Source organism: Chiloscyllium punctatum, chromosome 3 (genome assembly GCF_047496795.1).
Source record: "Chiloscyllium punctatum isolate Juve2018m chromosome 3, sChiPun1.3, whole genome shotgun sequence".
Classification (NCBI taxonomy): Eukaryota; Metazoa; Chordata; class Chondrichthyes; order Orectolobiformes; family Hemiscylliidae; genus Chiloscyllium; species Chiloscyllium punctatum.
The window spans coordinates 71,270,171-71,414,349 of NC_092741.1; the positions used below are offsets into that span (position 1 = coordinate 71,270,171).

At 42.4% G+C, this 144,179-nt stretch overlaps 2 protein-coding genes across 7 annotated transcripts in view; both read right to left on the reverse strand.

Annotated features, from left to right (window-relative positions):
* Positions 1 to 1,500: 1,500 nt before the first annotated feature.
* On the reverse strand, positions 1,501 to 77,208 carry LOC140460424 (four and a half LIM domains protein 2-like). Of its 6 annotated transcripts, none has more exons than XM_072554989.1 (7): positions 76,922 to 77,207; positions 22,777 to 22,873; positions 13,985 to 14,159; positions 13,448 to 13,622; positions 11,623 to 11,792; positions 9,586 to 9,772; positions 1,501 to 7,050 (listed from the first exon to the last, which is right to left on the reverse strand). In XM_072554989.1, the coding sequence occupies exons 3-7, from the start codon at positions 14,138 to 14,140 to the stop codon at positions 6,899 to 6,901; spliced, it is 840 nt and encodes a 279-aa protein (XP_072411090.1). In that variant the 5' UTR covers positions 14,141 to 14,159; positions 22,777 to 22,873; positions 76,922 to 77,207; the 3' UTR covers positions 1,501 to 6,898. The 6 variants fall into 6 exon arrangements, with proteins under 6 accessions (XP_072411090.1, XP_072411084.1, XP_072411091.1 ...); XM_072554983.1 differs by having other exon boundaries at positions 76,913 to 77,207; XM_072554990.1 differs by lacking the exon at positions 76,922 to 77,207 and adding an exon at positions 23,535 to 23,635.
* Positions 77,209 to 96,005: 18,797 nt separating this feature from the next.
* Positions 96,006 to 144,179, reverse strand: part of ufl1 (UFM1-specific ligase 1) — a 62,172-nt gene continuing 13,998 nt past the window's right edge. The window contains exons 5-19 of the mRNA XM_072554999.1: positions 138,968 to 139,082; positions 137,040 to 137,170; positions 131,945 to 132,003; positions 128,842 to 128,988; positions 125,983 to 126,158; positions 123,563 to 123,742; positions 121,704 to 121,827; positions 118,700 to 118,816; positions 109,070 to 109,190; positions 106,703 to 106,869; positions 103,646 to 103,776; positions 102,758 to 102,838; positions 99,871 to 99,956; positions 97,929 to 98,109; positions 96,006 to 96,467 (exon numbers count right to left, since the gene is read on the reverse strand). Of these exons, the coding sequence (XP_072411100.1) occupies positions 96,243 to 96,467; positions 97,929 to 98,109; positions 99,871 to 99,956; positions 102,758 to 102,838; positions 103,646 to 103,776; positions 106,703 to 106,869; positions 109,070 to 109,190; positions 118,700 to 118,816; positions 121,704 to 121,827; positions 123,563 to 123,742; positions 125,983 to 126,158; positions 128,842 to 128,988; positions 131,945 to 132,003; positions 137,040 to 137,170; positions 138,968 to 139,082 (2,041 nt within the window). The 3' untranslated portion in view covers positions 96,006 to 96,242. The remainder of the gene's footprint in view (positions 96,468 to 97,928; positions 98,110 to 99,870; positions 99,957 to 102,757; positions 102,839 to 103,645; positions 103,777 to 106,702; positions 106,870 to 109,069; positions 109,191 to 118,699; positions 118,817 to 121,703; positions 121,828 to 123,562; positions 123,743 to 125,982; positions 126,159 to 128,841; positions 128,989 to 131,944; positions 132,004 to 137,039; positions 137,171 to 138,967; positions 139,083 to 144,179) is intronic.

Below are 144,179 nucleotides of genomic sequence, written 5' to 3' on the forward strand. Positions count from 1 at the left end.
CTCTTTGAAGCTCTCTAAGTGGGGACGTTTACCTGAGCAAGGGGCAGAAATCCTGACTTTGGTCACTTAGGCACCTTTATGTGATAAATAGTTTTGGGGCTGGTGTTATCAATGGGCATGCATCTTCCACCAACGTTTTAGCTGGATGGGGTGTGGGAAACTATGTCATTCAAATGTTCCTGTGCATCCAGTAAGGATATGGACTGAATTCCAATTGACAGGATGTAACTAATGTTGGGGCTATTGTTGTTCACCATAGATATTAACAATTTAGATGCTGCCACGTGTCTGAGTTTGCCTTTGACAAAGCAATGTGGAGGAAAGTGCAAAATTGCAAGGAGTTTTTAATTGAGTAACCCAAAGGGCAAAACTATGACAAATGGATGTCAATGTTAAAATGGATAGAACAAAGTCCTTAGTAAAGTTTTAAAAGCTAAAAACAATAGATTTCCACAGAGACTGAAGGTGTGCTTACATATATAAAACTATATGACATAGGACCTGAAATTAGGCCATTATGCCCATCAATCATGGCTGATAGGTTTTACAACCCCATTTTCCTGCTTTTTCCCTGTAACATTTGATCCCTCGGCAATCAAGAACTTATCTGTCTCTGTTTGAAATATATTCAATGACCTGGCGTCCATAGCTTTCTGTGGCAATGAATTCCACAGATTCACCAATTTTGGGCTAAAAAGGTTTCTCCCTTACTCCGTTCAAAAGGGACTTCCCTCTATTCTAAGGCTGTGCCCTTGGGTTCTCCTCATTTAAATATCATTTAAATATCATGGATAGGCAAAGAAAATAATCCAAAAAATATCTGTTGGCATTCATATTTATAATTAGTGGAGTAGAATACAAACAAGTAGTCATTAGACAGCTAAAACAAAGCATACGTTAGACACACTTGGAGGATTGTGAGCAATTCTGGCCACCATATCCCAGAAAGGAAATATTCGTTTCATGAGGATTGCTGTGGTGCAGTGGCAGAGTCTCTAATTCTGAGCCCGGAAGACTAAGTTCAAGACCCATCTGCTCCAGAGAAGTGTAATTGCATCTCTGAATTGTTGATCAAAAGAAATCTATATTGGCTTCATTGGGAGTGCATCATATGTTGAAAACATGGCAGCCAATTTCCAGAATGATTTGAATTTTCTGCAAATGATAAGAAGGTTCAGGAACTTTAGTGAAAGATTATTTGGTTATTATTGTTAGTGATAAAAGTCCAATCAATGTACATTATTGGGTTAAATGTTACATGATACTTAATGTACAACAATGAAATGTAGCAGTGGACTTTTTTTCTGAAATCCTCAAACCTACCACAACTGCAACAGAATAGTTTTATTCTGCAAATGTGATAACTTTTATGCCTTATGTTGTCAGAGTGTAATCACACAAATTACTCACTGCAATGTTAACTTCACATGCTTACTGTGGGTTTTAATGTATATCAAAATTGAATAAGACAAGTTGCACCTTATAAAGAATATGGGAAAAAAGATAAAACACATCATTAAAGTACTTGACATTTAAACTTTATTTTATTAGTTTCTAAATTGTCTCTAATTTGTTGACAATCTCAAAAGCACAATATTCTATCTGCTTGACAACTTTCACTCATAAATAACTTTTGTACCTCAGAAAAGTTCCTAATTTGCATGCAACTGATGATGTTTACACTGCAGTTTAAAATGTATGTTTGAGCATATCAGCACTAAAGTTTGTCACAGTTAAAGCATGATTCTCATGTTTATACCTATCACACTATTCAGTCTGCCTTAATTTAGTTGTTTCCAAGGATACTGTGAATTAAGATTGTGAAACATTCTGCAGTTTAGTACATATCTTTAATGCATAATATTCCTCACTAAAATGCAAACATTACTAAGTGTGAATTCATCAACTTTAAAGAAAACTTTGTGGTGATCAATGTTAAATGATGAAGTTATTTTTTAAAAATGTGATATATTTCAGTCCACAGAACTTAATTAAGCACAATTTAAAATGAAAAAAACAAACACTTCCATGTATTCCCAACAGCATCAAGCAGTAACAGGAATATGTGTGTGTGGTATTACACAAATTACATCTCACCCTTTTTTCACATGACTGGAAGATTCAAAAACAGTAAGAGCTGCATTACAAAGAGCTTTCACAGAAGAAACAATCTGCACTTTTTAGTGTGTGGCCATTACTTGGATCAAAGACATTCAAGGCTTGATGTTTAGGATCTAAGCTGCTAACATTTGCCAAAAAGAAGGGAGGAAAAGGGAAATCATAAATTTATATGGATTTGTAGCACAAAGCGACACATTAAATTTCAAGATTTCTGTGAACAGATTTTCAGGCAATCAGGAATATACTGTAAGTCACAGCTGTTATGATTATAGTCAAAGGGAAAGTTTGAAAGGACCAAATAACCAAAGAATTTAGATGAACATATGAGAACTGTAAAACTGTGAATCTGTCTCTGACACTGACAGCAGTTGAGTGGTTAGATTGGCAACTACAATCTTTCTGCTTTACCTGTGCATTCATACCTGCCTTCATTTTAATGGCATACTTTTTGGATTTGAGAAAGGCAGCCACCATTGGTTTTGTCCTACTCAGCGCAGAGTGAACAATTCAAAAACAGGACACCACGAGGCATTGGTGGGCCAACAGCAGCAGCATAATCTATCAAAATTTGTCACCTCATGCTCCTGCCTCAATTACCATTCAACTTGAAGCTCCCTAATTCAATAGGAAATGTAAAAGCTGTTGTCAGGAGTAACATTAGGTACATCTTAGAGTAAGATATCAGCCCTCTCAAACTTGCCCCTCATCACCACAGACACATCAACCAAGTGATAGAAGGAGTCAACAATAGTACCATCAAATGACACCTACTCAGCAATAAGTACGTACTGAAATTCACTTTCATTTCTGTCAGAAACTATTGTAATCAGACTTCAAACTGCAGACCTGACAGAATACAGAGCAAAGGAAGGGTAGCTGTCTTGAAATTAAGCAGGAATGACTGAATTGGGAGTCAAGGCTATCTAGCTGAGCTGTGGCCCATGGTGGGTGAGGTGGGGGTGTTGGGGTGGGGTGTGAAGGGACGGATTTAAAGGAAAAGATCAGTGAGCAAAATCATACTAATTATAGGAAGGTGGTTGCAACATAGCCCTTTACACAGCAGTGTTTTCATTTTTTTTAGTTGCTTCAATATTCTTTCTTACACTGCAAAGCAGGAGTGAGGCTGTTTCCATCAATGATACAGTCTTCACTGCCAATCATGGACCCTAAGAGAATGAAATAGCTACTGTTATCCTCTGTGAGGACTTTGGACAGATGTGCTTGGAATGGCAGGAAATACCTAACTATCTTCTTTGACCTTCAACGTTACCACCAGCAATCCTTCCAATATAATCCTGGGGATCGCCAAGAGCTAAAGCATATAGAAATATTGACAAGAATAAGCACATCAGAAGATAAATACCCTGTGGCAACTTTCCACATATTGGAAATTCCACTCTTTCTTCTAAAAAAAGCTGTAGACACTGGGTTAATTGACTGTTTTAAAACTGAGCCTGATTAAATTTTGCTATATAATGGAATAGGAATATTGATAATGCTGGGTTGAACTTGTGAAATTCCCTTTGAAACACCATAATGGGAAGATCTCACATGTACCAATGTATTTCAAGGAAATGGCCACCATCTCTTACGGTCAACTGGAATAGGTAATAAAAGCAGCCATGTCAAGTGTCACTCACATTGATTGAACAAATATAAAATAAATTTATCTACAAATAAAACTGATTTCTTTCCACTTAAGTTCACCAGCATATATACCTACATTTTGTGAAGAAATTTGTATTGCTTACTACTTATATTCCATTATTTTTGTAAACTATTGATTGCTCCTTCCAGAAATAGTTATTTCATATTTCAGCCCAACTTGTTACAAAGTGGCACGGACACAAACTTTGCACCATTGGTATTAAATTATCATCTGATGTCAAAAGAGTATATGGAAGCAAAAGTTGCAAGTCTCTTACAAATAAAGGGTAAGGCATTACTTCTACGACTGTATATTCTAATATATGCTTCCAAAACTGATCATAAATTTCCAAAATCATTTATTATGAGAGTTTTAGTTTCTTGTTGTTAAACTTGGTGTGGAATTGCTTGCTTTTTGCTCTGTGAACTGCTGAAGCTTTATTGGCAGATCAGTGGATAAACTACTAGAGCTAAAAATATAAACAAGTAAATGTGAATATTTTGCACTGATTAGAGGTGCTGCTGTACTTCGTGCATGTTTAGCATCACTGTAAGCTGTATTTATTATAAACTCATCATTGAAAAGATATGGCATCTAAAATATTATGTACTGTTTGAAGTTTGCGTTTGAGAATGGGACAGGCTACTTCAGAAATAGAGAATGTAACTTGCATCTAAACTATACTCATGTCACATGAGAATCTAATTCTAAATGTAGGCCAGAATTACACAACATTCTATTTTAAATATGAAGAATACAGAAACACATCGCCATATATTAAATTTTGATTTAAAGAAATTGCTGGCAAAGTCTAAAAGCAAATTAATGCTATTTCCCAATTGTAGTAGGAACAGTTATTAATGCAACTGTTAACCTTCATCACTAGTAATGCTGCACTCCATCCCATTAGAGACATTACTAGTTAATATAAAATTTTTCACACCAAATAGATTACATTTGTTCTTGTGAAACCAGCTTGCCCATTGTGGTTAGTCAATACAATATCTTCCCTTGCTCACATTATAACATTTTATCCGATTTCTGCAACAATGTAGGAATGCTTTTATGAGAAAGCTACCATTGAAAGCAAAAGCAAATAAAACATATTGTGTAGGGATGATATTGTGCGGTACTCTGAAAAAGACCTTCTGCTACAGACAAAAGTTACTTTTATCAGAAACACCAATGGCTAGACTTTGTAATACCAGTGATGAAATTGCTAGTTTTCATCGTCCGTACAACACTGAAACTCACAACCATTTCTACAGTCTGTAATGATTAATGTTGCTGTCAGTGATCCTGGGGCTTGATAATACAGGGTGCAGCAGTCCCCATCTATTCTGGTTAAAAGGTGAATGGGCCACAATTTCTACAGCTGACACAGAACATTTTGATGCTGAAAGCAATCAGATTGTTGGGCAATCAGCTTTTTAAACCTGAGAGTGCCAGCAGGACTCGCTAAAACCTATTTGGATCACAGGCTGTCCCACTATAGTGAGCAGCCCAGGAGGTGGGTGAGGGAGGGAGGGTCACATTGTCCCACAGTGCCAGGCTCAAGAGACAGGAGGGAGGGCTGTGGAGAGAGGGGAATTGAGCTTTGTGGGGCCCACGAAGGAGGGCTACCCTTTTGTCAGGCAACAGCCCGAGTGTTTACAGCGTACATTGGTCCCCTAAATGTCAAGGATGATTTCCTTTAGTGGCCATTAATTAGCTGCTTTAAGAGACTCAATGATCCAAAGGTGGATGGGCCACCTAACATCTTGCTCACACAGCCGCTTAGACAACTGGGAATTTCCTCACTGGATTTTACAAGTCTCCTCACTTTATATGGCATACTTCATGGGCGGCACGGTGGCACAGTGGTTAGCACTTCTGCCTCACAGCGCCAGAGACCCGGGTTCAATTCCCGTCTCAGGCGACTGACTGTGTGGAGTTTGCACGTTCTCCCCGTGTCTGCGTGGGTTTCCTCCGGGTGTTCCGGTTTCCTCCCACAGTCCAAAATGTGCAGGTCAGGTGAATTGGCCATGGTAAATTGCCCGTAGTGTTGCCCGTAAGGGGTAAATGTAGGGGTATGGGTGGGTTGCGCTTCGGCGGGGCAGTGTGGACTTGTTGGGCCGAAGGGCCTGTTTCCACACTGTAAGTAATCTAATATCCACCATCAGGGAACAGAAATCATAATCCCATGGTTCTCCAGGAGGTTGAGACAATTATAGACTGCAAACCATGGGCAATCAATTGAAGAACCCCTCTTCTTATATTTTTCATCTTGATTTCAAAATTTTTGGAAAAGTTGCACCCTATTCAATGCAATATAAGTCTATTGTTTTTAGATGGCATTTAAACTTTATAATTACTGTTAAATACTCTCACTGGACCTAAGACATTTATTTTTAAAATTTGAAGCATGTTAAATTTCTGAATAATTACAAAGAAAATTCCACATTAAACAAAAACTTTCTAAAATTTATCTTTACATTAGTTTTAATCCAAATCCAGGAATAATTTGTTTTGTTATCTGTAATAACTAAATCAATAGTAGAGGATATTAAATAGAAATACAAAGTGTTGCAAGATCTCAGCAGGTTTGATCGTGTCTGTCGACAGAGAAACAGGATTAAAGTTTCGAGTCCAGTGCTGAAGAACGGCCACTTTGGACCCAAAAATTTAACATTGTTTCTTTCTCCAAAGATGCTGCTGAGTTTTTCCAGTCTTTTCCTGTTTGCACTTCAGACTTTCAGAATCCGCAATATTTATATATATATAAGTGTTGGATGTTAAGCGTTTTAACCCTCTAGTTTGAATCATGCGAACACTTCAGTGTGATTGGCTGCTTACCTGCTCCATTCTACTGCATATCTTATACCCCCATGTCTTGAAAGCAAATGCTGCTGTGAAATGACAATGGGGAGAAATACACCATAGAGACAACTACATCAATGTGGATAGATTCCTTTGAGGCCAATGATCAGTGCCATTGCTTCTCTGTTGTCTACAAAATCTGGCCCATTGAGTGCTTGCCAAAGGTTATTGATTATGCTTATTACTATGTTGAAAGCTGCAGATATATTTTGAAAGACAGAATTGTGCTACCACTTATTCCAAAATCCAGGTTTGATTTGATTTCACAGTTTAAGCATCGCGACCACATTCGGGACAGAGGACATCGTCTTGTTTTGTGAGAAATCCTCGACCGACCAAAGAGATGGCACATTTTTTACAATTGAAGCAATCGTTGTGCCACTGGCGATCTTCAAAGGAGATATACTTTGAACCTCCGAGACCTGAATAAATAAAAAAGTCTGAGTTGAAGTTTCATACTGATAGTTTTATGAAGTTGCAATCTTGCTTTGAATTTTGTTTGACTCTGTGTTCACTTTCCACATGTTCTCTCTTTTTGTAGTCTTGGTATAGCCGGAAGTTATGCTCATTGTAGCTATGGATTGGTTTGAGCTTTGGTCTGGTTTGCATTAAAGGAAATCAATAAGCTGCTGTCAAAATTGAGTTCCTTTTAGTTTCTGCCTTTCCTGCACTTATTCAAATATTACTGATGTAGAGGAAACTTAAATGTCAGTCAAGTTCTGGCATGGATATCGAAAACATTAATTAGTGAACTCAGTGCTTTATCAATGATACATAAACTGGCTTTAAAACTGGCACTCTGTTAATAAAAAATGAACCTGTTTAATTCCAAATGTTTGTAGTTTTATTTATTGATTGCACTCACATGTCTGAAAAGAAATGTCATGAGTTCAAGCTCCAGATCTGACTGGAGGGCAATGTGAAGTGACACTGGAATATAGTAAGAAGTGACACTGGGTGCAATGTGACGTGAATGCTATGCTGGCAAAGGTGCCATCTTTCAGATGCAACATTAGAACGAAGGCCCCAGCTATCACTTGGGCTGCTGTAAAATAATTCCATGGCAGTATGTAAGGCAGAGCTCTCTCAGTGTTCTGGTCAACACTTTTTCTTTGATCAAATTGATAACGCTGCTTATCTAATCACTTATCTCATTAAGATTATCAGACTTTGGCATCAACAAATTAGCTGCTGTAACAGTGATAACATTTCTTTTCTTAGTGACTGGCTGTGAAGTAGTTCAAGATGCCCTGAGGGCATAGAAATCCTCAAAACTTCTATCAGCATCTGTCTCAAATGAAGGCTTTATAAAATTTCCATTAATATGGAAGTCATTCTGCAGTCTGGTGACAAAATAATTTTATTGAAAACTCACATTATGTTCAAACCTTCTTAAAACAAGAAATTACCCATGATGCTAAAATGGCCACAATGCATATGCAAGTGCAGCTCATGTCGTCAGATGGCCATGACGGGATGGGCTATGGGTAGATTCTGCACTGATAACCTCACCACTTTCCATGCACAGCGTCATCATCACCAGGGGCTGGGAAGGCTGGGAGCCTTGGACCGTTGCAGGATCGGGGACAAAGCCTGGTGCTGGAAGCAGGATCTGCCAGAGAACCAGTACTGGGGGAGGGAGTACGGGGAGGCCTGCCCTGGGATCGAGAATGGGGGAGATCTGCTTGGGAGCAGGAGTAGGGGGCGTGAAGCCTGCTCTGGGAATGGGACCATGGGGAGACCTGCACTAGGAGTAGACATGGGGAGAGGCCTGCACCAAGAACAGATGTGGGACGGTCTACCTCCTTATTGTGCCTGGGAGTGACAGGAAGCCTGGAAGAAAATTGGGAGGCTCCAGGTGGATGCTGCTTGGATGAAGAAGGAGAGGGAAGCTGCAAAGAAATGAGATCAACTTCAAATTAAAATAAATTCTTATTTTATCATACAAGGGAATTTTATGTTGCATCTTACTGCCCCAACCTATAGACAGGCAGCAGTTTCCTGTCACTTGAGAATGATATTGGATTTCTTTCAGCTCTTTGTGTCACCAACAGGTGACGTTCATAGGATCCTCTGCTTTCTGAAAAACGCATTTGGCAGAATGAAATGATAGATAGTTGTGATTTGGGTCATGGGCAATAATACCATCTTTCAGATATAATATTTAATGAAGGCCCCAGATGCCTCAGGGAGCATTGTAAAATAATTTCATGGCAGCATTTGAAGCAGAGCTCGCTCAGGGTTATGGTGAACATTTTCATGTGGGAACCAGGAATTACATAGAAATTACATAGAAATGAATGCGCTACCTCTCAGCTGTACTGCACTATTGGTTGTACATTAGCTGACATTGCAGCTAAGCATGCAGAAGAATCTGCTTGGACACAGAGAAACCTGAGTACATAGACTACCATTTTACCCCACCCATTGTTGATAGCTGTGAGGAAGGAACACTGGCAATATGGAGCTGGAATGTATCTGTGGTGTGCCCAATGTTTCCCCACTACTGTGGCGTTTTGCCAACAGAGGGAAAGCTGACAGATGGATCAACTGCTGGGAGCTCAATTGAGTTGCTTAGGTGACCAACTCAGAACAATTTCTAGACTTCCCCTGGCATTTTTCTCACATTGAAAAGTCTTTCTGCCTTATTGGGAGAGCAGCTAGTGAAAACAGGTGGCATGTAAGCGGCTCTGGCAGGGCATCTTTTTTGAGCACTCCATGGTCCATGGATGTGCCCTTTGATGGCAATGTCTGCACCCGCCATTAATGACACTACCTTCCCTGAGAAAACCACCTGCACCTCCCACCCACCAAGGCTGCCTGTTCCCAGTATGCCCAGGTCCTCCTTACCTGTTTTCTCAGCTAAGAATCTTACTATTCCCATGTATTATTCACCTGACTTAATCAGCATCTATCTTCATACAGAAAATTGGATGTGTAATCAGAGTTTGACTCACCAGCAATTGCTTTTCCACAAGCCGTACACTTCTTAGCATAGAGGTTGCTGAAACAATCCAGACAATATGGGAAGTCATCCCTCGAGGTGAAACGCTGATTAGCTAGTTGCATTTTGCATCCAGTACACAGAAAGCACTCCTTATGCCAAGGCTGGTCATGATAACTCACCCCTCCACTTGTTATTGCCTGTCAAACAGGGTGTAACATGGATAAATACACAGAAATGCAAAACAAAGTAGTTTCAGAAAAACTGGATCTAGATGTTCATGGTGCAAATTGTTGAAAAGTGATCGGCCCCCTTAAATATTTACATCAGACTAGAAAGTGGAAAACATAACCCCACTATTCCAAAAGGGAGGGAGGCAGTTAACAGGAAACTATAGGCCAGTTAGCTTGACATTTGTCATCAGGAAAACTTTAGAATCAGTCATTAAGATTATAATGTGGAAATTAGGAAAGCTCAAGGCAATTGGGATGGTCTTATGAAGGAGAGAAAGCAACTTTTTGTAATTCATGGGATTGTGTTCTATGCATAATAAGGGAGTCCATACTGTACCTGGATTTTCAGAAGGTATGAGACAAAACATAGCATAAAATGTTATTGCACAGAGTAGGAGTTAATGGTAGAGAGAATAACATACTAGCAATAATAGAAGATTGATTGGCTGCAGAAAACAGAATATATGCATAAATGAGCTTTTTTCTGATTGACAGGATGTAACAAATGGCATTTCACAGTGATCCCTGCTGGGCCCTTAATTTTTTTTATAATTATCAATGGTTTAAATGAGGAGCATAATGATACAGTGGAGTGGATTTTCAGTGCGTGGTAGGAAAGTACAGTGTGAAGATAATGTAACAAGGACATGGACCAATATGACTGGTTTGAGTGAGTGGATGAAAATCAGTGACAAGGAGTGTACTATAGGCTAGTGTGGAGTTTTTTTCACTTTGATTGGGAGAATACAAAAGTAGACTTATTTAAATGGAGAACAAGAGCAGTCTTCTGAGATGCCGAGGGATCTAAATGTTCTAATGTGTGAATTACAAAAAGATAACCTGCAGGTACAGCGCATAATCAAGAAGGGAATGGAATGCTACCCTTTACTGTGCAAGACATTGAACATAAAAGTAAGGAGATTATGCTTCAGTTATTCAAGGCATTGGTGAGACCACGTCTTGAATCCTGTATGTTGTTATGGTTTCTTTATTTAAGAAAGGACATAAATGCAATAGGGATGGTTCAGAGGAGCGTTACTGGATTGATAGAAAAATAGGAAGTAATGGAGAGAATCAGCATGTCAGGCAGCATCTGTGGAGAGTGAAACAGAGTTAATGTTCGAATCCAATTATCTTCTTTGGAACTGAAATGGACTGAAAAATGATGGTTGCTATGATGGTTGAGCAAGTGGAACAGATGGTGAGCTGTTCCAGAGAAAGAAAGGAGTGATAGTGGTAGTAAAGGAGTGATGTAGATGCTGTCCTGCTAACCTTTCCATCCTAGGCCCACTTCAGTTTTTCAGCAAAGCCTGAGGAAGAGTATGTTGCTTATACATTTTACATCCTTCAGGACTCAACATTGAGTTCAACAACGTTAGAGCACAATATTATCCCCATTTAAATTACACCTCCTCGACCTGCTGAGCTTCTCAAGCATTTTCTGCAAGCATTTAATGCTCCCTACGAAAGTCGTTTCTCTTGGCAACTTGGGACCGATGCAGAGCAGGTGTTATCTGCATCATACCCAGTAAATGTGAATGAGCAGATATGCTGTTCCAACCACAGTCATATATGTTCACCTAGAGAAGTTGCACCTTTACTGCAGGCACCTGATCACGAAGAGGTGATTTCACCAGCAATGTGAAGTACAGAATGACTCAGACGTCCACTTCTGTTCCCTAGCAACAGGAATAAATTTGTAGTTTGATTTTTCCAGAAGTAAACATTACCTCAATGCGGGCTCAGTGTTATCTGTACACAATTGGGATAAATTAACAATTAAAAGAAAAGTTACATGACCATATTAAAACATATACCTTCTTGCAGGATGAACAGTGCTGAGCGAACTGCTTTTCATAGCATGGGACACAGTAGGCATCATTTTCCCTGGGGATAAAAGATTTGGTTCCCATTGGCTGCTGGCAGCGTTTGCAAGTGAAGCACGTTTCATGCCAACTGTTTCCCTTGTATTCCATTTTACGAGATCCTGTCATTGCAAAAATGGTTACTTTTATCAGAGAGCAAATTGTGCTTGACTATTCAATTTAAACACATTTTATTCTACATAACTATATAGTTAAGGAATGTAAATGCCCAGTATGTAATTGTGTGGTGCAGATATATTTTCAAATTGGTCCCAAAGTAATAAGGGGCAATGTTGAGTTTCACCTCCCACAATTTGTTGTGCATTTCACTACACAAATTACTAACTCATATTCACCTTGATGAAAGCGTGTTGGAAACTAAATGAATAGCTTTCACTATTGAAGAGCAATTGATCAGGAGTACCATAGAGCTTAACATACCCTTGGGGCCAAATATTTGTCTCCAACATAGAGGCAGGCATGTTGGTGGGAAACCTGAATTCTCAAAGGTTTTCACTGTAAAAATGAATTTCCTCTCCGTCCCCATACCTGCTGTTTTTGTTGTGGCCTTTTCACAGGTTGGAAAGACCTTGGGGTTGCTTCCCTACATTCATGTCTCCTGAGGTTCAAGGCTCAATCAGGGCAGGGCGAGCCAGTGACCTGGACGCTGAAGTGGAGTGGGGACAGTTGTTGGACTGGGGACCAGTGTGGGTGGTCAGTGATTTGCGAGCATGGTCAGACCACATGTGGAATTCCCTACTGCAAACCTGTCACAGAAAGACTATAATGTTTATGTTTTTAACTTTATTTCTTATTTTTGAACTTATATTGTGAATAACTGTAAGGTAACGTAAGTTTTTTTCCTTTTTTTCCTTTATTTCTCTATTTTGTATCTAACATTTGTACCTAGGTACTTTGTACCTCAGATGGCACCATGTGGGGTGACATTGTAAACTTTTCACTGTACTCTTGTAGTTCTGTACATCTGTACTTGAGTACATGTGACAATAAAGGAAATTCTATTCTATTGTGATTTTAAATAAACCTGTTGGACTATAACCTGGTGTCATGTGACTTCTAATATTGTCTGCTCCAGTCCAACACTGCATCTCTATATCAGGTCTTCTGATTTATACCAAGACAGAACCAAACTCAGAATTGTTTTGGGATACGTGTATGGTTAATTCATTGGAAATTAAAATTGGGCAATTACTATAATGGCTAGCTGACCTCAATGTAAATTGTAAAGAAAATGGAAATCTTCCTCCCATAAAATGGTTCTTCATCTTGACCTCTTATTGTGGCTTACTGTGAATCAACAGTGACAGTACTCAGATTTGTTCACTTGTGGCAAATGCCATGAATATATCACAGAAGTCAAGGATGCTTTGCTGAAATACAGTTGGAGTAGAGAGTTTTTCCATGGGGTGAGTGGAAGTAGCTCTCACTTGCTAACAGCACTCCAGAGAAACTTCTGAGGCTCAATAATCCAGAGTTAAGATTAGTCAAACTATCTCTTAATTAGCCAAATAAAATAAAACATAGAACGCAGTTGTTGGAAATCTGAAAAAAAACACAGAAATTGCACGAGAAATTCAATGGATCTGGCAGCATCTGTAGAAAGAGAAACAAAGTTAATGTTTCAAGTTCAGTGACCTTTCCTCAGTTGGACTAGAAACATTAACTCTGCTTTCTCTCCACAAATGCTGCCAGTCCTGCTGAATTTCTCCAGCAATTACTGTTTTTTTTCTTAATTAAGCACTTCATGAACTCTTACCAGGCAGGATGGTCTTTTTGCAGGTGAAGCATTTTGAAGAGTATTCATTTGAATAGCATTCATTACACAGCAGATCTTCATCCTTGGCAGCAAAAGGTTTTTCAACCAGAGAACAGCTACATTTAGCACAGTTGAAACATTTTTCATGCCAGTGAAGATCCTTATAGGACAAATCCTAGGATAAAATGATGAGGTGAAATAAATGTGTATGTATATAATGCAGAAAATATATACCTACAATTACAATGTACTACAATTGTGTTTCTCCTATTCAGCATGGTGAATTATAGCAAGTGCACTCGGTTGAAGTTATATATGTCTTGTTTTTTAATCAAAATAAGGGAGTAATCCCTAAAATGTGGCCTTCAAATACATTTTTAACAGCTTCATAATTTGTGCAATTACAGTGAATTTCTGACATTTGGAAAGTTGTTTGATCTAAGTTAACAATAATAGTTATAACATTAATTTGTTGTGTTTATCATTTTAAAATATATTTAAAGTGTATATGTTTAGTAAACTTAAGAACATGTTTACCTTACAGTCACTGCCGATTGGTGCCTTACACGCTTCACACACGTTAGAATACAGATTTTCATAACATTTAACACAATACTGGTTGTTTTCCCGCAAGATATACTTCTTGCCATAAAGGGATTCCTTGCAATCATGACAATCAAAGCGTTCCCCCATTATTTTTAATAAATGCTTCCTAGAGAAAAACAAAGTAAACTTCATAAGGTGATGCATAATGGAAGTTGGGAATCCAACCAGTGTTAAGTCAAACAGGGTAGTGTGCCATTTGCCAGTGAGGTAAAATTATACATTCTCGAAACCAAAGAGAACTGTCAGAAGCTGTGAAACTGAGTGCAGTGAAATTTCCACGACAGCTTCTCGAAAATAATAGATTACAGAGCAACTATACTTCGGATTTATTGATATTTTAAGAGAGATTCTTAATTTAAGATCATAACATTATTACTATGAAAGCAAACCAAAATTTACACATTTTCTAATCAGAGATACATAAAGTTCATCTTGGTCTTCTTATTGTGCTGTGATTCCGCTTACACTGTGATCATATTCCTGCTTCCCTCCTTGAATGTGGCAGAAATGGCAAGGATGCTTAGTCAAAATATTGTTTGACTAGTGTCCAGGGTGTTCCCATGGGTGGAGTGGAAGTATTCCTCACTTTCTAAAACCTTTCCAGAGAAACGACTAAGCTCAATATTCTACAGTTTAAATATAATTGAACTATCTCTAAATTGAATTGTGATGAACATCAAGCCCCCTCCTCTATATACTGAATATGAATATTAAAATTAATATTAAACCAACATGTAAACTAGGATTCCATGACTTAATCCAATTCATATATTTTTAATCAGAAGGATATATATGTACAAAGAATATGAAGTAAAAGTTGAACAATTGAAAGTGATGAGGAATAGTATTTCTGAGGAGTGACGTAAGATACCAGGCAACTTCCACTGGAGCTGAGAAGGGTAAGAGAAGGTTTCATAGATTTTGCAGTTCAGAAAAATGTTGATGTGAATATGGAAAAGCTACTTTTTTTGCTAGTTAGTGAGTTAATAATGAGAGTGTATCGGTTTAGAATTATTATTGAAAGTGAGAAGGCAGAAACCAACAAGCATTTAATAACAAAATAATAGGGGAGTTCCAGTTTACTTTGAATGATTTAATTAAAGATGGCTGAATGGCAGTTCCTATCTATAAGATTTGGCAATTGCAAAACACCTGTCTATTCCCCTGACTGCTGCATTTCCCACTGTATGGCTGTTTTCTTATTCTTGTTATCTACCATCTTCTCACTGACTCTTGGGTTGTTCCTTGCTCCACAATGCCAAGATGTTGGTTAGAACAACTACATCCAACTATCTACTTTTACTGTTCATAATTCAGTCTTAGTGGACTGTTCTATTTCATTCAAATATTTTCATATTTGCACATACACTCAGGTTCTGTTTAAAGTGGTTTAAAGCAATCATATATTTTGTACACATTAGATTCTATTTTCTGTCTTCTTAATACTTTATCTTCCATCTCTATACCACTTAATATATTGCAATGTTTTGTTTCATAATTTTGTCACCATGGTTTTAAGTCAAGGAGTTAAAATTCTAGGATGACAGTCCAAAATGGAAGGAATTGAATTGACTGCAGTATGTGCATTGTCAATGGGACTGTTATCAGGCTGACTGTATAACAGGCAGCTCCTGAGGCACTTCACTTTCATCTGCCATCCAAGATTCATTACTAACCTTTGTATTTCTAATTTAACATCACTATAAAACTCTGAACTTTTCTCTAAAGTTCAACCACAGTTTCTCAATTCAATACCACAATTCAATAAACTCAGTTATTTAATTACCTTTATTCTTTTCTACTTTGTCTCTAGTGATTAAAGGATCAAAAACTACAAACAATATTGCATTATTCTGAACGTAGTTGATGCATAGTTTATTCCACAACTCATTTGTGCATTATTGTCATGATGATGAGTTTTCTTGTCAACAGCTTCAGACATATCTGTGCCAATGTTATGCTAAAGATAAAATGTAATTCTTGTAGTCATCTGGTATATCTAGTGGGGATTCTCAATACATAAATGCTTTCAACAAATTAGCTGTGATCTTATCATATACCAAGAGAATAAATTCCAGAGATTGTATGAAATGTTCAGCACTGCTAATTTGGCTTTTTGCCAGCACTTTCAACATATAGAGATATGTGAATCTATTTACAGGCGATAGTGAGTTCTGGACTTTTTTTGGAAGTGCTGCTGGTCAGTTAACACCAAAGACTGTGTGCAATCTTAAAGCTACAGTTCTATTGGGAAAATACACAAGTTACCCAAGATGTTGCACCAGAAGAACTGATATAATCTTAAGTTAATTGGGTCCAATTTATTTTTTGTTGACGAGATTGCTATGGTTTTGATAACCTCCTCAAAAGTCAACATTTAATCAGAATTTGTTTGACTGGCCGCTACCACAACTAAAGCATCTACTTAAAGTTGTTGCTCTCATTTGCTCTGCTCCAACTTCAATGTCAGAGACATTCTCCTTATTCTAATTCTGCTCATAAATACTGAATTTTCTGGTGGTAAGAAAGGTGATTTCCATTGTAGGGAGATGTACAATGGGATTTTTCATGCAATAAACATTTTCTACTCAACCTGTTCAACCATATTATTACACACATCTGAAATAGGTGGGAGCTGAATCCAGGCCTTCCTGGTGCAGAGATTGGGACTCTATCACTGCTACAAAAAGCCCTTTTTTTAACAGGGTACACTAAAAAGGCAAAGTGTTAAAGATGTTGCAACAAGTATGTAAAGTGATAACAATTACTAAATCAAATGATAACAATAAGCACTTGAATTTTATAAATCTATTCATATTACGACAGGCACCAAATTAATTTTCTGATGCAAGACATTCGAGTTAAACTTGAAATCCTCTGAGCTAATTTGAGATACATTCACTGATTTTCACACTTCTTCCACCTTTTAGGGGCATAATACCACATAATATTTAATGGGAATTTTGTTCTGAAGAAGGATCACTGCTTTCCTGATTCATAGTCATCATCATAGAGATGTAAAGTCATACAGTATGGAAACAGAACATTCAGTCCAACTAGTACATGCTGACCATGTTCCTAAACCAAACTAGTCCCATTTGCTTGCGTTTGGCCCATATCCCTCCAAACTTTTCCTATTCATGTACATATCCAATGTTGTAACTGTACCTGCACCCACCACTTTCTCTGGCAGTTCATTCTACACATTTATCACTCTTTGTGTAAAACAGTTGCTCATCATGTCCTTTTTAAATCTTTCTCCTCTCATCTTAGAAATACATATCCTAGCTTTGAACTCCCCCAGACCAGGGAAAAGACCCGTCCTATTCACCTTATCTATGCTCCTCACGATTTTACAACCTCAGTAAGGTCACTTCTCAACCTCCTTCGCTGTAGTGAGAAAAGTCCCAGCCTTTCCAGCCTAGTTTTATAACTCAAACCCTCCAACACCAGAAATATCATGGTAAATATTTTCTGAAACTCTCTCCAATTTAATAATCTCCTTCCTAAGCGGGGCAACCAGAACTGAACTCAGCATTCCGGAAGTATCTGTGCAGATGCTGCCTGGCTTGCTGAGTTTCTCCAACATTTCTATTTTTGCTTCAGATTTCCAGAACCAGTTGTTTGTATTTAATATGTCTTCACACTCAGCCCCAACCCTTCTCACCGCCAAAAAAAACCGAACAGACATTTCAAACTTTGACTTGCCATAATACTGATTGGAAAGAAGGGACTTGGGCATCACTGGTTGGCCAGCATTGATAGCCCATCCCTATTTGCCCTTGAGAAGTTGCTGGTGAACTGCCTTCTTGAATTACAACAGTCTACTTGCTGTGCGTTGACCCACAAAGCCGGTAGGGAGGGAATTCCAGGATTTTGACCCAATGACTGTGAAGGAATGGTGGTATATTTCCAAGTCAGTGTGGTGAGTGGCTTGGAGGGGAACTTGCAGGTGGTGGTGTTCCCAAGTACCTGCTGCCCTTGTCCTTCTAGGTAGAAGTGGTCGTAGGTTTGGAAGGTGCTGTGTAAGGATCTTTGGTGAATTTCTGTAGTGTATCTTGTAGAAGGTACACACTGCTGCTACTGAGCGCTGGTGATTAGATTAGATTACTTACAGTGGGGAAACAGGCCCTTCGGCTCAACAACTCCACACCAACCATCCAAACAGCAACTCACCCAGACCCATTCCCCTACATTTACCCCTTCACCTAACACTACAGGCAATTTTAGCATGGCCAATTCACCTAACCTGCACATTTTTGGACTGTGGGAGGAAACCCACACTGACACGGGGAGAATGTTGCCTGAGGTGGGAATTGAACCTAGGTCTCTGGCGCTGTGAGGCAGCAGTGCTAACCACTGTGCCAGGAGAAAGTGAGGACTGCAGATGCTGGAGATCAGAGTTGAAAATGTGTTGCTGGAAAAGCGCAGCAGGTCAGACAACATCCAAGGAACAGGAGAATCAACGTTTCAGGCATCAGCCCTTCTTCAGGAACTGTGCCACCCTTTTAAACTCAACTTGCCTGGAATATAAAGCAGCAGTAGAGCTGCTTGAGCCCATAATTTTCTGTGCGGGAGGCAAACACGATCATGACAGCACAGACACTGACCCCTTTGAGAAAGTCTGCACTCTCCCACACCACAGTGAATTCTCCAGAAAGCAAACCCACATTTTTTTTTGTTTCAAACTTAAATACAACTGTGCTCAACACAGCATTTTAACATGCTGCAGCGTTACATTTGATCCGCAGGGAGGGATCTTTCCTACTTTCTAAGTCAATAGAAGCAGAAGTAGACCCAGGTCTAAGATAGATTTTGGCCTTAACAGCAGGTTCACTCAAAAGCAACCAGCCAGGTTGACTTTACCTTTTGCTACTCTGGAGCACTGAACCCAGTTGTTATCACTCTGTTGCTGTTTTGGCTGTGATCAAGGAAATCAGTATGAATTAAGATTTCAATATTCTGCCATGCCACACCAGTTGGGAAGTTTGTGCCATTTGAAAGCTATTATGCATTGTCAAACATAGTTTTGTTACTGAATAATTGGTGTGGAAAATGGTGTTCTATATATTCACCTAGATCAACAAGTTGACTGCAGTTTAGGATCAATGCTGACAGAACAGTTTATGGAATTAAACAAGTTAAACAAAGTGAAACCAAAAAGGAATTCAGTAAACATTTTAAGTGAGCTAAATTACCTCTACAGTAATGATTTAAAATAAAATAAAATCTGAAGAAACCTAACAGTTGTTAATTGGCTAAACAAAAGGTAGAACAGATTTTTAAAAAATTCTTGCTGTGGAATCTATTCTTCAGATTATGAAAGCCTTTGCCAAGTAATTTACTAATTATACATTAACAAGTAGTAAGCCATCAACCACAAAGGACTGTAAGCATTAAGGAGAGACAAATGATCACTTATTGCTTGGGGAGTACCACTCCACAAGCCTGGAGTAAGGTGAGGAGGCAGTCCTCCACAACCTACTAAACTGGTACAAGGATTGAACATATATTGTCATAAATCTGATTGAGCCAACTTACGTCCCAGCTCAACATGCTACAAAATTGGTATTACTTTTCAAGATTTTCTTAAATAAACTGAATTAAATAACATGCAGAAGAATATTACCTGATATGAGTAAAGTTTATAGAGCAGTGGTCAACATCAGATGTTACAATGTGAAAATTGCTGCCTTCATGCGAGGACAAGTTGGAAATGTGTCTATGACATTCATTTGATACCCTACCGACAAACTATAAATACTATATATACTATTCCTCTGCATCTCAAGGGATAAGAAACACATTCCCCTGCATTGGTTCATACCTTTTAAGGCAGTGTTTTCCTTGCACTGTCTACATTACTACGTGTGAATGCCACCTTCTTGCTTCACATTGACATTCAGCTCAATAGCATGTGTAAAGCTTAATTAACTGGCAATAATACATTTAAATTCTTATTCATAGTCTTTAACAGTACGGAAGGGAACATACAAAATAATTTTCTCTCCTTTGCATCATGTGCTATCAGTTTGTGTCTGTGAGATGCAAATTAGTTTGTTTATTTTTACACAGTGCACAGTTTTAACATTGCAGTAAAGATCTAGCAATTAACAGTATCAGTGCAATACCCAGTGGGTATCTTTGCATCAATTGTGACTCATTTCCACTCCAACTTCAGCTGCAGAAGGGAAACGCAATTAAGAGCAGCTTTTTTTCCCCCTTCGTCTTAATTATGTGCAGTTAATTTACAAACCTTAGTCACAGAAGGAAGTAACAAATAAACATCAACTTGGCTAAAGACTATTTCCTGACTCCGGGGGAGGCACGGGTAGAAGCAAAGACAGCTGGAAATAAATATTAACTATATCAAAACCAGAATTCTGCGTAAGGCATTCTTTTGCTTTTCCCACTAGTGCTTCCTTTGCTCTCTTTTAAATTGATTTTCTCTGCCAGGTATCTACTCTTCCATCCTCCTGGTTTGCCTTTCTTTTTAACGTGAAAATAATTATCCAAGATCACCCCTCTCATTCACACTTTGGCTAATTAATCACTATTCATGCACATATAATATATGTATATCAACAAATGTTATCAGTCTAATCTGAGACAAACAGAGTAATCAATGGAGAAATCCAACAGGTCTAGCAGCATTTGTGGAGAGAGAAATAGAGTTAATGTTTTGAGTCCAGTATGACTCCTGTTCAGCTCTGAAGCAGAGTTATATTGGACTTCACACAACACCAGGTTATAGTCCAACAGGTTTAATTGGAAGCACTAGCTTTCGGAGCACTGCTCCTTCATCAGGTGGTCGTGGAGTACACAATTGTAAGGCACAGAATTTATAGCAAAGTTGACTGTGTAAAGTAACTTAAATTGTACATTGAAAAATACCTTGATTGTTTGTTAAGTCTCTCATCTGTTAGAATGACTATGTTGGCTTCACTTCTTTCAAATGTAAATCACAAAACTTTTTTTAAAAGTTACATTCTCAGGTTAACCTTAACAATTAGTGTCAGCCCAGATGTGTTGAAGGTGTTGGCCCACTGTGTGCTGTTGTCTGTGCCATAATGTTCAGACTGATTCTTGTCTAAAAAATGAGTGAACAGAGTCTTACATGGATTCATGCAGTTTTTGAGCAAAGTACAATGTATCTCTGCGAGTACAAATTCACCCTATAAATGTAAATGTGTGTGTGTGCATCTGGGTTTGCATGCGTGTGTGTGTGTGTCTGGGGTGAGGGGTTGTGAGTGTCTGTGAGAGAGTGTATATGCGTGTGTGTGAGTGTAAAGGGGTCTAAGTCTCACCTTTACACCACTCTCTGCCTTCTGCCAGTCATCCATTCCTGTATCTATGCCAGTACCTCCCCCTAACATCACAGAGTCATGGTCATAGAACCTTGGAGTCATACAACATGGAAACAGACCCTTAGGTCCAACCATTCCATGCCGAACATAATCACAAAGTAAACTAGTCCCGCCCGCCTGATCCTGGCCCATATTCCTCCAAACCTTTCCTATTCATGTACTTATCCAAGCGTCTTTTAAATGTTGCAATTGTACCCAGTTCCACCACTTCCTCAGGTAGTTCATATCACACACGAATCACCCTCTGTGTAAAAAAATCTGTGTCCTTGAACCTTAAAAATGTCCCCATAGTCTAGAGATCCCCTAAACTATGGACTCATCTTATTTAGCAGCCTCCAAAGCAGCACTTGTCAAAGGCCTTCAGGAAATCCAAATAGGTCACATACACTGGGTCTCCTAACTTGCTAATTACTCCCTCAAAGGATTCTAACAGATTTGTCAGGTGTAACCTTCCCTTAATGAAGCCATACTGACTCAGTCCTATTTTACCATGCACTTCTAAGTATACTGTAATCTCATCCTTAATAAGGACTCTAATGAGTAAGACCTTATTAGTAAGGCAATGCCTTCAATGTGTTCCCTCAGGACTAATGAAGGGCTTATGCCTGAAACATTGATTCTTCTCCTCCTTGGATGCTGCCTGACCTGCTGTGCTTTTCCAGCACCACACTCTCGATTCCCTCAAGACCGTTTGGACTTCTGTGCCCAAGCTTTGCAGTAGGACTTAAACCCAGAATCTTGTGACTTAGATTGGAAGAGTGTCACCAACTGAGCCACAAATCACACTAGAGCCAGAGATGGTACTAAGACACAGCTAACGCTAAAGGTAATTGATTTAATTCAGCTATTTTACTGATTTGTCTTTGCCATAAAGTTTAAGTAATTTATGGCAGCAAGAAAAATTGGCAGTGATTCCTCATCTAATACTTTATAAGCCATATAATAAATGCAAAGTTGTGTATCAAAAGTGATTCATGAGATATTTCCACAGCTGCACAAACTGTATCAAGGCTTTACCTTGGTGGTAAATCTTTCACTAGTGAATTAAAAACACCATTTGAAGCAATTATTAAATATGTGTGTCGGGGGGCAAATAAATCAACCTAATCTACTCACACAGTTGTTTTCTTAAAGCTTTACTCAAGATTTGCTAAAATTATAAATCAGATTTAGATTATAGGCATTGTCCTGTTCCTGCTTGTTAAAATGAAAAAATGAATGATATTCTTTTAGTTCCAAGACAATTGGAAATCATCGGGAAAAGAAATGGGATCTGAATAAACAAAAAGCCAGTGTATACTAGACCTTCTGCTATCCAATCCTGATTAAGGCATTATGCCCGAAATGTCAACTCACCTGTTCCTTGGATGCTGCCTGGTCTGTTGCGCTTTTCCAGCACCACACTTTTGACTCCGACGTCTACTATCGATATTTGTTACTTTGTGGATGTTGTCTAAATGAAATAGAGAATTTGGGGAAAAAGTACAAATGAAGAGTTCTAATATCCAGTGGTGCTTTATATCAACCAGAATTTAATTCTGGTTGGAACACACATACTTAAAGAAAAGGCTATTACATGGAGCATTGAATCCCTAGATTTCCCCCTTGATGAACCTGGTACAATATCTTCTGACATCTAATTTATTTCTTTGTTTTAGACTTTGAATATGATTTTGATACTTTGTAAAAAGCAACACAGTTGCCTCCTTGATAACTCAAGACTATTGTTCAAGTATTTCTAGGGCTCAGGCACAACATTCAGCTTTCCTGGTTATTCTACTGTTTTCATGAGCTTCTTGTATCAAAAGAATCACTTTCAGCTCATTTAGCTGACCAAGCTCAGTTTTTATACTTCTAAATCAAGGCCTAAGTTTATGTAATATTGAATCAGGTAAAGGAGAAGGCTAATGTTTCATAAAATAGTTTTTATAGTTGTCATTGCAACAGGCCAAAACCAATGACTTCACGCTATTAGAACAGATATCGCAAACAAAATGTCTTCATGCCATTAGAACACATATCACAAACAAAATGAAGTTACTTTTTTTGCATTAAGCAAACAAAACTAACATTTAGAATGATCATTTTCATACAGCCATCTGCAGTATACTTACCAGCTTGGTTAATAGCCCTAAATTTGCAATCCTAGTTACTGGGACTCGGAGGACTGTGCCTCTGCTAGAGGACTTCCTGTTATTTTCCTGCAGCCACTTCATTTGAGAACTCGAGTGTAAACTTTTTGCTTGCTACGAAGCAATATAAGATCACTGCCAATGTACAAGGAGCAATGTTGTTTTCAACAATGTATAATTGGAAGAAATAAAGATCAAAGCAAAATTAACCCAGTTACGAAACTGCTGACACAGAAAAATGCTCAGAAAGGGACTATAATTGAAACATGGTATATATCAATAAACTGTAGTTATTTGTCCTCATTTGCTATATTTAGACTTAGACTTATGATACAGCTTTGAGTTAAACCACATGCTTGCAGTGTTAGTCTTTGATTTAATTAGCTTTTAATGAACTACGAAAGTGAAATTAATTCTTTAAAATTATATTGTGAAGAGAACATATGTTTTGCTGATATTTACATGAATGTTTAAAATTTAAATGGGCTGATGCAACTGGTTACAGAGATTTGAGTGGTGAGGGCTTTTGTGAGATGTGGGACAGAATTGGGTATGATTATCGGAGGGGCCATGTCAATGTTTGTACCACTTTGCTTTATCTTTTCTCCAACAACATTGCAAAATTCTCACTGGGCAGTGGCAAGTTCCTCATTAATAGATTTTATTTCTTGTCAAACGACTTGCAAACAGCCTAACTCACCACATGAATATTCCGGTTGCAATCTTAAAAGAAAACTCACCAAAACTCACCAAATTGGCAACCGGGGAAACCTGGCAGGTTCTTGCATGTTTAACTCACCACTTGCTCCAAACAGCCTCCATGTTGGGCACCAACATCTTAAGGCACACTCCATGGGCACATGCCACTCCTATGTCCACAGACATTGTATCTGATATCTGCCAGAATCTGAGCATTCTCATGTCACATCTCTGATCTATTTACAGGACACTTCTGCATCTTCAATGCTGCACATTCTCACTGTGTCTGCGTGGGTTTCCTCCGGGTGCTCCGGTTTCCTCCCAAAAATGTGCAGGTTAAGTGAACTGGCCATGCTAAATTGCCTGTAGTGAAGGGGTGAATGTAGTGGAATGGGTCTGGGTGTTGCTCTTCGGAGGGTCGGTGTGGACTTGATGGGCTGAAGGGCCTGTTTCCACACTGTAAGTACTCTAAACCTCAGGCTGCACTGGCAACTATCATTGTAATGCTGCAGCAAGGACATTGGGTGCTCAGTAACACACCGAGCTCATGACCAGGCTGCATCTCCAGGTTCTTTGCTTGCTGTGATAACGCTTGCTCGCTCTGAGCCTACAGCATCGCTGCTTTGCCTTGCCATTTTATATTTTGTCTTTTCAGCCAAACATGCAGAGCTCGTGTCACTGATATCCTGCCTTGACATTTAGTGCAGATGCAAAGGCAGGAAGCTTGTCATGGTTATCAGCAGATCTCAGTCATGTCAAGGGGGACAGCCTTCAGGTAAGGGTTCCCTGCATGGCAACTCAAGGGCAGCCATCAATACTAGTCATGTCCCGCTCAGGGTGGTCAAAGTCAGGATCCCCCCCTTCCTAAGTGGTGAGGAGCCAAATGACAAGTAGCACACCACCCATACTGACTCTTTCTGCCCAAATGTTGCCTGCTTTCCTCCTGGGATGAAAGAGAGGTGGCCACTGTGAGAGATGAAAGCAGGTGGCACTGCAGTTGCTGTTGGTACAGATGGGCAGGTGCCCTGAGTGAGTGAGTTAGACAGAACAGGCGACATGCAGGGTTAGTAGTGTCACAGGTTGGGGTGTGTGAGGAGTAATATTGTGGCATTTTGCCCAAAAAGAAGTAGTTGTCTTTCTTTATCTACATAATGTAGATTTTGCTGATAAAGGCCATCATTTACTGTCCATTTCTAATTATCTTTGAGAATTTAGGTGGTCAGGAGCCAAGGTGGTTAAAGTTAATGACTGTTGTTGATGGCTGAGTTTCTCCTTTGCATAACAGTATCCTATTAGAATCAATCAATTGGATCTATTTCCTGGTTCAATCATGACATTGTAGAAGGGCACTGATTCACTGTAACACTGTAGTAGGATGATCTTATTATTTTAGCTCCTAAAAGTTGTCTCTGCTATGCAGAAAAGATTAAATAAAAGAAAATATTGACCTTCACACAGCAATATCTAGATTCCTTTTTCTGAAGATACCACCCCCTCACACACAACCCTCAACCTCACCCTCATCTGCAGGCCACACCACCCCCATACACATACAATGACACCATCAAACCCACCCTATACACACAGTCTCATCATCAAACCCACTTCCCCACACACAATCAGACCATCAAACCGACCCCCACATCCATACTCAACCCCACACACACTCCAACACTTCTCATCACTTTACTTCCATACCTAAGCCTACACCCCTCCCCATAACACACAAAGACACCTTCCCCACCTCCACTCCCAACCTCACACCCACACCTCCCTCCCACCACACCCACCTCACCCCGCCTCTCCCCACCCCACCACTTATATAATTCAGTCCATTAAGGCAGCCATTTCAAGTCATTGGAAATGGAAGAAATTTTGGATAAAACAGGCTTTAAATAAGTACAGAGAAAGGACAAAGGGTGGGAGAAATAAAGAAAAAGAACGAAAGGTAGTGGATGGAAGGAAAGTATTCAGGCTGAAGCATTCTGGTAGGTAGTGTGGACTGACTCATGCATCCTTCTAAAGTGTCAGTCAGAGACTGACCAGTGTAAAAAATGTCAGCTCTGGAGCAATGACACGGTGTGGGCAGCATTCACACACTTGGAAGGAATGCAACCCCGCCATACAATCTGGGTTAGCTGGCAGTGCCAACCACACCTGCAGCACCAGCGCTGAATGCTGCCAATACTGCAATAAGGGCCATGAAGAAGACAACCATGGATCCTTTGAGTGGGTAAGTCTGGAAGGTACTGGTCAGAGAGGATTGGCCTGTCTTATAGGGAGGGGTGGGCACAATGGTAGTGGTAGTTAGGTTTTAAAATATATGCAGATCTGAAGGAATGGGAGTTCAAGTTACTCTAGGTGTCCTCGGATTGAGGAAACTTATTAAACTATTAATCACCTCCTCCCCAGGATTTTAAAACCACTTAAAACAAAATCAGATTATATCTTCTCACCAACCTACTCACTTCAACCTTTTACAGCATGGCAGGGTTAATTGGGTTAATTGAAATTCTAACAAGCTCAAATTCTAACAAGATCAGAAATGATTGATTTCCATATGGGAGGTGGTCGTAGGGCACTTGTGCTGGAGTAATAACATTCCTATCTCTGGACAAGAAGATCCAGGTTCAACTGCCACCTACATAAGAGATGTGTCCTAACATCTCATTACAGATTAATTTTGTTGCTGTGTTATCGGTCTGCCCTATTTTACATGTTCTCACACTGAAAACACAGCCCACGTGGGCATGCAATATCCAGATCGGAGTGACAAAGAAGTGGGACAAGGCAAAGAGGACATGGATATTGTACAAGCAAAGAAGCAACAGAGTGGTCTCTCAAGGAGCTGGAATGAATAACAACAAAATCATCACCAAAAGCTGCTGACTGAAGAAATGGGAGCAATCATGGCCAACTAGAGTCATAGAGTCATAGAGATGTACAGCACGGCAACAGACCTTTCAGTCCAATCCATCCATGCTGACCAGATATCCCAACCCAATCTGGCCCCACCTGCCAGCACCCGAACCATATCCCTCCAAACCCTTCCTATTCATATACCCATCCAAATGCCTCTTCAATGTTGCAATTGTACCAGCCTCCACCACATCCTCTGGCAGCTCATTCCATACATGTACCACCCTCTGTGTGAAAAAGTTGCCCCTTAAGTCTCTTTTATGTCTTTCCCCTCTCACCCTAAACCTATGCCCTCTAGTTCTGGACTCCCCGACCCCAGGGAAAAGACTTTGCCTATTTATCCTATCCATGCCCCTCATAATTTTGTAAACCTCTATAACGTCACCCCTTCATCCTCCGACGCTACAGGGAAAACAGCCCCAGCATGTCCAGCCTCTCCCTGTAGCTCAAATCATCCAACCCTGGCAACATCCTTGTTAATCTTTTCTGAACCCTTTCAAGTTTCACAACATCTTTCCAATAGGAAGGAGACCAGAACTGCATGCAATATTCCAACAGTGGCCTAACCAATGTCCTGTACAGCTGCAATGTGACCTCTCAACTCCTGTACTCAATACTCTGACCTATAAAGGAAAGCATACCAAAAGCCTTCTTCACTATCCTATCTACCTGCAACTCCACTTTCAAGGAGCTATGAACCTGCACTCCAAGGTCTCTTTGTTCAGCAACACTCCCTAGGACCTTACCATTAAGTGTATAAGTCCTCCTAAGATTTGCTTTCCTAAAATGCAGCACCTCACATTTATCTGAATTAAACTCTGTCTGCCACTTCTCAGCCCATTAGCCCATTTGGTCCAGATCCTGTTGTAATCTGAGGTAACACTCTTCGTTGTCTATCACACCTCCAACTTTGGTGTCATCTGCAAATTTACCAACTGTACCTCTTATGCTCGCATCCAAATCATTTATGTAAATGACAAAAAGTAGAGGACCCAGCACCGATCCTTGTGGCACTCCACTGGTCACAGGCCTCTAGTCTGAAAAACAACCCTCCCACACCACCCTCTTCTACCTTTGAGCCAGTTCAAATGGCTAGTTCTCCCACAGCTACCTAGACTACACCTCCTCCCACCCTGCCCCCTGGAAAAACGCCATCCCATATTCCCAATTCCTTCGTCTCCGCCACATCTGCTCCCAGGAGGACAAGTTCCAAAACTGTACAACCCAGATGGCTTCCTTCTTCAAGGACCGCAATTTCCCCCCAGATGTGGTTGACGATGCCCTCCACAGCATCGCTTCCACTTCCCGCTCCTCCGCCCTTGAGCCCCGCCCCTCCAGCTGCCACCAGGACAGAACCCCACTGGTCCTCACCTACCACCCCACCAACCTCCACATACAGTGTATCATCTGCCGTCATTTCCGCCACCTCCAACCGGACCCCAACACCGGGGATATATTTCCCTTCCCTCCCCTATCAGCGTTCCGAAAAGACCAATCCTCCGTGACCCCCTCGTCAGGTCCACACCCCCCACCAATCCAACCTCCACTCCTGGCACCTTCCCCTGCAACCGCAAGAAATGCAAAACTTGCGCCCACACCTCCCCCCTTCTTCCCTCCAAGACCCCAAAGGATACTTCCATATCTGCCACAAATTCACCTGCACCTCCACACACATTATCTATTGCATCCGCTGCACCCGATGTGGCCTCCTCTATATTGGGGAGACAGGCCACCTACTTGCGGAACGTTTCAGAGAACACCTCTGGGACACCCGGACCAACCAACCCAACCACCCCGTAGCTCAACACTTCAACTGCCCCTCCCACTCCACCAAGGACATGCAGGTCCTTGGACTCCTCCATCGCCAGACCATAGCAACACGATGGTTGGAGGAAGAGTGCCTCATCTTCCGCCGAGGAACCCTCCAACCACAAGGGATGAACTCAGATTTCTCCAGTTTCCTCATATCCCCCCCCCCCACCTTGTCTCAGTCAAATCCCTCGAACTCAGCACCGCCTTCCTAACCTGCAATCTTCTTCCTGACCTCTCCGCCCCCACCCCACTCCGGCCTATCAACCTCACCTTAACCTCCTTCCACCTATCGCATTTCCAACGCCCCTCCCCCAAGTTCCTCCTCCCTACCTTTTATCTTAGCCTGCTGGACACACTTTCCTCATTCCTGAAGAAGGGCTTATGCCCGAAACGTCGATTCTCCTGTTCCTTGGATGCTGCCTGACCTGCTGCGCTTTTTCAGCAACACATTTTCAGCAAATGGCTAGTTCTCCCTGTATTCCGTGAGATCTAACCTTGCTAATCAGTCTCCCATGGGGAACCCTGTCGAATGCCTTACTGAAGTCCATATAGATCACATCTATCGCTCTGCCTTCATCAATCCTCTTTGTTACTTCCTCAAAAACGTCAATCAAGTTTGTGAGACATGATTTCCCACACACAAAGCCATGTTGACTATCCCAAATCAGTCTGTTAAACATAACTGAATTCAACAACTGTCGAACACTCTCCTACCTGCTTTCACTTCATTTCTTCTTTTCACTGTTGCTTCCACGCCCCCAAACCTATTTCAATATTTGTTTAAAACCTGTTACATTCAGTTCTGACAATAAGTTATCGACCTGAAATTGCTTCCTCTCTTCACACATGCTGCCTGACCTGTAAAGCATTTCCAACATTTTTTGGTTTTATTTCAGTAACTAATCTTCAGTGTAGATCAAGGTTCTTGCATTGAACATGATTGATTTTCATTTTTGTATACAAAAAGTTTTTTTTTAGTAGGTCTTTGTACCCGAGAATACTGTGTATGATGAACTCACTTGTCACAGAGACCTAGATTTTGCAGCCAGAATAAACAACATTACATTTCACAGTTTGATGGTTCAAATATGTCCTTGAAAAAAAATTAGAGACAAGAGAGAAATCCCATATAATGGTTGAAGAGTTGAAAGTAAAGTACAGTAACAGCTGCATGTAAGCATACTGAATAAATTACCTGGAATGGAATTTTGTTAGCATGAATGGGCTGAATTCAGAAAGGCGAAGACTGATAAAATTGTCAGATACAAGCACATGAATAAAGAAAAGTAATATAAATTAAATGGAACTATTTCAAAGACAGATTATAACTAAAATTTGGTGGTCCTATTTTAAAAGAAGTGAAGTGATTCAGAGTGGAGAGATGCAGAAGGTGGCAAAAAAATTGAATAAAGTTGCTTTTAAAAGCAAAATAACACATGGGCTCCTTAGCTTTATAAATAGAAGCACCGCAAACAGAAGCAAAGCAGTACTTTCATAGATCACTGGTTAAGCCTTAATGTGTTCAGTTCTGGGCACTTTTAGCTGGTTGGGTAGGGTATGTCCCTCAAACAAAGGCAATTGGTGCTTAATTTAGGAGCTGGATATCAGGTTTAGAAACCCTTGCCAAAGTGCCTTTTGGTTTGGTGGGATTTGGAGAGGTAGCACAGGTCTCTTGCCTGGTCTCCAATTGGGCAGGTGAGAACCATGCTCCTTCAAAAAATTTTACCCAGGAATTAAGAATCATTATGTCATCCACAAGCAAAGAGAAGCGATTTCCACAGCATGTAACTAGCATGCCAGATTAAAGATAATTTTCAAAGAGACTGAAGCAAACTGATGATTTGTTTTTAATGCCAAAATTTCAGGCATTTCATTATGCCTATATGTCTGAGATTTGTCCAGTCTGCCACATCAAAGTGCCCATCTGACTGTGGAATAAGCCAGGGCACTTTAATCCCCTGACCTTATTGCAGCCCAACTCATAGAGATACGACACCTCGCAGACCTCAGCTTCCCTTGGTGCTAACTCATTGCCATTGGACAGAATGAGTGCCTGTCTGGGCTATGCTTCTTCTATACTGTTACATGCATCTGCATTTAAAAGAGAATTGAGCATTCTCCTCAAGGAGAACTACCTCAGGAAGATTTTTGTGGTGATAGCAATTTAAAGTGCTTACACTTACGACACAAAAGTAAATTGCATAATCCCTACAAATTTCAGGCATTCCTAGTCAAGCTATTTCTTGTGTATATGGAACATTCCCTATGTGCTTCTGGCATTATCTGTTCTGTATTTAAAATACCCCCTTTTGCTGTCTTTAAGTCAATGGCACGTTCCCAAGGTATGAATGAGTGTTGTGTACTTTCCCTGTCACCCTGTGCTGCAATAACATGTCCATTATTCCACTGGCTACTTTAATTGCTATGATAACCTTTCAAAAGAGATAAAGAAAGTATTCAGTCTCTTCCATAACTTCAGGATTAAATGGGCAAACTTGAATATTTCAGCCTATGTAAGCCTGTATTAAGTCTAGTTCCCTCACTACAGTGGCCTTCATTAGAATGCTTCTTTCTCAGCTTGAGGCATTTCAGTTGCAACTCTTGTTCTCTTTCCATTTCTCGGAATCCCCTCATTTTTCTCCATTCCCATTCCTCTCTTTCTCTCTCTCTTCCTGTCTCTCTTTCTCTCTCTCTCTCATTTTCCCTTTCTGTCTCTCCATTCCAGGAACTCCAATTCTAATTTTAGCTGTTCCAATTTTAAATGGTCAGTTTCCCTGTCCTCAGGCTCTACCTGTGGATATTTCCTCATTTGTTTTGCCATTTCTGTTTCTTATGGCTTTCAGAGTGAATATAAATTCTAAGTGCCTATGTTTATTGAACATTTTAAATCCTTTCATTCAAATTCTTCCATAGACTTTTAGGTTCTCACAAGTATTTTGCCCTGCTTCATGCAAGCCTGAAGATCAAACATAGACACTTCAGTGCTTTTCGTTTTCAGAGATTCTTTTATTTTTAAACAGCTCTGGAAGTAACAAGTTGTTTCTCCCCAACACTCCCTCCTTCTCACTTCAATTGTTTTGTTTTCTGTCAAAACTCTGCCCATCTCTGAATTCCCAAGTTTGTTATGGTCAGGTGAGGAAAGGTGTTTCAATTCCCCTATTTAAAAAAGACGTCAGGTCATTCACAGCAAACATTTCTATTTCATTTAAGTACACAGCTTTCATATTTCAATTAAAATATAGATACAGTAATCAGATCAAAATGATGTACCTAATTATAAGGTTTCCTTGAGTGAAAGAAATGGAACTTTACTATCTACTAACCGTACTAATTGTAATAAAATGCAATACTGAACACGTAGATACACAAACACATTTAAGCAAGAGTACAGAGAGTAGTATAACGTTTACATGGCTTATAGGCTGCCTGCAGCCCTGGACAGGGGGCTTGCAACACAGTCAGGGTGACTGTGAAGAAGGTGGAGGATCGTACACCAGTCGATCGAACCCTGTTCATCAAGAAGGTACTGTTGGGATGCTGTGGGTTTGGTGCTTTTTGGCCTTTTGGCTCGGAATATGTATAGTTCCTGAGGATCAGAGGAAGGGATTCTGCTCAAGTGCTGCAGGTTCGACGCAGCGGACGTGTGCTGGTGGGGGAGAAACCACGGGGATCGTGTTGCGAGTTGTTGGAGCTACTGGAGACCATCGCTGGATCGTAATTGGATGTTGGAGGATCGTTTGGTTGTGTTGACCTGCTCTTGGTGGATCTTTATGCTGGCTTTGTTTTTTTTTTATTTCAAAAATATACTTTATTCATAAATGATTTGATGGTCTGTACATTGGATCATGCCATACATATGTCCATATTTACAAACACAGATTCGACTTTATTCTTGTCCTTTACAATCCTGTGCATTTTTTCAATCTTGTATATATACATATATTTGGCTGAGGCATCAGCAGAGCCCAAAAAAAACATCCGTATGGGCCCCCTGTTCTTCTTTCGGCAGGCCGATCTTACACGGTGGTCTTTCCCCACCGCGCCTTGGCGGCAGCTGCCCCAAGCTTCAGCGCGTCCCTCAACACGTAGTCTTGGACCTTGGAATGTGCCAGTCTGCAACACTCGGTCGGGGTCAACTCCTTCAGCTGGAAGATCAACAGGTTTCGGACCGCCCAGAGAGCGTCCTTCACCGAGTTGATGATCCTCCAGGCGCAGTTAATGTTCGTCTCGGTGTGAGTCCCGGGGAACAGGCCGTAGAGCACGGAGTCCCGCGTCACGGCGCTGCTCGGGACGAACCTCGACAAGCACCACTGCATTCCTCTCCAGACTTCCTCTGCATAGGCACATTCCAGAAGGAGGTGTGTGACAGTCTCGTCCCCCCCGCAGCCACTTCGAGGGCAGCGTGCGGTGCGGCAGAGAGTCCGGGCGTGCATAAAGGATCTCACGGGCAGAGCCCTTCTCACCACCAGCCAAGCCACGTCTTGGTGCTTGTTGGAAAGTTCTGGCGATGAGGCATTCTGCCAAATGGCTTTGACAGTCTGCTCAGGGAACCGCTCGACAGGATCCGCCCTCTCCTTTTCCCGAAGGGTCTCAAGGACGCTACGTGCTGACCACTTCCTGATGGACTTGTGGTCAAAGGTGTTTTTCCTCATAAATTTCTCCACGAAGGACAGGTGATACGGAACGGTCCAACTACTCGGAGCGTTCCGCGGCAGCGAGGCCAGGCCCATCCTTCGCAACACCGGGGACAGGTAGAACCTCAGTACGTAGTGACACTTGGTGTTTGCGTACCGGGGATCCACGCACAGCTTGATGCAGCCACACACAAAGGTGGCCATCAGGGTGAGGGTGGCATTGGGCGTGTTTTTTCCCCCATTGCACCGGTCTTTGTACATAGAGTCTCTTCGGACCCGGTCCATCTTTGATCTCCAAATGAATTGGAAGATGGCCCGGGTGACTGCGGCGGCACAGGTCCTGGGGATAGGCCAGACCTGTGCCACATATAGCAATACTGAGAGGACCTCACACCTGATGACCAGGTTTTTTCCCACGATGGAGAGCGACCGTTGCCCCCATCTGCCTAGTTTCTGTCTCATCTTCCTGATCCGTTCCTCCCAGGTCTTGGCGCACGCCCCAGCCCCCCCGAACCAAATACCCAGCACCTTCAGGTGGTCAGTCCTGACGGTGAAGGGGATAGAGGATTGGTCGGCCCAGTTCCCGAAGAGCATGGCCTCGCTCTTGCCTCGGTTTACCTTGGCCCCCGAGGCCCGTTCGAACTGGTCGCAGATGCACACGAGTCTGTGCACGGACAGCGGATCCGAGCAGAAAACAGCGACGTCATCCATGTACAGGGAGGCCTTAACCTGCAGGCCCCCGCTGCCAGGAATAGTCACCCCTCTCAGGCTCGCATCCTTCCTGATGGATTCGGCAAATGGCTCTATGCAACACACAAACAAGGCGGGTGAGAGGGGGCATCCCTGCCTGACTCCAGATCTTACAGGGAAGCTATCTGATTCCCACCCATTGATTGAGACTGCACTGACAATGTTGGTGTAGAGCAGTCTGATCCAAATTCCGATTCCCTCCCCAAAGCCCATTTTGGAGAGGACATCCCTCATATATGTATGCGATATCCTGTCAAAGGCTTTCTCCTGGTCCAGGCTGATGAGGCAGGTGTCCACCCCCCTGTCCTGCACGTAGGCGATCGTATCCCTGAGGAGTGCGAGACTCTCAGAGATCTTCCTGCCCGGTACAGCACAGGTTTGGTCCGGGTGGATCACCGATCCCAGAGCAGACCTGACCCGGTTGGCGATGACCTTTGACAGGATTTTGTAGTCTGCATTTAACAGTGAGATCGGTCTCCAATTTCTAATTTCCTCCCTCTCCCCCTTCCGCTTGTAGACGAGGGTGATGATGCCTTTCCTCATGGATTCACTCATGGTACCTGCCCGGAGCATACTGACATACACCTCCAGCAGGTCCTGGCCGATCAAGTCCCAAAGAGCGGAATAAACCTCGACCGGTAAGCCGTCGCTTCCGGGAGTTTTATTCTTTTCGAAGGACTCGAGGGCCTTGGTCAGTTCATCCAGAGATAGCGGCTGGTCCAGCCTCTCTCGTGTTCCGTCATCTAGGACCTCCGTGATAGAGGACAGGAACGACTGGGAGGCCGCGCTGTCGGTCGGCTTCGAGTCATACAGGCTGGCGTAGAAGGATTTGCTGATCCTCATGACGTCAGCCTGAGATGACGTTACCGAGCCATCTTCTTTCTTCAGGCTGCTGAGCACGGAGCTCTCTTTGTGCACCTTCTGGAAGAAGAAACGTGAGCACGTCTCGTCCTGCTCCACCGAGCGGACCCTGGACCGGAAGATTATCCTGGAGGCCTCCGAGGCAAAGAGCGAGGCTTGCTGGCCCTTCACCTCCTTGAGGTCCTCCGTGACATCCACCCCCATCGTCTGCAGCAGGAGCAGGTTCTGCATACTTTCCTGGAGCTGGGACAGTTTTCCCCGCCTCTCTCTCGCCTCCTGGACACCTTTGAGGATAAAGAACCTCTTGATGTTCCCTTTTACCGTTTCCCACCAGTCCGCTGGAGACTCAAAGAGGGGCTTCACGGTTCTCCAACCTGCGTAATCCCTCTTGAGCTCTTCGATGTTTCCCGGGGTCAACAGCTTAGTGTTCAGTTTCCACGTTCCCTTGCCCGCCCGCTGTTCGTCCTGTAGGTGACAGTCGGCCAGCAGGAGGCAGTGGTCAGAGAAGAACACCGGCTTGACGTCGGTGGATCTGACCGAGAGCGTTCGGGACACAAACAGGTAATCTATCCTTGAGCGGATAGACCCGTCTGCCCGTGACCAGGTGTATCTACGCTGCGCTCCGTCTGCAGGGGCGCTGAAGGCGTCGTGCAGCTTGGCGTCTTTGACCGTTTCCATCAGGGCCCTGGACGTAGCGTCCGGTTTACTGTCCCCCCCGCCGGATCGTCCATCAGCATCAATGATGCAGTTGAAGTCTCCGGCCAGAATGACCGACCTGGACGTAGCCAGCAGCAGTGGAAGCTGTTGCAGGACGGCCAACCGTTCACTCTTACCCACTGGGGCGTACACGTTGATTAGTCTCACGGGAGCGTTTCTGTATTTAACATCCGCGACGAGGAGGCGCCCGCCCACCACCTCCTTAACCTCGGAGATGGTGAAGTTGCCTCCCCGCAACAGGATACCCAGGCCGGAGGCGCGGCTATCGTTGCCCCCCGACCACACTGACGGCCCGTGGGCCCACAAGCCCGACCATCTCCTGTAACTGCTGAGGTGCGGTATCCCACACTCCTGCAGAAACAGGACATCGGCTTTGACGTTGGCCAGGAAGGCCATCGTAGAAACACATCGCGTAGCCGCTTTAATGCTACGCACATTTACGCTGGCAATTTTAAACCCCATTTTAACAGTTTACGGGGTTACCAGTGTCCATTTTCTTCTGGTCTTGCTCCAGTGGGGTAGCTGCGTGCATCCCCGTGGTGACAGCAAACTGCTGGACCTTCCCAGGGCTGAGGTAGTTGTCCGGCTCCACGCTGGAGTCATTTCCCCGCTCTGGTGTCATCGTGTCGGACCCAGGGTCCTCATCGCCCCGTTCTCCATCTGACAGCAGGGCTGTCACTGGGACGCTGCTCCCAGTTCCCTGGAGCTGTGGGCCGGTGGGTACCCCTTGGTTCTCACCGGGTAGGGGGAGGCCTTCACCCATCCCCTCAGAGGGATCGTCTTTTCCTTCTTGGGCGGTGTTGCCCTCCTTTCTCCCCACGGCGCTCTGCCTCTTCCTCCGGAGGCGACCCTTCTTGCGCCCGTCCTCACCCTCGGAGGAGCTGCCTGTATCCTCCTCTTGGAGGTGTCTCTTCCCCCTTCGCTTGGTGGCTTTGGGGCCCTCGAGAGGTTTCCTTTTCCTGTTTTTAACGATAATCCACTGCTCTGCCTCCTTTGATCCCTCCTCTTCCATTTCCTCCGTCTGTCTTGCAGGAGCTTGGGTCGGCTGCTGCATCTCCCCGCTGTCTGCTGCCTGCTCCTCTACAACTTTCCCTTCCTTCTGGGTGCCTCCAGGTACCGTTCCTTTGCTGATTCGCGGTACCTCGTTAGACTTTGTCGGTCCGCAGCTCGTGTTGCCACCTCCGGCCATCTGTGCGTAGGTGGCGGCTCCTCGTCTTGGGCAGGCCTTGTACATGTGGCCCGCCTCCCCGCACAGGTTGCAGCTCTTTTCCTCCCGACAGTCCTTTGTCAAGTGACCCTCCTGTTTGCAGTTCCTGCAGATGGTCACTTTGCAATCCACCGCCACGTGTCCCGACTTCCCGCAGGTTCGGCACACTTTCGGCTGCCCTGCATATGTCAGGTAGCCTCTGCTCCCTCCGATTGCGAAGCTCGAGGGTGGGTGGAGGATGTTCCCACTGTCATCGGCCCTCAGAGTTACCTTGACCTGCCTCTTACTGGTCCAGATCCCAAAGGGGTCGATCACATCGGTGGCTTCTCCCTCGACTTGGACGTACCTTCCCAGGAAGGTCAGGACATCAGCCGCTGGAACGTAGGGGTTGTACATATGGATTGTAACAACCCGGTTCCTCTGTGCAGGAAGCACACACAATGGGGTCGCCGACAAGATGGAGAACAGCGGCTCCCCTTCCTTCTCCTTGAAGACCTTCAGGAGCTGTTCGCACTGCTTCACGCTTCTGAAGGTCACATCGAAGTAGCCTGCCCCAGGGAAATCCTGCAGGCAGTACACGTCTGCGGCTGCAAGGCCGCAACACTCCAGCAGAACTTTCTTCACACACCTTATGCTGGCTTTGGCCTAACGCCAATTTAGGTATCAGCCAACTTCAGAGCTATGGCCTCAGCAGCTGCTCGCAGCCCTGGCCAGGGCATTCGCAACACAGTCAGGGTGACTGTGAAGAAGGTGGAGGAGCACACACCGGTCGATTGGACGATGTTCATGAAGAAGATTTTGCTGGAGTGCTGTGGGTTTGAAGCAGTGGATGTGTACTATCGCTTCTCGGCCTTTTGGCTCAGAATATGTGTCGTTCCTGAGGACCAGAGGAAGAGATTCTGCTCGAGTGTTGTCGGTTCGACGCAGCAGAAGCGTGCTGGCGGGGGAAGTACCACGGGGATCGTGTTGCGAGTCGTCGGAGCTGCTGGAGACCATCGCTGGATCGTGATTGGATGTTGGAGGATCGTTTGGTTGTGCTGACCTGCTCTTGGTGGATCTTCATGCTGGCTTTGGCCTAACACCAATTCAGGGACCAGCCAACCTCTAAGCTATGGCCTCAGCAGCCACTCGCCGCCCGGGCCAGGGCATTCGGAACACAGTCAGGGTGACTGTGAAGAAGGTGGAGGAGCACACACCGGTGGATCGGATGGTGTTTGTGAAGAAAGTTCTGCTGGAGTGTTGTGGCTTTGCAGCTGCGGACGTGTACTGCCTGCAGGATTTCCCTGGGGCAGGCTACTTTGATGTGACCTTCAGAAGCGTGAAGCAGTGCGAACAGCTCCTGAAGGTCTTCAAGGAGAAGGAAGGGGAACCGCTGTTTTCCATCTTGTCGGCGACCCCATTGTGTGTGCTTCCTGCACAGAGGAATCGGGTTGTTACAATCCATATGTACAACCCCTACGTTCCAGCAGCTGATGTCCTGACCTTCCTGGGAAGGTACGTCCAAGTTGAGGGAGAAGCCACTGATGTGATCGACCCCTTTGGGATCTGGACCAGTAAGCGGCAGGTCAGGGTAACTCTGAGGGCCGATGACAGTGGGAACATCCTCCACCCACCCTCGAGCTTCGCAATCGGAGGGAGCAGAGGCTACCTGACATATGCAGGGCAGCCGAAAGTGTGCCGAACCTGCGGGAAGTCGGGACACGTGGCGGTGGATTGCAAAGTGACCATCTGCAGGAAATGCAAACAGGAGGGGCACTTGACTAAGGACTGTCAGGAAGAAAAGAGCTGCAACCTGTGCGGAGAGGCGGGCCACATGTACAAGGCCTGCCCAAGACGAGGAGCCGCCACCTACGCACAGATGGCTGGAGGTGGCAACACGAGCCGCGGACCGACAAAGTCCAGCGAGGTACCGCGAATCAGCAAAGGAATGGTGTCTGGAGGCACCCAGAAGGAAGGGAAGGTTGTAGAGGAGCAGGCGGCAGACAGCGGGGAGATGCAGCAGCCGACCCAAGCTCCTGCAAGACAGACGGAGGAAATGGAAGAGGAGGGATCAAAGGAAGCAGAGCAGTGGATTATCGTCAAAAACAGGAAGAGGAAACCTCTCGAGGGCCCCAAAGCCGCCAAGCGAAGGGGGAAGAGACACCTCCAAGATGAGGATACAGGCAGCTCCTCCGAGGGTGAGGACGGGCGCAAGAAGGGTCGCCACCGGAGGAAGAGGCAGAGCGCCGTGGGGAGAAAGGAGGGCAGCACTGCCCAAGAAGGAAAAGACGATCCCTCTGAGGGGATGGGTGAAGGCCTCCCCCTACCCGGTGAGAACCAATGGGTACCCACCGGCCCACAGCTCCAGGTAACTGGGAGCAGCGGCCCTGTGACAGCCCTGCTGTCAGATGGAGAACGGGGCGATGCGGACCCTGGGTCTGACACGATGACACCAGAGCGGGGAAATGACTCCTGCGTGGAGCTGGACAACTACCTCAGCCCTGGGAAGGTCCAGCAGTTTGCCGTCACCACGGGGATGCACGCAGCTACCCCACTGGAGCAAGACCAGAAGAAAATGGACACTGGTAACCCCGTAAACTGGTAAAATGGGGTTTAAAATTGCCAGCATAAATGTGCGTAGCATTAAATCGGCTACGCGATGTGTTTCAACGCTGGCCTTCCTGGCCAACGTAAAAGCCGATGTCCTGTTTCTGCAGGAGTGTGGGATACCGCACCTCAGCAATTACAGGAGATGGTCGAGCTTGTGGGCCCACGGGCCGTCAGTGTGGTCGGGGGGCAACGATAGCCGCGCCTCCGGCCTGGGTATCCTGTTGCGGGGAGGCAACTTCACCATCTCCGAGGTTAAGGAGGTGGTGGGCAGGCGCCTCCTCGTCGCGGACGTTAAATACAGAAACGCTCCCGTGAGACTAATCAACGTGTATGCCCCAGCAGGTAAGAGTGAACGGTTGGCCGTCCTACAACAGCTTCCACTGCTGCTGGCTACGTCCAGGCCAGTCATTCTGGCCGGAGACTTCAACTGTATCATTGATGCAGATGGACGATCCGGCGGGGGGGACAGTAAACCGGACGCTACGTCCAGAGCCCTGATGGAAACGGTCAAAGACGCCAAGCTGCACGACGTCTTCAGCACCCCTGCAGATGGAGCGCAGCGTAGATACACCTGGTCACGGGCAGACGGGTCTATCCGCTCAAGGATAGATTACCTGTTTGTGTCCCGAACGCTCTCGGTCAGATCCACCGACGTCAAGCCGGTGTTCTTCTCTGAACACTGCCTCCTGCTGGCCGACTGTCACCTACAGGACGAACAGCGGGCGGGCAAGGGAACGTGGAAACTGAACACTAAGCTGTTGACCCCGGGAAACATCGAAGACCTCAAGAGGGATTACGCAGGTTGGAGAACCGTGAAGCCCCTCTTTGAGTCTCCAGCGGACTGGTGGGAAACGGTAAAAGGGAACATCAAGAGGTTCTTTATCCTCAAAGGTGTCCAGGAGGCGAGAGAGAGGCGGGGAAAACTGTCCCAGCTCCAGGAAAGTATGCAGAACCTGCTCCTGCTGCAGACGATGGGGGTGGATGTCACGGAGGACCTCAAGGAGGTGAAGGGCCAGCAAGCCTCGCTCTTTGCCTCGGAGGCCTCCAGGATAATCTTCCGGTCCAGGGTCCGCTCGGTGGAGCAGGACGAGACGTGCTCATGTTTCTTATTCCAGAAGGTGCACAAAGAGAGCTCCGTGCTCAGCAGCCTGAAGAAAGAAGATGGCTCGGTAACGTCATCTCAGGCTGACGTCATGAGGATCAGTAAATCCTTCTATGCCAGCCTGTATGACTCGAAGCCAACCGACAGCGCGGCCTCCCAGTCGTTCCTGTCCTCTATCACGGAGGTCCTAGATGACGGAACACGAGAGAGGCTGGACCAGCCACTATCTCTGGATGAACTGACCAAGGCCCTTGAGTCCTTCGAAAAGAATAAAACTCCCGGAAGCGACGGCTTACCGGTCGAGATTTATTCCGCTCTTTGGGACTTGATCGGCCAGGACCTGCTGGAGGTGTATGTCAGTATGCTTCGGGCAGGTACCATGAGTGAATCCATGAGGAAAGGCATCATCACCCTCGTCTACAAGCGGAAGGGGGAGAGGGAGGAAATTAGAAATTGGAGACCGATCTCACTGTTAAATGCAGACTACAAAATCTTGTCAAAGGTCATCGCCAACCCGGTCAGGTCTGCTCTGGGATCGGTGATCCACCCGGACCAAACCTGTGCTGTACCGGGCAGGAAAATCTCTGAGAGTCTTGCACTCCTCAGGGATACGATCGCCTATGTGCAGGACAGGGGGGTGGACACCTGCCTCATCAGCCTGGACCAGGAGAAAGCCTTTGACAGGATATCGCATACATATATGAGGGATGTCCTCTCCAAAATGGGCTTTGGGGAGGGAATCGGAATTTGGATCAGACTGCTCTACACCAACATTGTCAGTGCAGTCTCAATCAATGGGTGGGAATCAGATAGCTTCCCTGTAAGATCTGGAGTCAGGCAGGGATGCCCCCTCTCACCCGCCTTGTTTGTGTGTTGCATAGAGCCATTTGCCACATCCATCAGGAAGGATGCGAGCCTGAGAGGGGTCACTATTCCTGGCAGCGGGGGCCTGCAGGTTAAGGCTTCCCTGTACATGGATGACGTCGCTGTTTTCTGCTCGGATCCGCTGTCCGTGCACAGACTCGTGTGCATCTGTGACCAGTTCGAACGGGCCTCGGGGGCCAAGGTAAACCGAGGCAAGAGCGAGGCCATGCTCTTCGGGAACTGGGCCGACCAATCCTCTATCCCCTTCACCGTCAGGACTGACCACCTGAAGGTGCTGGGTATTTGGTTCGGGGGGGCTGGGGCGTGCGCCAAGACCTGGGAGGAGCGGATCAGGAAGATGAGACAGAAACTAGGCAGATGGGGGCAACGGTCGCTCTCCATCGCGGCAAAAAACCTGGTCATCAGGTGTGAGGTACTCTCAGTATTGCTATATGTGGCACAGGTCTGGCCTATCCCCAGGACCTGTGCCGCCGCAGTCACCCGGGCCATCTTCCAATTCATTTGGATATCAAAGATGGACTGGGTCTGAAGAGACTCAATGTACAAAGAGCGGTGCAATGGGGGAAAAAACACGCCCAATGCCACCCTCACCCTGATGGCCACCTGTGTGTGTGGCTGCATCAAGCTGTGCGTGGATCCCCGGTACGCAAACACCGAGTGTCACTACATACTAAGGTTCTACCTGTCCCCGGTGTTGCGAAGGATGGGCCTGGCCTCGCTGCCGCGGAACGCTCCGAGTAGTTGGACTGTTCCGTACCACCTGTCCTTCGTGGAGAAATTTATGAAGAAAAACACCTTTGACCACAAGTCCATCAGGAAGTGGTCAGCACGTAGCGTCCTTGAGACCCTTCGGGAAAAGGAGAGGGTGGATCCTGTCGAGCGGTTCCCTGAGCAGACTGTCAAAGCCATTTGGCAGAATGCCTCGTCGCCAGAACTTTCCAACAAGCACCAAGACGTGGCTTGGCTGGTGGTGAGAAAGGCTCTGCCTGTGAGATCCTTCATGCATGCCCAGACTCTCTGCCGCACCGCACGCTGCCCTCGAAGTGGCTGCGGGGGGGACGAGACTGTCACACACCACCTTCTGGAATGTGCCTATGCAGAGGAAGTCTGGAGAGGAATGCAGTGGTGTTTGTTGAGGTTCGTCCCGAGCAGCGCCGTGACGCGGGACTCCGTGCTCTACGGCCTGTTCCCTGGGACTCACACCGAGACGAACATTAACTGCGCCTGGAGGATCATCAACTCGGTGAAGGACGCTCTCTGGACGGTCCGAAACCTGTTGATCTTCCAGCTGAAGGAGTTGACCCCGACCGAGTGTTGCAGACTGGCACATTCCAAGGTCCAAGGCTACGTGTTGAGGGACGCGCTGAAGCTTGGGGCAGCTGCCGCCAAGGCGCGGTGGGGAAAGACCACCGTGTAAGATCGGCCTGCCTAAAGAAGAACAGGGGGCCCATGCAGACGTTTTTTTGGCCTCTGCTGATGCCTCAGCCAAATATATGTACAAGATTGAGAAATGCACAGGCCTGTATATGACAAGGATAAATTCGAATCTGTGTTTGTAAATGTGGACATATGTATGGCATGATCAAATGTACAGACCATCAAATCATTTTATGAATAAAGTATATTTTTGAAATAATAAAAAAAAATGTGTACTGCCTGCAGGATTTCCCTGTGGCAGGCTATTTTGATGTGACCTTTTAGGAGCGTGAAGAATTGCGAGCAGCTCCTGAAGGTCTTCAAGGACAAGGAAGGGGAGCCTCTGTTCTCCTTCTTGTCGGCGGTCCCGTTCTGTGTGCTTCCTGTGCAGAGGAGGCGGGTTGTAACAATCCATATGTACAACCCTCATGTCCCAGTAGCAGATGTCCTGACCTTCCTGAGAAGACACATCCAGGTCGAGGGAGACAGTACCGATGTGGTTGATCCTTTCGGGATCTGGACCAGCAAACGACAGGTCAGGGTAACCCTGAGGGTCGATGCCAGTGGGAACATCCTCCACCCACCCTCCAGCTTTGCCATTGGAGGAAGCAGAGGTTACCTGACATACGCAGGGCAGCCAAAAGTGTGCCGAACCTGTGGGAGGTCAGGCCAGATGGTGGTGGATTGTAAGGTGACCGTCTGCTGAAACTGCAAGCAGGAAGGCCACCCGACCAAGGAATGTAAGGAGGCCAAGAACTGTAATCTGTGCGGAGAGGCGGGCCACAGGTACAAGGCCTGCCCAAGACGAGGGGCCGCCACCTGTGCACAGATGGCCGGAGGTGGCAACACGAGCCATGGACCGCCTAAGACCAGCAAGGTACCGCAAAACAGCACGGGAACGGTGTCTGGAGGCACCCAGAAGGAAGGGCAGGCTGTAGCGGAGCAGGCGGCAGACAGCGGGGAGATGCAGCAGCCGATCCAAGCTCCTTCAAGACAGACGGAGGAAATGGAAGAGGAGGGAACAAAGGAGGCGGAGGATTGGATTACTGTCAAAAGCAGGAAGAGGAAACCTCACCAGGCCCCCAAAGCCACCCAGCAAAGGGGAAAACGACACCTACACGATGAGGATACAGGTAGCTCTTCCGATGGTGAGGACGGGCACAAGGAGGGTCGTCACCAGAGGAAGAGACAGAGCGCCGCGGGGAAAAAGGAGGGCAGCACCGCCCAAACAGGAAAAGACGATCCCTCTGAGGGGATGGGCAAAGGCTTCCCCCCACCCGGTGAGAACCAAGAGGTACCCACCAGCCCACAGCTTCAGGCAACTGGGAGCGGTATTCCTGTGACAGCCCCGCTGTCAGATGGAGAACTGGACTGTGCGGACTCTGGGCCCGACCCGAAGACACCAGAGCGGGGAAATGGCCCCCGCGTGGAGCTGGACAGCTACCTCAGCCCTGGGAGGGTCCAGCAGTTTGCCGCCACCACGGGGATGCACACAGCTACCCCAGAAAAGCAAGACCAGCAGCAAATAGACACTGGTAGCCTCGTAAACTGTTAAAATGGGGATAAGATTGGCCAGCATCAATGTGCGTAGCATTAAATCGGTTACGCGATATGTTTCTACGATGGCCTTCCTGGCCACCGTTAAGCCGACGTCCTGTTTCTGCAGGAGTGTGGGATACCGCACCTCAGCAGCTACAGGAGATGGTCGAACTTGTGGGCCCATGGGCCGTCAGTGTGGTCGGGGGGCAACAATAGCCGCACCTCCGGCCTGGGTATCCTGTTGCGAGGAGGCAACTTCACCATCTCTGAGGTTAAGGAGGTGGTGGGCAGGCGCCTCCTCGTCACCGACGTCATGTACAGGAATGCTCCCCTGAGACTGATTAACGTGTACACCCCAGTGGGTAAGAGTGAACAGTTGGCCGTCCTACAGCAGCTTCCACTGTTGCTGGCTACGTCCAGGCCAGTCATTCTGGCCGGAGACTTCAACTGTATCATTGAGGCAGATGGTCAATCTGGTGGGGGGGACAGTAAACTGGATGCGATGTCCAGAGCCCTGATGGACATGGTAAAAGATGCCAAGCTGCACGACATCTTCAGCACCCCTCCAGGCGGAGTGCAGCGTAGATACACCTGGTCACAGGCAGACGGGTCTATCCACTCAAGGACAGATTACATGTTTGTGTCCCGAATGCTCTCAGTCAGATCCACCGACATCAAGCCGGTGTTCTTCTCTGACCACTGCCTCCTGCTGCCAACTGTCACCTACAGGATGAGCAGCGGGCTGGTAAGGGAACGTGGAAGCTGAACACAAAGATGTTGACCCCGGGAAACATTGAGGAGCTCAGGAGGGAGTATGCAGGTTGGAGAACCATGAAGCCCCTCTTTGAGTCCCCAGCGGACTGGTGGGAAACAGTAAAAGGGAACATCAAGAGGTTCTCAAAGGTGTTCAGGAGGTGAGAGAGAGGCGGGGAAAACTGCCCCAGTTCTAGGAAAGTATGCAGAACCTGCTCCTGCTGCAGACAATGGGGGTCGATGTCTCGGAGGACCTCGAGGTGAAGGGCCAGCAAGCCTCGCTCTTTGCCTCGGAGGCCTCCAAGATAATCTTCCGGTCCAGGGTCCGCTGGGTGGGGCAGGACGAGACGTGCTCACGTTTCTTCTTCCAGGACCTGCTGGAGGTGTATGTCGGTATGCTTTGGGCAGGTACCATGAGTGAATCCATGAGGAAAGGCAACATCACTCTCATCTACAAGTGGAAGGGGGAGAGGGAGGAACTCAAAAATTGGAGACCAATCTCACTGTTGAATGCGGATTACAAAATTCTGTCAAAGGTTATCGCCAACTGTGTCAGGTCTGCTCTGGGGTCGGTGATTCACCCTGACCAAACCTGTGCTGTGCCGGGCAGGAAGATCGCTGAGAGTCTCACATTCCTCAGGGATACAATCGCCTACATGCAGGACAGAGGGTTGAACACCTGCCTGATCAGCCTGGATCAGGAGAAAGCCTTTGACAGGATATCACACAGGTATATGAGAGATGTTCTCTCCAAAATGGGCTTTGGGGAGGGAATCTGCAATTGGATCAGACTGCTCTACACCAACATTGTCAGTGCAGTCTCCATCAATGGGTGGGAATCAGATAGCTTCCCAGTCAGATCTGGAGTCAGGCAGGGCTGCCCTCTGTCTCCTGCCTTGTTTGTGTGCTGCATAGAGCCATTTGCCGAGTCCATCAGGAAGGATGCGAGCCTGAAAGGGGTGACTATTCCTGGCAGTGGGGGCCTGCAGGTTAAGGCCTCCCTGTACATGGATGACGTCGCCGTTTTCTGTTCTGATCCGCTGTCCGTGCGCAGACTCATGTGCATGTGTGACCAGTTTGAACGGGTCTCGGGGGCCAAGGTAAACAGAGCATGGCCTCATTCTTGTCTCTTCGGGAACTGGGCCGACCAATCCTTCACCGTCAGGACTGACCACCTGAAGGTGCTGGGTATTTGGTTTGGGGGGCTGGGGCATGCGCCAAGTCTTGGGAGGAGCGTATCAGCAAAGTGAGGCAGAAACTGGGCTGGTGGAAGCTACGGTCACACTTCATCGCGGGAAAAAACCTGGTCATCAGGTGTGAGGCACTGTCATTGCTGTTATCCGTGGCACAGGTCTGGCCTATTCCCAGAACCTGTGCCGCTGCAGTCACCCGGGCCATCTTCCAATTTATATGGAGGTCAAAGATGGACCGGGTCCGAAGGGACTCTATGTACAAAGATCTGGTCAACGGGGGAAAAAACACACCCAATGCCACCTTCGCCCTGATGGCCACCTTTGTGTGTGGCTGCATCAAGCTGTGCATGGATCCCCGGTACGCAAACACTAAGTGACACGGTGTACTGAAGTTCTACCTGTCCCGGTGTTGCGAAGGATGGGCCTGGCCTCGCTGCCGCGGAATGCTCTGAGTAGTTGGACCGTTCCGTATCACCTGTCCTTCGTGGAGAAGTTTATGAAGAAAAACACCTTTGACCACAAGTCCATCAGGAAGTGGTCAGCACGTAGTGTCCTTTAGACCCTTCGGGAAAAGGAGAGGGCGGATCCTATCGAGCGATTCCCTGAGCAGACTGTCAAAGCCATTTGGCAGAATGCCTCATCGCCAGAACTTTCCAACAAGCACCAGGACATGGCTTGGCTGGTGGTGAGAAGGGCTCTGCCTGTGAGATCCTTTATGCACGCCCGGACTCTCAGCCGCACCGCACGCTGCCCTCGAAGCGGCTGCAGGGGGGACGAGACTGTCACACACCTCCTTCTGGAATGTGGCTACGCAGAAGAAGTCTGGAGAGGAATGCAGTGGTGTTTGTTGAGGTTCGTCCCGAGCAGCGCCGTGACGCGGGACTCCGTGCTCTATGGTCTGTTCCCCGGGACTCACACCGAGATGAACATCAACTGTGCCTGGAGGATCATCAACTCAGTGAAGGACACTCCCTGGGCGGTCCGAAACCTGTTGATCTTCCAGCTGAAGGAGTTGACCCCGACTGTGTTGCAGACTGGCACATTCCAAGGTCCAGGACTATGTGTTGAGGGGCGGGCTGAAGCTTGGGGCAGCTGCTGCCAAGGCGCGGTGGGGAAAGACCACCGTGTAAATCTGCCTGCCTAAGAAGAACAGGGGGCCCACGCAGTCATCTAGGCTATGCTGATGCCTCAGCTAAATATATGGGCATATGATTGATAAATGTACAGACCTGTATATAAAAATGATAAATTCTGATTTCTGTATGTAAATGTTTATGTATGTATGGCATGACCAACTGTACAGGCCATCAAATTATTTTATGAATAAAGTATATATTTTTGAAATTAAAAAAAAAAGGATGTATACTGCCTGCAGGATTTCCCTGGGGCAGGCTACTTCGACGTGAGTAGGAGAAGGAAGGGGAACCTCTGTTCTCCATCTTGTCGGCGATCCTGTTGTGTGTGCTTCCTGCACAGAGGAGTCGGGTTGTTACAATCCATATGTATAACACCTATGTTCCAGCGGCTGATGCCCTGACCTTCCTGGGAAGGTACGTCCAAGTCGAGGGAGAAACCACCCTTCGGGATCTGGACGAGTAAGTGGCAGGTCAGGGTAACTCTGAGGGTCGATGACAACAGGAACATTCTCCACCCACCCTCGAGCTTCGCAATTGGAGGGAGCAGAGGCTACCTGACATATGCAGGGCAGCCGAAAGTATGCCGAACCTGCGGGAAGTCGGGACACGTGGCGGCGGATTGAAAGATGACTATCTGCAGGAACTGCAAACAAGAGGGTCACCTGACCAAGGACTGTCAGGAAGCAAAGAGCTGCAACCTGTGCGGAGAGGCAGGCCACATGTACAAGACCTGCCCAAGACGGGGGAGCCCCACTTAAGCGCAGATGGCTGGAGATGGCAATGTGAGCCATGGACCCCCAAAGACCAGCAAGGTCCACCCAGACAGCAGGGAAACGGAGTCTGGTGGCACCCAGAAAGAAGAACAGGCTGGAGTGGAGGAGGCGGCAGCCAGTGGAGAGACACAGCAGCTGATCCTAGCTCTAGCCAGGCAGATGGAAGAAATGGAGGAGGAGGTAATCGAAAAGGCAGAGGAGTGGATACCTGTTAAAAACAGGAAGAGAAAATCCTGCCAGGCCCCCCAAAGCCTCCCAGCAAAGGGGGAAAAGACAGCTGCACGAGGGAGGGACGGCCAGCTCTTCGGATGGTGAAGACGGGTGCAAGGAAGGTCATCACCAGAAAAAGAGACAGAGCGCTGTAGATGAAGAGGAGGGTATTTCCTCCCAACCAGGAAACAACGGACCCCCGAAGTCCACCCTTCACCCAGTGAGAATCAGGAGGTACCCACTGCCCCACAGCTACAGGTAACTGAGAGCTGTGATCCTCTGACAGTCCCACTGTCAGACACAGAACTGGACGGTGCGGCCCCTTGCCTTGGCTCAATGACACCAGAGCGGGTAAATGACCCCAGTGAGGAGCTGGATAGCTACCTCAGTCCTGCGAAGGTGCAGCAGTTCGTGCTTACCATGGGGATGTAGACAGCCACCCCAGAGACAGGACAGTCAAATGGACAATGGTAACCCTATAAACTGGGGGTTAAAGAAGGTTCCTTTGCTATCGTATAACAGGGGGCCCACCCAGTAGGTGGATTCCGCTGAAGCTTCAGCTAAATACTAAAAGACTGGATGGTTAATAAACGGAACTGTAAATAGGATAACTGTAAATTCGATTAATTCAATCTGTTCTCTGTAATGTTAAGACATGCAATGTACATATATATGAACGACATGACCAATTGTACAGGTACCAAATATTTATTTCTATGAATAAGGTATATTTTGAAATTAAACTAAAATAAATTTTGCAACTGAGATCACCGTTATTTAATTGTTGATTCTTATCATCAGCAGCACTGAAGTTTGAAGATATCTTTGAGTTTGCAGGTAATAGTTGCTTTTCTAGTTGCCTATCTTCAACAGTTGAAAGGAACAGGGAGAGACACTTTCAGTCATTACTGTTACCAATTCATATTTCTTTCTCTCTGTTCAGCTGCTCAAACAACTCCTGAAACCTGACACATTGTATATTCTTGAGTTAGCTCAAATTGAACAGTTGCAGTCAACACTTCCATGAGAACTATGTGCAATTTATGGTACAAGTGCAAATTTAACAGGAGATCAAAATATCCTGATGCTGACTCAGTTATCTGGTTTCCATGTCTGCAGATTGAAATAGTATTTTTGGCACACCGGTTTTAATTATCTCAAACTGGGATCCCAGACTTGTCTCAATTTGTGATCAGGTGATCATTGGAGCCATTTTAGATCAATATTTGTCCTTCTTAAAAATCATTTTAGCTTATGAAAGTCCCAAGTGTTAAAATCAGATGAGGGAAGTTGAAAATCGATAGTATATATTTAGCACTATTATAACAAGTTATATATCTCTAAAATGCTTTTATTTTATATAGTTGTTTTATCTTGTAGCAAGCTGACTATTTCATTTTGTCTGCTTTTGTACTGTATACAAGGGGGAGAAGATATATATCAGTCAGTACTCCATCAACATTTAAAATGTAAAAACCAAAACAACTGCGGATGCTGTAAATCAGGAATAAAAACAGAAATTGCTGCAAAAGCCCAGTAGATCTGGCAGCAATGATGGAGAGAAATCAGAGTTAACAAGTGACTTTTCCTCAGTTCACAGATACTGCCAGACCTGCTGAGCTTTTCCAGCAATTTCTGTTTTTGTTTAACATTTAAAATGTGTTTTACAATACGCGAGTTTGTTGGACACATGGCTGAATGAAATTTTCCACAAAGTTAATTCCTCCAGTTTGGAGACAGGAAAAGGCTGTCATTGATGATAATAGGAAAATAGGTAGAATTGGCTGCTGCAATTCACAGAAGCAGGATCTGGAGGATGAGACTGATTCCACATGAACACAGAAAATAAAAAGGTTCTGTAGTTTTCAAATTAAAATCACGTTACTTTGTAAATTAATTGGATTTTTGAATCATACAATACTTATTTTATCAATAGCTTAGATGCTATGCATTTATCAAAAATTGGTAGGAATGTGATCTTTCTACATTAAAACATAAGTACAACAAAAAGAAATCACTCTAGCTATTGGAAATTATTTGTAATTCAGTCATATTTATTTACTGCAAACAATTGGAAAATTGGAACTTGATGATAATGAGATAATGCATGGGAAACAACTTGAAATGAATATGAAACATCTGTTTGGCAGCAGGCACTCATTTTCTGATCCCTGAATAAATGCAGATGTTCCCATTGCCTTTGAAAGCATTGTTCTTTTAATAAGTTACCTTGCCTATATATTCCTGCAGCCACTCCAAAGCTCAGTTTATCACAGCATTTAGCTTAGCTAGGGAAAAAATCTGGAGCAATTTGGAATAAGAATATTTCATTGGAAGACTGATTTGAAAGGTTTGAGAGCGGCAAACTAAAATGAAAGATTGGCAAACAATATTATAATGAAGAAAAACTTGCCTTTAAGAGGTTTGGGAACCATTAACAGCCTGGGGATTACCATTGACCAGAAACCTGACCAGACAAATCAATGCAGTGGCTACAAGAGAACAGAAGGTGGGAATTTTCAAGTGGCAGATAACTCATCTCCTGACTCCCCAATGTCTTGCCGTCGAGCACAGGCCAAAGGTTTGACAGAACACACTCCAATAACAACCAGAAAGCTTCACATCATCCAAGTGAAAGAAGTCAGTTTGATCAGCACCACATCCACAACTTTAAACATTCAGTCTCTCCAGCGGCAGTGTTCAGTGGCAGCAGTGCGTACCATCTATATTGTTTGATTGATTGATTGTTGTTACGTGTACCAAAATACAGTGAAAAGTGCTGTTTCGCGTGCTATACAGGCAGACTGTAACATTCAAATTGCATCAGGGTAGCAGACTAGTATGCAAAATGCAGTGTTACAGCTCAGAGAAGGTGCAGAGAGAGAGAGAGAGATCAACATTAACATTTGAGAGGTCCATTTGAAAGTCTGGTAACAGCGGGGAAGACGTTTTTCCTGATTTTGGAACATCAGCTGAGTTTCAGGGTTAATAGTTTAGCGACAATACCACTAAGGTAAATGCTCTTCCTTCAGTATAACTTTGGCAACATCAATCCTTCAGTGAAAACAGATGTTTAGATTCTGTACCGCAGCCACACCTTCTATCTCCATTCATAGATCCCCTTTTTTGGTTCCTACTTAACCATATGCTCCTCTTACTGGCTAAGGACAGGAAAATTGCATGACCAGCCTGGTGATTAAATAGCGGCAATGGATTGAAGCCACAGGTACAGGGTGGTTGTGGGGAGAGGGGATTTGGAGGGAAGGCTGGGGAGAGAGAGAAAGGACATAGAGACTGAAAGAAAGAAAGGATTTCCCAAAGGTTAAAAAAATACAGATTGGGGAAGAGCTTAGACAGATGAAAGTTGCTTGGGAAAATTAATCACAACCCCAATCAAAATCGCACTAACCTTGACCATAAGTCCTGAACCCAGAGCTAGATTTCTTCTGAAATTTGAGGAGTGTGATATGAAGTTCTTCTTCATTACTGACGACAAGTGAGCAGGAGAGTTATAACAGGTGCAAAAAATATGAATATTCATGATACTAATTATAATTTGAAAACTACATTCCTCAGGTTGGCTTTTGATTTTGCTGTCTCTAAGATAGTTTGCCATTTTTAAAAGAGCCTACAGCAGTAAGAGAATGAGAAATCCACCCACTGTCAACTAATGGCCCATAACACTCTGCAAGAGTCTTGTGCGGTGCCCTATTCAGAACAAAATGGGATTTCAAAATTGTTTCCAGGTGCAGCTAAATAGACTGAATGCACATGAGTGGACAGTTGGCAGGAACACCATAGGGCAAAAACAACTTCATTTATGCAATTTAACTCACTGCAAACTCTCTGCTGGCCCATGACTTCATGTCTACATCCAATTTACACTGCCTCTATCCGTCAGGCCTTTCCATGACACGTCTACTTCCCTTGGCAAGGCAGCAGCAGGCCCCAACATTGCTGCCACCTGCAATAAGGTTAGGCCTAGGATTCAGGCCTTGGTGCAAGACAGGTACATCTCTCCTCCTCTGGGTACTCAGCACCTTTAACTGGATGTCAAGCTCTCCTCCTTTTACACTTTAAAATAATGTGAGAATGATGAAGTTCAGGCATAAGGTCAGAACCCCAAATTCAGCCAGTGTCATATTATCAATCCTGTTTTGATAATCTGGCTGACTGAGTCAAGTAAGAAGATCAAATCCTGTTTTAGCTGGGATATATATGCTGGTTGCGGGATCTCTGTAAATTCTCAACACAAATCCAACTCAATAAAGGAGTGAGGGCAGGGTTGTCATTATTACCTTTCTGTTCAATGGACAAGGTGAGGACTGTAGATGCTGGAGATCAGTGTTGAAAAGTGTGGTGCTGGAAAAGTACAGCTGGTCAGGAAGCATCCAAGGAGCAGAAGAACTGATGTTTCAGGCATAAGTCCTTCATCAGAAATGTGATGAATGTCATTCCTAATGAAGAGCTTATGCCCAAAACATCGATTCTCCTGCTCTTTGGATGCTGCCTGACCTGCTGTGCTTTTCCAGTGCCACACTTTTCCACTATTCTGTTCAATGTCTATTCATTATTGTTGATGACATTATTATTGATGGTTGACTGTACTGGGTACTTCCTGATGGATGCAGCATTTCTTTGATGTAGGAATGTATATCTAAGGAATATAATGTGTATCATTCACCTTTTGAGCAATGAGCTAATTGGTACCATATAGCGTTGAACGTTCCAGCAATGGTTTTGTTCTTTTGCATAACTGAAGAGGGAATCGTCAAGGCACCAATTGGAAGAAACAATGAGCAACTGTACCAGTTGTCAATGATATAGGTACTCTGGTGCACACCAGTTCCCACTTTGACCTGGCAGTCAGGACTAAACTGAAATGACAAAGGGCTCTTTCATCTTTCCAATATGTTTAGCAAATGTGCAACATATGTGCCTTATAAAGTGTATGCACAAAAGAATTCCTAAGTATGCAGTGTAAAGGTTTCCTCTAGCCCTTGTGTAAGTTCCAGCACCAAGAAAAGAAATTTGTGGAAAAGAAGGGGAAATCATTAAAGAGGATGGCTTTGCAAATATTGGCCTGAGGCAGTGACACAACCCAATCTGTTAGCTTTATGGTGTTTAAGTATGTGTTCTTAATGTGTGTTCTTAGCCATTTTGAATCATGTACCCCCATATATGAGCTGGGTCAGTGAAGTAGATTGAATTTTTTAGTGTTGATAATACAATCTTAACTGTGAGATGCAATGATGGCTACAAAGTTATTTAGTTCTCAATTGAATGCTTCTCCTGAAATGGTTAACCAACTGTTCCACTTTTTGAAATTTTACTGCTTCAGAGTTTTACTTTAAAACATAAAACACAGAGGATTAACATAGATAATTTTGGCAAGAAGAAATTCATTTTTCTGACTTCGTTCAGAAAATCACTTGTGAAAATATGAATAAAACAATTGGAGAGGCATAGTGGTGCTGTCACTGGAGTCAAAATTTAGTGTCTGATGTTAACGCTTTGGGGCAGAGGGACAGATAATGTAATTTGAATTCAATTAATAAAATATAGAGCTAAACACTGATCTTTTGGTGACCAGAAAACCATTGTTGCCTATGGTAAAAGCCTACCTGGTTCACTACTGACATTTTGGAAAAAAAATTAGAGCTACATGAAAGTCCATACCTACCGCAATACGGTTGACTCTTATATGCCCTCTGAAATGGTAAGTTGTATCAAATGCTATGAGGTCTAAGAAAAGGAATGTAACTGGCTGAATTGCAAGACATGGCATAGATACCAGAACCTAAAATGTCAAACCAAGTTCTGCTGACTCTGAGGAGTCATCCTCAATAATATCTGGGAGTTTGCGCCAAAATTGGGAGAGCAGTACCACAGAATAGACAAAAAAGCAGCTTACATAATCTTACTCATGGAACTGGACCTTATAGTGTCCCAGGTATCAGTACCTTTGGATACACCTTATCTCATTGGCAAGGTAGATCCACCAGAGGCAGCACTGCAGTGATTATGCAGTTAGAGGACATTTCTCTGGAAGTCTTTTAACATTCATTCCAGACACAATGAAATCTCATGTCATTGGATCAAACATGGACAAATAAACCTGCTTCTGATTACCACTGACCACATCCTTCGGTTGATGTATTAAGACTCCATAAGGCATAGGAGCAGAAGTTAGGCCATTCAGACCATCAAGTCTGCTCTGCCATTCAATCATAGCTAATAGGTTTCTCAACCCCACTCTCCTACTTTCTCCCCATAACCCTGGATCCACTTGACAATAAAGAACAATCTATCATAGTTTTAAGTATACTCAATGGCCTGGCATCCATATCCTTCTGTGGCAATGAATTCCATAGATTCACCACTCTCTGGCTGAAAAAGTTTCTCCTTATCTCTGTTTTAAAAGGTCTTCCCCTTAGTCTAAAGCTCCTCGGGTCCTAACCTCTCTTACCAATGGAACATCTTCCCAACATTTACTGTGTCCAGGCCATTCAGTATTCTGTACGTTTCAACTAGATCCCCCCTCATCCTTCTAAACTCCATCAATTATAGACTCAAGTCCTCAAACTTTCCTTATATGTTAAGCTTTTCGTTCCTGGACTATTCTCACAAACCTCCTCTGAACACACTCCAGGGCCAGTATTTCCTTTCTGAGATGTGGGGCCCAAAATTGCACACAATACTCCAAATGTGGTCGGACTGCTTAAAGCATTGAGGCTGGAAAAGGTACAGCCTGTACTCGGAGTAGGCAGTTTAATGCCCATCACCAAGAGTGACTCAATAACACCACCACTAACTCAACACGTCAAGTCTTGCAGGATATAAGCACTCAACTGAGTTTGCAGCAAATAGTGAAGGAAACAACAAGATTCCAAGATAATTATCCTGTAGTTCCCTGCTTTTTATCTCCTTTTTGCTTTGAATGAAAGAGTCACATTTGTAATTTGCCAAAGTAAGCTGAAGCATTTGCATCCACTTCCAGCCAGTGGAACCAAGTAGCTGATCCACCTCGGCCTTCATCTGAAGTCTCCAGCATCACAGATGCTGATTCATACTATGTGATATCAAGCAATGGCTGAAGGTATACAATACTATAAAAGCTATGTGTCTTGATAATAATCCAGCAATAGTACTTAAGATTTGTGTTCCCCAACTAACCATGCACTAACTAGCCTCATGTAAGCTGTTGATGTTCAGCAAAATGATGGAATGGGCCATTGACAATGGGAAAGAAGCACTTGCTCTGTGACCTGTGATCAATAACCTGTGATGCCCAATTTGAGTTTTGCCAAGACCACTCAGCTGGTCTCATTACAGCCTTTATGCAAATATGGGCAAAAGAACTGAATGCCTGAGATGAAGTGACTGCCCTTGACATCAGAGCTGCATTTGACTGAATCTGCCATTGAGGAGCCCTGGGAAAACTGGAGTCAGAGGGAATCAAGAAACACTCTGCTGAATAGAGTCAAAACTAGAACTAAGGTTAATGGTTATTGGAGGTGTATCATCTCAGTCCAGGAGCATCACTGCAGGGATTCCTTTGGGTACTGTCTGAGGCCAAACCATTTTCAGCAGCTTCACCATTGACCTTCCCTCTATTGTAAAGTTAGCAGTGAGAATGGTCAATTTTGATCATAGAATGATCAGGACCAGTCCTCAGATACTGAAGCAATTCATGCCCATGTGCAGTACCCTGGTTTGGACTGAAAAGCAGAAGCAACATTCATACCACACAAATGCCAGGCAATGACCATCTCCAATAAGAGATCGTCTAACCATAGTCTCTTGAAATTCAATGGTGCTATCATCACTGAATCCCTTGCTAGTAACCCGCTGGGATACCATTGACTAGAAACTGAGCTGGACTAGCTGTAAAAACAGATACAAGATCAAGTCAGAGGTTTGGAATTCTGTGGCGAATAACTCATCTCCTGACTCCGCAAAACCTGCCCTCTATGTACAAGTCATAAGTCCATTAGACCATAGATCAATTCACTAAAGCTCCCTTGACAGAATGTTCCAATTTCATGATCACTACTACTCAGAAGAACAAGGGCAACAGATGCATTGAAGCCCTGCTACCTGCAACTTTCCTCAAAGCCACACCACCACTCTAACTTGTCATATATCACTGGAACTCCCAATCTCCCAGCATTATGCATGCACCTACACCCCAAGGACTGCAGTAGTTCAAAAAGGAAGGTTACATTCACCTTTGCAAAGACAATTAGGGTAGGGCAATAAATGCTAAGCCATCCAGCAATACCCACTCCCCAAATTCTGTGAATAACAGAAAACAACTGAACTTTATTACCAAACAAAGTTTTAATTATAGTTCAGGCAAGATGAATTGGCACATAGAAATTAATTTGTGTCGTGGCAGTAATATTGTTCTTTGGTATTGTGCAACAAATTATCTCTTGAGAATGTGTACATCATCAACTGATCAATAAACTTTAGACATTTATACAAGTTATGAAACTCATTAACTTCTTGTGAACAATCAAACTATTATTATCAATAGGGCATAATGGATGACAGCTATTTTTTCATTACTGATAATAAATGTATATTCTTGGGAATTGCACTTTTCAACAACATATTTTCCTGCAATTGTATCTGTTGATGATCAATCAGTAGACAGAATAAAGCAGCCAATTCTCCAAGATAGTATGAATGAAAGAAAATGTTATAATTTTGCTAATAAATACCACCGGGCTCAGAACTTCAATTTGCCATCAATAAGCGGTTGCCAATTAACTGACTGTTCACTCCATCATCGTGTCCAAGGTTGGGCTACTTTGCAGGGGAAGGTGTGAAATTAGCAGCTTCTTTCAGAGCACCATGATGGGTGCATCTAGGACAGCTACTAGCAGTAAAGAATGCTGGGAAATGTGGTGTTGACCAACTGCTGGTGCGCCACTGTCTTCTTTTGTGACAGAGGTACTAGCACCACAAGAAGAACAAAGGAATGGGCCAATGACCTCTTTCTCAGGATATTTAGGTACATCCTTGCAATCTTTCTCGATATCCGGAGAACAAATGAATGAAAACATTCCTTTTGTATGTTATTTGAACTGGGAAACACAGGAGGGGAGAGGAATGTTGTCTGGAAAGGACAGGAGGCAGGTGTAACTACTTTTGGGGTTAAATAAGCATTCTAGTTTTTAGTTTAATTAATATTGGTGATCAGGAAATATGAAGAAGTTTCTTAACAGAGCTATTGATAGATCATAGACTTTAAATGGAAGAAATCCATGCATTTACTGTTTTTCAATTACTATTCTAAGGAGGACTCCTGCCTGAATACTACCTAAAAGAATAGACTCTCCCAAATGACTGCTATTTTACATGTTCTGTTTATTGACCGCCCCCACTCTGACTCTCACTGCTTTGCTCTGGTTATATGCATTTGTAATTTGCAACTAACTACAATAGGTAACGATCAAAATATACAATTTTTGGTGGTTTTAAACAATAAATGCGATCATCATACAAGAGACAGCGATAAGTAGAGTAATTGAAATCAATCTTCAATGAGTATTACATATTGAATAGATTGTCATGGAAAATTTAGCTGTCTTATAGAAATAACTACAATAAAAACTGTTGAATGATATAATACTTTAGAGTGTCGTGTTTAAAGTAATTAGAAATAAAGTAGCTCCCTGCTTGTATACTAAGATTCCTGATTTCATCAGTCTTTGTTATGCCATTTCTTAATCCACTATTCTGTGTGGAATTTGGATTGAAGGGATTTAATGATAAGTGATATGCTTGGCAAAGAGTAACTATAAACCTTTTGGGACATTTAAAAGTTTCTTTGACATAAAGCAGGAACAGCTGTGACACTCTACTCAGGTTCAGAATGTCTACATGGATTCTACATTTAACAACTGGAATTGTGCCACTGGGTCCAAAGAAGCAGATAACCTTCCTGCGAATGCAACCTCTAACCCACAAATACTTGCAAAATAGATAAAATAATTTGCCAAATGTGTCAGGAGTCCATTGATCTATTCTTGCCAAAATGTTTTTCAGTTTTAGTGTAATACACGTTATTATTGTAGCTGTGCTATTAGTTCAGTGAAGCCTCATTAACATGCACTCGAGTTAGAAGTGAAAATTTTTCACATCGAGGGTTGTGGATGCTGGAACGCACTGCCAGTGGAGGCAGTGGAAGCAGGCACGTTTGCAACATTTAAGACATATCTTGATAGACACATGAATGGCAGGTGAACCGAGGGATAGAAACTATGCATGGGATAAAGTAGCAGGTCTAAATAAGGATTAGAAATTGGCCTAGGTTTGATGGGTCGAAAAGATTGCTCCTGTGCTGTATGGTATTGTAAAATCATGTGGAGGAACATAAAGGCAAATTCAGTGATGCTGTGTTGTTGAGAGTGGAATGGATGCAGAATTATCTCCATAACACTAAGCTATGTGTGACACTCTCATTTCCATCAAGCAAAGAATGATTAAATACTACTCACCCAATATTGTTATTTTCTGATTATTTAAGTAACTTTTGCCTGTCTGGATTGTTGGGGCAGGCGGATTAATGAATGTAGCTTGTGCATTTCCTCACAAAGCACTGAATGGTGTCAGGAATGAAGGAGAAATTGACCTTTCTGTTTGATTTTACTCTTTCCACTCATTAAAATTTTGGAGTCACTATTTAGTACCTCTTTACTTCTCACAGCTAGGAAATGGAACTGAGCAAACTTCCAAGGCCATCCGACCAATTGTTCTCAGCATGAAGTATTATGTACTTGTGCTGTACTGTTCATTATTCAGACAAGTATTTCCAAAATATGCTTGTCACATTCTGATTAACTCTTAGTGCATGCACTTTTTTTGCCATCTAGCTCGATGCAGGACAGTAGATATAGACCTTAGCTGATGATGAATAGTCACTCCTATTAATGGTGATGAAACAGGTACAAATTCGGATTTTCACTCCTATTAATGGTGATGAAACAGGTACAAATTCGGATTTTCACTCCTATTAATGGTGATGAAACAGGTACAAATTCGGATTTTCACTCCTATTAATGGTGATGAAACAGGTACAAATTCGGATTTTCACTCCTATTAATGGGGATGAAACAGGTACAAATTCGGATTTTCACTCCTATTAATGGTGATGAAACAGGTACAAATTCGGATTTTCACTCCTATTAATGGTGATGAAACAGGTACAAATTCGGATTTTCACTCCTATTAATGGGGATGAAACAGGTACAAATTCGGATTTTCACTCCTATTAATGGTGATGAAACAGGTACAAATTCGGATTTTCACTCCTATTAATGGTGATGAAACAGGTACAAATTCGGATTTTCACTCCTATTAATGGTGATGAAACAGGTACAAATTCGGATTTTCACTCCTATTAATGGTGATGAAACAGGTACAAATTCGGATTTTCACTCCTATTAATGGTGATGAAACAGGTACAAATTCGGATTTTCACTCCTATTAATGGTGATGAAACAGGTACAAATTCGGATTTTCACTCCTATTAATGGTGATGAAACAGGTACAAATTCGGATTTTCACTCCTATTAATGGTGATGAAACAGGTACAAATTCGGATTTTCACTCCTATTAATGGGGATGAAACAGGTACAAATTCGGATTTTCACTCCTATTAATGGTGATGAAACAGGTACAAATTCGGATTTTCACTCCTATTAATGGTGATGAAACAGGTACAAATTCGGATTTTCACTCCTATTAATGGTGATGAAACAGGTACAAATTCGGATTTTCACTCCTATTAATGGTGATGAAACAGGTACAAATTCGGATTTTCACTCCTATTAATGGTGATGAAACAGGTACAAATTCGGATTTTCACTCCTATTAATGGTGATGAAACAGGTACAAATTCGGATTTTCACTCCTATTAATGGTGATGAAACAGGTACAAATTCGGATTTTCACTCCTATTAATGGTGATGAAACAGGTACAAATTCGGATTTTCACTCCTATTAATGGTGATGAAACAGGTACAAATTCGGATTTTCACTCCTATTAATGGTGATGAAACAGGTACAAATTCGGATTTTCACTCCTATTAATGGGGATGAAACAGGTACAAATTCAGATTTTCACTCCTATTAATGGGGATGAAACAGGTACAAATTCGGATTTTCACTCCTATTAATGGTGATGAAACAGGTACAAATTCAGATTTTCACTCCTATTAATGGGGATGAAACAGGTACAAATTCGGATTTTCACTCCTATTAATGGGGATGAAACAGGTACAAATTCGGATTTTCACTCCTATTAATGGTGATGAAACAGGTACAAATTCGGATTTTCACTCCTATTAATGGTGATGAAACAGGTACAAATTCGGATTTTCACTCCTATTAATGGTGATGAAACAGGTACAAATTCGGATTTTCACTCCTATTAATGGTGATGAAACAGGTACAAATTCGGATTTTCACTCCTATTAATGGTGATGAAACAGGTACAAATTCGGATTTTCACTCCTATTAATGGTGATGAAACAGGTACAAATTCGGATTTTCACTCCTATTAATGGTGATGAAACAGGTACAAATTCGGATTTTCACTCCTATTAATGGTGATGAAACAGGTACAAATTCGGATTTTCACTCCTATTAATGGTGATGAAACAGGTACAAATTCGGATTTTCACTCCTATTAATGGTGATGAAACAGGTACAAATTCGGATTTTCACTCCTATTAATGGTGATGAAACAGGTACAAATTCGGATTTTCACTCCTATTAATGGTGATGAAACAGGTACAAATTCGGATTTTCACTCCTATTAATGGTGATGAAACAGGTACAAATTCGGATTTTCACTCCTATTAATGGTGATGAAACAGGTACAAATTCGGATTTTCACTCCTATTAATGGTGATGAAACAGGTACAAATTCGGATTTTCACTCCTATTAATGGTGATGAAACAGGTACAAATTCGGATTTTCACTCCTATTAATGGTGATGAAACAGGTACAAATTCGGATTTTCACTCCTATTAATGGTGATGAAACAGGTACAAATTCGGATTTTCACTCCTATTAATGGTGATGAAACAGGTACAAATTCGGATTTTCACTCCTATTAATGGTGATGAAACAGGTACAAATTCGGATTTTCACTCCTATTAATGGTGATGACACAGGTACAAATTCGGATTTTCACTCCTATTAATGGTGATGAAACAGGTACAAATTCGGATTTTCACTCCTATTAATGGTGATGACACAGGTACAAATTCGGATTTTCACTCCTATTAATGGTGATGAAACAGGTACAAATTCGGATTTTCACTCCTATTAATGGTGATGACACAGGTACAAATTCGGATTTTCACTCCTATTAATGGTGATGAAACAGGTACAAATTCGGATTTTCACTCCTATTAATGGTGATGACACAGGTACAAATTCGGATTTTCACTCCTATTAATGGTGATGAAACAGGTACAAATTCGGATTTTCACTCCTATTAATGGTGATGAAACAGGTACAAATTCGGATTTTCACTCCTATTAATGGTGATGAAACAGGTACAAATTCGGATTTTCACTCCTATTAATGGTGATGAAACAGGTACAAATTCGGATTTTCACTCCTATTAATGGTGATGAAACAGGTACAAATTCGGATTTTCACTCCTATTAATGGTGATGAAACAGGTACAAATTCGGATTTTCACTCCTATTAATGGTGATGAAACAGGTACAAATTCGGATTTTCACTCCTATTAATGGTGATGAAACAGGTACAAAATCGGATTTTCACTCCTATTAATGGTGATGAAACAGGTACAAATTCGGATTTTCACTCCTATTAATGGTGATGAAACAGGTACAAATTCGGATTTTCACTCCTATTAATGGTGATGAAACAGGTACAAATTCGGATTTTCACTCCTATTAATGGTGATGAAACAGGTACAAATTCGGATTTTCACTCCTATTAATGGTAATGAAACAGGTACAAATTCGGATTTTCACTCCTATTAATGGTGATGAAACAGGTACAAATTCGGATTTTCTATAATTCCCATCAATAAGCACAGGAACAGGAACAAGGCATGAAATAACAATAGATATATTCTCAGCTTCTCAACAATTTTGCATTATTCTGTCATAAACATCACAGCCCTCTCCAGCTCCCACCCTACCTCAGATCACTGGCAGCTGACAGAAAATGGACAAGTCTAAATGTACCTGCAGCTACAGAAATGCTGCAGTCTATGTCAGGACTGTCACAGGTGGATGACTAGTGATGATGGAGGTGGTAGCTGTGTCCCAGTGGTATTACTCACAACTCTGTGTCTGATTCAAATCCTTGGAGCGAGTCTTCAGCACAACATCTAGTGTTGCAATCTGACACATTACAAAGCAAAATACATTGCTGTACTGTTCGAAGCACTGCCTTCAACTGAGATGCTGAACTAAAACTGTTTCTGCTCTCTCAGCCAGAATAATAGATCCCACAGCACTATTTATAAAAGGGAAGTCCTGCTAACCGATATCTGTCCTTCACCACCTAAAAAACATTTGATCATCATCACATTGCTGATTGTGGAACAGGCTTTTGGCTCTTTTGTAATAGTGACTGTACTTCAACAGTATTTAATTGCTCATGAGATTGTGAAAAGTGCAATAAAAATTCAAGTTCTTTCTTTAAGAATTACTTAGTTATCTTTTGACTTATTCAGTTCAGCAGAGTGAAAATAATGCTAAAACACTAATGTCGGTTAAACCACCAACTGTTGTCTCTGACTCTAATGAGACACCATGTCTATAGTCTGGAAGGATTGTGATGACTTTATCTTAACCTTTATTGAAGTGAAATATCAATTATATTGTTTGTGTCTGTCTGTTTTTTTCTCCCATCCTCATTCCTGATGGTTGAACCATGGACTCTTATTGGTTTGGTCTGTGCTTATGGATAAAGTATTGTGGTAAATAGCCGACCAGGAGACTCTCCCATTTACCATGAGCCATTTGGAAGGACAATCAATCTGTTTGACCACATGACAAACTCATCTTCTAGACCAACAAGTTGTAGAATTTGAATCAAACATGGAAATTCTGGCCAGAGGTAGGGAAATTGCCATTAAGCCATTTGACCTAGATTTGTCTAAAATTCACAATACAGCAAATGTCAATATCTAAGTTATATCAATATCAAATTACTTATATGATTGAAAAAAGAATACAGGTCGTTCTGCTATAATGCATGTTTCTGCTATAAGTGCATGGTCTGCTTTTGCAGCAGTTGTATTTATATTGCAAATCCAGCTGAGTTTCTGGTCAATGTTAGCCTCCAGGATGCTGATAGTGGGGGAGTTCAGTGATGGCAATGTGAATGGATGTCAAAGGCTGGTGGTTTGGTTGTCTGTTATTAGACATAGTCACTGCCTGGCATTTGTGTGCTGTGAATTTACTTGCCAGTTTTCTACCCAAGCCTGGATACTGCCTAGCTCTTGTTGCATTTGAACATGGACAGTACTTGAGAAGTTGCAAATGTTGCTGAACATTGTGCAATCATTGGTGAACACTTGGCACTATATCACTGTTCCTTCACTGTCATTGGATCAAAATTCTGGAACTATTTCCCGAACAGCACTGTAGATGTTTCTTCACACCATAAATGGAGGAGGTAAACAAGGTGGCTCCCTAATACATTTTTAATGGCAATAAATACTAGCCTTATCAATGACGCCAATACCGCATTGACAAATAAAAAACAATCCTTGAAGTTCTTAGGAGAGTCGCAGAGCTATAGAGTCATACAGCATGGAAACAGTCCCTTTGGTCCAACCAGTCTATGTCGAACATAATCCCAAACTAAACTAGTCTCATCTGCCTGTGCTTGGCCTGAATCCCTCCAAACATTTCTTGTTCATGTATGTCGCCAAATGTCTTTTAAACTTTGTAACTGTACTCTCTTCGATTGCTTCCTCTGAAGGTTCATTCCACACACAAAACACTCTTTATAAAAACATTCACCTTATGTCTTTTTTAACCATTCTCCTCTCACGTTAAAAATATGCCCCCTAATGTCGAAATACCCCACTCCAGAGATAAGACACCTACTATTCATTCTATCCATGCCCCTCATGATCTTATAAGCCTCTATAAGATCACCTCTCCACCTCTAACACTGCAGTCAAAAAAAGTCCTAGCCTACCCAGCCTCTTCTTACAACTCAAACCCTCCATTCCCAGCAACATCCTGGTAAATCTCTTCTGAACTCTCTCCAGCTTAATTGTATCTTACCTAATAACAGGGAGACCAGAACTGGACATAGTAGTCCAGAACAGGACTCACCAGAGTCTTGGACAACCTCAAAGTCCCGACTCCTATACTGAAAGGACTGAGCAATAAGGTTTTGCATGAGAGTTCCTGTACCTTGCATCTGAATTAACTCCACAGAGGCCGGTATCCCGTCACCAAGACACCCTTTATTTACACTTAGAAAGTCCTTAACACTGGTTCAGTTTCCTCAGAGCCAGCTCTCAGAGTGTCAGAATGCCTGACATTCCTCATTTTACTTTTGAGCCAGATTAACAGCCCCAATAACCTGGCTGACCCCATTACAAACAGTACACCATCTCATCAGAAGTATGCATGCCTTGCAAAAGGAGCATGTGCATTCAGAATTTATCCCTTTTTCCTGATCTATTGTACACAAAATTTAAAAGTTGCAACAGACACAAAGATGACCCAAAACTTTGGGAGGCTTAATCCTTCAGAATCATCAATCATAGAACTGTCACATGCATTGATCTGCTCACATCTAACATGTGTGGTCCAGTTACATGAATTACATGACTCTAAATGTTTGTCACAACCATTTCATATCTGGATTCATTCTGTTCTTAAATGACTTTGGAAACTGAACATCACAACATTCTGTTGTAATTTAATATATTCTGCCTGCACAACATCAAAACCATTCCAACATCTCATGAGCAAAATTCCAGATTTGGTAGATGGTACTGAATAAAAGCTTGCATGTGACTAGGACAATTGATCACCTTCAGTTCAATGAGCTAAAAAGTTAATTGTGATCAGATGGTTGACCTCCTTGGAAGAGTCACTGACCCTTTATTTAAATATCACTCCAGCCTGGAGCATTTTTAACTCTTGCCTTGTCAGCGATAATATTTAATTTTGAGAAACATTAGAGATTTCACAAGTTATGAAAGATTTGAAGCATGGTATCAACTCGTCGACAAAGCCTGAAGTCTTTATTTCAATGTCGCTATTAGTTCGAAGCATAAAGGCCCACATACTGTGATGGTCTTTGCAGCAGCACTGACTGGAGTTAGGGGTTTAGGACCATGTGGGATTCCTGTGGGAGCAGACTCCTTGCTTTTGGAACCCTCCAAAAAAGCCACTTACCATAGGAAATGTTGGAGAGTTCCAGCACAAATAAAATTAATAGTGACCCAGGAAATGTCAAAGGATTAAAACCCCAATTCACCACTGACCATTGTCGAGAGTGTGTTGCTGGAAAAGCACAGCAGGTCAGGCAGCATCTGAGGAGCAGGAGAATCAATGTTTCGGGCCGGAGCCCTTCATCAGAATCTGATGAAGGGCTCCGGCCTGAAACGTCGATTTTCCCGATCCTTGGATGCTGCCTGACCTGCTGTGCTTTTCCAGCAACACACTCTCGACTCTGATCTCCAGCATCTGCAGACCTCACTTTCTCCTAACTGACCATTGTCTCCCTCACTTCCCCATCCCACAAGCTTAGAAGAATGAGAGCTGATTGTACTGAAACATATAAGATTCTGAAGGGATTCACCAAGATGGACATGAAGAGGATGTTTCCTCTTATGGGGAGTCCACAACTGGAGGACACAATTTAAAATAAAGGTTCTTCCTTTAAGACTAAGATGAGTGATAATTGTTTGTAGTTTACTTTATATGTTAATCCACAAAACACTTATAACAGATAGGAGAAAGTGAGGACTGCTGATGCTGGAGACCAGAGTCGAGAGTGTGATGCTGGAAAAGCATAGCAGGCCAGGCACCGTCTGAGGAGCAAGGGAATCGATGTTTTGGGCAAAAGCCCTTCATCAGGAATGAGGCTTGTGAGCGAAGGGATGGAGAGCATAATGGGAGGGGGGTGGGGTAAGGCTGGGGGGAAGGTAGCTGAGAGTGCGATAGGTAGATAGAGGTGGAGATAATGGTAATAGGTCAGATGGGAGGCTGGAACGGATAGGTGGGAAGGAAGATGGACAGGTAGGACAGGTCATGAGGGTGGTGCCGAGATGGAAGGTTGGAACTGGGATAAGGCGAGGGGAGGGGAAATGAGGAAACTGGTGAATTTCTATTTGATGCCGTGTGGTTAGAGGGTCCCAAGGCAGAAGATGAGGTGTTCTTCCTCCAGGCGTAGGGTGGTTAGGGTTTGGCGATGGAGGTGGCCCAGTACCTGTGTGTCCTTGGCGGAGTAGGAGGGGAAGTCGAAGCGTTTGGCCACAGGGCAGTGGGGTTGGTTGGTGTGGGTGTCCTGGAGATGTTAGATTAGATCAGGAGCAACGAAAGCAATGGATACAGTAAATGACGTGTGTGGAAGTGCAGGCGAAACTCTGATGGATGTGGAAGGCTCCTTTGGAACCTTCGACGGAGGTGAGGTGGGGTGGGGTGTGAGCACAGGTTTTGAAATTTGTGTGGTGGCAGGGGAAGGTGCCAGCAGAGGAGGGTGGGTTGGTGGGTGCATGGTCCTGACAAGAGAGTCACGGAGGGAATGGTCATTACAGAAAGTGGATAGGGGTGGGGAGGGAAATATATGTTGTGGCTCTGTTCGCCGAGCTGGGAATTTGTCTTGCAAACGTTTCGTCCCCTGTCTAGCTGACATCCTCAGTGCTTGGGAGCCTCCTGTGAAGCGCTTCTGTGCTGTTTTCTCCGGTATTTATAGTGGCTATATTTATAGTGGCTGTATTTATAGTAGCCACTATAAATACTGGAGAAAACAGCACAGAAGCGCTTCACCGGAGGCTCCCAAGCACTGAGCACCAGAGATATATTTCTCTCCCCACCCCAACTGTGTTCTGTAAAGACCATTCCCTCCATGACTCTCTTGTCAGGTCCACCCTTCTCCCATTTATCTCTCCACCCCCTCGGCTCACAAGCCTCATTCCTGATGAAGGGCTCTTGCCCGAAACTATGATTCTCCTGCTCCTCGGATGCTGCCTGACCTGCTGTGCTTTTCCAGCACCATACTCCCGATTTATCACAGATTGAGTTTTTGTGACTTATATATCTGAAGTTTATTTTCAACACTAACCATGTACAAGTTATAATATTGCAATATATATTCTGGATTCTATGATAAATTACACAAATAACTGACTGGTTACACTGAATCCATAACACAGAGAGTGACTGAAGGTGAGGTATGCACCTTCATACTAGAACATTATGTGCCATGATGTCAAGTAACTGCCTGAAATCTATAGGCCTCTATGGCCTGGAATCCATGCCACAATATAACAAGAATGAGAATTGTTTCCTCCCAGACATTCATTATTTGTGGAACTTTGTTCCTTAATTTATTAATTTTTTAATCTATTAATTAATTTAACTCAATTTACATAGTCATGTTTAATCAAGAAGGAGTCAAGGATTATGGCAGAGAGAAAGGAAGGTGAAGGAGAAATCAGATCAACCATGATCTTACTGAATGGAGTAGCAGATTCAAGCAGCTGAATGGGGTAGCAGCCTCTGATCCTTGTGTTGGTGTGTGTTACAGTGCTCCTCCATCTCTCTCTCTCTGCTGATCCAGTTAAAACATATATCCTTAACTGATGACCATTCTAGCATATCACTGTTAAAGAGACAGATAGACAGTTGCATCTATACACAGTGAGGCAAATGGGAAGTATTCCATCACACTGCTGTGTCTTGTAGGTGGCTAACAGACTTCAGGGAGACAAGAGGGGAGTGATCACTGCAGAAGCTGATATTGAGTGCAGGTTAACTATTGGCTGGCAGATCATGCATCGTGAGGCTATTTTATTTGAAGAGCAGACTGCCCTTGGTTTAATGTTCCATATGAATTAGATTAGCCTTTTAGAATCACATGCCCTATCTTAGTTTGTATTCCAGGCAAATTGAATTCTTTCCACAGATTCCAATTTTGTTAACAGAATTTTCCAAGCTCCTGAAGTCCAAATAAAGGTCTTTGACTACAGTGAGCAACAAGAACTGCCTACTCAAGGCCACCTTGCATTGTGCCAAAAGAAGTAGGTCACCCAGATGTAGCAAGAATGCACTGAGCATGCCACATCCATAATATCGAATGTGCTACTTTTGACTCTAAATGACCAAATTTGGACAAGCCACATGCTAAAGTCAGCATGAAGCATTTAAAGGTGCAATTAAATTTTGCTCACTGATTAGCTTGTGCAAAGTTTTACCGCACTAAGTCTGTTGCAGCAATTTCAACAACCACTTTCTCCTTCTAACTTGGGGGATGGCAGTAATAGCAAAACATTCCTGATTATTAGCTGATAATGAATATTTAGAAAGGGCTAGGTTGCTGTTGGGATGAGGCAGTAAACATTGCAGATAGACATAAAGGAAAATATGAAATGCCACAAATGAAATGGATTAAACATCTAGAATACCTCTTAGAAGCTACAGTAGAGAAAGATGAAGAGTGGGAGAGAAACAATGCAAGTGAAGGAGGGGAAATGAGAAATTTGAACATTGAGCAAAGATTGATTTACATAATTATTGCAATGCAGAAGGAAGACATCCCAAATGAGCAACTCACTGAATGACATTCATCCACCTTCTGCCTGTAACTCTGCACATTATTTCTTTGGAGATAACTGATTCACTTTTGAATATTTTGCTTCATGGCAATGAATCAGAACCCTACATCACCTGTGCATATTTCGAACTTTCAATTGTACATGTGTTTTTTTTAAACAGAAGTAACAATACAGTAAAACAAAAGATGAATGAGAGTGTAAGTCCAATGGATGCCTGCAGAGGAACACTGGACTGTCACATCTGAGTAATCAAGGAAACTTCAAATGGAGAAATGTACTACAAATTGAACTTTAATCTCCCATGAGTATCTCAGAATGTGAAGTTTTTTTATCCATTCATTGAATGTGAATGTCACTAACTAGGCCAGCAGTTATTGCCTATCCCTAACTTTCTAGAGGGCAGTTAAAGAATCAACCACTTCATTGTACTTCTGGAGTTACATGTGGGGTGGACTAGGTAAGGATGAAGATTTTCTTCTCGAAAAGACACACTACTGAACCGGATGTGTTTTTACAACAAATGGCAGGTAGGTTCTCTTTTTTTGTAATATTGCAGATTCATATTTAATCCAAATTTCACAGTGGCACAGATCTGCCACAGTAATACTTGAACCTGTGTCCAGTGAGCACTAATCTTGAGTTCTGGAAACCAGCCCGTGAAGGTGAAACGGGACAGAAAAAAAGCTAACTGCAAAGTCAAGAATCTCAAAATTAACTGGTCAAATATCAACTTTCCATGAAACACTCTTCATGAACAACCCAGAGACAAATCCCCACATATTTGTTTTCCTTTAATCTATTTTGGACTTACTTTACTTTTCCGACCTGTATGCTTGTGCATTGTGTTATTGTTTTTTTTTAAGTTTAGTAACAAATAAGCATCTTATTTTGTTAACTCGAGAAAGCTTGGTTAAATTCACTCCTTTTAAAACCTAAGTTCACCTTGGTCTGGGAAAAAGGCTTCCATCAGGAGGGGAATCCTTTTTAAATTAACCTTGTTGCAAAAAGTTGAGGAGGCTAAAAAAATAAAAGAGGGAAACAAATTCATCCTTCGTCACCTGAGAATCTATTAATTTGGGGTATCCTCCTAGAATCCTAAAGAATTGTGGAAACTATTTGTTGTAGCATTTGGTTGAACCTGACTTTGCCACACTCTGAGGTACTGTATTCCAGACCTCAACTAATTGGCACAGAGATTTTTATTTCTTCTCTCATCTTGCTTATTAATTCATAGAATCAAAGGGGTGGGAATGACTATTAATATTTTAGAGTCTGGGGACATGTATATTGTTTTCTGTATTTCAGGAGAAGGCCATTCACCTTCTCAAAGCCTTTCGAAGAATTTGTCTTAGGAAATTCCCAAAGGTTTTCACTGCACCAGTGTGTTTGACATAGCACAAGTTGTGAAATTCCAAAGCATTACTATGGTATTGCAATCTAGCAAGACTTGGAGAATGATCTTGGTTTGCTGTATTCTCCAAAAACTTGCCAATAAATAAGGAACATGGTGGAGCAGTGACAAGGTATCCACAGAGGAACAGCTGGAGGATAAATCTATGGAGGCTCAACAAGGAAAGGATGCAACATCACAGACCCTTCCACTGCTAGCTGTGATGTACAGCAGACTGTATATCATCTTACATTTCCATGATCTCACCAAGTATCCTTCCCTTTTCCCTCTAGCCATCATCTACCGTGTCGTCTGCATGAATCTCCATTGTTCGCAAGGTCAGCCAAATAATCTCCTCTGCACATTTTATATTTACACTTGCATTGAGACACAGCATTGAAATATGATGATTTCATTCCAAATGATTGTGTGCATGGAGGGCTTGTTCCTTCCTGCTCTCCAGTTCTTGTGAAATATTTGAAATAGTTGGGGGAAGTGCAACAATTACTATAGATATGCTAGCATTCGAAGATAAATCAACATTGTCCACTTCATACTTTGATCAGTCCCTACTGGAACCCTCTATGTCCAAGATGCTCATCTTAAAATGCAATTACATCCATGAAAGCTCATATCAATTTGTCCCCTCTTTTGATTGGGCTCAGAAACTGTCCTGCCTAATTTAAAAGTGGAAATGTGGATAGCACTGGTAAAACCAATATTTATTGCCCATCTCTAAGGGCCTTTAAACTAAATGGCTTGATATTTCATTTTTAAAGATGGCTAAATCAATCTGATTGATGTGAATTTGGAGTCACATATTCTCCCGACCAGGTAGGGATGGCAGATTTCCTTCTTAGTGAACTCAGTGGTCTTGTATTATAATTGAGGTAAAAACAATGACTGCAGATGCTGGAAACCAGATTCTGGATTAGTGGTGCTGGAAGAGCACAGCAGTTCAGGCAGCATCTAAGTAGCTTTGAAATCGATGTTTCAGGCAAAAGCCCTTCATCAGGAATAAAGGCAGTGAGCCTGAATTGTGGAAAGATAAGCTAGAGGAGGGTGGGGGTGGGGAGAAAGTAGCATAGAGTACAATGGGTGAGTGGGGGAGAAGATGAAGGTGATAGGTCAGGGAGAAGAGGGTGGAGTGGATAGGTGGAAAAGGAGATAGGCAGGTAGGACAAGTCCGGACAAGTCATGGGGACAGTTACTGAGCTGGAAGTTTAGAACTAAGGTGAGGTGGGGGAAGGGGAAATGAGGAAACTGTTGAAGTCCACATTGATGCCCTGGGGTTGAAGTGTTCCGAGGCGGAAGATGAGGCGTTCTTCCTCCAGGCATCTGGTGGTGAGGGAGCGGCAGTGAAGGAGGCCCAGGACCTCCATGTTCTCGGCAGAATGGGAGGGGGAGTTGAAATGTTGGGCCACGGGGCGGTGTGGTTGATTGGTGCGGGTGTCCTGGAGATGTTCCCTAAAGCGTTCTGCTAGGAGGCGCCCAGTCTCCCCAATGTAGAGGAGACCATATCGGGAGCAACAGATACAATAAATGATATTAGTGGATGTGCAAGTAAAACTTTGATGGATGTGGAAGGCTCCTTTAGGGCCTTGGATAGAGGTGAGGGAGGAGGTGTGGGCGCAGGTTTTACAGTTCCTGCGGTGGCAGGGAAAAGTGCCAGGATTGGAGGGTGGGTTGTAGGGGGGCGTGGACCTGATCAGGTAGTCACGGAGGAAACTGTCTTTGCGGAAGGCAGAAAGGGGTGGGGAGGGAAATATATCCTTGGTGGTGGGGTCTGTTTGGGATAATTGATCCTACTATCATAATCACCAGGACTGGTACTAATTTCACATTCCAAAAGTATTTATTAATTTTAATTCCACCAACTATTATTGTGGGATTTGACCCCACGTCCCAAGAGCACTAGCCTGAGGGAACTGCCTCCTAGGTCAATGATACCAATACGCCACAGTTTCCTCCATAAATATCAGGTCTTCAGAACAATCTGATTATTCATGAAATAAATTGATAATTGTCTAATAGTCTTTTCTGTGAAGTCATGGGCTCCACTTTCTTTCTATGCAGCAATATTTCCTTGGTATCTTACTTAAAGATTGTTTCCACTTTTGGTGTGGGGGTTGGGGGAGGCTGTGAACTGGCAGAGAAAGGATTTATCTTATAGTTAAAATCTGGAATTTGCTGCTTGCCAAAATGGGAGAGATGGAATCAGTATTAAGTTTAAAAGGTGCATATCTGAAAATATTGCTCAGATATGGGGAAAAAACAGGGGATTGGACCCAACTGATTATCTTATGAGGAGTAGTTTGACAGATTGGACGTACATCCCTGAGAGTTTAGAAGCATGAGAGGTGATCTTGTTGCAACATATAGAATCCTGAGAGAGGTTGAAATTGGAAGGATTCATCCTACTGTGGGACAAACTAGAACGAAGGAATATAGTTTTAAAATAAGCTGTCTCCTGTTTAAGATAGAAATGACAAGTTTTTTCTTCCCAAAAGGATTTGAGAGCCTTTGGAAGAGGCTGCTGAAGAATCAGTTAATTTTTTTTTCAGGCAAAAGTGTGTCATTGACTAGCAAGAGAATTAAATATGGGGCAGATTGGAATGTGAGCTTGGAGGCGCCATAATCTTATTAAATGGCAGAGTAGCCTCAAAGGTCTTCTCTTGCTCCTAATTCTTAAATTTGTAGAAGTCAGCATAGCACAATGGACCGACTGGCTGCTTATATTATACCAAGATGTGGAGGTGCCAGCGTTGGACTGGGGTGGACAGAGTTAAAAATTACACAACACCAGGTTCTAGTCCAACAGGTTTATTGGGAAGGACTAGCTTTCGGAGCACTGCTTATTCATCAGGTAACTGTGGATCAGGATCATAAGACGCAGAATTTATAGCAAAAGATCACAGTGTCATGCATACAACTAATAAAATATATTGAACAAACCTAGATTGCTGTTAAGTCTTTCATGTTTTAGAATGGTTTCAGGTATCAGTTAATTAATACGTAAATCCCAGAACTTCTTCCAAATCACATTCTTGACATAACTTAAGGTCTTATGAAAAAAGGTGACATCTCAGCTTAGACAATGCATTAAAGGTGTGAGGTTAGAGTCCAAATTTGGAAAAAGAACCAGTCTGTCTCAAGATTGGGATAGAGATAAACTCTAACCTGCCACACAGCTACCTGATGAGGGAGCAGCACTCCAAAAGCTAGCACTTCCAAATAAACCTGTTGGATTATAACCTGGTGTTGTGTATTATTCCAAGCTTCTTCCAGCAATACTGTCAAACATATGTCCTCAGGGGAAAAAAATCTCTTCCGTAACTGGCAGGCAAATAATAAACCGAAAAATATTGAAGTTAAATCAGCATAGAAAGATAAAAAGCCCCGAAAGCACACATCTACCAGGGAGTACTCCCAAGCAGGGAGTATTTGCTTCGGCTAATTGATCGTTCAGATAACCAGAAACAATTTATGAGTGTCGGTTATCTGAACATATCTCGGTTATCTGGCAATAAGTTTCACCAACTGCCATGATGGGACAGGAACCCATGTCATCAGCTCAGGCCTTCTGGATTATTAATCCACGATGTTACTACTGTGCAACCATCTTCATCCACAAAGGAGTTGACTATCTTTCCATTACAGGGCATACCTGATTTTCATTCTGTTGATTCTATTGGAATGAAAATTTTAGGGCTCTTTTGTCCCAAAAGTAGGGTCCCTACCTGTGAGCTAGGATTCAAGTCCCACTTGCTCCATGGGAAAAAAAGTCCTGGAATGAAATTTTTGAGTGTTCTTGTGCTGCAGGTGATTGCATTCCTATTTCTGCACCAAGAGACCCAAGTCCAAGTCCCACCTTGCCCTGAGATGTTTAGTGACAACTCTGAGCATTATAATAAATACCTTCAAACTTTAAAGTTGTGGCTAGAAGTGTGAGGAATTAGGGTAGGTGGAATGAAGATTTTGTGTGTTTGTGTGGCACAGTAGTAGTGCCCCTATCTTTAGAATTGGAAATCCCTGCTCCAGAGGTGTGTCATAACATCCCCAAACAAGTGAACAAAGAAACTACTTTGAGTGGAAATTGGAGGCTTTTATGGTGCATTGGTAGTGCTCCTGCCTCTGAACTCAGAAGCCTGGATTCAAATCCCACTCAACTCAGTGGTGTATAATAACGTCTCTAAAAGAAGTTGATTTGGAAGTATCTGGAATAAAAATTGGCCAGTTTCTGCCTTTGCAAAAAATCCATTTATATGGTAACAGTTTTGTTCAATTATTTGGACCCAAACATCCCATAGGCAGCACGGTGGCACAGTGGTTAGCACTGCTGCCCTACAGCGCCAGAAACCCTGTTCAATTCCCACCTCAGGCATCTGTCTGTGTGGAGTTTGCACATTCTCCCTGTGTCTGCGTGGGTTTCCTCCAGGTGCTCTGGTTTCCTCCCACAGTCCAAAAAATGTGCAGGTCGGGTGAATTGGCCACGCTAAATTCCCCATAGTGTTAAGTGAAGGGGTAAATGCAGGGGAATGGGTCTGGGTGGGTTGTTTTTTGGAGGGTTGGTGTAGACTTATGGGGCCGAAGAGCCTCTTTCCAACTGTGACTAATCTAAGATCTAAGACATCCCAGATAGAGTAGTAGAAGAGTTAAATCAAAATTATGCTTCTTTGGTAGCAATATTTTAAATTTTGGACCAATTAGTCATGAACAGTCCTATAAAAGAATTTCAAATTTCTCACTAAGGTGAAACTGGTTGCAGAATGGACTAGAACCAGAGAGCACAGATTTCAGGTAAATTGTTAACTAAGGAGAGTTGACCTGAAGAAACATGTTAAACAGAGAGTGAGTATTGATCTGGTGGAAGCAGAACCAATAGTCACTGTCAAAAGAAAATTGGATAAATATTTGAAGGGTAAATAAGGCGATAGGGAAAAAGTTGTGTGGAATTAGTTGGACTGCTCTGCCAAATAAAATGCTGGTAAATGCACAGTGGCCTGAATGGTTTTGTTCCATCCTGTAACTTGCAATGATTCTATGATAAATATACCAATATATATGTTAAGGCAGAACTGCATTTACAGTTTCCTTGCAACATGACCTCCCCATTTGCTCAGCTAGAAAGGGCCCATCTTGCCCCACTAGTAATTGTCAAACCCATTTTTGGCATTTGAAAGAATAGAAAAGGCTTATCTGAAAAGCTTTAATTATTCCTAATTGTAATTATTTATTTGTAACTAATCATCTTGACAGGTTTAACTCTGAAGTATGGAATTCAGTTTAAAAAATTCTTTTCGGCCCATAAATCCAATTAATTAGGTTTAATATGTTAATAAATTCTTCCAAGAATAAATTTAGACCATAATAGATAATTGGAAAGCAATATTCTGATTTATGTAATCACACATATTAATGAAGACTATTGATTGCATTTAAATCAATTTGCAGTTTCAAAGGTAACAATTTCCTGGTTACAATTATTTTCCAGCTACAAAAGTATTCTTGTGTGCTCAATAATACCCATTTATTTCTGTTTTAGTATTAGAAAGCAATCACATTGTGGTTTCTGAGTTAAATAGTTGAGCAATTAACTTCAGTGGTCAATAATTGTACATATTAATTTTTTTCTACGTAACATACAATATGTTGTTGAATTGACATTAAATATTGCACTTAAAAATAAATTTACATCTGGGATTTTAGTGTATTTAAATAAGTTGAAATGTTAAAACATTGTGACATAGAAATACTTAGAAACCATGACAGTTTGTACTGTTTGATAAATAAAAGCCAGAGTTTACAACAGTATTCACAAAGTAGATTTCAAGACTTTCAATGAATTTCTTTCAGAGAGATTCCACATACCCCTCAAAATATTATTTTCAAACTTTTAAAAAGTACAAGTTCTTCGAAAAGATAAAGTCATCGCAAATATCATTAATGTACTCACAAGCTCTACCTTTGCATCAGGATTCAAAATAAGTTCGACAAATTTGTTAGCCTCCTTCCAGTCCTCCTGTAAATCCGAAGGAACCAGCTACAGCTGCCCAACAAATGTGATATTTACATCTGTGGCCATTTACGCAAGGTCAAAGGAAAGTTTTCTAATTCCATTCAATGTTTGTATAAGCCAATGGTTCTTCTGAGTAATGTATCAGAAAAATAAATGTTGTATTCTGGCATTAACTGCTCCCTGTTGACCAAAGAAAAAGATTTATAGTGCGAGACAGAGCAGCGCAGGAAGAACAATCTCCTATATTTGGCAAAAGGCCAACAAACTGGCTTGAAAGAATGTCAAAGAGGAGAGATATGTCTGGAATGTAAGCTAGACATAAATACACTATCTGGTGATAGTGGTTGTCTGAGTAAGGCTTGTGAACAAAATTAAATATCCTGAACTTTGAAAGTTAATATGATATGAAAAGTAAACTGATCTGTCAATGGAAATATCTGACAATATATTATTTTGGATCAGAATGTCCTAATTCAGCATGGAATCAGTTCAGATTCCTTGTTTTTCATAGAACCACCGATCAGTTAAAGCAGAGAAGGAGAGAAGGAGGTCTTTTAGCCAATCATGTCTATGCTTGACTTCTTAAGGAACAACTCACCTAGTGCAACTCTACCCTTTCCCCATTGTATGACCAACATTTTCTTCTCAAATAAGGATCTAATTTTCTTTTGAAAGCTTCAATTGAATCTGTCTCCACCACATCCCCACACATTGTGTACCTGATCCTAAAGACATGCTGTGCGTATAGTATTTACTTCCTTTCCTACTTAACGTACATTTGTGACCTTAGGTTCTTGATACTTCAATCAATGAAAACAGTTCCTTCCTATTTACCCCTTATGATCACGAATGTCTCCAGCAAACCTCCTCTGAACTTTTTCTTCCGCAAGGGAAACAATACCAACTTCTCCAATCTTCCTTCATAACTGAAGTTCTCCACGCACTGCAACTAATACCATTAAACTTTCCTCTAATCTCTCTAATGTCTCTGCATTCTTCATGAACTCTGGTGTCCAGGATTGGATACAATATTGTAGCTGAGGCCAAACCACTGTTTAATAGCATTAATTTGGACTCCAAGACCACAATACTAAAAGGCTTATTAATTACTCTGAAGTTACAGGATATTGTCCTGAAACTGAAAATTGCTTAACTTAACATTTAAATGCAAATGCTCTTGGGCAATTTAGACAAGAGAGCACATTTATGAGATACATTTATCAAAATGTGATACATATTATTTAGATATATATAGTAAAAGGAGCTGATACTAATCAAAGGCACTGAAAGGTCTTTGAAGAAAATAGAATATGATCTGATTAAAGCAAGTGGAAAAATAGTTGTAAGGGAATGCTACAGACCTCTTTGGTAGAGAATTGGAGGAACTCTGGAATAATGGTATAAGTGGACAAAAATGCCAATTTATGGTAGTTTTACAAGGTTTTTGGTGAGTCTCTGAGAAAATTATGGTTGATCATAAATCTTTTTTATGGTTACTGACTGAGGCTTAGCCACATTCTTTGCAATGATTTGCTCAGGAATAACACACTGATTCCATATCCTCTTCATCACCTCAACCTTTAACTCCATGTCTGTAACATCATCCTTCTGCTGCTAAAACACTCATCCATGACTTTGTTACCTCAAGACTCAACTATTCAAAGTTCTCTTACCTCATTTCCCATCTGTAGATTCGAACTCTGCCAATACTCTGTTCTCTTTGTTCTTATCCCAAGCCTCATCCAACTGTCACCGGTGTACCTTAACCCCTGGCCCACTTTGACTTTAAAAAAAATCCTTGTCCATTTCATGTCCCACCAGGTGCATAACTTATCTCTGAAACTTCTTCCTGCTTTAGATTGTTTCAAGATTGTTGCACACCTTCAGACTTCATGTATTCATGATTTCCATTGCGATATTATTGTTTGAGCTGCCAAAGTCTTAAGCTCTAAAATGTCCAGTCTAATACTAACTGCTTCTTGCTCCTCTTTTTAAATTACTTTATTAAATCTTACTTTAAATACCACTCATACTCATTCTTCCTAATATCTCACTAAGTGCCTCAATGGCACTCATGTGACCCACTAGAGTTTTTTTTAATTTAAAAGATATTATTAACACACAAATACAAGTAGAACACCCATACAATTTGTTATTGTTGATTCCTTTAGGAACTTACATGTTCAGCATTGCTACAGTTTACATTCTGCCGGATATTCTAATGAAATAGGTTGACAGGCTTAAAAAAATGGGAAATGCATAACCAAAATGAAAGCCTATTTAGCATACTACTGCATTTGAAATGAATTTGCTCTAGGAGAATTCCATTAGTATACCATCAGCCCACCGAGTATCTGGAGAAAAATACATACAGGAAGAAAACTGTTAAAATTGTCGAGACGCTTCTAGAAAGTAAAAGGGAGTCTAGCATAGAGCCTAACCTTAGTATTCATCATTGATAGAAAATGCCAAATGTGATAATGGGCAACTTGCCACATTAAAGATTGCTTGGCAGAAGGACTAAAACATTCCTTTCTGTAGTAAACTGTCTTCTGCAAATTATGCCCAGACCCTCAGGGGTTCTCATGACTTTTCTTTTCAGCATAAAGTCAGCAGAAAAATCAGATACTTTGAGGAATGTTCCAAATTGCCAGGCCACCAGCAGAGCCTCACACACTGTGTTGTTCTGATCAAATTCATAAAAGTGTGTGAGGTCCTACTCCTGCTGTGGGGCCATGAAAACTTCAGCCAACTATCTTTTACACAGAGTTTTAACAAAATAAAGATAACAAAAGCTTGTACGTCCTTGTAACTGAATGATAGAAATAAACATTTAGCATTCCATGTGTGTTCATTAAAATATGAAAAGTTGCTCATTTTACTGAAGCCAAGTTGAACAACATAATATGTCACTGCAAATAACCAAACCACAACTTAATTCAAAGAATTGGATATGGCTCAACAAAAATAACATCTCATTCCCTATTTATTTTTACAAGCAGAGCACATTCTATTTTAGGGCATACAGACTGAATAAGAATGTAACTACATTGCATTGATCCAACCATTTGACACTTTCAAAGTTCAAATGTTTTATAGGATAAATCTTAGCCTTCAGTCATGCAAAAATGTTTGAGTAAACATAAATGTGTTTTCAATTAATCTTTTACCACACACCTAATTAGCATCTTGAATTTCTATTTAACATGAATCAGGGTGAAAATGGAAGTGGCTTGTTTCATCTTGGAAAAGTAAATTTCAATATTATCCATGTCAAATTAGATGAAACTATTCCCTGATCAGTAAGAGTCATAGGTAAGCTGAATTTTCATATATTACTTAGTTCCTTATAAAGGTGAATTAGAATCTGTGGGCTGGTGTTTTTGGTGTGCTAGAGTTCCATTCTGTCATAGAGTCATAGAGTCATAGAGATGTACAGCATGGAAACAGACCCTTCAGTCCAACCCGTCCATGCCGACCAGATATCCCAACCCAATCTATTCCCACCTGCCAGCACCCAGCCCATATCCCTTCAAACCCTTCCTATTCATATACCATCCAAATGCCTCTTCAATGTTGCAATTGTACTAGCCTCCACCACATCCTCTGGCAGCTCATTCCATACACGTACCACCCTCTGCGTGAAAATGTTGCCCCTTAGGTCTCTTTTATATCTTTCCTCTCTTACCCGAAACCTATGCCCTCTAGTTCTGGACTCCTGATCCCAGGGAAAATACTTTGTCTATTTATCCTATCCATGCCCCTCATAATTTTGTAAACCTCTATAAGGTCACCCCTCAGCCTCTGACACTCCAGGGAAAACAGCCCCAGCCTTTTCAGCATCTCCCAATAGCTCAAATCTGGCAACATCCTTGTAAATCTTTTCTGAACCCTTTCAAGTTTCACAACATTGTTCAGATAGGAAGGAGACCAGAATTTCACGCAATATTCCAACAGTGGCCTAACCAATATCCTGTACAGCCGCAACATGACCTCCTAACTCCTGTACTCAATACTCTGACCAATAAACGAAAGAAACCAAATGACGCCTTCATTATCCTATCTACCTGCGACTCCACTTTCAAGGAGCTATGAACCTGCACTCCAAGGTCTCTTTGTTCAGCAACACTCCCTAGGACCTTACCATTAAGTGTATGAGTCCTGCTAAGATTTGCTTTCCCAAAATGCAGCACCTCACATTTATCTGAATTAAACTCCATCTGCCACTTCTCAGCCCATTAGCCCATCTGGTCAAGATCCTGTTGAAATCTGAGGTAACCCTCTTTGCTGTCCACTACACCTCCAATTTTGGTGTCACCTGCAAACTTACTAACTCTACTTCTTATGCTCACATCCAAATCATTTATGTAAATGACAAAACGTAGAGGACCCAGCACCGATCCTTGTGGCACTCCACTGGTCACAGGCCTCCAGTCTGAAAAACAACCCTCCACCACCATCCTCTGTCTTCTACCTTTGAGCCAGTTCTGTATCCAAATGGCTAGTTCTCCCTTTATTCTATGAGATCTAACTTTGCTAATCAGCTTCCCATGGGGAACCTTGTCGAATGCTTTACTGAAGTCCATATAGATCACATCTACTGCTCTGCCCTCATCAAACTTCTTTGTTATTTTTTCAAAAAACTCAATCAAGTTTGTGAGACATGATTTTCCATACACAATGCCATGTTGACTATCCCTAATCAGTCCTTGCCTTTCCAAATACATGTACATCCTGCCCCTTAGGATTCCCCCCAACAACTTGCCCACCACTGAGGTCAGGCTCATCAGTCTATAGTTCCCTAGCTTGTCTTTACCGCCCTTCTTAAACAGTGGCACCACGTTTGCCAACCTCCATTCTTCCGGCACCTCACCTGTGACTATCGATGATACAAATATCTCAGCAAGAGGCCCAGCAATCACTTCCCACAGAGTTCTCGGATACACCTGATCAGGTCCTGGGGATTTATCCACTTTTAACAGTTTCAAGTCATCCAGCACTTCCTCCTCTGTAATCTGGTCATTTTGCAAAATGTCACCATCTATTTCCCTACAGTCTATATCTTCTATATCCTTTTCCACAGTAAATACTGATGCTAAATATTCAGTTAGTATCTTCCCCGTTTTCTGTGGCTCCACACAAAGGCCGCCTTGCTGATCTTTGAGGGGCCCTATTCTCTCCCTAGTTACCCTTTCGTCCTTAATGTATTTGTAAAAACCCTTTGGATTCTCCTTAATTCTATTTGCCAAAGCTATCTCATGTCCCTGTTTTGCCCTCCTGATTTCCCTCTTAAGTATACTCCTACTTTCTTTATACTCTTCTAAGGATTCACTCAATCTATCCTGTCTATACCTGATATATACTTCCTTCTTTTTCTGAACCAAACCCTCAATTTCTTTAGTCATCCAGCATTCCCTAAACCCACCAGCCTTCCCTTTCACAAGGCTTCCCATTTTCCAGCCGACCCTTTGCCTGTGAACATCTGCCTCCAATCAGCTTTTGAAAGTTCTTGCCTAATACCGTCAAAATTGGCCTTTCTCTAATTTAGAACTTCAACTTTTAGATCTGGTCTATCCTTTTCCATCACGATTTTAAACCGAAGAGAATTATGGTCGCTGGCCCCAACATGCTCCCCAACTGACACCTCAGTCACCTGCCCTGCCTTATTTCCCAAGAGTAGGTCAAGTTTTGCACCTTCTCTAGTAGGTACATCCACATACTGAATTAGAAAATTTTCTTGTATGGTATGGTAGGGGATTTTAACTTTCCAAACATCAATTGGGACTGCCATAGTGTTAAAGGTTTAGATGGAGAGGAATTTCTTAAGTGTGTACAAGATAATATCAGGCACGAAATTCAGAAGAGATGTCTGGCAATAAAAGCCTCACATCACTTGAAATTGCAGACCCTTCCCGCACAGAATAAAACTCTTGACTGACCCACTCCATCCAGTTCCAAAGAGACTCATGTTGGACTCCAAATGTTTCTCTCTCCTCAGGTACTGCCAGACTGAGTTACTCCATCATTTCTTTTTGTTTTAATGTCAGATTTCAGCATCTGCAGAAATTTGCTTTTATTGCCAGACATCTCTTCTGAATTTCGTGCCTGATATTCTTCGTTTCTATCCACCTAGTGGGAGAATGAAAACTACACATCAATGAAGTGAGATTGGGTAATAATAAGGGGTGATGATGAACTATAGCCAACTCACTGCTTTCCAGTGTAAGTCCCGTCGTGCCATCCAACACCTAGTTGGAAAATAGGGCCTTTTCAACTTGAAATCGGGAAGGTACTCATTAAATGTCTGACCAAATTTCTCACCATGGCTCTCATTTTTTGAGGGCAGGGAAGATTCTGCCCATGCTCTCTAACCTTTCCTTTCATTAATTGTTTATCATTTTCTAGATTAATGCCTTTCCCTTTTGCTTTTAATTTACCACATCTTCACAAATTAGACATCTTGCACCACACTATCCAAATTAAAACACTCCCTACTTTCCTGGTTATGCAGTTGACAAGAATACTGTTGCCCTCCATTCTGTAAAGGAGGTGCCAGCCCCGTGAAGTTCCAACCCATGACTGTTTTCATGTCAAACAGAAGAAATGGCATGTGACAGAGAGGATGAAGTGATCCTACAGCCAATAGGTGAGAACTAAAACAAAAGAAGAAATTGCTGGAGAAATTCAGCAGGTCTGGCATCATCTGTGGGGAGAAAGCAGAGTTAACATTTTGAGCCCAGTGAGTCTTTGTCAGAACTGTTAATAGCTGGAGAAAAGTGATATTTATATGGAAACTGAAGTGGGGGCAGAAGGGGAAGGTGAGCAGGTCAGTGAATACAGAGCCCAGAGACAGAGATACAAAAGGAGTAGGTAAACAAGGATAATAGATAGCATGGCAGGACAGAAGAAAAGCTGAATAAGAGCTAAGAGTGAGAAAATGGATTAGCTGTGCTGAATCCAACCCATGTAATGGGAAATTGGGCTAACATGGGAGGATGGACTTAGTGTCTAAAATAATCAAACTCAAAGTTGAGTCCTAGAGGCTGCAGGAGTCCCAGAGATGTTGAGTTCAAGATTATGTTCCTCATTTACCTACCCCTTTCTTACCTCTCTCTCTCTCCAAATCTTCCACAACCTCCCCACTCGACCAACTATCCTTCTCCCCCTTACTTCGGCTTCAATATAAACACCAATTTTTCCCCAACTACTAACAGTTCTGATGAAGACTCACCGGACCCGAAATTTAAGTCTGTTTTTACCCACAGATTAGATTAGATTACTTACAGTGTGGAAACAGGCCCTTCAGCTCAACAAGTCCACACCGACCCGCCGAAGCGCAACCCACCCAGAGCCATTCCCCTATATTTACCCCTTTACCTAACACTACGGGCAATTTAGCATGGCCAATTCACCTGACCTGCACATCTTTGGACTGTGGGAGGAAACCAGAGCACCCGGAGGAAACCCACGCAGACACGGGGAGAACATGCAAACTCCACACAGTCAGTCGCCTGAGTCGGGAATTGAACCCGGGTCTCTGGCGCTGTGAGGCAGCAGTGCTAACCACTGTGCCACCGTGCCACCCACGAATGTTGCCAGACCCGCTGAGTTTCTTCAGAAGTCTCGGTTTATGTTTCATATCTTCAACATATGCAGTTCTTTGTTTTAGATCAGATCATAGCTCTACTATTCTGTTATGAGCACTCTTGAATGGTGGCAAATAATTAAACAACCAACAGGAAAAAGACACTCCACAAAGATCCCCATCCTCACCAATAGTGCATCCCAGTCTAATCTAGACTGAAAGATAACACTGAAGCATTTGCATCCATTTTCAGCCAGAAATTTGAGTGGATGATCCATCTCACATACCTCCTTGCATTTCACAGCATCACAGGTGTCAGTCCTCAGTCAATTCAGGTCACTCCACATGATATGAAGGAACAGCTGAAGGCAGTGCATATTACAAAGACCATGGACACTGGCGGCATTCCCACATTAGTTCTAAAGATTATTGCTCCAAAACTAGCCCTACCACTTGCAAAGTTGTTTCTAGTATATTTTCAATACTGGCATCTCCCAGCAATGAGAAAAGTTACACAGACCAAAGCAGGACAAATGTGATCTGACCAATTACAGCCGTATAAATCTACACTTGGTAATCCAACAAAATGTTGGACTGGATATCAACATTATTATCAAGTGGCACTTCCTGTAAATAATAAACTGTTCGCTGATGCTCAGTTTGGATTCTGTTGGGATCACTCAGCTCTTGACCTTATTAAAGCCTTGGCTGAAACATGGACAAAACATTTGAACTCCAGACATGAGGTGAGAGTGATTGCCCATGACATCAAGGCTGCTCTTGACCAAGTGCAGCATCAAGGAGCCCCAGCAAACTTGGAGTCAATGGGCATCAGGGGTAAAGCTCTGCACTGGTTGCAGTCATACCAGGTTGGAAGATGGTAGTGACTGTTGAAGGGTTCAGGTACATAATTCTACGAAATTTGTGTCACTTGGGGGTGGTTAAGAAGGCATTAAGCTCGCTTGCCTCCATTGCTTAGAGATTTGAGTATGAGAGTTGGGACATCATGTTGAGGTTGTTCAGGACATTGGTGAGGCCTGTTCTGGAGTACTGTGTCCAGTTCTGGTCACCTGTCATCAGAAGGATATTATTAAGCTGGGGTGGGTTCAGAAGAAACTTACGAGGATGTTTCACGGAATGAAGTGTTGGAGTGTTTGAGTTATAAGGAGAGGCTGGATAGAATTAGAACCCCTGCAGTGTGGAAACAGGCCCTTTGGCCCAACAAGTCCACATAGACCCTATGAAGACTAACCCACTCAGACTCATTCCCCACCCTATATTTGCCTAATGCACCTAATCTACACATCCCTGAACCCTTGGGCAATTTAGCATGGCCAATCCACCTAACCTGCACATCTTTGATATGTGAGGGGAAACCGGACCACCCGAAGAAAACCCACGCAGATATGGGGAGAATGTGCAAACCCCACACAGACAGTCACCCGAGTTTGGAATCAAATTCGGTTCCTCGCCGCTGTGAGGCAGCAATGCTAACCACTGCGCCACTGTGACACCTCACTGGGACTTTTTTCACTGGAGCATAGGAGGTTGAAGGGTGACCTTATAAAGGTTTATGAAATCATGAGGTGAATTGAAGGTATCTTTTCCCTCAGGTGGGGGATTTCAAGACTAAGCAAAATATTTTTTAAGATGAGAGGCGAGACATTAAAAAAAAACATGGGGGCAAATATTTTCCACAAATAGTTGTGTGTGAACTTCCAGAGGAAGTGATGGATGGGGGTAAAGTTACAACATTTACAAGGCATTTGTATAAGTCCATGATTAGGAAATGTTTGGAGGGATATGGGCCAAGTGCAGGCAGGTGGGACTACAATTTTAGTTTGGGCTTGTGGTCAGCATGGACTGGCTGGACCGAAGGTTCTGTTTCCATGCTGAATGACTCTCTGACTCTCTATCCCAGTCCCAGCACATCTCTGCAGGAGCCCCTCAGGGCAGTGGTCTAGGCCTAGCCATTTTCAGCTGCCTTACCAATGACCTTCCCTCCATCAAACATCAGGGGTGGGAATGTTCACCAATAGTTGCAAAATGTTCTGCACCATTCATAACGGCTCAGACACTAAAACAGCCTTTATCTATTTGCAGTAAGACCAAGTCAACATTCAGGCTTGAACTCTTAAGTGGTAAGTAACGTTCATGCCACAAAAGCGCAAGCAAAGACCATCTCCAGGAAGACAGAATCTAACCATCATCCCATGACATTCAATGGCATTATCAATATTGAATCCCCCACTATTAACATCCTGGGGGTTACCACTGATCTGAAACTGGACTGCTAATACTGTGTTGTTACTATTCTGATACTGTGGCTACAACAGCATTTCTGAGGCTAGCAAATAAAATACTGCAGATGCTGGAATATGTACTGAAAACAACAAATGCTGGAGATCACAGTGCGTCAGACAGTATCCATGGAGAGGGAGCAAGCTAACATTTCGAATTGAGATGACTGTTCATCATAGCTAAAGTGTGGAGTGGGGTAGCATTTATGATATAGTTGGAGGGGGTGTGGGGGAGGTGGGATGTAGAGTGCTAATGGAGAAAAGAGATTGATAATTCAGATTAAGTGTAGATCCTGTAGATGGACTTTCAGAAGGGTTTTAATAAGGTACCGTACAAAAGGTTGATTCACAAGGTTAGATCGTGTGGGATTAGGGGTAATGTATTAGCCTGGATAGATGGCTGGTTGATGAACAGAAGACAAAGCGTCAGGCTAAATGTTTTGTTTTTCTGGATGGCAAGATGTAACTAGTTGGGTGCCACAGGGTTCGGTCCTGCTACTTACAATCTGCATTAACGGCTTGGATACAGGGATAGAAAGCTCTATAGCCAAATTTGCAGATGACACAAAAAGAGGTAGGATGGTAAATTGCAATGAGGAAATAAGAACCTTACAAATGAATTATAGGCAGTTTAGGAGAGGGGGCCAAATGAGGCAGATGGATGTGTGAGGCCATGTATTTTAGTTGAAAAAAATAGGAAGGTGACCTATTATCTTAATGGGGAGAGACTATGCGGTGCTCTGGTGCGGAGGGATCTGGGTCTCCTCATTTGTGAGTCACAGAAAACTAGCATTCAGGTACAGCAGATAATAAAGAAATTGAACAGAATGTTGATTTTTATAGCTAAAGGAATAGAATATAAAGGTGAGGAAGTATTATTGCGACTATACAGGATATTAGTGAGACCACACCTGGAATATTGTGCGCAGTCTTGGTCACCTTATTTGAGGAAAGATGTAGTGACAGTAGAGGCAGTTCAGAGGAGGTTCACGAGATTGATCCCAGAGATGAGACATTTGTCCTATGAAAAGAGATTGAACAGTTTAGGCCTATACTCTCTGGAATTTAGAGGAATGAGGAGAGATCAAATTGAGGTATTCAAGGTGATAAAAGGTGGATAAAATAAGTGTAGAGCGGATGCTTCCTCCTGTGGGACATTCAAGAATGAGGGGTCATAGTCTTAGGATAAGGGGGAGCAAATTCAAAACAGAACTGAGGAGAAACTGTTTCTCCCAGAGGGTCGTGAATCTGTGAAATTCGCTACCCCAAAGTGTGGTGGGTGCTGGGCCAGTGAGTAAATTGAAGGAGGAGTTAGATACATTTTTAATTGATATTGGGTTGAAGGGTTATGAGGAGAATATCAGCTATGATCAAATGGTGGAACAGACTCAATGGGCTGAATGGCCTAATTCTGCTCCTTTATCTTTGGACTTATGAAATACGTAAGGGAACAGAATGCAAGAATGGCAGAACAATGGTGTGTCTAACTTCCAGACTGGAAAAAAACAGAGTCCTTCTGAAGCAGGGGGCACAGGAGAGAGGACATGATGACAGAGAATGTAACGAGTAAAGCTAAAAGAAAGGGAAGAAATGGGAGTTGGTTCACAATTTGAAAGTGTTAAACTCAATATTAAGTTCAGAAGGTGATAAAGTGCCCATTCTGAACATGAGATGCTGTTCCTCCAGATTTTGCTGTCATTCACAGGAACACTGCAGCATGCCGAGGACAGACAAGTGAACACGTGAGCAGGACTCTGTGTTAAAATGACCAGCTATGGGAAGGTCAGAGTCAGACTAGAGGTATCATCCCATGATCAAAAATTAGTTAGATTATAATTTTATTTCCTCTTCAGCCAGAAAATCCCATATCTCTTATTTGAAATCATGAAGAGCTTCAGTTATCTACTGTTTTGCTAAGGTTTGTTATTTCTTTTCACAGCAGCTACCCTCAGCTTCTGTAATCACTTCTTAACATTCCAAATTCAACTTTCACTTATTCTCATCCCCTCCTTTTGCTCCATTCTAGAAATTAGATTATTTTTCGCTTTCTGTTTCTGGAATTCGGGCTAACAGCTAAAGCATTGTTTTTGTCTTTTTGCTTTAGATCTTGACATATCTTTAGCCTTTTAGTTTTATTTAAGTAATTGAAAAAGTTCTATTTAGAAACCTATTATGTTTTTATGAGTATTTATCACCCACATATATACAGAACTATGCACATTTGTTAAAATTGAGAATACCTTTCACAAGGCCAAATAGTATGGAAAATGTATTTATCTGTTTAAACATTGATAATTGGAATACTCTTGCTTTAACAATTTTTACTTAAACTACAACAAATTAAAGGTATAGCCAAATATACAACCTGAAATTCAATAATTTAAACAATCCCTCTCCATCACATTTAAGTTGCTTTCCTTGGTTAGCAACATTGAAATAGCCAAGCTCTGTATATGGACCTCGAGATGTCAGTCCTGTATTTTTTTTACTCAACGATGTACAATTAAATAAACAAAAAAAACCCCACAGTGCTGGAATAATAGAGCAGCCATTGAGCAAAATAAACAGGGTTCATCATTCGAGTGCAGTGACTCTGACTGTTGTCACTTTGAATACTGAAAACTGTCTCCAGATCCTCCTATTGCCCATTGTCAATTCTGATGCAGAGTCACTTGATTCAACATGCTAACTCTGGTTGCTATCAGCAGGTGCTGCCAGACCTGTTGTGTTTCTCAGCATTCTGTTTTCATTTCAGATTTCCACTACCCGCAATTCCCGGCCTTTATTTCCCCTTCCTCTCAATGTTACTCTCTTGCCTCAAGCACAGACCTTCAAACTCACTCTCAAAGATATTTTGGTGAGGAGGGAGTGAATGAAAAGTGATGTACAACTGGTTTCTTTTAATCAAGACTCTAGCATTGTAGCAAATGGAAAGGCAGATTGTCCACATTTACACAAAACATACTCAAAGTATTTGAGGGCGCCATAGTGACTAGCACTGCAGTCTCGGGACGCGGGTTCAATTCCAGCCTCAGGTGACTGTGTGGAGTTTGCACATTCTCCCTGTGTCTGTGTGGGTTTTCTCCGGGTGCTCTGGTTTTCTCCCATAATCCAAAGATGTGCGGGTCAGGTGGATTGGCCATGCAAAATTGCCCATAAAGTCAGGCACATTAGTCAGAGGAAAGTGGGTCTGGGTGGGTTATTCTTCGGAGGACTTGGGGGGGGGGGGGGGGGGGGGGTGCAATGACCTGTTTCCATACTGTAGAGAATCTAATTCTACGCTGATGGTACTAATTGCAAAGTTGCAATCTTGAAGGTACATGAACCTTATTGGGAACAACTCTTAAATAAACAGGCTCTGAATATCTGAAAATCATAACAGCAAAAACAAAATAAAACATTAGCCTTGGCAACAAATCAATTGTAAGGAAGATAACCCTAAAGTTGTAAGTCCATTTCTTGTGAAATGATACAATGTTTGAAAGTTTCTTTAACTGCAGACTTGTGCAATGAAGAAATATCATTTAGGACTTCTGAAATGCTGTGTATATTTTGCTTACAGTGTAAAATCTAAAATAATCAAAACTCTTCAGAAATACATTATGGCAGTAACAGAGATCTAACTTAACAAAGGGCAGATTTAGGAATTAAAGATTCCTGATTACAAGGATTTGAAAAAGATAGGAACGGCCAAAAAGGTGCCATGGTATTTCTGTTTTAGGGAAAACATTGCAGTACTTGTTGAAAAGTGTATTTCAGAGGGTTTAAGAACAGAGTTGACTTGGCAGAGCTAAGGAATAGTAAGAATGCAATATTGCTTGCTGTAATATACAGACCACAAGCAAGCGGAAAGGACATAGAAGAATAAACCTGCAAGGAAATTAGGGATGTGTAAACATCATAAATATAATTGGGGAATTTAATTACACACATATAGCCTGCATAGCGGTAGTCTAAGGGGCACCAAGAGACATAGCATTTCTACATTGTGTACAGATGTATTTCCGATGTGTCAGGTCCAACAAGAAAAGAGGCACCGTTAGACCTGTTTCTTAGGATTGAGGTGGGCCAAGTAGGTAAAGTCACAACGGAGAAAGGATTAGGTGGCAGTGATCACTGGATCATAAAGTTGAGATGGTGGTCGAAATGTCAGTCCAGAGTAAGAATCAACTGGTGGAAAGCTGCTTCCAATGAGGCAGGAACAGAGTTGGACTGAGTGTACTGGAACCAAATGTAGTGGGAAAACAATTGTTGAAAATAGGCTACCTCCAAATAGGAGAACATATATTCATTCAAAAGGGAAGGATAGGAAAACAAATCAGAGCTCCTTGGATGACAAAGGAACAAGAAATGAAGTTCACTAAAATGTGTGACTGGGGTAGGTGTCAAGTAGTAAATATAATTGAGACTGAACCTGAATACAGGACGTTTACAAAGTAAACCCCAGAACCAAAGAGGGATTATGAGAAAAAAACTGGCACCGAGCATAAAAGGAAATCCCAGTGTTTTCTATAAGCACATAGATAGTAATAGCAGTAAAAGAGTCATAAACTGAATAGGGCTGATTGGAAAAAAAAGGAACTTGCACCAAAAGACATGGCTGAAGTGTTTAATGATTACTTTGCATCTATCTTCACATATAAGGCTGCCCAGGTCATGATGATAGAGGAGGAAATGGATTCATTAGAAGGGTTCATAATTGATTAAGAGGTATTAGATGAGCTGTTCGCATTTAAATATGATAAATCACTGAGACCAGATGAAATGCATCCAAGATTATTGAAGGAATTGATTGGAAATTCTGGACACACTTACAATGATCTTTCAATCTTCCAAGTTTCAGGACGGCTTGCCAAAGGATTGGTGAACATTATACCATTGTTCTAAACAGGTGTAAAGGTAGGCGCAGCAATTACAGACCAGTCAGTTTGTCTTCAGTGGTGGGATAACTTCTAGAAACAATGAATTAGGACTGAACAGTCACATGGAAAAACATGGCTTGATTCAGAAGAGTCAAGATGGATTTGTTAAGGTAAAATCTTTGGAGTTTCTTGAGTTGACAGAAGGGCTGATACATTAAGGTTGTTGATGTGGTGTGCATGGTCTTCTAGAAAGGTGCTTGATACAGTGTCACAGGAAAGACTGGGGAAAGTTAGAGATTACAGAATGGGCAGTAGCAAGTTGGATAAAATTGGTTGAGGGATAAGAAACTCCAAGTAATGAATGGATATTTTTTCTAGCTGGAAGAACATTCATCGGGGGGGGGGGGGGGGGGGGGGGAAACGGGAACTAAAGGGTCATTATTGGGACCCTTGTACTTCCTGACATCCACTCTAGATTTTGGGGTAATTTCAAAGTTTCAAAAACCTTGGGACCACTGTAAACAAACATTGAACACTTTGTTGGAGTGGCAGTATAGGTACCACATGAAGTTCAAAACAGAAAATGAGAGGTGATATACGTTAGGACAAAGAACATGAAAAAGAAGTATAAAAGAAAAAGTACTACTCTAAAGCATGTGCAGGAACATGGAAACTTGGAACAATACATAGATGTTATGAAAGGTGACCAAACACATAGAGAGAGCTATTAACAGCGCATTCAGTATTTTAGGCTTCATTAATAGGGACAGAGTAAAAGACCAGGGAGGTTACAGTGAAGTTGTATGTAACTGGTTAGAACTCAGCTGCAGTATTGCTTACAGGTCTGGGCCTACACTACAGAATGTTTGTGAATGCATTAGAGAGTGAGAGTTTACAAAAATAGTTCGAGAGATGAGCCACTTCAGTTATGAGGAAGGACTGGAAAAGCTGTGACTGTTTTCCTCAGGGTAAGACCAAAAAAACTTGAATAAACATTTGCAAAATCATGAGGGGGTCTAGATAGTGGATATGGAGTAATTTCCCATTTATAAATGGACCTTGACCCAGAGGGACAATCGGACTGTTTTGCAAAAGAGAAGTGATATCATTTTTAAAAAAAGGCTTAAAACAGCAAGTACTTCGAGATTGGAATGCACTGCCTGGAGGTTTGGCAGAGTAGATTCAATTGAGGCGTTCAACACTGTTTCTCTTTCAATATATCATCCAACAGCCAGAGTAACAGGGAAAGGCAGAAGATTGACACTAAGTTCAAATGCTCAGACCCAAGGCAGACACGAATTCTGTGAGTCAAGATCTTTTGAACACAAATTGGAATTGATGGGTTTTCCCAATGAAGAATGTTAACAAAACATTTCCTGCATTGAAATTTTATTCAATATTTCAGCCATTTGCTGGCTAGTCTCAGAACCCAACTGTGTGTATAGTTTCAGATCAGTAGTGTAATGCTCAGGAAATGAAAATGGTGTTTTAAAAAGTGATTTAAAACCTGTTGTATAATTGTCATAACACTTAAAACTTATCAATTTTTACTTAACCACATTAGTTCAAAACCTTCATCACTATTTGTTTTGCTTTATTTGAACCAACAGTACATGCTAACAGTTTGCAGAGTGATTGTACAATTGTGTGGTGAAAAAAAAATGTAATGCATAAAAATTGCACCTTGAACATGAGCGAATAGTGCAAATAGCAAATCTTGTGTTATGTGGCTTATGTGCATGCATCATGAATAAACTTTGTATTATTGACTCCCACCAGGTCTACTCACTTTTACATCCATGATACAACAGATTTGAGTACTATGCAAAGCCTATTTGATTTATTGTTGTCACATGCACTGAGGTACAGTGAGAAGTGCTGTTTTGCATGCTATACCATCCAAAGTGCATCAGGGTAGGAGAACAGAGTGCTGAATAGTGTTACGACCACAGAAGAGGTGAAAGCAAGCAAGTGAGAGGGGTCAGTATTAACATTTGAGAGATCTGTCCAAAAGTCTGATAACAGTGGGGAAGAAAGTGGAAGAGTATAGAACCGGCGTGGGAAGGATCTTAGATGATTATGTTGGTTACCTTCCTGACACGATGGGAAATACTGATGGAGTCAATGGACGGAAGGCTGGTTTGCATGATGGACTGGGCGGTGTTCACAACTTCCTGTAGTTCTTGCAATCTTGAGAAGAGGAGTTGTCATACCACACTCTGACACTTCCAGATAGTTGACTATTAAAAAAAAATCCTATGAAAATGGATAAATGTGGACATGCCAAATTCCCTTTTGCTCCTGAGGAAGGAGACGATGCTGTGCATCAACAGAAAGAATTGTTGGTGATCATCACTCCCAGGAAGTTGATCCTCTCGATCATTTCCACTTCAGCACCATTGATGCAGACAAGGAGATGCCATCCTCCCCATTTCCTGAAGTCAATGACCAGCTCCTTCATTTTGCTGATGTTGATGGAGCCATCATTGTCTTTATACCATACCACTAAGCAGTCAATCTCTTTCCTGTATTTCGTCTAGTCATTGTTTGAGATTCCACCTACAACAGTGGTGTTGTCATCAAACTTCGCAATGGCCACACGGCGGGGGAGGGGGGGGCGGGAGAGTGAGAGCGCGCGAGCGCGAGGGAGGGAGCGGGAGCGCGCGAGCGCGAGGGAGGGAGCGGGAGCGCGAGGGAGGGAGCGGGAGCGAGCGCGAGGGAGGGAGCGGGAGCGAGGGAGAGCGCGCGCGCGAGGGAGAGCGCGCGCGCGAGAGAGAGAGCGCGGAGAGAGAGAGAGAGCGCGGAGAGAGAGAGAGAGCGCGGAGAGAGAGAGAGAGCGCGGAGAGAGAGAGAGAGCGCGGAGAGAGAGAGAGAGCGCGGAGAGAGAGAGAGAGCGCGGAGAGAGAGAGAGAGAGAGCGCGGAGAGAGAGAGAGAGCGCGGAGAGAGAGAGAGAGCGCGGAGAGAGAGAGAGAGAGAGCGCGGAGAGAGAGAGAGAGAGAGCGCGGAGAGAGAGAGAGAGAGAGCGCGGAGAGAGAGAGAGAGAGAGAGCGCGGAGAGAGAGAGAGAGAGCGCGGAGAGAGAGAGAGAGAGCGCGGAGAGAGAGAGCGCGGAGAGAGAGAAAGCGCGGAGAGAGAGAGAGCGCGGAGAGAGAGAGAGCGCGGAGAGAGAGAGAGCGCAGAGAGAGAGAGAGAGAGCGCGGAGAGAGAGAGAGAGCGCGGAGAGAGAGAGAGAGCGCGGAGAGAGAGAGAGAGCGCGGAGAGAGAGAGAGAGCGCGGAGAGAGAGAGAGAGCGCGGAGAGAGAGAGAGAGCGCGGAGAGAGAGAGAGAGCGCGGAGAGAGAGAGAGAGAGAGCGCGGAGAGAGAGAGAGCGCGGAGAGAGAGAGAGAGAGAGCGCGGAGAGAGAGAGAGAGCGCGGAGAGAGAGAGAGAGCGCGGAGAGAGAGAGAGAGCGCGGAGACAGAGAGAGCGCGGAGACAGAGAGAGCGCGGAGACAGAGAGAGAGAAAATATGCCTGGGCTCCCATCTCAGCTGCATTTCAGTAAGCCAAGTTCATTTTTAATCATTGTAAACAAAAGACGCGATCAGTGTTGGAAACACCACTTTGATGTAATATTTCTATCGGGATCTTGAGATCTTCTTCGCATAATCTGAAATTTGGATAAGTGAGATTTGGCTAATAGAGTTTTCTCTGTAGATGGATCAGAGAGAGGAGGGAACCAGTTACAGAAGGGAGAGCCGAGACCAAGGTCTCAGAATTTAGGCAGGAGTTTATTTGAAATTATGATGTTGAAGATGAAGGTCTAATCACTAAGTAGGAGCCTGATGTAATTCTTCTTCTTATCCAGATGTTCCAGGGATGAGCGTATGGACAGGGAGATGGTGTATGCCATGGACCTGTTGCGCTCGTAGGTGATTTGCAAAGGATCAAAGCAATTTGATAGGCTAGAGTTGATGTGAGCCATGACTAATCTCTTGAAACACTTCATAGTTATGGAGGTCAGAGCCAGAGCCACTGGGTGGTAGTCATTCAGGCAGACTGCATGACTTTTCTTTGACAACAGGATGATGGCAGTCTTCTTGAAACAGGTGGGGACTTCAAACCTTAAGAGTTTCCTGTTGCTAATTCTTTCTCCTTCAAGTTGAAAAAGTAGTGTATCCTTGGGGACAAACTACATATGGATGGCAATCCAAACTGGTCAGTACTTCAGCATTCAAGCAATTCACATTTAAAGTTTGTATGTCCCCTTACTTCAAAAGTGCCAATTAATAAACGAAAAACAAAGCTTTCTGTGCAGTTAAATGTCATTTGTTTTAATTTGAAAAGAAAGAGACTGGCAGATACAATCATTTTAATAAAATTAATCGATATCTTTTGAGTTACAAATGTAATTAATAAAATCTAATCCAGCTCTGCAGTTTATCCCATGTTGCTGATACTGGTGGAATTTTTAAATCCATGAATGTTTAATGCAAAAGTTGCTTAAGTATGGATCACTCCTCAAAATCCAATTTCAAATTACTTCACTCTTCAGTCAGGGAGGTTTTCCTGGATTTCAGAACAAGATCTTTGACAAATGGTGTTAATTCTTGCATCTCCTTTCGAACAGTTTCTACATCATATTCACTCTCTTTCTCAACATTTTTGCATTCATCCGGGTCATCACCTCCTTGGCCCCCTTGTTTCTGCTGACCTACAAGTTGTTTCACTACGAGACCTTGGTACTTCAACAGGAGCTTGTACTGATCCTGTGCAAAAGAATAACCCGGGTTATTTTTTTAAAAAAAATAACTTTTCCATCACAGTTACATTTCTAATTGATGCATTGAGACATCTAAACTTTGATTAATACTTCCATGGGTTTTAATGAAACATTTTTTGCATCTAAAAATTGTGCAACACAACAATGTGGAAAATCGGTAACTTTTCAATTGATTCCATCTATACTTCTCGCAGCCTTGGGAAGGCAACAAACGCAATTGAAGAGCCGTCCCACCCTGGTTATAATCTCTTCCTACCTCTTTGGTCAGGCAGAAGATACAAAAGATTAAAACATATGTACCAACAGATTCAAGCACCGCTTCTTCCCCACTGTTATCAGATTTTTGAATGGACCTCTCAAACTTTAATGTTAAGGCTGATCTCACTCAATGTGAGACCATATTCTTTGCTCTGTTCTGTAACCCTAATGCATTTTGTACTGTACAATCTGCCAGCACTGCATTCAAAACAAAACTTAGCTGAGAACATATGACAGTAATAAATCAAATTAAAATAAAAAGGACGCATAAAGCTTTAAACGGTATTCTAAGTAGTCATATGTGAGAAATATAGCAATCAGAAAAAGCCTCATATTCACATCCTTGGCATTGGTTTAATTAAAATACTTGTTTCATGCCCCTGTTTACAATGGGATTTGATCCAAGATTGCTGTGAAGACAGCATCAACAATGCAAGCAGTCGGGCCAGAATTCAAGTTCCTACCTCGATATTATACACTGCCATGACCTACAAAACAGTTTCAAAAGAGACATAATGGATTTACAAGATCAAAGATCAATTATGTCAACTTTATCTGACATGAATTTACAATGGCCATTTAAACGATACAGCAATCTCCTACTGGGAAGAGCAAGAAGCTAGTTCAATACGTTCAGTGAAGGTTGGGTGGAGTGACTTTAATGTCCTGTGTTTAAGACTTGGTTATTCACGCTGCTTCAACATTGATTCCTCAATTTTAAGGAAGTGTGGAATGGAATGAGAAAAGCCATTAAGCATGCTCACTGCATTAGTCCTGTACAAATTACACCATCTATTTATTTCTACACACATTGTCACTAATCCTTCAAGATTATCAAGCAATACTGAAAATATTCATCGACCCTGACATTTTGAGCCAGTCAGCGTAAGAAATTCCACTGTAGCAAACAGAGGACAACTGTGTCCTACACACTGCTTCACGATCACAGGCTCCACACTCGCTCAACAGTCTGCATTCCCAGTCTTAAGAACATTACAAATTGAGGGATTAAAAAAACTCCAATTGTTAATACTTTTCAGAATCGTATGGTACATTAGCACTGTATCCATAAATTAAACTTGATTTGAATCTGTATTTAAAAACTGGTACACATGATCTAATTTTTTAACATTAAACAATAACTGGCTTCTTTTAACACAGAGCAGTTATGTTTAAGGTGACAAGTTACCTCTGGAATCTTGGTCATTAGGAACGTGATAATCTGTGGCACACATCTGCCGGGTGCATGAAGCATGTTGTGAGTCGACAGCTGGAACAGCAGAACTGATGTCAGATGCAAAACTAGTGCCGGCTCCTCAGTAGCCTTAACCTGTTCCAGTAATGCCTGTCTGTGCTGGAAAATGACTTGTCTACAGCAAGAGAGCATTTAGATAAAAGTTAGACAATGTTCCAAACAGTCATTCAATGACACAGATTTTATGAGAACTTCATCAACACTCAGGAGCCTCACATCATCCAAGACAGTCATTTGCCTGGCATCCTATCCATTCACTCCCTTCACCACTGACACAATGTGACAGCAGTGTGCACCTTCTGTAAGACACACTGAACAACTTACTTATCAAGGATCCTTCAAAAGCAGCTTCCAAATACATGAACTCTATCACTTTTAAGAGCAAAGGCAATAGATCCCATCAACTGTACGTTCCTCTACAAGTCACATAACATGGTGAATTGGAAATATATTGCTATTCTTTCACTGGTACTGGATCAAAACCCATGAACTCCCTCCCTTACAACATTGTGGGAGTAACTATAGCCCAAAGACTGCAGAGTCAGAGAGATGTACAGCACAGACACAGATCCTTCGGTCCAACCTGTCCATGCTGACCAGATATCCCAACCCAATCTAGTCCCATCTGCCAGCACCCGGCCCATATCCCTCCAAAACCCTTCGATTCATATACCCATTCAGATGTCTTTTAAATGTTACAGTTGTACCAGCCTGACCACTTCCTCTGGCAGCTCATTCCATACACGTACCACCCTCTGGGGTGAAAATGTTGCCCCTTAGGTCTCTTTTATATCTTTCCCCTCTCACCCTAAACCTATGTCCTCTAGTTTTGGACTCCCCCGCCCCGGGAAAAGACTTTGTCTATTTATCCCATCCATGCCTTCACGATTTTGTAAACCTCTACAAGGTCACCCCTCAGCCTCCAACGCTCTCCAGGGTAAACAGCTCTCACCCATTCCACCTCTCCCTACAGCTCAAATCCTCCAACCCTGGCAAGATTCTTGTAAATCTTTTCGTAACTCTTTCAAGTTTGACAACATCTTTCCGATAGGAAGGAGACCAGAATTGCACGCAATATTCCAAAAGTGGCCTAACCAATATCCTGGACAGCCGCAACGTGACCTCCTAACTCCTGTACTCAATACTCTCCCCAATAAAAGAAAGCATACCAAACGCCTTCTTTGCTATCCTATCTACCTGCGACTCCACTTTCAAGGAGCTAGGAGAGGTTGAAGAAAGTGGCTCACCAACACTTCAAGGGTAATTAGTGAGAGGCAATAAGTGTTGCCCCTGCCAACACACAATCCAAGAACAGAATGAAATATTGTTGATCTATAATGCTGAGTTTGCAATGCTGTGCAAAACCCGCAGGAATACGATCTTTTGAAAATATTATGGATGCTAAAAATCAACAAATCGAAAACGACTAAGTGTCAACACCCTGAAATGTTAACTCTAATATCTGCAGCCGGTCTATTGAGCATTTCTAGCACTGTTTCAATTCAGACTTTCAGCATCTGCAGTATTTTGCTCCTAAATTAAGAATTAACAGCAGAAATGTTAAGAAATTGCAAACCAATCAATTATTCTCTAAAGTAAACTAATCTGTTGGAGACATATGTTTTAAAGTAGCTATGTTTTCCATAATATTCCAGTGCCTAGAACAAAACTCAGAAAAACAACAGGAAATGCTAGAAATCCTCATCTAGTCAAGCATCATCTGTGGAAAGAGGAACAGAGTTAATGTTCCAGGACAACCATTCATCAGAATCATCAATTATACACATGAAACTGTTCAAAACTACAATACTATTAACTCTAATAGTTAAGATTACAATTCCTAATCTACTTTTTTCTAATTCTTATTGAGTTTTACCTTTCTTTCTTTTTATCTCCCTTTTTGAGCATAATTCCACAGACTTCTGCCACACCATCCAATATGTTAAGGAATTCTTCTATACTCTTGACAGAAATGAAACAAAAGCAGTCAGTCAGTCAGTCAACCCAATGCCATTATTCACTTAATGATAAAATTTCCTGCAGAAAGGTTCATCCTGTTTTAAATGTGCTGCCCAATTTAGTATTCCCTTTGATAGGTGCCCATTGCTTGTCGCTTGTTATGCTTCACCATGTACAAGATCAGGTTAAGATTGCTAGACCGGATCAAATGGCTTTCTCAAGTTTCCATTTGCGCAATCTTAAAAGCAACTGCATTTGCTGTTTGCTTAATCGGTTACCAAAGGGCCCAGCACAGTTTTGCTATGCCTGATTAACTCTGTAGTCTGACCTGGGTCAGTCCAAAAAACATTTTCTTGGCCCCCAATAAAAGACACCTGCATACTGAGAGCTGGAGTTACTCGAAGTCAGCATCAACCCCAAGATACAGTCCTCTTTGATAAGTCTTCCTTGATATAATGGCCATTCCCCTCCAAAAACTAATTAATAAAAACTCTGATGACAGCCAAGTTAAATTCGAGCATAGTTAATAAATTGTACTAAATAACTTACTAAGTAGAAATTAATCTTAGTTTCAGATTAGGAATAGTTGTTATGCAGCGGGCCAGAGTTAAGAACTGAAATTGGTCAGAAGTCCCATTTCAATTAGGGAGACAGGTAATCACCACTACAAGTGCTATCGATTAGAAGCTCTGACATTAGATGTCCTTAACACGATTCAAAGTCAATGTTTTTTAAACCAAGGTAACAATTAGGCTGCAGATGATTTATACTGAAATTTCTCACCACAGCAGGAAAGAAAATGATACAAGTGTCCTCACTCTAGAGTACTGTTTTGAAGATGTTGAAGAGTTCAGTACAAATAGGAATGTTCTCTTCCCACCAGGCAGTAGAAAGGTGTCGAGGGAAGTGCTCAGCAGCTGTTAGCATTAGGTTACATATCAGACAATTCCAAGAGAGCTTTCATAATCTGAACAAGGTTGCTACTCCCACCTCAGATATTTCATTACTTTCTACTTCACCATTCACAAACCTTCCCTCTGCTCACCATAAGCACACCTCACATTTTGAAAGGTCAAATATAGGTGGAAATTATACAGTGAATAGCAGAATCCTTAGGAGTACTGATATGCAGAGGGATTTGGGTGTGCAGGTCCACAAAAAAGAAAAAACAGGTGGCAGCAGACATAGATAATATAGTAAAAGATGCCTATGGTATGCTTGCCTTCATTGGAAGGGACATTGAGTAAAAGGATAAGCAAGTTGTGCTGCAGCTTTATAGAAGTTTAATTAAGCCACACTTGGAATATTGCATACAGTTCTGGTTACCACACCATCAGAAGGATGCGAATGCTTTGGAGGGGGTACCAAGAAAGGTTTACAGGATGTTTCCTGATATGGGGGAAGTTTAGCTATTAAGAAAGGTTGGCTTTCTTAAGGTTGGGTTGGTTTTCACTGGAACGCAGGAGGTTGTAGAGCGAACTGACAGAAGTTTATAAGATTGTGAATGGCATGGATAGAGTGGAAAGTATGAGGCAGTTTCCCAGGGTGGAGGGATCAACTACTAGGGGACACAGGTTTAAGGTGCATGGGTGGGTGAGTGGGGTGGAGAGGAATTCAAAATTGTTGTGTAAAATAAGTTTTCCACACAAAGGGTGATGAGCACCTGGAACACGTTGCCAGAGGTGGCGGTGGAAGCGGGTACAATAGCAGTGTTCAAGAAACACCTGGACAAAAATATGAATAGGAAGATAATAGAGGGATACGAATCCTGTGAATGAAGACAGTTTTCGTATGGAAGGGCAAAGTGTTTTGGCACAGACTTGGAGGGCCGAAGAGTCAGTTCTATGCTGTATTGTCCTTTGTTCGCAGTGCAGTCCCTATGCTTCCTGCTTACAAATACTACCAGGGAACAAGGCAAGTGAGAGGGCCTCAATATCCTCTATCCTCGGGAAGGGTTGTGATGGAATTTGGTGTGTGCGTGTGGTTGTGTATCGCATGGAAACAGACCCTTCAATCCACCTCATCCATGCCGACCGCACTTCCTAAATTAATCTAGTCCCATTTGCAAGCACCTGGCCCATATCCCTTTAAATCTTTCCTATTCATATATCCATCCAGATGCCCTTTAAATGTTGGAATTGTACCAGCCTTTATCAGTTCCTCAAGCAGCTCATTCCATACACGTATCGCTCTCTCCGTAAAAAAGTTGCCTCTTAGGTCCCTATTAAAATTTCTTCCCCTCTCACCCTTAACCTATGCCCTCTAGTTCTGCACCCCTCCACCCTAGGGAAAAAAACACCTTGCTTATTTACCCTATCCATGCCCCTCATGATTTTATAAACCTCTAAGGTCACCCCTCAGCCTCCAACCCTCCACAGACAATAGCCCCAGCCTATTCAACCTCTCCTTATAGCTCAAATCCTCCAACCCTGGCAACATCCTTGTAAATCTTTTCTGAACACTTTCAAGTTTCACAACATCCTTCCGATAGGAGGGAGACCAGAACTGCACACAATATTTCAAAAGTGGCCTCACCAATGTCCTGTACAGCCACAACATGACCTCTCAACTGCTATACTCTAACCAAGATAGGAAAGCATACCAAATGTCTTCTTCACTATCCTATCCATTTGTTGTTGAAATCTTATACCCTTTTCACAAAGCATTTCTAACTCTACTGGTTAAATGGTTAGCCAGCTTGTACATGGTACACTCCATGGAGAAATGATTGTGCAACTCAGCCCAACATAAGCCAAAGATAATTGTTTTTACTGAAAACAGTACTGAAGAGTCAAAAAACTTACTTTGCCACTCAGGGCATTATGAAGCTTTGAGAGGGGACCTCTGGTTTCTTCAGGCAGTTTTGCCAAGATTTTCAATCTGAGCTGAACATTAAAAGAAAATTCAGAATTCGCACAATTTTATCAGAAATCTGCATTTACATGAAATACAACTACAACCTGATACATCAAGGGGTGCTTCATTCATCAAAGCTCTACTTTTAATAACCTCTGTGAAATAAGAGAAGTAGACCATTCAGCTCTCAAGTTTGCTCCCCCAGTCAATAAGATCATGACGGATATGTTTGTGCTGTGAATTCCATAGCCCATTTACACCCACAATCACCTCTGATTCCCTAACACGAATCTAGCTCACTCTGCCTTAAAAATATTTATTGACTTTGTGTCCACAGCCTCTAGGGCCTTACGTTCCAAAGGTGCAAAGTCCTTATCGAAAAAAAATGTCCTGGCTTCTGTTCTGAAAGGACAACTCCCAGCTGTAAGACAGTGATACTAGGTTTTGCCACAGTAAGGCAAAACTTGAAGCAAACAGCTGACTTAAAACAAAAAAATCAATAATTCCGGAGAATAGTGTCCCTATATTAGTACCAGCACTTAATTTGCAAAGCATGTGTTGCTCAACAATTTAATCTTTGTGCTTTAGCTGAACCAAAATGTTCGAAACAATTTCACACATTTCACCAAGTTTAGAAAATACAGAGCCTTTTGAAATTGCTGACTGAAGATTTCTTGAAAGCCACTGTAAATTTAAAATTACTGTAATTGTGGACCAACCTCCACAAATGATAATGACTAACAACATTTGACATTTGAGAAAATGTAAACTTTAACCTAGCTAAGTGGAAGCAGCAAGAATAATAATATTTTACACAGTAACTCAGCTCTCCATACCTCAGGGGTTATTGTAGTGTAGGTTTCCACTGCCATCATCAAGTCTCCAGCCAAGAAGTTGAAAAGAAGATTTGAAGTATCGGTACATATTGTCTTCAATAAATGCTTTCCTAGTTGAACGTGTGTATCGTCTAAAACATTCAAGAACATTATTTGCTTAGGTGGAAAATTAACAAAAGGAACACCATTGGGCAAATGTGGTTGTCAAGCATATGTTGATTCATTGCCAAATTCTCAGCACATCACAGTAGGCTAACATCTGTACTTCCTGAATGCAGAGCGTACTGGTCACTGCAATAATTCAAAACAAAAGCTTGCTGTTAAAAAGGTTGATATCAGGTTTACAAATATGGAAATACCAAGTGTACACATCAGCTAATCAATAAATGCAACCATTCACATAAATATGACAATTTCCACTGCATCCTGAGCTGGGATAATGAAGTAAAGACATAAAATTATGAAAATACTTAGAAGGTTCAGGATCTATGGAAGTTTCATACTGGGATCAAGAATGCCTGGATGATGTCTGCTTCCCAATTTACCTGTTCACCTAATCCTAAAAACAAAACTTTATAGGGATTTAGCTGTTAAACCGTAAGGTGGAACTGATTGGGTTGTTCTACACAAAGATCAGCATGGACCTGACAGGCCAAAAGGCCCTTTTGGCACCATATTGTCTTAGAATCCAAGTCTATTATATGCACTAAGTCAAATGCTTTTTGAAAGTCTATATTAACAAGATTAACTGCAGAACCCGCAACCATCCCCATTAATTCAAGTCATTTGATGACAAAGGTGGTGGATAGCCAGCAGGACCAAATTCAAGAGCAATTTTACTTCCTTTATCTATAATTGTTGAAGTCAATCACACTGTTCCCATTCCACATCTGCCTTAGATCCATATTGGCAGTATAGTCAGATTCATTCATTTATGACACCCTTGATAAATAGAGTCAAAGTACTTTGACCAGGCCGGTTAGCCAGCTGGCTTGTTATGTCGAGTGCAGCCAACAGCATGGGTTTAATTGCCCCACCCATTGAGGCTACCATGAAGAACTGTCCTATGCAACTTCACCCCTTGCCTGAGATGTGGTGACCTTCAGGTTAAACCATTACCAGTTATCTTGCTCTCTCATGACAGAGCAGTACTACGATCTGGAAAGACTATGGACCAAGTACATTCAATTTTTACCAACTGTGCCATTACATTGTGCAAATTTAATGTTACACCACGAAATCATATTGATGCTTACGTGCTGCAGCATGTGTGTAGGTGAATTAGAGTCATAGAGATGTACAGCACAGAAACAGACCCTATGGTTAGAACTTGTCCATGCTAACCAGATATCCCAATCCAATCTAGTCCCACCTGCCAGCACCCGGTCCATACCCCTCCAAACCCTTCCTCTTCATATACCATTCCAGATGCCTTTTAAATGCTGTAACCGTGCTAGCCTTTACCACTTCCTCTGGCAGCTCATTCCATACATGCACTGACCTCTGCGTGAAAAAGTTGCTCCTTTTATATCTTTCTCCTCTCACTCTAAACCTATGCCTACTAGTTCTGGACTCCCCCACCCCAGGGAACAGACTTCGTCTATTTATCCTATCCATGTCCCTCATGATTTTATACATCTCTATAAAGGTCACCGCTCAGCCTCCAACACTCCAGGGAAAACAGCCCCAGCCTATTCCACCTCTCCCTAGAGCTCAAATCCTCCAACCCTGGCAATATCCTTGTAAACCTTTTTGAACCCTTTCAAGTTTCACATCATCTTTCTGATAGGATAGTGACCAGAAATGCATGCAACATTCCAAAAGTGGCCTAACCAATGTTCTGTATGGCCGCAACATGACCTCCCAACTCCTGTACTCAATACTCTGACTTATAAAGGAAAGCATACCAAATGCCTTCTTCACTCTCCTATCTATCTGTGATTCTACTTTCAAGGAGCTATGAACCTGCACTCCAAGGTCTCTTTGTTCAGCAACACTCCCTAGGACCTTACCATTAAGTGCATACGTCCTGCTAAGATTTGCTTTCCCAAAATGCAGCACCTCGCATTTATCCAAATTAAATTTCATATGCCACTCGTCAGCCCATTGGCCCATCTGATCAAGATCCTGTTGTAATCTGAGGTAACTTTCTTCGTTGTCCACTACACCTCCAATTTTACTGTCATCTGCAAACTTACTAACTATACTCTTATGCTCACATCCAAATCATTTATATAGATGATGAAAAGCAATGGATCCAGCAATGATCCTTGTGGCACTCCACTAGTCTCAGGCTTTCAGCCTGAAAAACAACCCTCCACTGCCACCCTTGTTGTTTTCTACCTTTGAGCCAGTTCTGTGTCCAAATGGCTAGTTCTCCCTGTATTCCATGAGATCTGTGACAAAATTGTGATAGAAAACAGTGCTGAAAATATTAGACCTTGGAAGAGAAGTAGACAACTCAGACCCTTTAATTTGGTCTATCATTGAATGAGATTGTGCCGATTTTATATCCCTGAACCACAGTTCTCCACAATCCTCGATTCCCTTAACAACAAGAACCTGTCTATTTCAAATTCAAAGTTACATAATGATAAAACCTCTACAGCCTTCTGCAGTAAATAATTCCACAGATAGGTAAAAACAATGACTGCAGATGCTGGAAAGCAAATACAGGATTAGTGGTGCTGGAAGAGCACAGCAGTTCAGGCAGCATCCAACGAGCAGTGAAATCGACGTTTCAGGCAAAAGCCCTTCAGAGTTACGCTACCCTCAGAAGAAATTTCCCATCTATGTCTAAAATGAGCAATCCCTCAACTGAGGGAAGATTCCACCATAATTCTCACATCATCACCATGGTGATCAGTTACAGGACAACAATCCAGTTTTTACAGGATTGATGTGATGCAGCACAATACCAGGACAGTCACTTGAAATGATTCACTCTATTACCTTATTACAGAAATCATCAGTGGAAATGTTATCACCACCAAACCCAGTGTTGCAAGGGAACTCAACTGGAAACACATTTTAACACTAACATGGCATGGTATTTACCTGGAAAGAGTTTGGCTCCTTTCTCAAACAATCTTATATTGTTAAGAAAGTTCGATACTTCCTCCTGCAGTTCTTTTACAGTCTTTTTTCTATTGGCTCCTGATGCAGAGGTGACAGTGGACAAGAGTACTGAATGCAACACTTCCTGATAGCTTTTATTTAAAGGTCTATTAAAAGAAAACATATTGTAAATGTCATGTTACAAAGATGCATCTATTTATGAAGAATACAAGCTGGTACATTTCATTCTCACTTTAATCAGGAAGGTATGACAAAAAGATTTTCTCAAACAGCATTAAACAAAATGTACAACATAGCTCGTGGGTAAAACTACTGATGTAACATCATGCCAAATTTTACCAAATGATCCTCACATTTGGAGGCTGTCTCACAAATTCAAAGATCGTGAGAAAGTCTGTGGGTTATTTTACAACAAATACTATTTTTGATTCCTTTATGTGTGATCAAAGTCTCAACATCTGGGTACACAGTATATAACGTTCTCTTACCAGCTACAAATCACATTCTAGAAGGAGAATTATACCTCTCTCTACACTCACCACCCTTGCCCAAGACAGGGACAGAGAATGAGTATGGTAGGGTGTCTGTGCACATGTTTGTTTTTGCCGGGGCGGGGGGAGAAGAGATCTGAAGAGAAGGTGCTCTTAAAGTAGAAAGAAATGTTCTCCCCTTTCCAGTTCTGTTAAAATTTCAAAACCTGCTTTTTCAGGATTTTACAACCACTGGAGTCAGTTGAAAGCATCATACACAGGCACAAACCAAGGACCCATAACTTTAGTAGGGCCCAAAGTATGTTACCCTGGAGAGTGGAGAACCATAGCTGCCACACCAGCAGCTACAAACAGCAAAACCCTTTGTTTAATAGCATGTTTGGTAATTTACACTGGTTCCAGGTCTATTTTTTCCAATTCTCACCCTTGCCTTTAGATTGCACTATTGCTTGCTCCATTATAGCTCTGCCACCTCCTTCAGCTCCCTGTGATCATCTAATTCTGGCTTTGAGAACCCTGGATTTCAAATCATTTCACCATTGGCAACTATGCTTTCAGCTGCCTAGGCTGTTGCTCTGGAATTTCCTTCATAAACCTCTCTGCCTCACTCTCTCCTCCTTTCAGATTATCCTTTTTTCTGACTGGTGTTATGTCACCTAATATGGTTAGGTGCTGAACTCTCCTGAGTTTTGCTATGGTAAAGAGGCTATAGCCTCTTGCTGGGGAAAGAGACGGACTCCGAGGCACACAGAGAAAGCCCGATCTTCTATATCCGAAAAACATAATTCCTAACCAACATCAGCAGTGAAGATGGAGGTTAAAGGAGAAAGTGAAATAAAAATCTGTTATATTTATTTGAAGCTTTGTACAATCAGCTGTTATAATATATCTTTTGTTCACACAAATTGGCGGTAACACAATTGGTGATCAGAGAACGCTTTTTAAAAACATGAACTTGTAAAACATGTGTTGGCGAGAAAGCGATCAGATCACCAACACTAAGTGCGATTTGTATTGCATGAGGCTTGTTTAGCGTGGGGTCACACAGGATGACTATCGCATTATTGAAGAAATGACTATTAAGAATGATGCATCACTCCCAGGTAAATGATCGGAAAATCATAGGTAAAGACTCATGTAAATTTTTAGACAAATTTCTACACTGCATTGCTATGCACGATTGAGGCTGCAGTGTCTTTTTGCTTGAAGAACAATTCATTAAGTGCCTAGCTGATATTCAACAGCGATTATACATTTCATAAACTGGATTCAATCAAGGAAGGAGAACACAATGGTGAACTGGGTGGAATGGTCAACTTCGCATATCTCAAAAGTAGAAAAATCATCTGTCCTCATGAATTTATAGAGACAGATACTGTCAAATCAATTTACAATTATAGGTGATCAGTCAACAACTGCAATTGTGAGATTCAACAAATTATGAAAACATTTGTTCACCAAATAAACTGGAAACAAATTTTGCATTTAGTTAAAATGGAAGTGACCTGCTCCAATTAGCAATTTTACTGCAAAATCTATTACTCCTCAGCTTGCTGAGTGCAACAGCTTACACTTGTATCTTTATTGCAAATGCTTTGGACATGAATTATAAATGTTATGTGCACTATGTGAAGAACAAAGGAGCTCTTTTGGGTCTTGGTCAATATTTATTCTTCATACAACATCATTTTTTTTAAAGAAGATTAGTCATTTACCTTAGTGTGGTATGTTTGATTCTGCTGTGAACAAGTGATCTACCATTTGCCCCTATTTTACAATATCATTTCAAAAAGTACTTGTTTGCATGCTTTGAGATATTCTAAGGTCATGAAAGGTGCTACATAAATTACCTTACCTAATCAAATGTTCTGCAAGTTCACATATCATTTCCTCTGGACAGTCTTGAAGACGATTCCTTAAAATATTTTCAATTTCTTCCTGTGCCATGAAAATTGCCTCCTTTTGTTTGAGTTTACCTAACAAATACAGTTAGAAACATTTCAAAACACCATGCCAAACTGTAGCAATACAGGTAGCCCCTGGTTTGCAGACAGGCTTTGTTCAGGAGGGTGTTCACAAGTCAATTTGTGCACAACTTGAAACATAATGCAGGACAAAAGTAAATAGACATCCGTAAGTACAGGAAACATTCATATGTCAGATATTTACACACTCCTGCATGGGATCGTGTGTGTTAAGTTGGAAGCTTGTAAATTGAGGACCCCACTTCTTTGGTTTTGATTTCCTCAAAACATGGTAAATCATTGTTATGCTTTCAGCTTCTCAGTAATTTTAATATATAGATACATGGTTCTGCTCTGTACTACACCATTAAAATGTAGCACATTCTGCAGACACAAACAAACAATAAAACATTTCCCAGAATGAAAATAACTTTAGCTTATTTCTAGATGTGTAGGAACACTGGCCCACTACACGCTAACCTATTTGTTGGTAGAAATCAGCATTATTTGGAAGATCTCACATTCACTTAAAATATCGCCTTTCTTTCATACAGTTCTCAGAGATAAAGGGGGTTTTCAGAGGAGCAGGATGCAAACAGCTGAATGCTCCAGATTCTTTAAAGTGTCTTCAGTTTTTGCTTGTGCCATGAACATTATCGCCCTTAGTGTATGAATTGCCTGAAATTAACAATTGCCCTCTATATACTGAAATTAGGCAACGGCACAACAGAAAGAATAGTGAAGTTTTTTTGATGATAACATTAGGAGGATGACAAAACCATCCAAGTTAAAAAAAAGAAATCAAGACAGCAATAACATATCAGTGGGATGAGATGATGAATGCAGTTCAACACTGAGAAGTGGGAAAGTGACGATGAAAATAAAATCTCAATATTAGCAGTAATTTGTAAGAGTTGACATCTAGAGTGATCAAGCAATATCAAAAATTATTTTTTGTAAATAACTTTATTTGCAAATTCTTTTTAACTTTACAAAGTTATCGAAAAATACAATAATATCAGCATAATAAAAAAAAACACAAATTACAATACGACTGTCTTCTAACTACTAACCTACCCTATAATAGGAAACAAACCCTAACACTGTGCAATAAAACAAGTTAATAACTAATAATCAAAAAAAAAGAAAGAAAAGCAAAAAAAGCTACAAAATACAAAACAGCTATGCTCAGCGCAAAGCTCCCAAACAAAGCAACGGGAGCAGTGTATATATACTCGGAGTAACTCAGGAGACCCCCCCCCCTCCAGGGCCCAGGGCTTGACAAACCTAACCATCCTGGTTAAGCAAACACCCTAGTTAAGATAACTGACAAATCTATATCCAAATAACTCAAGTAGGGCTGCCATGTCTTAAAAATGGTCTGTTGTGTGGTGCACTATGTTTGTAAAAAGGTCTACGGGAATGTGCTCCACAATTAATTTCTGCCATCCCAGGAAGTCCGGTGGGTTCTCAGACACCCAATTCATCAGAATATTCTTCAATGCACAGTATGCAAGAATATTAAATAGTTTCTGTCCATGCCCGTCTAAAGATGGTAAATTCGGTAGACCTAAGAGGAGAGATAGCGGGTCTATTTTGACTTCAGTCCTCAATACCCTCCCTATCTCTCCCGCCACAGCGCTCCAATAATCACAGACCCTGTGGCATGTCCAGAAGCAATGGGTAAGAGTACCTACACTTATTTACATTTGGGACACACTGAAGATGCCCCTTTTTAAAATTTCGCCAGACGGTCAGGTGCCAGATGAGCCCTGTGCAGAACGTTTTACTGAGTGGCGCATGTCCTGTTACAGTTTGAGATCTTTCAAGCATTCTCCCAGATATTCTTCCATGTTTCAGAAGAGATCTCACTCTTCCTCCCAGGCCTCTCATAACTGGTTAATATCCTGCCAGGCCCTGCCACACAGCAGGCGACAGAGGGCACCAACAGAAAGGGTGCTTGTGGAACATAGCAACAACCTCTCTTTATTGGGCTTCCAGGGCTTAGTGAGAAGCGTAGTCTTCTTCTGGATAACATCCCTAACCTGAAACAAAACGGAAAAGATCTCTGCTGAGCTACCCGTATTTGCAGCTCAGTTGCTCAAAAGACATCATGACCTCCCCCTCAAACAAGTCACCTAAACTAGAGACTCCTTTTGCTGCCCATAGTTTGAACCCTGAGTCCATCATCCCTGGTCAGTACCCTGGCATGCCAACTATAGACGTAAGTGGCAGAGTCTTGGATAAGCAACCCTCACTCTATGCATCGCCCTCCATGTCTTGACTGTATTAATGACAATGGGATTCTGGTAGTGGTCCACAACGGTCCCCATCTTATCCATGAACAACAGGTTAATAAGAGGACCTTTGCCTGGGAGGCATCAATATCTAGCCATATTGAGTTGCCCAACCACAGACAAAGGACAGCAGGGAACTCAAATGATTCCTCCTGATGTCTGGGAAGTCAACTCCTCCCCCTCCTTGAAGCAACTCCAATTTAGTAAGATTGATGAGAGGCCATCCACGATGTCAGACAAAGGAACCAAACCATCGCATAAGCTTCCGCAGCGTTGACCTGGGAAACATTATAGGGAGCATACGCATGGGATAAAGCAAATGAGGAAGAACATTCACCTTAATGAGAGATATTCGGCCCAGCCATGAAATTGGAAGAGCCTCCCATCTCTGGAGATCTCGCCTAATATTGTCGAGCAAGTGAGCAAAGTTAATCCGAAATAACAGAACTTGGGGGTAATAAAAATGCCTAGGTATCGGAACCCTGCCCGTGACCACTTAAAAGGGAATTTAAGGCCATCTTCAACTTCTGGCACATCCTTAAGGTTCCCCAAAGGCATAGCCTTCGATTTTGCAAAGTTAATCTTATATCCTGAAATAGCCCCAAATGAATTGATACATTGTATCAAATGGGGTACAGAGGTCATTGGGTTCGATAAAAACAGAAGGACATCATCCGCGTACAGTGTAATCTTGTGTGTCCTTGGTCCCACTTCCGGAGCGGTTATGTGGACGTTCTGACGAATGGCCTCTGCCAACAGCTCTGTCACCAACGTAAACAACAATGGTGAGAGGGGGCAGCCTTGCCAACTACCCTTACCAATCCTAAAATTCCCAGACTTCACCCCGTTGATGACTGCGGCCAGAGGGTGGCGATATAAAACCTCCATCCACCTAGCAAAAACCCCACCCAACCCAAACTGTTCTAAGACATAAAAACGATACAGCCATTCCACCTGGTCAAATGCTTTCTCTGCATCTAAGGAAATCACCAACCCCTGAATCGATTGTTGCTGACAAACTTGGACCATATTCAGCAACCTTCTAATAATTAGAGGACCTATGACTTTTATAAATCCTGTCTGGTCCTCTTTAACAATATGGGGCAAAACCTTTTCCGATCTCAGTTCCAGGATCTTGGACAGAATCTTGAAATCTCAATTTAATAGAGATATGGGCCGTATGAGGCACAATCCTTAGGCACCTTCCCCTTCTTAAGAATTGAGGAAATATTAGCTTCTCTCAAAGGTGGTGGTAGGCGTTCATGCATATAAGAGTGATTGTACATCTCCAACATCAGCCCTGACAGAATCCCTATAAACTCCTTATAAAACTCACTCGGGAGACCATTAGGGTCAGACGCTTTCCCACTCTGAAGTTGCTTAGCTGCCTCCCGTATTTCCTGAACTGTCAAGGGGGCATTAAGGAGAGAGGCCTGTTCCAAGGTTACCCCTGGGAGGTCCAGGTTCTTAAAGGTTTCCATTCTAATCCTCCTGTCCTCACAGCCTTCAGAATGATACAATTCAGAGTAAAAGCTGTGAAAAGCCTCATTAATCTTTTTAGCATCGTATGTAAGGACCCCAAAGTTGTCTCTGACTGCAGTAATGGATTGGGAAGCACGCTTTTTCAGAGTCAGGTACGCTAAATACTTCCCTGGCCTATCCCCATATTTGAACGGCCCTTGTCTAGCAAAAGCAAGTTTTTTCTTTGCGTTTTGTGTCAGTATAGAATTCAAGGCAGCCCAGAGGGCCATGATCCGCTGTAGCTTAGTCACCGAAGGCTGTACAAAATGTGCTGCCTCGGTGGCTTTCAACTGCATCTCAAGTAGACGCTGCTGTTCCTCCTTCTGTCGTTTCCGGCCAGCCAAATAGGAAATAGTTAATCCCCTAGCAAAGGCCTTAGCAGTCTCCCAGAGCATAGACAGTCTACTTGCCGTGCTTGAGTTGATAGTCAAGAATTCCTGAAACTCCTCCAAAACGTATTCCACAAATTTGGAACCCTTAAGGAGAAAAGGGTCCAAATGCCAGTGCTGCAAACCTAGTCTTAACCTCCAAATATACCACCGTGTGATCAGAGATAGCTATATTCCCAATTTTACAACCCATAATCGAATCCAGAAGGTCCGAGGGAGTCAGAAAGAGATGAATCCTCGTGTGGCATTTATGGGGGTTTGAAAAAAAGATGAAGTTCCTGCCGGTAGAGGGAAGACATCTCCAAATATCCACCAGCCCCAACTCCTCGCATAAGTCAACCACCTACTTGGTTTGCGAAGAAATAGTTGGGGGCCCACAAGGAATCCTGTCCACCATCAGATCCAAAAGACAATTAAAATCCCCCCTCCCCGCATAATAAGGTGCTGTGTTCCAAAAGAGCTCAACTTAGAGAAAGCACTAATCAAAAATTTGAGAGGATGCGCCGGAGGACAGTAGCCATTTAAAATGCCATATTCCTCCCCATGTATCAGGACTTTAAGTATCACAAACAGTCCCTGCTCATCCTTCAATTGCTCTAATAATGTGAACGGAAGATTTTTCTGAATAAGTACCGCCACTCCCCTTCTTTTAGTAGTAAAGGATGAAAAGAATACTCAGTCATGACCTCCCGTTGTAACTTCAGGTGTTCCTCATCATCAAGATGGGTTTCCTGCAACAAAGCGATATCAACCCTTTCCCTCTTAAGGCTAGAGAACATCTTTTTCCTTTTAGCAGGCGAATGACTTCCCTTGATATTTCAGGTGCACCATTTAATAAGACACTTTGCCATATCCCCTTTCAGAGATCCTTGAACGCCTCAGAGGGAGAACCCTGATTACAAAGCACCGAGCACAAGTAAATAAAGACTCAGAGTTGAAGAACTACATATTCAAAAACTACTCTACCATAACTATAAACAACTATTACGACCAAAAAACTACAAAGAAAACCATCTATAGAACCTTGAATGGAAGACTCTTCCCCCTGCCCATAGGGGGCACGCACCCTACCCTTCCCCTCCTTCAAACCTGGACTATGCCCCAGCCTTAGGCCAGAAAATAAAACAAGGAGGTGATCCTTAAATCAACAGAAAAAGGTCAGGATAAGCACTCCACCCATCCCTGGCTTTATGTCACCCCCTACTTGTGACTAAAAGAGAAACAGAATAAACGAAAAAAGGGGGAGAGACAACAAAGAACATCCACAAAATTTCCCATCAGAATATCCAGTTAAAAATAGGAACAACTTATTCCAAAGCTTTTCCCCCCTTTCCAAAAAATAAATTATGACGGAGAAAGAAAGGAATAAAAAAAAAAGGGAAAACATGGGGAAAGAAGGAAAGAAGGAAAAGAGAACAAACATTAACCGTATTGTTCAGGCCAATCCATCTATTTTAAAGTGTCTACAAAGGTTTTAGCTTTATCTGCTAAGTCAAATGTATAAACTGAGTCCTTGTGACTGAATGGAGCACTGCAGGGTATCTCATGGAGTACTGGATGCCCAGGAGCCTCAGCCTCTTTTTAACTTCATCGAAGGATTTCCTCTTATGAATTAAAGCTGCAGAGAAACCCTGGAAAAACATGATTTTGACCCTTTATACAGCAGTGCCTGCGGATCATTTCCCAGTAATCTAGAAGCTTCTATCACTTTTTGCTTGTCCTTATATGAGTGGAAGTGCACTAGGATTGGGCGGGGGCACTGCACTAGCTCTGACCTGTGCACTGTAACCCGATAGGCCCTTTCAATCTGTAGCCTGCTGGACTCGATGTGAAGGCCTAAAAACTTCGGCAGCCAGATTTTAAAGAAGCTGACTGGCTGATCACCTTCCTCACCTTCAGGGAGCCCGACAATTTGGAGATTTATCATCTGATCTCAATTCTCGAGGTTGTCGATATGGTCTCGCAAGGCCCGCACCTCTCACTCCAGCGCCTGGATCCGACTGGATGAGGACTCCATCGCAGCTTCCGAGGCCTTAGTTCGATCCTCCACCTCCTCCAGCTGCTCCCCGAGGCCCGAGATCTCCTGCTCGTGCTTCTGCGACATGGATGCAATAGATTGGACCTGGGCATGAATCTCCCCACAGATCTCCTCAATCACAGCCGCAACTTAAGTTAAGTCTCTCCATCACCGCAGCGGATTCCTGGGAGTCTGTCAGGTCTCCGGAGGGGGTGGGGGTGGGGTCAGGAGACGCTGCTGTCTCTGGTCTTCCTGGTGCTGCAGGGGAGTGTCCTCCCTGCTTCTATTTGCTCACTCCTTTTTCCCTTTGGCATCCTTCAAATGTGTGTTCTGTAAGGTTTTAAACTAATAATTCCACCACATAAGTTGGCCAGGGATGGCAAAAAACACCACTGTGCCTTTGCCGTTAGGCAGAGCTGTCCACAGCAGTCCTACAGAATCGCTGCCATCTTGCTGAGTCCTCCAAAATTATGTTTAATGTGGCGGTCAGCAAAGGTTATTAAAGAACAAATGGAGTTCTACGTTTCAACGGACTATTTGAACATAAAAGCAGAATTTATACTGATATTTAAAAAGAGTATTGGTTTGGTCAAAGGCTGAACTAGGTAGACTTACATCCATCCAATTGATGGAGATTTAGTACAGTGAGGGATAAGCATTGCATGAATTCACCAAAGTAATATTAGGGTTTTATTAAATGAAATAAATCTTCAATAAAAGTTAAGGAGCCAAGCAATAAAAGTTTTTCAAAATTGTGGAAGGATCTTAAAAAGACAAATTAAATAGTATTAAAAATACTTAATGATCTACCAACAGGTGGGAAGCATTGGGGATAAGCAAGAAAATGAGAAGGATGAAGGGAAAAGGCAATAACTTTCATGCACAGGGTATTTACAACAAGCGATGCTTTGCTATAGTAACAAGTCAGAGAAACAATCATTATCTCAAAAGGAAGTACCAAGAAGATAAGAAAGAATGAGATGGATGGGAATCAGATAGCTTCCCAGTCAGATCTGGAGTCAGGCAGGGATGCCCCTTCTCACCCGCCTTGTTTGTGTGTTGCATAGATGCATTTGCCGAGTCCATCAGGAAGGATGTGAGCCTGAGAGGGTGACTATTCCTGGCAGCGGGGGTCTGCAGGTTAAGGCCTCCCTGTACATGGATGACGTCGCCGTTTTCTGCTTGGATCCACTGTCCGTGCGCAGACTCATGTGCATGTGACCAGTTCAAACTGGCCCCGGGGGCCAAGGTAAACCGAGGCAAGAGCGAGGCTATGCTCTTCGGGAACTGGGCCGACCAATCCTCAACCCCCTTTACCGTCAGGACTGACCACCTGAAGGTGCTGGGTATTTGGTTTGAGGGGGCTGGGGCATGCGCCAAGTCTTGGGAGGAGCATATCAGCAAAGTGAGTCAGAAACTGGGCTGGTGGAAGCTATGGTCACTCTCCATCGCGGGAAAAAACCTGGTCATCAGGTGTGAGGCACTGTCATTGCTGTTATACGTGGCACAGGTCTGGCCTATCCCTAGAACCTGTGCCGCTGCAGTCACCCGGGCCATCTTCCAGTTTATATGGAGGTCAAAGATGGACCGGGTCCGAAGGGACTCGCTTTACAAAGTTTTGGGCAACTGGGGAAAAAATACACCCAATGCCACCCTCACCCTGATGGCCACCTTTGTGTGTGGCTGCATCAAGCTGTGCGTGGATCCCCGGTACACAAACACCAAGTGTCACTACATACTGAAGTTCTACCTGTTCCCGGTGTTGCGAAGGATGGGCTCAGAGTAGTTGGACCGTTCCGTATCACCTGTCCTTTGTGGAGAAGTTTATGAAGAAAAACACCTTTGACCACAAGTCCATCAGGAAGTGGTCAGCACGTAGTGTCCTTTAGACCCTTCGGGAAAAGGAGAGGGCGGATCCTATCGAGCGGTTCCCTGAGCAGACTTCAAAGTCATTTGGCAGAATGCCTCACCGCCAGAACTTTCCAATAAGCACCAAGACATGGCTTGGCTGGTGGTGAGAAGGGCTCTGCCTGTGAGATCCTTTATGCATGCCCGGACTCTCAGCCGCACCGCACGCTGTCCTCGAAGCGGCTGCGGGGGGGACGAGACTGTCACACACCTCCTTCTGGAATGTGGCTATGCAGAAGAAGTCTGGAGAGGAATGCAGTGGTGTTTGTTGAGGTTCGTCCCGAGCAGCGCCGTGACACGGGACTCCGTGCTCTACAGCCTGTTCCCTGGGACACACACCGAGACGAACATCAACTGTCCCTGGAGGATCATCAACTCGGTGAAGGACGCTCTCTGGGCGGTCCGAAACCTGTTGATCTTCCAGCTGAAGGAATTGACCCGACTGAGTGTTGCAGACTGGCACATTCCAAGGTCCAGGACTACGTGTTGAGGGACGCGCTGAAGCTTGGGGCAGCTGCTGCCAAGGCATGGTGTAACATCTGCCTGCCTAAAGAAGAACAGGGGGCCCGCGCAGTCATTTGGACTCTGCTGACACCTCAGCTAAATATGTAATCGTACAGACCTGTAAATAGGAATGAATACTCTGTTTTCGGTATGCAAACAAATGGAATGTTTACATATGTATGGCATGTCCAACTGTACAGACCATTAAAGTATTTTATGAATAAAGTATATTTTTGAAATAAAAAAGATAAGTCAGAGAAACAATCATTATCTCAAAAGGAAGTACCAAGAAGATAAGAAAGAATGAGGAAATAGAAATAGAATGAGAAAGGTGCAGTTGTAGCATTAGCCCAGTTTAGATGTGATAGGCTTAATGGGTTGCTCCTATGTCATTATTTCCAGTTTTTTAGGACTACGTTTTCATCAGGGTCAATGTAAACTATAAGTGGCAGTATTTAAATTTATTCTAACAACATCAGATAACATTCAGCTATTCCACATTACACCCCAATGTTCTGAGGTAGTAGAGAGTCACAATGGCAGCCATGTAACAGAAAGGCAGCTTGTGGGGAAAACAGATTTAGGATCCTGGATAATTCATCCCATGTAAGAAGATACAGCTATATAATCACTGTAACTGACATTGATGGAAATCCATGACCTTAGAATCTAACTGCACAATTTTGTGTTCCTCAACAAAAAAATGATAATTATGCATTAATATCCTGCAATATTGACTTTCTTTTAAGTTTCAACAGCCAGAGCATAAATCATAGCTGTGCAATCTTAGTCAGCAATTTTAAGCAACCAAAACAGCGATTGTATTACTTTGTTAAATTAAATATCAAAAGCAAATCACTAAATTAATCTGTTTTAAGAACATACTTGTAGTCGACATTTCTTCATCACTATCTTCATCTCGCTTTCCCTTCTTCTTGGTTTTTCTAGTCCTGATCTCTCGAGCATTACCGCCACCTCCTGCTCGGATACTTCCAGTGCCCTCTAATGGAGAACAGCAAAACACAGATACTGAAACAATGCAGCTGCTAAAACAAAACTTGCATAAGTACTGTAGGAAGTGTCTCAGCACACAGAGGTGGATGCTGGGCCAAAGAGAGAAAATTCTGAGTAGTGAACAAAACACTCATGAAAGGATGAGTTCCAAAGAACGTATGAGTAAGAGAGAGAGAGATCCAGGTGGTGTAGCCAAGGGAGCAGGCCAAATTTTGGAGCTTTAAACCTGCACTTGTTGGTAACCTGGATTAATTTTCCAAATGTGGCAAGTAAAGAAATGGGGATGGAATAGAAATAGAAAAATACGTGCAGGAATAGGCTATTCTGCCCTTTGAGCCTGGACCACCATTCAATATGATCATGCAATTTTAGTATCCCACTTTTTCCTTCATACCCCTTGATTCCTTTAGCCACAAGGGCCACACCCAGCTCCTCCTCAATATATCTAACAAACTGGCCCCAACAGCTTTCTAAGGAAGAGAGTTCCACAGGTTCACAACTGTGATTGAAGAAATTCTTCCTCATCTCAGTCCTGAATAGCTTAGCCCTTGTTCTTAGATTGTGAATCCTAATTCTGGACTTCCCCAAAATTGGGAATATTCTTCTCACATCAAGCCTGTCCAGTTCCATCAGGATTCTAGATGCTTCAAGGAGATCCCCCTCATTCTTCTAAATTCCAGTGAGTACAAGCCCAGTTGCTCCAGTCCTTCTTTATATGTCAGTCCTGCCATTCCAGGAATCAGTCTGGTGAACCTTTTCTGGACTCCCTCAATAGCAAGAATGTCCTTCCTAAGACTAGGAGTCCAAAACTGCATGCAATATTCAAGGTGTAGCCTCACTAAGGCCCTGCATAACTGCTGCAAGACATCCTTACTCCTATACGCAAATCCTCTTGCTATGAAGGCCAGCACGCCATTACTTTCCTCACTGCCTGCTGCACCTGCATGCCAACTTCCAGTGATTGTTCCACCACAACACCCAGGGAAACGGTATGTTAGAGGGACGATTATTTATATAGATAAGGAAGTTTCTGTGGAAGGAGAACAGGGCAATGAAAGAAAAGGAGAACAAGGGCAAGACACATAGAATCTGAAATTAGCAAGGGGAGGAGTCACTCAAGATGACAGAAGCAGTGAGGACCATGGAGGATAGCTCAGGGTGCATCGGAGGTAGAAAGTATACAGCAAGATGCAGTACTCCCATGGGAAGGTGGTGCCAAGGGAGTAAGAAAAGGCCAAACAAGTTGGAAATTGAAAAACGACATCTGCCTGAGAATGCCAAGCAACGGAAGATCAGTGTGTGTTGGGAACCATGTGTCCATTGCTTGCACTATATTTCTCTGAGATAAAAATTGAAAGCATGCAAACTATGTAATGCCAAAGTTATGCAATAACTACTGATGTAGCAGTAAAGATTCGCAAATAAATGGTATTGAATTTAATTAAATAATTAAAATTTTAAGAAAATTAGGGAGCTGAATATCATTAAAGATGGCAAACCACCCTTTCATCGGGTCAGCTCGAGGAGTTTAATTAATTGATAACTTTAAATGATGAGTGTTTCAGCCCATTCTTCCTAAACTGCATTCCAGATTATGCCAGCACCCTCAATTTGGGAAAACCTGGAAGCCTCTGTCTCGGGATGGATATGTGACAATGTAACAGAGGATCACGTTGGCTCAGTAACAAAGAAGCCTTCTTCTGAGATCTGGAGTAAGGTACAAGGGGCCTGATTTTGCTCTTTCAGGATCTCTGACAATGTGTTTTAATTCATTCATGGGATGAGGTCGTCACCAGCCAGGCCAGCATTTATTGCTCAGAGGGCAGCTAGGAGTCAACCACATTGCTGTGGGTCCGGAGTCACATGTAGGCCAGACCAGGTAAGGATGGCAGTTTCCTGCCCTAAAGGACATTAATCATTAATTAAATGACCCCAGCATGTTTAGAACTGTAATTCGTTTTGTATGGCAAATTGCTAAATATTGTGAGCTTATGAAAGCACATCAAGGAAAGCAAAATGGAACAATTTCCATTGACAAGTGCAAATTAGAGTTTCAAAATCATTTGAAATTTTACATTTGTGAAACCTATAACAAAAAGAAGTTGGAGGAATTAGATTCCACGCAGATAATAGGTAATTTTCAGAAGCTGACAAGCAGGAGCCTGGAGCATCCAGGCAGCATCAGGAGGTGGAGAAGTCGACATTTCAGGTTTAACCCTTCTTACGTCAACTTTTCCACCTCCTGATGCTGCCTGGCTTGCTGCGTTCTTCCAGCCTCCTGCCTGTCGACCTTGGATTCCAGTATCTGCAGCTTTTTTTTTTGTCTCTGAGCAAATTTTCAGAGGCAGACAGTGAGATGCTTTTTATGTGAAGCTATCATCAGGAAAGGGCTCAATTCTAACAGTGACTGGTAGATTGGAGTTTAGCTGTGCATCTGCCTCTCACCTGAAGTTGCTCTGGCATTCAAATATAAATAGCAGTGAGCAGAGTTTGCTTAGTTATTATTCTGACAGAAGAATCACACTGCAGCAATATAAATGGGTTATTAGACTAACATGAAACTAAGAATGCCTAACGATGGTGAGGGAAGTCTAAAGGGAGAAACTGTACCATTCATTGGTGCTGGAGCATCTCACTTTAAAAACAGCACAGAAGTAACTAGCTTTTGCTTAGTTTCCAGATTTTTAAAATTACAGACAAGCCACAAGATAACAAGATAAATAGAGTTGTGAAAAATACCAAATTTAAGATTTGCAAATCTAAAAGAAACAAACTGAATGTTTTGAAATTGATCTGAATGTTGAAAGCTGCTAAAGAGATGGAGTAAAAATACACATACAGCAGCCCAGTTGCGAACTGTAATTTATAAACTCACCCAAAGCTTTCTTCTTCCGGTCCTCTCGCTTGTCCTTTTTAACACAAATCATGCTTTCTGCTATAATAGCAGCCTGCTTCAGGTCCTCCTCGGTTAACACATGGGCATGGTTGTTCTTTATTTCCTAGAAAAAAAAAGGCAAACTGTCAACACGTGAACGTGAACACAGCACAAACAAAAAACATCAAAACTAGATTGTAAGAAGGTTTACACAAAGAAGATATAAACTCAGTCAAAAAAAGATAAATAAACTTAATGCAATAAAGGTAGTAAAAATATGGTTTTATTCCACCAGATATTCAAATCACCTGAAAGACCTAGGTCCAAACCATAGTCTGACATCACAATTCACACCCTGAACATCATAAATTCCCATTTTTCCCGAGGGGAGTTGGGGAAGAGTCAAATTGGGTTTGTGCACGTGTTTTAAGGAGGCTGCTGGCCATTAAAATTATCAGCAGTCTCCACTAGTGGGGTGTTTTGGCATTGCTATAGCATAGACATTCGAGTGTGTACACTAGATTTGCTAAAAACAGGTCTCAAACTTGCAGATTCATTGTTTATCTTTTTGGATAGATGAAATACCCTCATGAGCATGACCAGAGTACATTGGTGATTGGGCGGAGGGGGGTCACGGGGGAAGGACAGAGAGCGAGACAGAGAAATTGATACATTGATAAAATGGGCAGACAAATAGCAGATTACATTTAATGCAGAAAAGTGTGAAGTGAAGTGATAGTCATTATAACTAAAGGGTATACTTAATAAATACAGAAGCAGAGGTACCTAGGTGTATTTTATTTTTACAAGTCACTAAACAGGGCACAGCTTAAGAGTACTAAGGACAGAGTACAAAAGAAAAATGCTACATTAAGTTCACACAGGACATTGGTTTGGCCTCACCTGGGGTATAGTGTCCAGTACTATTTGAGTAAAGATGTGAAAGGCATGATAGTGAAAAGACTCTGAGAATGGCTCCAACAATGAGGAATTACAATTATTTAAATAGGTTGGAGAAGTTTTTCTTGAAGAGACAGTTGAGAAGAAATTTAATATGGGCATTCAAAATCACGAGGTGTCTAGACAGAGAGAAAAAAGTTCCGATTGGTGGAAGGATCAAGAATGAGATGGCAGAGAATTTAAGCAATTGGCAAAAGAATCAATGTTGACATGAAGAAGAACATTTTCATATCGCAATTAATGAGGATTTGGAATGTGGTGCTTGAGAATGTGCTAGAGACATGTTGAATGAAGACAATTAAGGGGAAATTGAATTGTTAACTGAAAGGAAGAACATGTAGGGTTATATAGAAAAGATAGGCAAGTGGCACGAGGTAAAATGCTCCTAGAGACCTGTTGTGATCAATGGGCACCTTCAGTGCTGTAACAATTCTGTGACGGCAGTCAGTGAAATTCCCACAGTCACAGCCCAGAATAAATTATTTGGCACTGTGGCAGGATAATCTCGAAAGTATTAGTTTAGGTAGTCTCTGGTACTAATCAGCTTTAACCTGCTTTTATTTAAGGCCTTTATTGCAGCAAACTTCCTGAAATGCTTCGTCGAGTAAAACTGATGTTAAACAGGAAAAGAATTAGGATGCTTGAACAACTGTGTAAAAGTTTAGATTTGAGGAGTCTTTTAAAGACGCAGAAGAATATAGAAGTGAGAAATGTGGGTTTAGGGAGGAAACTTCATAAAAATATCAAGGCAGCTTAAAGATTGCCACCAAATATGAAATATAAGAAGGTCTAAAATAACAATTATTTTTAATGGAATCACAATGATTTCAATCTTTAGCACTGTAGACCTGTTTCTATTGCTTCATGCTCAGATATGATGTGATTAAGTGTTTCTTTACCTTTTCAGCCTTGTGCTGCATCATCTGCTCAAACAAAGTTGCACAGCTGCTAATGAATTGCTCACTGACTACGATAGTGTCCCCAAAAATCCTGCAAGCTGAATGTTTTTGCATTGTCCTCATCACTTGCTGAAGCAAAATGGATGCATCTTCCTCAGAAAAAGAACTGGGTAGTAGTGGCTATATACAAAACAAAGAGGAATTACTCAAAACATGTTGAAAGGACTTAATGGATATCAAAATGTATTCGTTTCCTCCCTTTGTTGCATACACATTTATCTGATTTGCAAATACCTAACATTAGAGCTGGGCACATTTTCTTACAGCAATTACACTGTTTAAAAAAAAGACCATCACTTGATCCTGTTGAGCTCATAGGGATAAAATACCCTCTAAATAGGTCATGAATCAATGGTTTACTGGGAATTGTAAGAGAGATTGGTGATTGGAAAGTAACAATAATGATTAAATATTCATAAAAACAGTTCATTATATAATCATGATGGCATATTGCTGAGAAAAGAATCATGGTATCAAAGATCTTTCTGCACCCACCAGAACAGGTGCAAGAATACTTGGATCAGCATTTGGAAGAGCAAATGACATTCAAGGCCATGACCAACGTGCAGGCAAGTCCTGTGTATAAATTTCTACCAAGTCTAGGTGAGTCTCATTACAAATCCGACTTAAATTGATTGTTAAGTGTAGTTTACACTCTTAACATTCACCTGTACCTGTGTTTTTGTTTTTGTCGCTGTTTACCTACTATTTACTAATCTATGCTGCTTAACTATGTGATCTGCCTGTAATGCTATCAAGACAAAGCTTGTGAACAGTACTGGCAGGATTTTTCAGTAAATGGTAAACAGAGTCTCCAATATAAGGTTATAATTCTACGTTCTGGGTCCTTTTTTGAATGGGGTCAGTATTCTGTCGTTAAGGAACAACGAAAGCAACATGCTATTTGGTACAATTTGCCAGGTGTTGGGATATATAACCTACCAACCTTGTATTACACCATGAAATTTACATACCGGATCACTCATTCATGCAGTATGCAGAACGTATTTTTGGCTGGACAGGAGCCTCCTGTTCATGGAAAAAATTATTTGTGTTACTACTATAAGGTAGTAGTGTGATACAGCTAGTTTCAGCTGTTACTCAAATTATTGGACCCTTTGCCAAGGTAATTGGAGATAGACTGGACATTTTTCAATGTCGAAACTGGAGAGCGCCTATTTGCTTACCTCACAAACTTGATGCCAATATAGGGTCCTAGAAGGTTCAAGGTGTCTGATAGGATAATGGTTACTCTAATCAGATCAACGCTTGCTCTATATTGCACAAATTCATGAATGGGTCTCAGGCAAATACTCCATTTCTGCACTACCATGCAACAATTTATAAACCATGACAGTTCCTCATTTTCCAAACTCTACAGGTGAATTTATTGTCATGTGTACCGAGGCACAGTGAAAAGCTTTGTCTTGCGAGCATTACAGACAGATCACATTGTTAAGTAGCATAGATAAGTAAATAGTAGGTAAACAGCGACAAAAACAAAAACACAGGTACAGGTGAATGTTAAAGAGTTTAAGAGTCCATTCAGTATTCTAACAACAGTACGGTAGAAACTGTTTGAAACCAGCTGGCGCGTGTGTCTGTACCTTCTCCCCGACGGTAGAGGTTGTAGAAAAACATTGCCAAGGTGGGATGGATCTTTGAGAATGCTGGCAGCCTTTCTTTGACAGCTGGTCTGGTAGATGGATCCTATAGATGGGAGGTTGGACTTCATGATTGTCTGGGCCGAGTTCACCACTCTCTGTAACTGTTTCCAATCTTGAATGGTACAGTTGCCATACCAGGTAGTGATACATTCAGACAGAATGCTCTTGATGGCGCACCAGTTGAATCATGTTTTTAGTTATAATTTTTAAACACACTCCTATTGGACACGTAACACCACTCAAAAATCACCACGTAACTCAATTGCAAATAAAATTATCTTTACTGAACAAGGGCTCTTCTGGTGTGAACTAGGAATATTAACTCCATTATGTTACTTTCTTGTAACACAAACACAACAGGGATATGTATAGAAAATGCTGTACATAAATGAGCACAAACTCAAAATGTTGGTTCACACATCATGGTGGTAGCACAAATTCAGGGAATTGCTGAGTGCTCCAGTTGGATTTTAAAATCAGAGAACAAACAAATGTCTCAATGCTTAACAAAATATTTGGCATGTACTGACAATTATTTTCCCCAGAAGGAATTTGTTGATGAATAGTCAAAAAGCTTAATACATTATATATTTGCATCTCTGGTTTTCTTTTTGTCTCACGAACTTTGTTTCTTCACTGTACAACTAAAAACTTGAAAGCATGCTTATTGGGAGTGTGTCAGGAAAACAATACCTGTATATCCACCCATGTGCCCGATCTGAGAGCCTCCTCTACTGAAGCTTCCACCTGATCAACAATAATACGCCCGACGCAGACAGCCTTCAAGTTGGTTATCGATGCTGTCTTGTATCGCTTCTTTATATAATTTACAGGGTCAGGGATTCCCAGTCTGCATAAAGTATCAAATTCTAGAACAGAACAAAGAACAATTCCCTTTAAGTATTAGTGCTGTACCCTAAAGCTATCTCCCCTCCCAGAGTTATGAATTACGCCTCACAGTTCACATTTTGTTATATGAACAGGGTTAAGCCACTGTATCATCCTAACACTTTAGCTGATGGCTCCACATATATGTGGCCAAGTAATCTTAACTCAAGAACATCAAACTCAGAATTCCTGAAACACATATGTCAATGAAACTCACCAGGCTACATAAGAATTCAAGGAGAAAATGAGGACTGTAGATGCTGGAGATCGGAATGTGGTGCTGGAAAAGCACAACAGGTCAGGCAGCATCCCAGGGACAGAAGCGTCGATGTTTTGGTTACGAGCTCTTCATCAGAAATGCTCCTCGGATGCTGCCTGACCGGCTGTGCTTTTCCAGTGCCACACTTATTGAATACATAAGAATTGAAGATCAGCATGAGCAGGAATTAACAATAGATTAGATCTAAAAGCTCCAATATATTAAATGATAAATATGATTTTATTTGTCTAGGTTCTGCATCTTGACGTGCTGAGTCATAGAATGAATACAAACTCAACAGGATTTCATCTAGTTAATTATGTATTCATTCAATAATATGGAATAATTGCTTTCTACTTCTTTTGGCAACAATAAAATGAAAAATGACAAAATCAAATGCTACAAAATGAAATCCTGAAGGATAGCAATTGCTTTCTCATCAACGGCAGTTCAATGTTCTTTTCAGCTCAACCACCTATATAGGTGGGAATAGAAATAAAATGAAAGGCAGTCTAAAGTAACCAGAGGAAAACAAGACATTTTTAAAAGAATCAAAATCTAACAAGTATAATTATACAGCAGGAAATTTCTCCAAGCTGTTCCCATTTTGTGGTCAAAACGTAGCATACATAGGGTTTTCACTAAATTTCTAAAGATGTTGTGGGTAGACCTCCATAGATACATCAATCTACAAAAATCATGGTGGATAGGATTTGAGGAAGCAGAAGACTAGTTACTCATGCGGGTTTCCTCGCCTCTAATCTGCTCATGTAACTGGAATTCCAAAGCTAGTCCAGATCAGGTCCTGGTCAATGGTGAAACCCAGGATGTGGATAGTGAGGGAATCAGTGACTGTTAATGCCATTGAATGTTAATGGAGTGATGGTTACACTTTCTCTTGTTCGAGATGGCAATTGACTATCAGTTGCGTGCCACAAACATTACCTGCCACTAATCAGTCCAAGCCTGGAGAAGGGCTCCGAGGAAGAGTCTCACTGGAGTCAAAATGTTAACTTTGTTTCTCTCTCCACAGATGCTGCCAGACCTGCTGAGTTTCTCCAGCACTTTGTTTGTTTTAATTTTAGATTTAATTAAGATTAGATAGAACCCATAACTTCCTATACTTGGACATGGAAGGCTTCAGTACTGTAGTCATTGCAAATGGTGCTGAACATTGTGCAATCATCAGTGAAACCTCCACTTCTGACCTAAGTGTGGAGAAAAGATCATTGATGAAGCAGTTGAAGATAGTTGGGTCTTAGACACTGCGTCGAGGAACCCTTGATGAGCTATCCTTCAGGCTGAGATGGCTGACTTCCAACAACCAATACCATCTCCCTTTGTGCTAGGCATAACTACAACTAAAGAGTTTTCTCTTTCATTCCTACTGACTAAGGTTTTGCTAGGTCTACTTGATACCATACTCAGTCAAACACTGCCTTGATGACAAGAGCAGAGAAAACTGGTATCAGGCCAGGCAGCTCAACCAAAGGAAAAAAGAATCACACCTAATGTCTTTTAACATTCTACAATTCTATAGCTCAGTGATTAACTCTGGTACATTATTTAAAACTGACAACAAAGTATTTTGCAAAGATCTCACTACACTCTGGCTCGATCATCGGTCTTCCACAACAACACACAAGACAACCACATTGGAACATCAGAGCATCTTGTGTAATCTCATTTTTGTACTTAAACAGATCTAAGTGAAAAAAAGACTAAAAATTCTGAGAAGAATGTTGATTGGTTTGCTCTGTGATGCCTACTTGTGCTAAAATAGAAAGCACTTGACTCTTTAGTTTCCTGTTGATTACCCATTCTCTTTATGGACATCCCTTTTTATACTGGGTGCAAGCCCTCTGATTATACAGACCAAGTGTAGAGTTTAGAAAAGAAATAGTCCAGTGAAAGCAGTCAAATATTGTTACTTTAAACTAATGGTATTATGTTTTAGATTTTCTGACTAGAATTAAGTGTTCAATTACTTTGCAGTTCTAACAAATAAAAAAGCAATGTGACATGCCAAAGTTTTAATTTAAAACAAAAACTAGGTAAAAGGGTCAAGGCAAACATAAATAGTTCTATTTTTCCAGCAAAATTGTTGCAACTTGTTAACCAAAAACTGCTTAGGAATAGGCATTGGAGAAACCACTGGCTTGATAACTCTGCCTGAGCCAAAGTGATATTGAACCTTATTCTTGGTAGAATTATAGTTGATTTCATACAAATATGTAATGTATGTTCCAACTTCTATCGCATATCTGCACCAGTCTGAGCACTGGGCAATCTGAATCTACCGTACAAGTTGGTTCGAAAATGCGTTTTTTCGCACCTCATAACTTCAAGGTTTCAACTTCAACAATGTATTTTTCATAATTCAAAGCAGTAAATGTTCAAGTTACCCAAATAGCCATTTTGTTTGAAAAACGAATCCACCCAGTTGTTTTGCGTTCTCGAGTAGATGTCAGGAATATAAACAGCTTTATCCTGTCTGCCACCAATCACAGCTCCATTCAAACGGCCATTTCTTATAAATTCTTCAAGAAAAGCTAAAAGATAAACAATAATTCGTGTAGGTGGTGATTGGTAGAATAGCTCAAATATTTTAGGATTTCAACATTAAAACTGAAAAACTTTATCAAAAAGTCTTTTTGTCAGCTGTGAAATGACATGATTCACCATTGACCTCAAAGGAAGCTGCTCATGAAGACTGGGACAGGAGATTCCCCTTGATATGTTTGAACCTGGCAGTGTGTCTAGGAGATCTCAGGCAGATGGGAACACGCCAAAGACTCCATCCAACAGGGCCAGTGGAAATTCCTGTTGAAGGTCAGTACCAAGCAGATCTGTCTTCTGCCCTTACCTTCAGCCCTGCCACCACTTCCTTTCGATGTCAAGAGTAATGTTTTTGCTCTGGGCACAGAGCGTCAAGAAAAAAATTGCTTTGGCACTAGGATGCCTAATTTACATAAATCAAAATCATAATAAAATCAAACAGTAAACCGTTTGGTTGGAATCTCACACACTTTGATCTAAAGCAATGAACATGTGTAGGATTAAAAAGATGTCAGTATCCCATAATCTGCAGTTGATAAACATCAGTGCAATAGGTACTCAGCATCATATCACTGGGCTTACTGAACTTGATAAATGTATAAAACAATATAAACATTTCAAAAATTACAGAACAGGGAATAGATTAGATTAGAGTAGATTACTTACAGTGTGGAAACAGGCCCTTCGGCCCAATAAATTCACACCAACCCACCGAAGTGCAACCCATCCATTCCCCTACATTTACACTTTTCATCTAACACTACGGGCGATTTAGCATGGCCAATTCATCTAACCTGCACATCTTTGGACTGTGGGAGAAAACCAGAGCACCCGGAGGAAACCCATGCAGACACGGGGAGAATGTGCAAACTCCACACAGTCAGTCGCCTGAGGCAGGAATTGAACCCGAGTCTCGGGCGCTGTGATAGTTCGAGAGTAAGTAGGGAACAACGCCCTGGAAGTAACTAGTGCTGAAAGGTTGGAGTTGAGGCCATAATCAGATCAGTCATGATTTTACTGAACCACAAGCAGGTTTGAGGGACCAAAACAGCTTTCCCTGGTATTAGTTTATACGTTTTTATGTACAGCTGGGTTTCTGGAAGGTGATAGCTCCCTCTAATGGGAAAACAAGGTACTGTAGAATTTCAATTGATTGGTCTATGGCATAAAGATCTTTCCTGTTCTCTTCAATATACCAAAATTAAAAACTTACTGAAATAAGATTACATTTTTGTGTAAGATTATCATATCTAATAATATAGAATAAGATAAAAAAGTGCTCCCAAGAGTCTCAATCAGAAATACATGAATGCTGACTACATGAGGTGAGTTTAAAGGAGGCATCAGAGAAAAGGTGAATGAAGGGTATTTCAAGGGGAATTCTGAGGTAATGGACTTAGGCAGCTGAAGGCACTGAGCTAAGGGTAAGGTAAAGTTTAAAGGAACTATGCAAAGACAAGAGACAATTGAATAAAGAATTTTTCAAGGACAGAGGTTTAAGGAGGTCATGAGCAATGGAGTGACAAACCATGAAGGAAGAGGGGGAAAGTGAAAGGCTGAAGCTGGAAAATTCTGAAACTGGAGCCAAATAGTAAGGTGGAGCATTGACCCTTGAGGGAGGTTAATTGATTGTGGAGAACGTAGAGTTGGAAAATAAGGAAGAGAAGTTAACAAGGCATTTAAACATGCAAAACAGAATTTTAACTTGGGATAAATGGTAGCTGGTGCAGCTAATGGATACAAGACAATGGGGTGAACAGAATGGTGGATAAGGGATCATCTAGGAAATCCCCACAGTGTTCAAATAGACAGCAAATGTAGGAAATATCCAGTAATTAGGGTAGCATTTAGGGAGAAGAAAAGAGAACTGGTGTTTTTGCTTGACGATCCTTCATTTCAGATTTTGAAAAATATTGCTTTTTTTTGACAAGAATTGAACTGAGGGATGACAAAGGAATGGGTGAAGTTTTCAGCAATAGCTGATTTAACGCAAGAGTAATGACAAGGCTACATTATGGATGTGGAAATTGCTAGCTTTTACAATCGAAAGGTCAGGTGCTTAGCTCAAGACTGTATGGTGTGTGTGTGTGTGTGTGTGAGAGTGAGAGAGAGAGACAGACACATACCGACAGACAAAGAGAGAGACTGAGAGGGTGTGAGTGGGTTGGTGAGAAAAAAAGAGAGCAAGAATGAGTGAGTGAATAAGTAGAAGGGGGAAAAGATAGGGTCTAGGACGACTCTCATGGATTTGGCATCAAATCTAAGTGAGGATGTTCTAGGATTGGATAGGCAAAAGTGAAACCGAACGTGGGAGGTCCTAAAGAGTTGGACATTCAAGGAGAGGTGATAAAAGAGAATGGTACAGTAGAGGTAACAGAGAGAGGTCATAAGGTTGAGGTGCTTTTTTTTTAAGAAGTGAGGTTGATAAATTTAGCTTTGAGAAAAAGGTGGCACCACAGTACTTGGAGAGAGAAACACCTACAAGCTTCAAGGATTTAGTTTCAGAAGTATCTGTGTAATAAAAAGTATAATTTCTTGTTGGCATCACCTATGTTCAATGCCAAATCCAAAATCAGGTTTGTGTGAAGTACTCATCCTGGGACATTGTTAAAAATTTTCTCAGATTCAAGTGATCTATAATTTATTACAGTCAAACCATAGAAACTGAACAAATAATAAAACAAAAATATAGCCCCTGCTTTGTTTAGGCAATAAAAAATAGAACAAATAATGTTTCTCATCATGTGATGTGGTTTGACCAGACAATAAAATGATTCCACGAGGACTTTTTTTTGTAAGATCATGCTTCAGTGCAATGTTCTCAACTGAATAGTATCACCAGCCTTCCTGCTTTAAAGGTTATGCGACACAAATAAATTGTGCCTACTTAACTGTATTTCAACACTAAATCTCATTATCAAGAACAGAGTAGTTCTGTTGCAAACTTACAGTACAGAAGATGTTCTTGAAATTTATATTGAGTTATCAAAGAGTTTATTGGTGTTGGCCTGTTGACAAAGAACATTAAAAACCCATTTTAAAATTGACTATATTTCAAGTACAGAACTCAAACATAGTTGCCCCTCTGATTCATTCTTAACAAGTTCATCGCTAAAAACTCACGATTAATGTACTACTGTGCTTTTCCAAACAAAAACACTTCTTATACCCAAATTTACAAAAATCAGTCCATTCATTGATTAAATAATTGTAAAAGTAATAGAAAAAAGGTTATACCAAAACAGCCTTGAAGCAACACTTCACTAAGTACTCTTCTGAATTTCAAGGCAAGTTACAAAGAGAAAAATAAAATTGTTTTCCTTCAAATGACTGACGTAAACATTACAAACATTCCATTTTCCTTGTGGCTAATGTCATACAAAGCATGTGTTTGCATCTGTTCCCTAGCTAGAATTTCCCAGACCAGGTTGCTAGCTTGTGTCTAGAGGCTGTAGACAATCTACATCACGCATGGTTGATTGAAAGATCCTCAAAACCCCTCAATCTCCTGCTCCTTACCTTACAAATGTGCCATGTAGTTAATAATCACACTTCTAAAGGAAAATGTTGCTGCCTGTCTTCACTCCTCAAAACTTTGTTTCTCTCAGTCAGGTCCTCCTTATCATTCTCTTCTCAAAGGAAAACATTCCCTGCCTATACACCTGACATTCTATTGAGTCGCCTTTGTAACCTCACTAGTCCAGTCATATCCTATGATGTAGTGACAAGGATTGTACTGTCATCTAGCTGTGAGATAAACAGCTCCATAATGACCTCCTTATACTCAAGGCCTTGATTAATAAAGGCGAGGCCTTTCCTCAGCAAAGGTTGTCCTCCATTTCAACCACAATCATCAGGGGATGTCCCACCCACAGCCTTCAACCTCATGGTCAGGAAACCTCACACCACTCGATTCTATCTTCCACCCAAGATTCACAAACCTGACTGCCCCAGTTGATCCATTGTCTCAGCCTGCTCCTGCCCCACCGAACTTATCTCTGCATACCTAGACACTGTCCTGTCCCCCTTAGTCCAGAAGCTCACCTCCTATGCTCGGGACACCATCCACGATTTTTGTTTCCCCGGCCCCCTTCGCCTTATCTTCACTACGGACATCAAGTTCTGGTACACATCTATCTGCCATGACGAAGGCCTCAAGCCCCCCATTTCTTCCTCTCATACTGTCCCAACCAGTAACCTTCCACTGACACCCTCACTCAACTGGTTGAACTGGTCCTCACCCTCAACAACTTCTTCCAATCCTCCCAGTCCCTCCAAACCTAAGGGATAGCCATGGGCACCCACGTGGGCCCCAGCTATGCCTGCCTCTTCATCGGGTACATGGAACAATCTATCATCTGCAGCTACACCAGCATCATTCCCCATCTTTACCTCAAGTACATCGATGACTGTATCAGCACCACGTCGTGTTCCTACAAAGGAGTTCAAACATTTCATCAACTTTACCAACACCTTCCACCCTGACCTCAAGTTCACCTGAATCATCTCAGACATCTCCCACCCCTTCCTGGACCTCTCTATCCCCATTTCCGGCGACGGACTGAACACTGACATCCACTACAAACCCACCTCCTCTCACCCTGCCTCTTGTAAAAATGCTATTCCTTATTCCCAATTCCTCTGCCTCCACTGCATCTGCTCCAAGGAGGACCAATTCCACCAAAGAACATAGTAGATGGCCTCCTTCTTCAAAGACCGCAATTTCCCCTCCCACATGGTTGACAATGTCCTCCAGCCATCTCCTCCACTTCTCACACCTCCATCCTTGAACCCCACCCCTCTAACCACAGCAAGGACCGAACCCCCCAGTCCTCACTTTTTACTGCACCAACCTCTGGATACAATCCATCATCCTCCGCCATTAGCACCACCTACAAACAGACCCCACCACCAGAGATATAGCTCCCTCCCTACATGTATTTCAGAGACACTATTCAGTCTGTGACTCCCTTGTCAGGTCCACACTCCGCCCCCACCCCCACCCCCACCAATCCACCCTCCCCACCGACACCTTCCCCTGCCATCGCAGAAAGTGCAAAACCTGTGCCAACACCTACCTCCTCTCCTTTGTCCAGTGCCCCAAAGGATCCTTCCATATCTGACAGAAATTTACCTGTACCTCCACAAAGGTCATCGACTGTACCGGTTGCACCCAATGTAGTCTCCTCTACATTGGGGAGACATCACACCAACTTGTGGATCATTTCAGAGAACATCTTTGGGAGACCCGCACCAACCAAACCTACCGCCCTATAGCTGAACACTTTAACCACCTCCCCACGATCACTCTGCCAAGGACATACTGGTCCGTCTCCAAACCCTAACCATCTGACATCTGGAGGAAGAATGCCTCATCTTCCACATGATCCTGTGTGGTTGGAGGGTTCCAATGTGTATTTCACTACTTTTCCCATTTCCATTCCCCTCAACTTATCCCAGTCCCAAACTCTCAACTCAGCACTGTCCTTTTGTATGGTCCTACCTGTCCCTCTTCCTTTCCATCTATCTGCTCCACCTCCACCGCCTCCCCCCAACCAACCACCCCCCCCCCGCCCGACTTATCACTTTCACCCCCACCTTCATCTATCTGTCGCATTCCCATTCTACCCCTATTCTACACAAGTCACCTGCTTGAAAAAGTCAATCAAGTTTATTAGACAGGATGGCCCCTGGCAAGGCCATGTTAACTATTCTTGATCAATATATGCCTTTCCAAGTGGAGATTAATTACGCCCTTTATTGATTTCTCAATAGTTTCACCAACACGGATGTTAGACTCACTGGCCTGTGCTTTTCTTGTTAATCCTTACCACCCTTCTTGAATAATAGTACCATGTTCACTGTCCGCCAGTACACTAGCATCACTCCTGTGATCAGAAAATAATTTCAAATCCTATCAGAACCCCTTCAATCTCCCCCCTTGTCTCCTACAGCAGCTTGATATATATTTTATCTGAGCCTGGGGTATAATCACTTTCACATCTTCTAGATCCACTTCCGTCAATGTTAATTTGTTCAAGTATTTCAGAGCTTCACTATCTCTGTACTTATATTATCCTTTTCTATAGTGAATACAGATGCAAAGTACTAGTTGGTGTAGAGATGTTAAAGAAATCATTAAAATTCAAACTGTTGTGGTTCTGTTCGCCGAGCTGGGAGTTTGTGTTGTAGACATTTTGTCCCCTGTCTAGGTGACATCCTCAGTGCTTGGGAGCCTCCTGTGAAGCACTTCTGTGATCTTTCCTCTGGCATTTGTAGTGGTTTGAATCTGCCACTTCCGGTTGTCAGTTCCAGCTGTTTGCTGCAGTGGTCGGTATATTGGGTCCAGGTCGATGTGCTTATTGATTGAATCTGTGGATGAGCGCCATGCCTCTAGGAATTCCCTGGCTGTTCTCTGTTTGGCTTGTCCTATAATAGTAGTGTTGTCCCAGTTGAATTCATGTTGCTTGTCATCTGCGTGTGTGGCTACTAAGGATATATGGTCGTGTCGTTTCGTGGCTAGTTGGTGTTCATGGATGCGGATTGTTAGCTGTCTTCCTGTTTGTCCTATATAGTGTTTTGCACAGTCCTTGCATGGGATTTGGTACACTACATTGGTTTTGCTCATGCTGGGTATCGGGTCCTTTGGCCTGGTGAGTTGTCCGAGAGTGGCTGTTGGTTTGTGTGCTGTTATGAGTCCAAGTGGTCGCAATAGTCTGGCTGTCAGTTCAGAAATGCTCTTGATGTATGGTAGTGTGGCTAGTCCTTTGGGTTGCGGCATGTCCTCATTCCGTTGTCTTTCCCTTAGGCATCTGTTTATGAAATTGCGCAGGTATCCGTTTTTGGTGAATACATTGTATAGGTGTTCTTCTTCCTCTTTTTGCAGTTCTGGTGTGCTGCAGTGTGTTGTGGCCCTTTTGAATAGTGTCTTGATGCAACTTCTTTTGTGTATGTTGGGGTGGTTACTTTCGTAGGTTAGGACTAGGTCTGTGTGTGTGGCTTTCCTGTATACCTTTGTGGTGAATTCTCCGTTGTAGTGTACAATGGAGTGTACAAAAACCCATGCAAGGAATGCACAAAACACTACATAGGACAAACAGGAAGACAGCTAACGATCACATCCATGAACACCAACTAGCCACGAAACGACACGACCAGCTATCCTTAGTAGCCACACACGCTGATGACAAGCAACATGAATTTGACTGGGACAACACTACTATTATAGGACAAGCCAAACAGAGAACAGCCAGGGAATTCCTAGAGGCATGGCACTCATCCACAGATTCAATCAATAAGCACATCGACCTGGACCCAATATACCGACCACTGCAGCAAACAGCTGGAACTGACAACCGGAAGTGGCAGATTCAAACCACTACAAATGCCGGAGGAAAGATCACAGAAGTGCTTCACAGGAGGCTCCCAAGCACTGAAGATGTCACCTAGACAGGGGACAAAATGTCTACAACACAAATTCCCAGCTCCACGAACAGAACCACAACAATGAGCACCCAAGCTACAAATCTTCTCACAAACTTTGAAAATTCAAACTGATAGCTTAAAAAGGCTGAAAAGACGAAACTATTCTTTGTTCCTTGCTGACAGGGCATTCCTTTTTGAACTACGTCACCAGAGCAATAGAAGTAGCAACGGGAGTTCTCTCCAACACACAATCATTACAAAATAAACGTGACATTATACCTTCCCCAATTTCACTGACACCTTAGAACTCATCCAGTACTGATAGTTGACAATTTAAAATGACCGATGTAAAATTGGTAGTCATCTACTTAACAGACAACATTTTCACGACAATAATTGTTCATTGTTGGTACTTACATTACAAGGAAGTGCTAGGTTTGATCGCATTAATATAAAATATGTTTCAATAAACTGATCCATGCCTAATAATTAGAATAACCACATCTCACCTTTATTACTTTTTCCTGTTATAGCCTTGCTGCAAGGGTTAACCTGAACAGTACTTGATTAACTTCTTATCTGAATTGAATGAAGAGAAGATTATAATAATGAGCCATACCTGGTTATTGCACTGAAAAGTCCACGAATCCGTGCTTTATGCTGAGCAACAAAAGCATCAGTAAAGATGACTCCTCGATCAAAGGTATCCATCTGTCCATTTATAATTCTGCCTAGGCGTACTGATAATGCCTTTAAATTTAGAGAGAAAAATACCATTATACAAATGCTAAACATAGACAGAGACAATCTCTCATATTTCACAGCTGCAGAATTTCTCAAAAATAACTGTTGAATGCATTTCAGAAAGTGAGAGATTTAGATACTATTTGATCATAACTTTGCTATGCATTAAGTCAAAGATCTTTTTTAAAACAAGGTCAGGAATATGATAATATGAACAGCAGAGTTTGTTGCCTTCCGAAAGTCTAACTGCAGATTAAGTTTATAAAGTTCTATTACTTTTAAGGTAACATGGTTGATATCTTTGGCTCTGATCACACCTCCAGTGCTGTTTGCCACTGATTGCTCTGCTTGAATTTGAGATTGTGTCTCTTCCCTCTCGATCTCTGTCTCTCAGCTCCAGTATGCACTTGCACATAATTTCACTTATGACTTATAAGCTTACTTGCTGATTTGTTCTGGCTATTAAAGTCTGGACTTATTTCCCTTTGTACTAGGCCTGTGTGGACGTGCACTGCACATGGTCCATCAGATACCTCTGAGAGGGAGGGAATATTAAAATTCTTTTGATGTTTTGAAGTGGCTGGAAAATTCACTTTTAGAACAGGAAGGTCCATAGAGAGTCAGAGGTGTGCGTTATGCAGGAACAGAATAACCTTACAGGCAGATCCAGCAGCAACTGGCAAAAAGCTGCAATAGTACATTTTCATTTGGGGTGGCAGACACTGATAGTCAATAACAAGCTACGTTTGCCAAGCAGAGTCTTTTAAAAATTAGTTTTTGAGATGGGAGTGTTGTGCCAAAACCAGCAGTCAGTAAGAGATGGATGTTCAGAAGATGGCAGTGAACCTGCTGAGATGCTAAAGACCGAGACATGGGTGTGAGCATTGTATAAGTGGTGCTTTTGGATACTGTGCATAGTGTGTTTTAGGATTCGACTGAAAAGCTGTTGCTTTTCCTTTCCAATTTATAAAGAAGTGTTTTAGGATAAATGGGATTATACTTTTACTCTGTGTTTTAAAATCTTTGAATTTATAAGTAGATAGTTTGGCTAATTATATTTTATCTTTGTTTCTATTGCTGATAAACTTTTATTGCTGAAGCAAAATCTGCAGCATTACGTTCTTACATTTTAGTTAGAGACCACTTTATTAAAATCAAGACAAAATAAAACATGATCTGGCAAGTAGATTTCAATCTGGGGAATCGGACTTGTCCAGTACTGACATCAGCTAGGATTGATCACACGGGTCAGACAGGTTGCTGATTTTTGCCATCACTATAACTGCAAATTCTGCAAAAGCATATTACATCGGAGCAAAAGGAAAAAAAATGCCCTGCCTGGATTTGAAGATAATTTGGGATCAGGTAGCCCAGAGAACTTTGAAAACATTTACCTTATAAACAATTACATATCAGACTTAATCTGGTTAGTCATAACAGCCACAGATTTTTTGGAATTTCCAGATTTAAAGAGCAATAATTACTCTGTAACTGGCCTGAAGCTATATCAACTTAGGGCTATTTATTATGCTTAAAGGAACAGACATGATAAAGCTGGTTCTCCACTCAATGGCAGAATAAATTATTTTACAGCTTATTAAAACAACTGTTCCTGTTGGAACATTCCTTTTATAATTGGCTACTCAAAACCAATATAATTAAGGTAGTCTTGGTTTTATTACTTCGAAAACCTGCGGAATTAAAAAAAAAATCACTAGAAAATGTCAGAGCTTGACCCAGTTCCTTAATACTATACATCAACTGCCTCAAATAACTTAACTGCAATGGAAAATATCTACTCACCTCTATTAAAAAGTCAGCTGGAAGGTCATACAATTTACATAGCTCTGCTATAGTCACCTGCCCAGCTTCTTGTAGTCGGTCATTTACCTCTTCAGCCATCTGATCCAGGTAGGTTCTGGTTAAGTGAAACCGGAATTACCCCGTCTTTATATCTCAATCTATTTATTTTAAATAATCATTCGACAGCAGATAAACAGACACTTGAAACAAACACATTTCTCGAACTGTTGAGAATATATACCAAAGCCATGTGGTGAATTTAAAATGTTCAAAAGAAGAACAGGAGATGAGATATCGAAACTTTTCTTCTTGCACATCGAGACTAAAGCTTAAGAAGCAGGCTTGAAAAGGGAATATAAATTTATACAACATGAGATGATGCTGATTGAGTGGGACAGCATTGGTATGGAAGTGCAACAAATAGTTGGTATTATATAGCTTATATGTGCTAAAGACTGACAAATTGTATCAGCCAACATATCCTTTTGGTTGTTTGCAACAGACTATGCACTGGGCACATCAAACCAACTTGCACTTGCAATCCTCAGAACCATAGGTCCACCATTTCATGTAATTCTGCTATTAGACATAAATATCAAATAATATGGCTTGTGCTAAGAACTATGCTGGAAATCAATTTAAGCTTATCAACCAGACTCGGGTGTAATACATTTACACATGTAGCCACATGTATTAATGCACAGGACTCTGTTAGCAAGTTTTGAGAAGATTTGTAGCTCAGGTTGAGGTTCTGGATGTAGGTTTGCTCGCTGAGCTGGAAGGTTCATCTTCAGACGTTTTATCACCATACTAGGTAACATCTTCAGCGAGCCTCCGAATGAAGCACTGATGGTGTAGCCCGCTTTCTATTTACATGTATCAGTTTCCTAGGATTGGTGATGTAATTTCCTGTGGTGACATAATTTCTTATGATGTCATTTCCTGTTATTGTTCTCAGGGGTGGTAAACGGGATCCAAGTCAATGTGTGTTTTGATAGAGTTCCAGTTGGAATGTCATACTTCTAGGTCTCGTGCTGTCTCTGTTGGGCTTGTCCTAGGATAGATGTCATATCCCAGTCGAAGTGGTGTCCTTCCTCATCGGTATGTAAGGATACTAGTGAGACGGAGTCATGTCATTTTGTTCATGTTGATGTTCATGTATCCCGATGGCTAGTTTTCTGCCTGTTGTCCAATGTAGTGTTTGTTACAGTTCTTGCAAGGTATGTTGTAGGTGTAGACAAAAGGAATTTGTACATATATTGTAATTTTACCATTGGGTGAAAAAAAAAGTTGTGAATACTGCCTGCTCCACCCCATGGGAGCATCGTGAACAATTAGAAACAATCTGCCTGATTGAAGAACAATGATTTACTGTTCACATACTATCTCCGTGCCAAACATGGCCCAATAATCATCATCCTTTTTGCATGCTCTACAACCGATATCTCCTTTTCCAAGTCTGCTTCTTGCATCAGAGTTGCAACAAACGCAGCACAAGATATTTTGACCTTCAGTTTTCCTCAAAGCTGTTTGTTCACAATATTTAAGTTATTAAAGTAGAACAGTGAAGAGAAAATCTGTTGAGGTTATGTTTGCTTTTAATGTTGATAAGCAAGTGATAGTGAACTGCTTCACATCTTACCCAAATTGCACTCTCACTAAAGCAAATAATGGAAAGACCGAAGCCATTTTCTTTGACCCAGCCAACAAAGTCTTTAATGCAGTCTCAATTCTCATGCTCCATCACAATCTCTGGTTAAATTAGAATACTTGTGTGGCTCCAAGCTGAGCCTACCTTGACCCCATCCTCTCTCCATTTGCGATTCATCTGATGCCCTCCATCATACTGACAATTTCCAGTTCCCTGGTCCTAACTGTCTCCTGTTCACCATGGACGCCCAATCCCTCTATACTACCATTCCCCACCAGAACGGTCCGAGAGCTCTCAACTCCTTCCTCCTCTGCACAGCACCTTCCCGTGTAACCACAGAAGGTACAACACCTGCCCCTTCACTTCCTCCCTGCTCACCATCCAAGGGCCTAAACAGTCTTTCCAGATAAAGCAGCATTTCAATCTTGTGTATTGTATTCACTGCACCCAGTGTTGCTTACTTCACACTGGAGAAACAAAATGCAGACTGGGTGATGATTTTGCAGAATCCCTCCAGTCTGTGCACAAGCATGACCCTGACCTTCTGGTAGCTGGTTATCTTAACACAACATGCTCGTGCCCATGTGTCTGTCCTCAGCATGCTGCTGTGTTCCAGTGAACCACAGCGCAAACTGGAGGTACAATATCTCATTTTCAGATTGGGCATTTCACAGCCTTCTGGACTTAATATTGAGTCAGACATCTTCAAATTGCGAACCAACTCCCATTTTCTCCCTTTCTATTAGCTTTACTTGTTACATTGTTTCCCCTCTCCCCCAACCAGTGGGACTGTCTATTCTTTCCAGTCTGGCAGTTAGACACACCATTATTCTGCCACACTCACATTCCAATCACTTAATCTGAACTATCAACATAATTTCTCCGTCAGTACTCTACACTCCACCCCCCCACCCCCCAAACTATACCATAAACGCTGTCCCCTCTACACTTCACTTTAGCTCTGATGAACAGTCATCAGTGACAGTCTCCAGTGAAATGCTGGTGGCATGTCCCGCCTCTCTATTATAGATTTTGGTTTCTTAAGGTGGGTGACGTCATTTCCGGTTTTTTTTCAAGGGAAGGTTGATAGGATCTAAATTGATGTGTTTATTGATGGAGTTCTGGTTAGAATGTCATGCCTTTAAGTGCGTGACTTTGTTTTGCCTGAGCTAGAATGCGTGTGTTGTCCCAGACAAAGTGGTGTCCTCCTTTGTCTGTATGTATAGAAACTGGCAATAGTGGGTCGTGTCTTTTGGTGGGTAAAAACAATGACTGCAGATGCTGGATACCAGATTCTGGAGTAGAGTGGTGCTGGAAAAGCACAGCAGTTCAGGCAGCACCCGAGGAGCAGGAAAATCGATGTTTCGGGCAAAAGCCCTTCATCAGGAATACAGGCAGAGTGCCTGAAGGGTGGAGAGATAAATGAGAGGAGGGTGGAGGTGGGGAGAAAGTAGCATAGAGTACAATGGGTGAGTGGGGGTGGGGATGGAGGTGATAGGTCAGAGAGGAGGGTGGAGTGGATAGGTGGAAAAGATAGGACAAGTCATGGGGACAGTGCTGAGCTGGAAGTTTGGAACTGGGGTGAGGTGGGGGAAGGGGAAATGAGGAAACTGGTGAAGTCCACATTGATGCCCTGGGGTTGAAGTGATCCAAGACGGAAGATGAGGCGTTCTTCCTTTAGGTGTTGGGGGGTGGTGAGTGAGCGGCAAAGGAGGTCCAGGACCTCCATGTCCTTGGTTGAGTGGGGGGGGGGGGGAAAAGAGTTGAAATGTTGGGCCACAGGGTGGTGTGGTTGATTGGTGCGAATGTCCCAGAGGCTAAAGCACTCTGCTAGGAGGCGTCCAGTCTCCCCAACATTGAGGAGACCGCATCGGGAGCAACGGATACAATAAATGATATTGGTGGATGTGCTGATAAAACTTTGATGGATGTGGAAGGCTCCTTTAGGGCCTTGGATGGAGGTGAGGGAGGTGGTGTAGGCACAGGTTTTGCAATTCCTGTGGTGGCAGGGGAAGGTGCCAGGATGGGAGAGTGGGTTGTTGGGGGGTGTGGACCTGACCAGGTAATCACAGAGGGAAGGGTTTTGTGGAAGGTGGAAAGGGGTGGGGAGGGAAATATATCCCTGGTGGTGGGGTCCGTTTGGAGGTGGTGGAAATGTCGGTGGATGATTTGGTTTATGCGAAGGTTGGTAGGGTGGAAGGTGAGGACCAGGGGGGTTCTGTCCTTGTTACGGTTGGAGGGGTGGGGTCTGAGGGCAGAGGTGCGGGATATGGACAAGATGCGTTGGAGGGCATCTTTAACCACGTGGGAAGGGAAATTGCGGTCTCTAAAGGAGGAGGCCATCTGGTGTGGATTGATGTGGAAGGCCCTGTGGGCCCAACATTTCAACTCCCCCTCCCACTCAGCCAAGGACATGGAGGTGCTGGGCCTCCTTCACTGCCGCTCCCTCACCAGCCGACGCCTGGAGGAAGAACGCCTCATCTTCTGCCTCGTAACACTTCAACCCCAGGGCATCAATGTAGACCAGTTTCCTCATTTCCCCTTCCCCCACCTCATTCAAGTTCCAAACTTCCAGCTCAGCACCCTCCCCATGATCTGTCCTACTGGCCTATCTTCTTTTCTACCTATCCACTCCACCCTCCTTCCTGACTTATCACCTTCATCCCCACCCCCACTCACCTATTGTACTCTATGCTACTTTCTCCCCATCCCCACCCTCCTCTCATTTATCTCTCCACCCTTCAGGCACTCTGCCTGTATTCCTGATGGAGGGCTTTTGCCCGAAATGTCGATTTTCCTGCTCTTCGGATGCTGCCTGAACTGCTGTGCTTTTCCAGCACCACTCTACTCCGTGTCTTTTGGTGGCCAGATGCTGTTCATGTATCCTGCTAGTTTGTCCGATGTAGTGTTTTTTTTTAAACAAATCTTGTATGGTATCTTGTAAATGAGATTAGTTTGCTGGTGGTATCTAATAGATCCTTTCGGCTCAGTAGTTGCTGTTTAAATGTTGGTAGTTTGTGGGCTATCATGATGCCAAGGAGTCTGGAAATCCTTTTTGATATGTCTTTAATGTAAAGTAATGTGGCTATAGTTTTTGGTCGTGTTGTCTGCTTGTTTGGGTTTGTTTCTGTTTATTGGGTATCCGTTTCTTCAGATAACATTGTATAGATAATTTTCTTCTGCTTTTGTAGTTCCTGGGTGCTGCAGTGTGATGTAGATTGTTGAAAAAATGTCTTGAAGCAGTTCAGTTTGTGGGAGTTGGAATGATTGCTTCTGAAGTTAAGTATTTGGTCTGTGGATCTAAGGATCCATTAGATACTACCAGCAAAACTAATGGCATTTACAAGATACCACACAAGAACTGTAAAAAAACACTTACAAGGAAGAACAACACACACACCCTAGGATACACACTTAGAAGCACGGCATTCTAACCAGAACTGCATCAATAAACACATCAATTTAGATCCTATCTACATTCCCTCGGAAAAAAGAACCGGAAATGACATCACCCACCTTAAGAAACCAAGACCTTTCAACAGAGAGGCTTGACCGGAGCCA

Coding starts and splice junctions, on each gene's coding strand:
- LOC140460424 (XM_072554973.1), bottom strand. Junction 11,793..13,447: donor CAAAAAGACCATCCTGCCTG/GTAAGAGTTCAT, acceptor TTGCAATGACAG/GATCTCGTAAAATGGAATAC. Junction 7,051..9,585: donor TTGTGGAAAAGCAATTGCTG/GTGAGTCAAACT, acceptor TTATTTATTCAG/GTCTCGGAGGTTCAAAGTAT.